A 120,272-nucleotide genomic window follows, 5' to 3' on the forward strand; every position below is an offset into this window, starting at 1 on the left:
AAAAGTTTTTCAAAAGTAAGTCAAACTCCAAGGTGAAGAGGTAAAAAATTTGGGTACTCGCAAGTGAAATATGAAAGCCCTAGCACCATCCATTCAAAAGTCACCCGCGTGGCGCAGTGAAAAGGGCGTTTGCTCTAGAGTCGCGATGTAAGGAGTTGACCCTTACGTCGCGGGTTCGAATCCCACTGCGGGACAGGAGACCGTATAAACCGAGGTCCCGTGGCGTAGTAAGTGCTGGCACCAAAAAGACCCCTCACTGCTCAATGGCCCTAAGTGCCGAGTATAGGTTTAAATTTGCAGCTCTCTACCAGCAAATGGTGACATCTCCATATGAGTGAAAAATTCTCGAGAGGGGCGTTAAACAACAAACAAACAGTAAACAAACATTCGAAAGTTTTGCAGATAAACAGACAGGCAGACGGACGGACAAATGAATGCCCCTGAATTTTTGATTACAGGGACATCGAGAAAAAAAAAACAATCGAAAAAAAAAAATGATGAAAACTAAGAAGTTTCTAATGTGTTGGATTGAAATCTTGATAGCGTTAATATATCAATTATCATGCGACACTACCTGTTTACTCTTCATGTTTTTTTTCTCGTAAAAATAAGTACCTTTTTTAAATAAACTATAATGTGTGTAAACATAAAAGTGTGGTACAGAAAAACGTGATTCATTATTACAATACCAGGTATTTAATGCAATCGGGAAAATTAGAAAATGTTCGCAGGGATGTAAATTCAAGGGTAAATGTGATCAACAAAATCCACAGACATTTGTCACCAAAGAACAAAGATGATTCCCCAGTAATTGATGGGTCGCCGATTTTTTGCTGTCTGACTTACCTTGTCTATGTAAGGCTATGATTATTTGAGAAATATTCCTATTTTTGATGTTGTAAAGAAAATACATCAGTGAAAATGTTATCGTTTAAAATGTAGTTTTTAAAGAGAGGTTAATTAAGAATTTTGACTATATGTAGTTAAGTATACTTTGTAATAAAATAAACAAAATAACTATTTTGAGGCAGTTGCAGCTCAATTTTTCAACGACAAATGTAAAATTAAACAATGTACATGTATTTTACAAATAAAACATTAATAAATATTTAAACCTGGCAGGAATTCTTTGAACGCTTTAAAATATGTATGCATTTTAATCCTGAAATTAAATTTTAATAAGCATCAAATATTGTAATACATGTACCTTCAAGATGCACAGAAGTTTACGTTGCTCTATCCATTAAGCAGGTCAAATCCAGCAGAGTAACCATTAATGTGCCACAAATCATATGACTCATATAGAAAGAATATTACATTAACCGGTTGCGCGGGAAAATTCTAAGACAGTTCCTCTTAAAAGTAGTTCCTACACAAATCTTTGTATAGTTCATTCTTAAGAATGATGATCAACACTGTAGGAAATTTAACTTACCTTTTAATCGCCAAACATTTTACTTCCCTTTCTCCGGTGATTTCATACGAATCATCATACTACATTATATAATAACATATAATGTGATTTTTATTTAAGATTCCTTTGACAGAATTTTTAAGTTCACAGAGTCATGAAATACAGCCAATGAGAAGTATTAATTCACATAGACGGCACTACTTTCAGTTGAAAAGAGGAAGAAAACCCGACCCTTTTTTGATCTTTGTGTGTTTGAATGAAATAAATGATTAGTTTAAAAGTTTTTTTTAGATTATCTAAGACATTTTGGTGACCTAGGGTCGTCCGTTAACATTTGAACGTGTTCAGCTTCTTCTCTGGAACCGCTGAACCAGTTTTCGCATATTGCTTCTAAGGATAAAATGAAACAAAAAATGTGAATTTTATGGTCCCTGCCTCCTTTGCGCCTGAGGGGGGGGGGGGAGAGCTAAAACCATCAAAATAAGTATAATCTTAAAAAAAAATCTTATCATTTAAGAATCATTTAAGGAATCACTCTCTACTTTGTTGGGTATGCCAGGGCATCCACGATAGTTGGAAAGGTGGGATAATGCATAAATTGTCCTCTATTTCCAACTATCGTTGATATCCCTGGCATACCCAACGAACTAGACAGTGATTCCTTATATTTACATTTTTTGTTAAATAAAATCGTATTTATTTCCCTATGTTATTTACTTATGATAGTTAATCACTGTAAATGATCTAATTGATAGGTAAGTCGAATGAAAGAATTATAAAACTAAGTTTTTAATGTACAAAACAAGATGTGTTTGTGAAACACTATCCCCCCGATGGTAACACAATTCTGGAGTGGGGCGTAGACTACAGTGCAATAGTTATGGCCAATGTTAAAATATTTCAAATGTAGGTCAAAGGTCACAGTTGAGGTCACATGATCACAAATTTCTGTACCAATGGAAAGGTCTTGTCGTAATGAACACTCTGGTCAAATATTAAAGCCTTGCCCTTGACAGCGCAAAAGTTATGGGCTAGGTTAAAATTGACAACAGACAGACAGGACAAAAAACAGTATACCCCCGGGATCTTTCGATCAAGGGGCATAAAAAGTACTCTGATGTTTTAAAGCCAGGTAGACTTTTGAACAATAAATAGTTGAATAAAAATGCGACAAAAATACCTTACATATGTATGTTAACTATTATTCAAGGACAAAGAGAGGCCAATGACCTCCGTGTATTAAAGCAGTATGTCTTGTCATATATATAGTGATAATGAGAAGTATAGAAAGCACTGGCATACATCGGCAAGTTTCTGAGTTGTTACTTATTACCAGAAAACTATTGATTCCTGATCACCCATTTCTCTTGTTTTTGTTTGTTTGTTTTGTTTGTAGGTTTTTTTTTTTTTTAATTTATTTTCAGATTATTTTGTTTTATTATTATATAAATATTTACCATTCCATGGATTTTTCACATGGTTGTATTATACTCAGGTGACCGTGAAGGCCCTAGGGTTTTCAAAGTCTCCAAGGAAATGATCTTGTACTTTTCACCCGGGCATATTTTTCACAAAGAAATAACACACTTCATAAAATATGCCAGGTTGAAATGTAACAAGTCTTACCGTGAAAAACTTTCAAAAGTGAAATAAATAATTAGAATTTTAAATGATTTAATAACTTTTTTTATAAATCAGTCCGGTTTTTGAGTGAAGCTTGGAGATTGGTTACACACTTTTCAGTGGTATGTTTAATGTGTAGCGAGACCCCTAAAGTCCAAATTCACCGCTTTTAAAAATAAAATCACACATTTTTTGACCTGCTTAGATAATGTAAAAGCCAGTAGGATCTGTTGCGCTAATGACAAACGTAATATCAAAGCCAGTCAAAGTAAATTATTGCTAGTATGTACACACACCAGCATGAACAAATACACGCTAAATACATTTAATTCAAACATTTCGACACGAGGAATAACGACGCTGATATATTTTTTTTTAATTTTTTTTTTTAAATTTTCTTTCTGTATTTTACATTGTATCTGTAAAATTCTGCTCAAAGCTAAATTAGAATTTTTTTTACAATGTTACATGAATGCATTTAAAAGAAGTGAAATTGTTCAATCTAAATCCAAATCAAGATGCCCGCTGGCCTTGACGGTCACCTTAGTGGAATGAGTTTCTCAGGCTATGCACCCAGAACTGGAACATGGACCCATTTAACTTTTTCGTCTAAGACTCTATAATCACTTTTGATATTTATGCATTTTGTCTCTTAGAAGTTCAAATGAAAGAACGATAAGGAACAAGTAGGTTTACATTTCAATAAAGACTAAATCTTCGCCCGATCCTTGTGCCTGGTCCTGTAAGACATGAATTTTACAATTTTTGGTAAAGGGCTTAATGTAAATCATAATCTTGCAAAGTTTGTCAGTGACGATATTCAAAGACGTAATGCTTTTTTAGGTCACCTGAGTCACTCAGGTGACCTATCACCTGAGTCACTCAGGTGATCTATTGCAATCTGTTTTCGTCCGTCGTAGTCCGTTAACATTCGAACATTTTCAGCTTCTTCTCTGAAATCGCTGAACCAATTCCAACCAATTTTGGCATACAACATATATGAGTGAGGGGGAACAAAATTTTTGAATTTTATGGTCCCTATCCCTCTAAGGCCTGAGGGGTGGGGCTATAACCATAAAAAAGTGCTACCTCTAAAACTCTTCCTCTTTACTGCTGGACATCAATCAGTTGAACTATTGTCACGACTGTAATAAAAATTGAGCCTTCGACAAAAATTGTGAAATTCACGACCCCATGGTAAGGGGTTCTGGAGTTAGGGTGGGGTTCTTAGACCATATATTGAAAATACATAAAATTCTTTAAAAATCTTCTCTCCCCATGTATATTCAGCAGATAAACTACATGCGAAGTTATGATGAGCAAGGATGTTTCCTCCAAAATTGTGGTCCCAGGGTCATTGGTTCTGGTGGTGGGGGAGGGGCTGTATTGGATTACACAGTGAAAATGCATCAGTTCTTTGAAAATCTCCTCCTCTGCTTCTGGGTATTTAGGAAACAAATGCAGTGCATAGTTATGATTAGCAAGAGTGCCTCCCCCGAATTTGTGAATTTCATGGCTCCTAAGTTGTATAACGTCCCTTTCGAGAATTTTTCACTCATATGGAGACGCTACCACTTACCGGTGAAGGGCTGCATTTATACCTTTACTCGTCACTCAGGGCCATTGAGCAGTGAAGGATCTTTTTTTCATGCCAACGCCTAGTGCGACTCAGAACCTCGGTTTATACGGTCTCATCGGAAGGACTGGTCTCCACGTCGCACAGTGGATTCGAACCCGCGACGTAAGGATCGACTCTTTACTTTACGACTCTCGAGGAGACGCTTTCACCACTGCGCCACGCGGGTGACCGGGGCTCTATTGATTATAAAGTGAAACTGCATAAATTCTTTTAAAAATCTTCTCCTCTTCCTCTGTATATTTAGCAGACAAACTACAGCTTAGTGTGAATTTCATAACCCCTGGGCCAGGGGTTAGGATGAGTCTCTATTGATAATATAGTGGAAATGCTTTAATTTAATTCTTTGAAACTTTTCTACTCTGTTTCTGGGTATTAAACAGAAAAACTAAGTGCACAGTATGATGAGCAAGGGTTCATCTTCCAAAATTTTGAAATTTGTGGCCTTAGGGTCAGGGGTTAACTAAGAGCTCTAATTTTTCATTTGTATACTACTGAGAGAGGTTATTCTCCTTTGCTTTTCACCTATGATAATTAATCTCTATGAAAAATGTAATTGAAAGGCCAATTTTATAAGAGATTTATATAAGAATTTTTTTTAATGAATTATTGTGAAAATGCATTAATTGTTTGAAAACCTTCCTCTCTGCTCCTGGGTATTATTTAAACAAACAAATTGCATGGTCATGATAAGCAAGGATGCTTTTTCCCAAAATTGTGAAATTCATGGCCCCATGGTGAAAGAGGGGATCTTTTGAGTATATAGTGAAAAATCATATCTTTGAAAATATCTTTTCTGCTCCAGGTTATAAAGTTATCCAAAAAAAAAAAAACTTTTCTGCTCCAAGTTATAAATTAAAGAAACTAAGTGTACGGTTATGATGAGCAAGAGTGCTTCTTCCAGAATTGGTTATTTTCATGGCTCCTGGGTCAGATGGTCTGGTGTAAGGGTGGGGCTCTATTGATAATATAATGAAAATGCATTAATTCTATTAAATAATCCTATCTGCTCCTTAGTGTTGAGCAGATATTCAAAGTGCATAGTCATGATGAACAAGGGTGATTCTTACAACATTTTTATAACTTGTGGTCCCAGGGGCAGGGGTTCTGGTGTTTTTCGGAAAGTGGTTTTTATTGATAATAGTGAAAATGTGTTTATTGTTTGAAAATCTACAACTTAGTGCATAGTTATGATCATGAAAGTATCTCTTCCAAATTGTGAATTTCATGACCCCGAATAATGGGTACTGGTGTTACGGTAGAATGCGTTGAATCTGTATTGAAAATGCATTATTTCTATGAAAATCTTCTCTACTCCTGGACATATCGGAGGCAAACAGAGTAACAGTTATAAAAAGGAAGGGTTTTTTTTAACCAGATTTTTTAACATCTGGACCATTTAGTCAAACGCTGTGGTCATGGCCAGGGCTCTTTTAAAAGGTTAAGGGAATAAGAAAATTATGCAAGGATTTTTATTGTATAATCTAAAAAATACTTTCATAGTTCTTATTGGTTAGGTAGACTTATTAATAGTATATTAATAAGTGAGACAAGTAAACCTTATATTTGTACATTAAATGTTTTTGATAGAGCAAGAGAGGCCAGTGTGAGAGGGAATGAGATGGCTTTACCAAAAGTGCTCAAGTACTATTGTTTTGTTCACAAGATAATAGTTACAAATCGAGGCAAGTAAATAGATCTAGTTTAGGATTTATTAAGTACTAGACTTATTTTGCTGATCCCTAATCATTATATTTCTCTTAATAGCTTGATTTTCGGGCAAAATAGATGATCTTTCAGTTTGTTTTATTTTATACTTCCATAGATCCATTACAGTGTTGTATTTATACTCAGGTGACCCTTAAGGGCCTTGGGCCTCTTGTTTTAATTTGATTAGGTAAGACCCACCTCAGGACATAAATTTTATATGTTTCAGTAAAGGTGAAGTACTCAGTGTCGTCTATAACTAGCTTACCAACTAGTTGTTCCTTTGAAAATAATATAAAAGAATATTTTATGACCCTTAAATGTAAATACATAACCATCCTGGGACCTGACACACATGCCTGAGAATCATAATTTTACACCTAAAGAAGATTCATGCAAAGATTCATGCAAAGAGTTTGCCTGCTAGATGTTATTGAGTAGAGAAGATTTTATATTTTCACTATATGACATTTTGAAATTTTTGTCCACTCCATAATTCAAGCAAAGCAGTAAGATTTCAAGACCTCTTAATTGCAGAAATGTGCTTCACAGATAAGGTTATTCCAAACTTAACCCCCCATAGGATGCAGTTTCAATCTGTTAATAAAACACAGTAAAACAGCTCTGGCTGCAATGATAAGGGTCGTCAGGGAGGGAATACAGGAGGTGGGAAATGCCAAAATTCCGTCCTTTTAAAGGCCTGTAGACCTTAACCCATTCACAACTGCCATCAAAGAGCTGCATGTTATTGCCATTTTTCTCACCAGTTTTAGCCAGGAGTCTCCATGAAAAAAATAAGGCAGTTGACTGAGTGGCGTAGCGTCCATTAAGGCAATTACTTATAGATTATTGTGGGGAAAATTGGCGTTATATTTTATCTATACATAAAAACTTCACAATTAAGCTTTAAAATTTCCAGTATATGTAGCTTTAAAACATATCCAAACTTCAATAACAATATAATACATGTAGTATGTACACCGAGTTGACGTATATCTTGAAGTAAAATTGTAAAAACTATAAAAGGAAGTTTATAGCAAACTAACAACTAAATTTTATGATAAACATCATGATTTCAACTTTTCTCGACTCCCCTTATTTATGCAGCAATATATCATTAACAGCTGCATATCGAATTCAGGTCTTCCAGTTGATTCGATACGCTAGCACATGTCCTACGTACGATCAATTTCTAAAACGAGAGAGGCTACTGACAAATAAGTTGATGATAGAAATAAATCATTTCGCAAATTCAATGGTCAAAGACCATACAAGTATTTGCAAAAACAGTCTATCGTAAATTCAAATTTTGACTGGCGTCTTTCATACGAATCGTTAGGCCATTATTATCTCACTGAATTCTCTATGGATTCTCTTTGGAACATAAAGAGCTCACGACGGGTTTGACCGGTCGACAGGAATACTCAAACTACTGTTTAACTCCTCAACACTTCCACAGTGGAGTGGAGAGGTCAGGCCTCCGCATTACTATATAGATGTAATTGTTAATAATATTTGTATATTTATTATTTACCCCCCCCCCCCCAAATAAGAAAGTGCTACCAAGACAAGAACACTGCAGTTATATTTTTTGTGGTCGATCATACCACAAAAGTACATTGTCAACTCATATGAAAATTATAATTAAAAAAACTTATATAACTTAATAACTAAGCTTATTATAAAGTCTTATAATTAATATCTTGCAAATAAAGGTAATAATCATGACCATATCTATGACGCTTAATCGAAATGTATAAAGTGTTTGATTTTTGATACACACAGGCAAAACATTAGGCTCAAATGTCGAAGGTGAAGTCAAGGTCGGAAAGAGCGGTCACGGAAAAGTGGTCTTCCAGGCCTTGTCAAGGTCGGAAAGAGCACTCACGGAAAAGTGGTCTTCCAGCCCTTGAGCAAGGAAATCTCGGACCACAGATCGTACTTGTATAGTTCACAAAACTCAGAAAGTCAAGCAACAACCATCCCCTGTTGACTGGTCACATCCTCCAGGAGTTCTATGACATCCAAACAGCCCCATCCCTTACGGTCTGCAGGGATGACGTCCCAGGAAAGGAAAAGAACCATTGGGCCAGAAGAGTTGAAACTAAGCTAGGGTGGGGCCACAATGGGCAACCAAAGTTTTAGATAGAAATATATATTAACCCCGTGGTTAAATCATAAATCATACTAAGAGTTTCTCTGCCAGATGTTCATGAGTAAATAGATTTTCAAATTTCAATAGATGATCAACATAGACCCATTCTGAACCAAGGACCTAGGTGGCAATAATTTCACAATTTTATTAAAACATTGATTTCTTACTATAAACTTGCCATCAGTTTGACTTCTAGATGTCGAATGAAGATTGATTGATTTTATGTTGTTTAGCATTGATTGTATGTTGTTTTACGTTCCGTTCGGGAATTTACATATATATATATATAGAGAGAGAGAGAGAGAGGTCAATATATACCGGTGAAAGGCTTCAAATTTAAACCTTTACTCGGCACTCAGGGCCATTGAGCAGTGAGGGATCTTTATCCTACCGTGACACGGCCTCGGTTTTTAAGGTCTCATTCGAAGGAACCGCAACTTTCACTTCAAAGTGCCGAGAGCTTGGTGAAGGAACAGTTGCTACCTATTTTTTTTATCGACTTAGGTCATTCGCGGCCCAGGACCTTCCAAGACATAATGGATTTTCAACATATTTCAATATGAGTCCAATCCTGGGGCCCTGAATTTCATAATTTTGGCCTAGTGTTCATTGCTTATTAAATGATGTCAACATTTTGACTGCTTGATGTACAAAGAAGACATTTTGAAGATGGCATGTATTTATATCGTTTTCCTGTAGTGACCATACCCCTCAGGCTCCGGGCAAGAGTGGGAGAAACAATGAATTTCAAGACTTATGTTCCCCTTTACTCATAAATTCTATATACGAAAATATGTTGAAATTGGTTGAGAGGTTCCAGGGAAGGGAAAACAAATAGCAATAGGTAAACCGAGTGTTTCAGGTCACCTAAAAATGTAAAGGTCATGTAAGATCTTTGGGTTTTAAGCATAATGAAGGCTATACAATACATGGTCATGATCATTATATTATACATAGTCATAATCAATACATAGTCATGATCATTATACATAGTCATGATCATGATATTGGTATTTAGACTCGAAGCAAATCAAGATCACCGCGAGGTGAACCCTTAATTCTCGGCTTTATGGACAATTATGTTCAACATAGGATTCAACTTTTTTAGACCGAATTATAGAGATATTAAATAAATCTTATTAAACAATCTGGTGGAATACCCATTGGTACCAATTGCGCCCAGTTGTTAGCAGACCTATTTTTGTATTCATATGAAGCAAAATTTATTCAAAATCTTACACATGAGAAAAAGAAATCTCTTACTGTGGCCTTCAACTCGACATTTAGATATATATCGACGACGTATTATCAAATATCAATAGTTATTTGATTCGATACGCAAGAGTATGCTCTACGTAAGAACAATTTCTAAATTGAGGCAAGTTATTGACAAACTAATTGATGAGACAAGAATATCAACAGTCTCGTTTAAAGTCAGCATTTCCTAAGTTCTATGGTCGATACAATGACCTTGTCAGCAAAAACAATCTATCATATCGAAGTTATATGCTGACTGACGTTCTTCATACCAATTGTTAGGCCATTATTTACACAATGAACTGTCGAAGGATTTTTCCATTATTTACCGATCATGACAAGGAGCACACAGCGGGTGTGATCGGTCTGCAGGGGATGCTCACTCCTCCATGGCACCTGAGCCCACCTCTAAATTCTGAGGTCCGTGGTTGTTCTGTACCCGATTTGTATTGTTTTAATGGACTTTGAGCTTGAATACTGTTCGTTATCTCCATATTTCAGAAAGAAGAATAAGGGCAACAACAGAAAAAATTTTGACAGGAAGAAATAAGCACAATGATAGGACACATCGATATTTTGAAACCTTATGTGAGATCATTGTTACGCAGAAAGAGACTTGTAAAAAGAGAGCCGAGTGATTCTGGTGAGATAAAAATAATATTTATCAATAGAGTAGAGAAAATTAAAGGGAAAATTATTCAATCCCCGATCAAATGATCTTCAATTGTGTTTACTTACATAATTTGACACCCTTTATTCACCCTGGTTGATATATTCAGGCTGTTTCTACATGCCTTCAGAACCTCAAAATGAAGAACAGAAATTCATTAAAATACACTGACAAAGTCATCGTTCCTGGTATAAAATGAAATTAGAGAAAAGCCACATCTGGACTGCACTTGTCAGAAAAGTGATTGCAATTTTCAAGGTCATTGCTGTACTTGGAACTCTCTTTTTAGACAATTTGAAGGACAAAATATTCAGCCAGTAGTATACGTACCGACTACTTGTACCGACAATCTACAGACGCTGGATGTTGCTATTATTATATATAAGTGTATGCTGCACAGGTTTTCAAATGCTTAGATCCATAATGACCACTACAAATCTATCTGCAATCTTCAACTCTAAAAGCAATCTACACTTTATTGACACTTTCAGAAAAATGAGGTTAATTTTTTGATACTTGAATCTACACCATGTAATGTTGAACATGTATATGTGCACATATTTGATACTGGGTCAGCTGACAGGAGTGGTATTAAATATCCAATTTCTCACAAACCTTTGGATTGCTTAGTATCATGGGCATATCAAAATAACCTGCTTAGTTTGTAGATTCTACACACACCAAAATTATATTCATGTAATGCTGAAAACAAGAAATGTACCATTTGTTTTGTTAAAAATGCATTGCTTTTTTCGTGTTTAAATGTTACATTCTAATGGCTGTTAGATTGCACTACTGCATTTCATGTTATTATTAGATTAAGTACAGATTTTTTTTCTGATTAGGATAGAAAATGATATAGATTTACACTCTGAGCGGTGTTTTTTTAAAAGAATTATTCAAATACGCAGTTAAACGAAAATAAAATGAACCAAGCGTTCATAACTTTCAGTGTCCACACTGAACGCAATAAAAAAAGAGCTGTTAAAAAACATTAAATGCGTTTGAATGCACATTTAATAGAAAATAAATCAGTTTGATCCGTATTTTAAAGAAAAACAAATTGTCATTGCAATAAATGCGATGTGTAGTATTTAAAAGTGAAATTAGTCATAGCCTCTAAGTTGCGTGTCCACTTGTTATGAACGCTATACATGTAGCTGGAGAAGGAATGCCTTACGTACACGATCAAAAAATATGCCCTAGGTTGAACACATGTGTACACAAAGGCCGGTGACGTAGATCGCATATATGTAAACACAACCATGTGCTCAATGACGTGCGCTAAATAACAGTGTCCAAAGCCATCAAAGCCTGTGATGAACGGAAGCCAAGGTAAGAATTTTCTTTTTATGGGTTTAATGGGCATTTATTGTTTGAAATCAGTGGAAATAGCATAATCTTATCGTATTATGAACATTTATTCATCGATACAAGCAAGCGACAAGGATGTTTTAGAGAATTAAAGCCAGAAACGCTCTTGAAACGAAACAACACACACTATGCAGTATGTGTCCTTTTTATGAACAACAGTGCAATTTTAACTGTACGGAACATAATAACAGTTTCAGCATGCACAGGCTAAAAAATAAACGAAAGTTGTATTTGACACATGATCAAATGCTGATCTTAGTGCAAGTCAGAATACAAAAATTGGTTTAGGATTTTTAACATTGTTCATAACAGAGACAACTCGAACATGTTTTGGACATGTATCTAACGTTATGCACGAATAAGAAAGACCAAGTTTTCTGCTTAAATATTTGACCAGTGTAACACTCAGAAAATAAAACTAATTAAAATCTTTGAGACAACCAATATGAGTGAATTTTAATTTATTTAAGAATCCCAAGGTGTGGAAATTTTGAAAAGGTATTGTTCATAACAAGACCATGTAATGGATGCAGTTTCCAGAGTCCAAATTATGAACAAAAAAACTCTTGAATAGTTTGAGTCAGAATTATAATTCTTTAAATTTGCAATTTTATTTAGAAAAAAGATTAATATTATTAATAATAAAATGTTTATGAGCAGTAACAAACATGAAATAAAATGATTCAACAAAACCTGCATTTGTTCATCATATGGACACAAGTTGTATAAATTCTTTTGTAGTCTGTTGTTATGAACATCTAAATAAGTCTTTCAGAAGATAGATTTTAAAGATCTATTAAAAATATCGGAAGAATTTTACCTGACTGGAAGGTTTATGTTAAATAGAGGTTTTAATAATTTTAGAGCAGCATGTAGTGAAAAGTATATCAAGAACTAGGTTTGTTCATAACATGGACACTTTAAAATGAACAGTTGTTATGAACAATAATACTTGTAGAATAATTCATTTGAAGTTGTAAGTAATCCACTGTTTTTTAAACATTTAATTTTTTGAAAAGCTTTTAAAAATTAAGGGTACCAAAGTAAGTATAATTCATTTGAAATATAGAGAGTAAAATGCTGCTAACTGTTCATAACATTGACACTACAGGAAATAAATTTTATGCTCCATTATCACAAGGCTAAATTACATCTTTGTCTTACTATGTCATGCGTTATTTTTTAGATGATGGACTCTGTAGGAAAAAGGATGTGTCAGAGTCAGAAAATGACGGTAAAGTTTGTGGAGAAATCATCTGAAATGAAAAAAGCAAAGGATTATTCAAGGGAATACAGAGAAAGGCTTAAGTCCAATCCTGAACTCTACAAATTACACAGAGCAGCAGAAACATTACGAATTAAATTATACAGAGAAAAACATCAAAGTGAAGAAGCAAAACAAAGAAATAAAGAGCTTCAAAGGATCCGCCAGAAGAGGTACAGAGAAAGACTGAAGTTGCAGGGAAAAGCAGATAACCAAGAACCCGTAAAACTTGTGAAGAACAGCGCAAAAAGTGGAGGGAACAAAAAAGAATACAAAGAGCGCACATGAGCCGTCAAAAGAAAACAGCCATAAATGCTAAACGAAGAAAAGCTTATAAAGAACAGAAGTGTGGGACATCATCAGTATCCCCTACATCAGTGTCAGCAATGGAGTCTGAGATACAGTCAGGAGAAAAATCCAGCACATTTAGGGTGGCCAAATCTAGGCAGAAACAGAAGATTACATCATGCCTTAGTTCAATGCCGGACAATCCAATGCTAAAAGCAGCAGTTATAGAAGCAGCAATCAATCAGCAATCTCCACGAACAAAAACTTCAATAAACCAAAGACTTGGTGTGGCCAGCCCAAACTCAAAGGTCAAAAGAAAACTTGCGATGGAGGTTTCAGATTCATTTAGAGAAGCACTAAGTAGGTTGAAAAGTAAAAGAAAGAAGAGAGATATAAGAGAAAAACGTCTAATCGCCATGGCTTTAAAAACTAAAGGAAAGGCTATTCTGACATCACTTGGGATATCGAAAAAAACTCCAGAAGCGAGTAAATGAAGAGAGTGGAAAGGAGGGTTGGGAAGATGCAAGAAAGAAAAGGAAAGACATTTTGTCACATGAAGAAAAAAATAAAATTTTGAATGTCTATGACAATGCAAGCCGGGACATCCCAGATACAAGAGGAGCTGTCAAAGTGAATGGACATGTGCAGGGGTGCAAAATAATGGAAAATTCTTTGCGCGCAAGTTATGATAAGTATGCAAAAGAAGTAGACCATCCAGTGAGCTATGGAACCTTTGTGCGTCAAAAGCCCAAGAATGTGCTTCCTTTTACAAATCACAGGTTTAGAGAATGCTTGTGTGAATACTGTCTCAATATAGACTTGATATTGAAGTCAATCAACTCACTGTGTGCATCTGTTGGTAAAGATTGCCAAATAGCAGATAAATATGCTGCTTCCCAGTTAACACTCTGTCCAAAGGCAGATGGAGAGTACAAAAAGGCATGTCTGGATCGTTATTATGAAACTTGCGGGATACAGAGAGTTTCTGAACATCTTCAACCCATTCTTACAGCTCCTCACATATACTCTTCCGTGAAGTGGTGGCAGTGGGAGAAAGGGGAAAATCGTAAACTTACAAAAGTGAAGAAGGAAGGTCTTGTTGAGGACTTGGTTGAAATATTCAAAGTTAAGATAGAAACATTTTCAAAGCACCTCTTTAATGCCAGGTGGCAATATCATCAGTACAAAGTAGTATCAGGAAATCCTCCTCCTGGCACTGCTGTTTTCTGCATGGATTATGCAGAAAATTTCACCTGCAGAGCACAAGATGCACCTCAAGGGTTTCACTGGAACAATACACAGGTTACAATCCACTCTATTGTGGCATCATACAAATGCCGTAAGTGTACCGAGAACCCCAAGACTGTGACAGACTCAATGGTATTTATTAGTGATGACCTCACACATGACCACCATGGTGTGCAGCATTTTGTCAAAATTGGAATAAAAAAGCTACTGGAGGAAAGTGAGGGTAATATAACGCATGTTTTTCAGTTTTCTGATGGAGCCCCAACCCAATACAAGAACAAAATAAATTTTGCTAACTGTTCCTTTTCAGAAGAGGACTTTGGTGTGAAGATAGAAAAACATTTTTTCGGCAGTAGGCATGGGAAGGGACCATGTGACCGTGAAATTGGTGTACTGAAGAAGTGTGCGAAAAATGCAGTTGCTGCAGGATGTCAGGATATACTTGAACCCATGCAATTCTTTCAATACTGTACAGAAAATTTGAGTCTGCCAAAAGGGGGAGTTGACGAAGACCATACACATACAAAAAGACAGTTTTTCTATGTGAAAAAGACTGATGTTAATAGAAACTTGCCAGAAAGAACAAATGTGAAACAACTGAAGGACACTAGAAATTACCACTGTATCAGATCAGTACAGCCATTTGTTATCTCAGTGAGGGAGAGGAGTTGTTTCTGTGGGGGTTGCTTAGGTGAGGGCCCTTGTTTAAATGAAGACATCACTGGTCCATGGACTGTTGTAAATCTAAAAAAAAAAGGGAATCGACAGCACCATGAAGGTATACACGAAGAGGGTAGACGTGGTAGAGGTCGTGGAGTTGGACAGGGTGAGGGGAGACGTGGTCGAGGTTGTGGAGTTCAATAGGGTGAGGGTAGATGTGGTCGAGGTCGTGGAGTTCAACAGGGTGAGGGTAGACGTGGTCGAGGTCGTGGAGTTCAACAGGGTGAGGGTAGACGTGGTCAAGACCGTAGAGTTCAACAGGGTGAGGGGAGACGTGGTAGAGGTCGTGCAGTTCAACAGGGTGAGGGGAGACGTGGTCGAGGTCGTGGCAGAAACAGGCATAGCTCTTCAAGTAAACAGGCTTTATAAAAATTATGTATTTTCTTGGTTGACAAATGTGAACAAATTATTATTTAAGAAAAATCATTTAGTATTTAACACTGTTTTTCTTTGACAAACAGGCTCTTCCTCTATGGAGTCCTATGTAACAAGTGATGATGATGATAATGATGATGATGATAATGATGAAGGAGGTGATTTTGATGATCCTAATGGTTCCAAATCAGATGATGAGACCTCTCTACCTACTGGTGCTGTTGCAGGAAATGAAATTCATGTGCACGAGTAAGTAATTATCATACAGATGAAATTTATCACAATTTCAGATGACAGTAAAATCCAAAGATAAATTTTGAAATTGTGCCTTTGTGTTTTAAGCTTAAAGGATGAGGGTAGAAATATGCAATTGTTTATCAATATTTTTTTCATCAGTGACTGTGTAGAAGACAGTGAAGATGATACTTTGAAAGATATATCAGGCCTGACCACAATTATTGCAGAATTAGAAACAGTAAGTTGGCACATTGTTTTACCAAAGAAATTTCTCAAAATTACTGATACTTTAAAAATGATTTTACAATAATTCTCTTTGTTACCAAATTAAAAACCGGTGTAAGTATCAGATATTTATGATAGTGTAAATAAATCATCCTTATCATTTGTTTTAGGATGAGGCAGACAGATTATCACCTGTTTATTCAATGGAGTATTTAGCCATTCTAGAACAAACTGAGGAACTAGAAGTTGCAGTTAGTCAGGAGCTGCAGGTTATACAAGACCTAACCATTTTAGAGCAGTCTCAGGAAGCACTAGTCACTGAGAGTGAAGAGATCCAGACCATAGAGGGCCCAGCCATTATAAGTCAACCTGAGGAACCACAAGTTGCACTGAGTGAAAAGCCCCAGTCCATAGAGGGCCCAGCCATTATAGAGCAATCTATGGAACTGCAAGTGGCAATGAGTGAAGAGCCCCAGGTAGTAGTGGGTCCTGCCATTGTAGAGCAACCAGAGGATCCACAGTTCACAGTGAGTGAAGAAACACCTGTTATAGAGGGGCCAGCCATTGAGGAACCAGAGGATCCACAGGTTGCTGTGAGTCAGGAACCTCAGTTCTTTGAAGGCCCACAATCAGAGGAACTGCAAGCCATGCAGGAGCTTACAACCCAAGTCACTGAGGGTCAAGAAAGGTAATATGATACGATAATTTAATCAAACATAAAATTTCTTAAAACATGTAGATAATTTATTAGGCATAATGGTGGAATGATATCTATAATATCCTGGTTATTTAAGGTACAATGCTGGGCAATATGTACTTGTTGCCCATGGTCAATGTTCTTTGCCTGCTGTGGTGAGTAAAGAAGTGTTTCTGTTACATTTGTTGTTGATGAAATTTGTTTAGTTTATTGTTTCCTATTAATCTGGATTTAGACGTACATTTTAAAATTTATTTTTTTATAATATAGTTCACAATAATTTGTTGTAAATAGATAAGCTGAATAGTACAGGAAAGCTAAAAGTAAATTTCAACAGCTTAGCATTATGTTTTTTTTTCTTCAATATAGATCTTCCAAGATTTTTCACAGCAACAAATTACATGAATGTCTTTTGAAACTGCTTGATTCTGGATACTGTTTAGGTTTCTTCACATTTCAATTGCAACTTTGTACATTTTAGGTTCAAGAATGGCCCTTTGTTCAATTTTATTATCCTGCTAAAAATGGGTTGTGGACAGAAGGAGAAATCAGCCACACAGTTTTGTTTGAAGACATTAAAAAGACCCTTCTTCCCCCAGATCTTAGATTGCATGGTTCAAGGATCTATTTCTTGTTTCATGGTGAGCTTGAAAATACACTTTGAGACCAACAAATGTCAATTTGTTTGATCAAAACAGTGCATATAGTTATTTTTTTCTTTCTTTTCAGATTTGTAATTTGGATGAAGAATATCTTTTGAAATGTAATAAATTTATATAATTAAAATGATTTGTCTAGTGTTTTTGTGTCATTGACATACCAGGATTACTTTAAAGTCATTCATACATTGTTGTTGGTCACAAGCATGTTACTGCTCTAGAATTTCAATAAATCTCCTCTGCAGGCATGGTGATACAATTTCCAGTTAGTTGCTAATATGCATTTTAAAATACATTACCAGAATTACTGTGGAATATGTTATTACACAAGTAACATGCAACAGAAGGTGGTTGACAGTTTAAATGTGCATAAAGGAAACATCACTACCACTCCGACCTTTAAGTGTGTCTTAGTTATGAACAATGAAATGAACAATTTTTTTGCGATAAAATTGTCATTGACCAGTGAAAAGCTTAAAACTTTACATTAGAATATGTGGATGACAACACAGTATGTAATGATGTGCATGTTCAGCAGGAAACTTTAAGGAAATTTATTCAATGTAAACTTCTTAAACCGATAATGTTGTTCATAACAGTGTCTAAATTAAATCATTTCAGAATTGAATAGGGAGTTGAAATATGAAGAATTAGTTTGTGAACTGTTACCTATTACATAAAGAAGAAGAAAATGAAACTTTAACATTAAATCACAATTTTGTTTGCAATTTATCACAAACTGAAAGACACTTGTTATGAACAATTGAAAACTGCAAGTTGCATTTTCAACTCTTTGTCAAATGAAAACTATGAATACTCTAGGTCTGATTTTTCTGATTAAAAAGGTTGGATATCAGAACACCATAAATATACCCCAAAATTTCTGATTTAACAACTTTTATTTCTGAACATATTTGTAACATTCATGGGACCAGTATCAGATATGTGCACATATCATTTATCAGACAAGACTGCCCGTTCACTCTTCACAGGCAGGGTATTCACTCTACTTCAATATCGGGAGTATACATTTCAGTAATGGAGTGGTACAGAAATAACGAAATAACGCAATTTTAATTCTAATGCCGAATTCACCAGATTCTGATGCCGAATTCACCAAGTGCCGAATTCACTTTTTCTTTAGGTGCCGAATTTACCAGGTGCCGAAATCACTTGTACCCATTTTAATTATATCAGATATCAAAAGATGAAGAAAATTAGAAATGTTCGTGGGGATGTAAATTCAAGGGTAAAGTTGATCAACGAAAACCGCAAATATTTGTCACCAAAGAATAAAGATGATTTCACAGTAAAATGCGTTTGTTCCCTAACTTACCTTTTCTTAGTATATATAGATAAAAAGGATAAGATTAATTTAAAAAATAATTCCAACGCCTAATGTTTAACATGTACTCAAACATCTCAGGGAGAATGTTATCATTTAGAAACGTAGTTTTTAATGAGTAAGTTAAGAATTTTGACCAATATACTTTGGTATGTAAAATAATTTTTTTTCACAGAAAATATTGTTCATGGTGAGATTTAAAAATAATTTTGTAAAATTAAACAATATACAATGTAAATGTATTTTTTAGGGGGGGGGGGGGGGAATTATAAATCTTGAAACTGGTAAAGAATTTTTTTGAATACAATTACTTTCAGATATAGATGCTTTTTTTAACGTCAGATATTGTAATACATGTACCTTCAATATGCTCATACATGTAAGCTGTATGATGATCCATTGAGAAGGTCAAATAAAGTTGTGTAACGAATCAGATGATTCGTTAAACCGGTTGCGCGGCAAAGCTCCTAGATAGTTCCTCTCAAAAGTATTTGACTTCATACACAAATCTCTAACTTGTGAATACTTTCTTGAGAATATATGATCAACACTAGGAAATTTAAATGAAAATTTAATCGCCAAACATTTTTATTACTTCCTTTTTCCCCGATGTTATCATACGCATCATCATACTATATTTACATATGGTGTGATCTTTCTTCAAAATTCCTTTCACATAAATTTTAAATAAATATACATGAACTACATTGTACGAATGAGGAGTAATAATGCACACCGACAGCACACTACTATCAGCTAAATTGAGGAAGTTTGTCAATTTGTGTGTGTCTGAATGAAATAAATGATTAGTTGGAAAATAAATATAAGTAACGTACTTTAAGTTAAAGGTTTTGAGAAAATGGTATTTTTCACCGAGATATATTTTTCAATATTTACATTTCCAATGTCTTTGTCCGAGATAAAATTACAAATTTTAAAAATACTTTATTTCTACATAAATCTACTGGTTCATCGATAGGCGCGGTTAAAAAAAAAATCACGTGCGGGGCGGGACAAATAGAGACAGAAGCGGGGCTATTAGCACGGGAATTGCAGAATCAGGAGCACGTAAATATAAGGAATAACAGTCGGATTTTTTGGATTCATGACGATGATCAATCGATTGGCTTACGTGATAATTTTATGCATAAACGCCTTCGGCGTTTATGCAAATTATCACGCAAGCCACTCGATTGATCACATCATGAATCCAAAAAATTAGACAGTTATTCCTTAATAAAACGCTAATAAAATATATATGGGTGAAAAGTATGTGGTCACATCTTCAAGAACTTAAACATGTCTTAATTTTTTTTCTGCATAGAATTTTTAATGTTTAACGTTTACATTTATGGAGGATTTTTTTTTTTCAAAATCAATCTATGGTTGTTGTGTGGAGCTTTAAGATTGGTTACAGACTTTTCTATGACGGATTGCAACACGTGGGTGTTTAAGGGTGCAGCGTGACACCTCAAGTCCAGATCCGGTCCATTTTTTTTAATGAAAGGCACATATTTTTTACCTCCCGATGTAATGTAAAAGCCTGTATGATTCATTATGCTCATAGCTAAATCAGTAATTGTAACAAAATGTTTTAATTTAAAAGAAGTGAAATTGATTAACTTTAATCCAGATTAAGAGGTCCATTGGCCTTGACGGTCACCTGAGTATCATGAGTGCTGAGCATTTCTGGTTATGATTACTTTGGTCCCACTCAAAAAAGACATCCAAAATTCTTGACAAGAGAAAAAAGTACTGTACTTACTCCAGTTAAAATTACTGAAATTAGCAAAGAGAAAATGATTAATATCCACTCCAAAATTCCAGCAGAGCAGCGGGAGTTCAAGATCCTCATATTTGCAGAAATCTTCGAAGATAAAGTTATTCCAAGCTTACAAATTTTCCGATATGATGTTATTTTAACTCTTAGTAAAACACAGTAAAACAGCTCGGGTTGCACTGGAAAGAGTCATCAAGAAGGCAATAAATTAAGGTGCGAGAAATCATGATGTCAAAATTCCATCCTTTAAAGGCCTGTAGACCTTAACTCATTCAACATCTTTACTTGAAGAGCTGCATGTTGGATGGTCTGCCTTTTCTCACCAGTTTTATCCTGCAATCTTAAGAAAAATGAAAAAGCAGCTGCGTAAGTTGTTGAAATCTGTCATGTTTCCTTTAAAACATAACAGCTACTACACAAATTAAGAATGAATTTATTAAACATGAGGGTGTGATCAATGGGAAACTTGAACATAAAACAATCGGAGAACTATTTGAGTGGTACAAGGAGTATTGCATTTTGGAGCCAGTAATTATAAATGGTTTATATACCATAGATAGATACCATGTTAATCATTAGTCCTTGCCTCTTTATTTAAATTTTCATTGTATAGAATTAATTCGCATATCAATCGGTGGAGAGAGACTTATATAGGCAATGTCTGCTGCCCAATCCCTTTACGTTTCACTACTTAATAAATTAAAAAAAAAAATCGGTTTGAAATGACTACCATAACTTGACTGAAATGAGACATCCAATTGCTTAAAATCTGATCCTGAAGCAAACTGGACAATTAATAGATGAAGCTAGGTTTTAATAAAGGTAATGAACATTTTCAAAATCAATTACATTATTCATATTTTTTTTTAAATTACCTGCACTAAGTTGTTGCATCTGTTTAAATATGATTATCTAGGGATGATCAGGGTAAAGTTGATCCTTCAGTAATTAATTCTGGGAACTATTCTATATATTCAAAAACCACTGAAGCACAATTTTACCTGCCGGACTCTTGCTTCTGTTTTAGTGAAGTCTGGATGTAATCAGTGATCATTGTTTACAGTTAATAATTATCGTAGGTTATAATAAGCAAAGGGGAACAACTTCTCTCCAAGTAGAGTGAAAATTACCTATATTTTCATTATATGTTCTATACAAATCAACCCTAACACGAGAACCCCTAACCCAGAGGCCATGAATTTCAAAATTTTGGAAGAAGCACTCTAGCTTATAACCATGCACTAACCTTGTCTGCTAAACACACAGAAACAGAAAGGAAAAAATCGAAGAATTGATGCATTTTTCACTATACGATCAGTAAAGCCCCATCCTCACCAGGACCCCCGACCCAGGGGATATGAATTTCAATCTGGAAATAGCACTCTTGTCGCCAAACAAAAAAAAAAAAAAAAAAAACTAGTAGACATTTGTATGCACTTACCTTGTCTGCAAAATAGCTATGAGCAGGGGAAGATTTTCAAAGAATAAATAAATGTTCACTGTATGACCCATTCAACCCCTATTTAACACCAGAACCACTGACCTAGGTGCCATAAATTTCACAATTTTTGAAGCAGCACCATTGCTCATCATAACCATGCATTAACTTTATCTATTGAATATACAGAGGAGAGACAGGGTATTACGGGAAATATTCATATGAATATCTCATACCGTCCTGGGACGGTGGGAAATACTGGTTATTCCTGGGAAATACTGGTAGTTCCTAGAAAATAAAGTACAGCTTCTTGCTTCATAATTTTAATCATTTGTTGGGATGTAGACAGAAGTACACCTTGATAGCTATAATATCAAATCGGTCTTTGATTTTAAAAATGTTTTGGCTACCCAGTTATGCCTTAGGCATGTCCTTACAAAAAATCAGATCAAAGGTCATTCAAACTGCCAAAAGCTCTTCAAGATGAGAAAGCACTGACCAGTTTTAAACCAGGGGGATTGTGGATTTGTGCTGAGAGGTCAAATTATTTCAAGAAAGTTTGTGTCAATATGCTCAGAAACTGTTGCAAATGCCAGCTAGCCCTGCATCTATAGAGAGAACTTTCTCCAATTTTGGCTTAAGTCAGACTAAACTAAGAAAAAACTTGGTTGAAAAAGCTGGAAAACTTGTATTTTGCTTTAGGATGCTAAGGGGAAAAGAGGACCTGGAGTAGTGAATTTGAGATGTATTAGACTGACAATGAAGTAACTAAATATGCTGAATTGTGTTTTTTATGCTATCTATCTATATTTTATTTCCTAAAGACATGTTTTACATTAAACAGAGATTTTAAATTTGTATTTCCAAGTATTTCCCAATTGAGAGAAAAATACCGGTATTTACCACTGGTAATTCCCACCACCGGTATTTCCCCGGCCAACCCTGGGGAGAAGAGTCTTTCAAAGAATTGATAAATTTTCATGGTAAGGTTAATAGAGCCCCGCCCTTGCACCAGAACCCCTGGGTCCACGAATTTCACAATTTTGATAAAGGCAATCTTGTTTATCACATCTATACAATTAGTTTGTCTGCTAAATATACAGTGGGAGGAAAGAAGATTTTTGAAGATATATGTATTTTCACTATATGATCTACAAAGTCCCCGCCTTAACATCACAACCTTGAAGCCATGAATTTCAAAAAACTCGTAGAGGGCTCAGTGCTAATTATAATAAAGCTAATAGTTTGACAGCTTGATGTCTAGGAGTAAAGGAGATTTTTGAAGATTGCTTTATTTGAGGGTTTCGGCAAAACCCCTCAGGCCTCAAGGAGGGGGAAGGGTTGGGTTGCAAAGACCTTGAAATTCACAATTTTTCTGTCTATAGATGCTTTATGCCAAAATTGGTTGAAATAGGTTCGAAGTTGAACACATTTAAATGTTATCGAACGTCGGACGTAGACAACGAAATCCGATAGCAACAGGTGACCTGAGTGACTCAGGTGACGTGAATAATTATATATATATATATATATATATATATATATATATATATATATATAATAAAAAACTTTCAAACATTTATATAAGTATGAAAGTTAGCTTATATACACTATTACTATAAATATGGTTGTGGTTGCGTATTAAGATAACAATTATGCCCGACTATATATGTTACTCATATATTAGAAATTCAAGCGACATCATCCATACATCCTTGTCCCTTAGAGACTACAGAGATTGAGTCCCAGGAAATGAAAAGGACAGTAGTACCTACTCACTTTCTCATAACACTAAAACAACAATCAATCATTCATTATACAGATAATTAATAGCTCACCCTAAACAAAAGTAACAAAACTTTATAACTTTATCATTCTTAGAATGGCTGGTTAGAAAACAGTTGGGATTGGTTACGATACATCATTGTTTGATTTTCATGGACATTATATAACTCTTCAAAAGGCAAATCGCCAACATACATGTATTTGTAAGACTCCAAAGTCCGATGGTGACGCCAAAGTCCAATGGTCTCGCCGAACCCTATGGTCTGCTCCAAACCCTGATGGTATATTGTCGGTACGGACGCCAAAGTCCGATGGCTCGTTTCCTATGAGACGCGCTGCGTTAAGGTGCGATGGTCTGACACGCCAAAGTCCGATGGTGCGGAGAAACAATCAACGTTTATGACGTCACAATATTCCGACAATCCTTGACGCCGTTGTCCTGCATTCAAAAGCCCATCGATTCATTATTCGTCCTTGCATACAATTTTACTAATTTTGTTTATTGCTTGCACGCACCAGAGATATTAGGGTTAGTCCTCGCACACCACTCGTCTGATCAGGGTTAGTCTTGCACACTATAGGACCGATAATGGGATAGCTTTGCACCAACCCGAGAGACTTAGGGTTGGTCCTCGCACACTATTCGACTGATTAGGGTTAGTCTCGCACCCACCTAAGATATAGATCTAGGTTAAAGTTCTTACACACTTTTTGACCGATTAGGGTTAGTCTCGCACCTCTCCGAGAGATTAGGGTTAGTCCTCGCATGTAATATTTATTTGTATTTATTTAAGATCTTGGCATGGCGCGGCATCGCAATATGTAGTACTATGACGCCATAAACGTTAATTGTTTTCGGCACCATCGGACTTTGGCGTGTCAGACCATCGGGGTTTGGCGCAGACCATCGGACTTTGGCGTGACCACCGGACTTTGGAGTCCCATCGCACTTTGTAGTCCTACATATTAAATTGATTTTTTAACGAAATAGTTTTCAATTATCAAAGATGTGCTCTGCTCGAAATTCTGAAAGCTGTTATGCACTTCCATTTAAGAGAAAGACTACCAGTAGAGCATTTGTTTGTTAAGCGTCCCTTTGAGAATTTTTCACTCATATTGAGACGCAACCACTTGCCGTGGAGGGCTGCTGAAATTTAGACCTGTACTCGGCACTTGCGGCCTTTGAGCAGTCAGGGATCTTTTTCGTGCCACCACCTACTGCGACACGGGACCTCGATTATCCGGTCTTATTCAACGTCCCGCAGTGGGATTCGAACCCGCGACGTTAAGATCATATCTTTACTCTGTGACTCATGAGCAAACGCTCTAAGCACTGCGCCATGCGGGCGACCAGTGAAAGTGTCTCGGTACCAGTGGTCCAATGAAGAACGAATTACATCTGTATATACAAGATTCAATATTTCAAGATATTTTCAAAAGCAGTTTTTAAAAAGTACTACTTTTTAATGGACTGTGATGGGTTCTTGACTAATTCCATCTTGTAAACCATATTTCACGTGTAATAATATAATTATGAACGTAACGAACAGAACAAAACCGACCTTTAATTAGAGGATAAAAGCATTAGATGTGGGATCAGATGCCATGGAGAAGTAAGCATCAAAATGCACAACAATTGTGTAATGCCATTGAATACACGTATGTAAAAATAGTTGTTTAATCAAATAAACCTGTTTCCGTATTTGGCCAACTTAACTTGCGGGGTAGACACAAATCATCCCAAATCTTCATCAACACATTCCAAAGTATGTGTTGAAAAAGGCCTTCCCTGAATTCCGACAAACACAGGGACCAACATCATCTATAATGAGTCATAGAAATTCTGGAGCAGTAAAAGACCTTATTCAAACAAAGTTCGTTTGATAAACACAAATGCCCCGAGCGTGGCCATTTCTAATGATAAACAGTCAGAAGGACAATGATTAAAAGAAAGTTAAAAACAGCTTTCTGTGAGTACTGCAAAAGCTATACTGTCTCTTACCGAAATGTGCAGACTGTTTCCTACTAAAAATCAAAGGGGCTTAAATTAAAGTACATACAAACAAGGTATATAGACTCGCATATCAAAATTCAGTTCAGATCTGCAGGCATGTGTTTAAAAAGTCTGGAAAACCAGGTGAGACATACAGCCAAACGAATTCATAGTTACCTCTGATTTCACCCACTCAGAATAACTGTCAAAGAGGATATTTCTTCTTTCGCCATGCGCCGGCACTAGAAGTGATAGTCACGGGTCTTTCCGATGAGACCTTCAAAAACCGAAGTCCCGTGTCACGGTAGGCGTTCGCACGATAAAGAACCCTCACTGCTTAATGGCCCTAAGTGCCGAGTATGGGTCTAAAATTGAAGCCCTTCACCGGTATACGGTAACGTCTCTATATGAGTGAAAAATTCTTGAATGGGACGTTAAACAACTTACAATCAATCAATCTATTATATATGACATCCTTCCTTTTATACCTTGCAGAAACATGCCACACATGCCGTATATAAAATAAATTGTACCTACCCTGACAAAAATATTGCTCCCCAATCTTCCACCTTGTGGCATAAAAAGAATTATTAACATCTCTTCTGAGTATAGAAGGCAAACTAAACTTCTTTGTCAATGTCAATTCGGGCAACCGAGCATTTATAATGCTTTGATTGGGAACCACTTACTTCATCATCTGGTCGCCCGCGTGGCGCAGTGGTTAAAAGCGTCTGCTCTAGAGTCGCGAAGTAAGGAGTTCATCCTTACGTCACGGGTTCGAGTCCCACTGTAGGACGTGGAGACCGGCCCTTCGGGTGAGACCGTATAAACCGAGGTCCCGTGTCGCAGTACGTGTTGGCACGAAAAAGAACCCTCACTGCTCAATGGCCCTAAGTGCCGAGTACAGGCAGGCGTAAATTTGCAGCCCTTCACCGGCAAGTGGTGGCGTCTCCATATGGGCGTCTCCAAATGGTTGAAAAATTCTCGAAAGGGATGTTAAACAATAAACAAAAGTGTTTGCTTTATCTTTCGTATATGATCGACCTGTCAATTATTCACAGACGATTTACTCAATGATTTGAAGTTTCACACAATATGTGTATTTTTTAATCATGTCACATCTCTGAAAATTATACGACATTGTTAAATTCAATCATTAGATATACTGGATTAAGATTTTTGGGGTGCTTTTCTTGACCAAGTGGATGTTCTATGTGTCCTCTTTGTTTTTAAATACAGGAAACTGATGTCAATGTGGTGCATTCGGTAGAGCTCTCGCTCCTTGATCGAAAGGACGTAGGTCCAAGCCTCAGCCGCGTCACACTACCATACTGCTTGCCTCGTTATAGAAATTATTCCTGCACAAAACTCCGTGATCGGGAGGTCATAAGTTCGAATCTCGGCCGCGACTGACCTAAGTCGATAAAAAATGGGTAGCAAGTGTTCCTTCGCCATGCGCTCTGCACTTTGAAGTGAAAGTTGTGGGTCCTTCGGATGAGACCTTAAAAACCGAGGCCCCGTGTCACGGCAGGCGTTAGCACGATAAAGATCCCTCATTGCTCAATGGCCCTGAGTGCCGAGTAAAGGTCCAGATTTGAAGCCCTTCACCGGTATATGGTGACGTCTCTATATATGAGTGAAAAATTCTCGAATGGGACGTAAAACAACATACAATCAATCAATCAATCCTACACAAAACATGCTCTTGCATATCAAGTCAATATACATCCTAGAGAAGGTAGGATCCTCAAATACATGTACCATTGTTGTATTGAGTGGAATCCAACGGGAGTGGCGTTTAAATCCATAATCTATCTGAATATTAATATGTATAAACATGTACTCCCCTGCGTGCTTTAAAATATAGGTGTTCAGACTAGTGAACTTTCGGACTAATGACTTTCTGTGGAATTAAGCTAGGACCATCTGACTTGTGGACCTTCGAACTAGTGAACCTTCGGACTATAGTTCTTGACCCTAAGTAGGTTCCATTCACTCCTAGTATGGAGAAAAACGCCACCTTCAGACCCATTAAAAATGTATTGCAGAAGCAAACGAGAAAAAAAAATGCTAAAGTGTGTTGGTGCCAGTACGTGGTACACAAGAGTGGTACACAAAAGTTACTAAAAATAGAAAATTCTTTAAAACTGATTCAAAATGCTACTCTTACAGTTTTGGCCCAATTTCAATTAAGACTTGGTACACAAGAAGACTATATCAGGATACAGAATTCTGTTTATTGGTTTTTGGTTTCAACAGACGGTGTTGCTAGGGTTACTAAAAATAGAAATTTCTTTTTAAATCCTACTTTTCATTCAGTTTTGGTCCAATTTCATGAAGACTTGATACACATGTAGGCTATACTTAGATACTTAATCCTGTTCATCAGTTTTTGATTCGACAAACGTCGTTGACATGGTTACATGTACTAAAAATAGAAATTTCTTTCAAAACACCTACAGTTTCGGTCAAATTTCAATAAGACTTGGTACACAAGTAGACTATACCCTATACCAAGATACAGAATATACAATCATAGATCCAAAATTACTGAGTTATTGTCCACTATTGAGTCCAAACTAAAACATTGTGCAACTGGTATTGACGCCCTACAGATCAAAGCTAACATAGCTGACACTCTCCTGAAAGAGTTGAAGATGAAGCAAATAGAACACGATAATACTGTTACAAAAATGTCGTTACTTATAAACAAGCTAACCGAACGGGTTGAATCCCTTGAAAATGGTATCTCGCATAATTCGGTGCATCAGACAGCTGATAAGGAAGTAGATGTCAAAAATGTATGTAGTCAAACAGAATTCACCTCTGGAACATGTGAAATGTCTGAAAATGAACAAGAATCTGGAAAAGATCCACAATGGACAGAAGTTAAGGGCAAGAAAAATCATACCATCTTGCATGAGACTGCAGGTTACACGGATAAGAATCCGTCAACAAGAAAGCCATCAGTTTGTCAAACTCTTAATTTGTGTGACTCCGTTATCCGTAGAATTCAGCCCCAGCGATTTACACCAAGGGCTACATGCATTAAACGTTTCATAAGAGGAGGGGCTGTTACATGTGCAAACTTTATTGAAAAGTTTGGCCCCGATTTCAACGCTCAATCAGTTCTTTTGCATATTGGCACTCGAGACTTGCAAAAAGATGGAGTGAAAGAAAACGAGTTTATCAGGCTTCTTGACATGTGTGCCAATGTTTGGGAAAACACAAAAATATTTGTGTCACTCATTACTAGCAGGAGGGATATACCTGAAGATACAGTAAAAGATGCAAATCGTATTATTCGATCTGTCTGCATGAATTATCCAAATGTGACAGCTATTGAGCAATTCAGACCGTCAGAAAACATGTTTCATGACCATGTACATCTAAACAACCTTGGTCTCATAACAATGATCAAACACCTGAAAACTGCCATGAACCTGTATCCGCAGATATCAAACAGTCAAAATTACAGTCGACGTGGACATGACAATGACCCTTACAACCGTCCTTCATCTGCACCACCCCATGAAAATGTTAAACATGAAATGAGCAACATCGACATGTCAAGGCCATCATCCAACCCAAACATGTGCGATAACTTTCAACTAAACAGTCCTGTTCAGCGTTTCAATATGATGCCGCCAAGTCCCGTAAGTTTTCCGTACAATTTCCAATGGTGTCCACCTCAAAACCAACCAACTATGTATCCGCCGTGGCATCATCACCCAAACTTTCCGCCTGTTACTCCATGGATGCAGAATAACACCCGAACCGTATAAGCAGGAATCATTTGACTTGTACTTTTGATTATTGCACATGAATCTAGTCTATTTGATCACTTTATTATAAGCAATTTCACTTCAAGTTAAATTAAGAAATCATTTTTCATTTGTATGGTTATTGTCAATTTACCACATAGACTATAATATGTATGTACATATACACATTTGCCTTTGGTCTACATATATATTCAAACAGTTCTGGGGAAAAAGTCATTTTTCCGTTATTTTACTTTTTATTATTATTATGTTTACAATACTTCTAATCTGAAATGTCATTTGTATGTATACCTACATGATACTTGTATATGCAATTATACTGCTCAATTTGAAATGTCATGATATTGTATCTATATGATACTTGTGTAGACAAAATTTATGTCACCTTTCTTTTCATGTCAATTAGTCATATATTCCCAACATTCAAAACAACCAATTTCTATTTTTCTGAAGTTATGTCCCCTTCCAAAATATCAAAAAAAATTTGACAAATCATCACTCCTCCAGTTAGCAATGTGGAATATTGAAGGATTTTCTAATTGCAAACAAAAAAATAGTATTTTTTTGCAAATAATTTCAAACTTTCATATCCTTGGTTTAGTTGAAACCTGGTTAGAAAATGATGATAAGTGCAATGACCTGCCAGGATTTGACTTAATTGTTGCTAAAACAAGAAAAACAAAAACAAAAAAGCCTGGAGAAATTCTGGTGGGGTAAGCATTTATGCCAAAAGCTCCATTTCCAAAGGTATTACAAATGTAAAATCAAATAATCCAGATATGTGTTGGATAAAGCTTGAGCAACAGTTTTTTGGTCTGCCAAGGGATATTTATGTAGCTATTATTTACCTATCCCCTGAAAGTACATCTTGTACTGTAGATAATATTGAAACATTTTATTCAGTCCTGCTAGAGGACATAGTTAAATTTAGCAAAGTTGGGGATATAATAATTCAAGGTGATTTTAATGCATACACCAATACTATGCCTGATTTTGTTTTACATGATGAATTTAATCATTCAAATAATGATGATGTTTTTTATAAACATGATATAAATTTGCCTAGAAATAATCTAGATAGCAAAAGAATAAATAATAGTGGTAAACATCTTTTAAATGTTTGTAAAGAAGCAGGTCTAAGAATCCTGAATGGTCGAACTACATGTGATTTATTTGGTAGACCAACATGTTTTACTTATAATGGGTGTAGCCTTGTAGATTATACCATTGTATCAAATGAACTTTTACAATGTATAGGATTTTTTCAAGTAGAGGATTTTACTGCTTTGTCAAATCATTGTCCTATTGTATGTGGTTTAATTTCTAAGTGTAACACAGAGTGTACCACTCCTTCATCAAAACTTGCTCGTTTACCAGGCAAATTCATTTGGACTGATCAAGCCATTAAGTTGTTCAAGTCTAACATTCAAAGTGAAACTATAAAAAGTAAAATTACCAATTTCATGAAGAAAGATTTTAATAATGTTAATAATATGGTTGATGAAATTAACTCAATTTTAATTGAAACAGCCCACATGTCAGCCAAATTTGTCAAAAGGAGTAATAAACAAATACATTGTAGAAAATTTAAAAAGAAACATAACAAAAAACCATGGTTTTCAGACTCATGTGAAGAACTAAGAACTTCAGTTAAAAACTATGAAAAATTAGTTAACAAATTCCCTTTTAATGCTGAATACAGAAAAGCATTTTATTCATTTCGTTCTCGTTTCAGACGTCGATGTAAATACGAGCAGAAACAATGCAAAAAAAAAGATTTGTAATGAACTAGAAAACTCTATTGATTCCAATCCTAAATCATTTTGGAAATTAATTAACAAACTTGATTGTTCATCAAAGTGCCCAATTGATGATGTATTACCCCATGATGATGTATTACCCCATGATAAGTTTAAGGATCATTTTAAAAAATTATCTTTAGATAATTCAAATTTTAATTCATTTCAAAGGGAAATTATTGACAAATTTGAAGAGCTAAAGAAAAAACAAGAGTCATTTTTTGACACAAATGTACTGAATAGTGCAATCACATCTAGCGAAATACAAAAAGCCATTAAATCCCTGAAGAATGGTAAATCCCCAGCTATTGATTTAATTTCAAATGAAATGATAAAAAATAGTACACATACTTTGCTCGAGTCACTTACTAAACTTTTTAACTTTGTATTTGAAAAGGGGGAGTTTCCTAAAATATGGAATGAAACATTTATCGTCCCACTGCATAAGACAGGTAGTAAATCTGATCCAAACAACTATAGAGGATTATCAATAAGCTCAAACTTAAAAGGAAAGTATTCAATAAGATCATACATTTGAGATTAACCAAATTTACTCTAGATAATAATCAGATCAGCAAAAATCAAATTGGCTTTATGGAACACAGCAGAACAGCTGACCATATATTTTCTATAAAATCAATAATTGACCACTACAAACTCAAAAAGAAAAAAGTTTATGCAGCATTCATTGATCTGAAAAAAGCATTTGATACGATTTGGAGAATAGGATTATTTTACATACTTCTAACAAATGGTGTTCCAAAGAAAATTTTCAATGTGATCTATTCTATGTATGCGAACACCATGAACAAAATAAAGTTTAATGAGGGGTTAAGTGAACTATTTATATCTGAAAGAGGTGTCAAACAAGGTGATGTACTAAGTCCCTTGCTTTTTAACATTTTCATAAACAAAATTGTTGATGAATTGAACAGTATTAACTCTGATCCAATATTAGTAAAAGATACAAAAATACACTGCTTATTATATGCAGATGACTTAGTTTTGTTGTCAAGTAGTGCTGATGGTCTACAATGTAGCCTGAATATTCTTGAAAATTATTGTGTTAATTGGAAGCTACAGATTAACACGTCCAAATCAAAAATTATAGTATTTAATTCTAATGGTAAAACTTTTTTAAACCATTTTACTATAAATGGTATCTGTATTGAAACTGTTGACAAATATTGCTATCTTGGTATAAATCTTAAATGTAATGGCAAATTTAACCTTGCTGCAGCTCAGTTGGTAGATAAAGCCAGAAAAGCTTTATTCAAGATAAAGAAAACCCTTGGAATACATAATTCCTGTCGATTACTTGAAAAATTGTTTGATACCATGGTAATTCCCATTTTGCTATACGGAAGCGAAGTTTGGGGTATTGAGTCGGTCATAAAAAATTCAGGCTCGGCATCTTATGAAAAGTTTCATATTAAATTTTTGAAAGAAATTTTAGGAGTTCATTGCAAAACTTCAAATAATGTTTGCTATTCTGAACTCGGAAGACTCCCAGTCAGATCAAAAATTATTATGTTTGCTATCAAATACCTTGATCATTTAATTTCATTTGAACGTACATTGGCACATGATATTTTTATCAAAACTAAAGAAAATAACACATGGTCTATGTATTTAAGGACTTGTCTTAATTACTTAGGGTTTTCTTATTTAACAAATTTTAATATGTCATTGAAACCAGTGCTTAGCATTGTTAAGCAACGTATTCATGATCAAATATTACAAGAACAAAATGCAAGTATTATGAACTCCTCAAAACTATCATAACTTCTGTTTTAATAATAAACGTGCACATTATGTTGATAAACTAGAGTCACTGCATGATAGATCATTTTTAGCAAAAATTAGGTTAAGTGCACATAATTTAGAAATTGAAAAAGGAAGATATGTTGAAATTAATAAAAATGATAGGTTTTGTAAAGTTTGTCAAAACCTTGATATTGAGGATGAAAAACATTTCATTTTGCTCTGTCCGAAATATGAAGCACAGAGAAAAATATTCAAAACAAAATTATCTACTTTCCCTAATTTCAACCAAACAATCCATAATAATGACAATTTGTTAAAATCATTGATGAAAACCAGGTGTAAAAGGGTTCTTAAAATATTATCTTTATTTTTATGTCAAATATCTGATATTAGAAAAAATATTCTAGCTATAAATGAGTAACTACATTGTTATGAATCACCTAGTATCTGATGAGTACACTACATTACTGTAATCATTCAGTACTGTAATTGTGTTTGTGCCAATAAAATATTTGTATTTGTATTTATTTGTATAATTTTTAGTTTCTTCCATATAACCTTGAGCATTAAGTATCCTGCTATTGGGTCTGTATGTAGGCCTAATTTACCTTTGTCTGAGCTGTGACAATAAAGAACAAACATGATTTTCATCGTAAGCATTTATTATATTGGTTTTTTATTATATTGGTTTTTGATTTCAACAAATGTGTTGCCAGTTACTAAAAATAGAAATTTCGTAGACATTCTTTCAAAATGCTCTTCTACGTTTTGGTCTAATTTCAATAAGACTTGGTACACAAGAAGACTATACAAAGGTACATAATTTTGTTGATTCGGTTTAACGTGTGACCACGGATTCTAAAAATAGAAATTTCTTTCAAATTCTTTCGAAATGCTAATATTCCTACAGTCTTTTGGTCCAGTTTCAATAAGACTTGGTACACAAGTAGACTTTACCAAGATTCATAATTCCATATATCTGATTTTGACTAATGGTGTTGCCATGGTAACTAAAAAAAGAATTTTTGTTTGTTTGTTTGCTATTTAATGTCCCCTCGTAAATTTTTCACTAAAACGGAGACGCCACCACTTGCCGGTGGAGTGCTGCAAAATACCTGTACTCGACACTCAGGGCCATAGAGCAATGAGGAATCTTTTTCTTGCCAACACCTACTGCGATACGGGACCTCGGTTTATACGGTCTCATCCGAAGGACCGGTCTCCACATCCCGCACGAACCCACGTGGAACCCACGACGTGAGGATCAGCTCCTTACTCCGCAATTCTAGAGCAGACGCGCTAACCACTGCGCCACGCGGGCGACGAAATTTTTTAAAATTCTTTCAACACGTTACTCCGTGATTGGAAGGTCGGGTGTTCGAATCACGGCAACGACTGACATAAATCGATAGAAAATAGGTAGCAACTGTTCCTTCGCCAGGCGTCCTTCGGATGAGACCTTAACAACTGAGACCCCGTGTAACGGTAGGCGTTCGCACGATAAAAAACCCTCACTGATAAATGACCCTGAGTGTTGTGTAAAGGTCTAAATTTAAAGCCCTTCACCGGTATATGTTGACGTCTCTATATGTCAATGAAAAATTCTCGAACGGGACGTAAAACAGCATACAACCAATCAAAGCGTTACTTCTCCTTTTGGTCAAGACTTGTTGCAGAAGTAGACTTTACCAAGATACAGAATTCTGTGTATCAGTTTGTGAATTTAACGAAGTTGCCATGGTTACTATGAAAAGAAATGTCTCTAAAATTCGTTCAAAACACTACTTCTTCTACAGTTTTGGTTTGATTAGACGTTAACACATGTAGACTATGCTAAGATACACCCTTCTTTTTGTATAAGCACACCAGTAGAGCTACAGTCTCGTCAGAGACATCTGGTTGAATAAATTCTGCTTCATAGTAATATAAAAACAGGTCGGCGAATAAAGAGCACAATAAGTGCACTTCGGAATTCCAACGACTTGGTCTCCGAAGACTACATAAATGTTGTTAATGAAAAACTCGAGCATCCTTATATTATCAACTTCAGAGTACTTGTGTGTAGAATCAGTGATTTTAACAAAGTAATTTTGATGATGACCAATCACAAGATGAGAAAATTTCCGCTTCTATTTTTATTAAAGAAAAAGTTATCTTTGATATCAAAAAGCCTAGTTTTTAATTTATCGTGAGGAATGGTTGTGTAAAGTGTAGAAAAGTCTTACGTTTTGATGTTACTGACTTTTGAAAAATTTGGCAATTTTAAATGTTCTAGAGTTCTTTTTTGACAATATGAGTGAAAAATTTTCGAAGGGATGCTTAACTAGCGAACAAACAAACAATTTTGAATTGATATAGGTGGTCACTGGAACTTTGTTTACAATGTTCACATTACTAATATTATTTCACAAAATGACATACAGTGTACTTTTGCACTTTCAACTTATATGACTTTGAAAATATTTTAAATATTTTTAAAAATTACTAGTAAGATTTTTTAAAACAATTATCCAGGTGGTGTTGTGAATTTATCACAATTTTAACACTAGTTACATGCTGAAGGCTTGAATGAAAACTACTCACTAGTGCTCTTTGTGTTGGGAATCAGCTACTTTGTAGTAGATGGTGGGAGTGATAAAATATTCCTGACGCAAAGCAAATATAGGTCTGAAAGCAATGGATGATTGCATCAGATTACCATATCGACAATCTCGTAAATGATATACTAGGAATGGAGAAGGAGAATGTTGTTGTGAACTTTAATTTAAACTTTGTAAACACAAATAAAAAAAATGTCGATGATGCAAGAATAATGGACAATTCACAATTTGCGGGACCCCTGTCAGAGACTGATATGAATAATTTTATCAGAAGTGCCTTTCCTCAGAACAGAGAGAAGAAACCAAGATGAGCCGCAAGTATATTTACAGAATGGACTAATACAAAAAACATTAGACAAACTATTTTGATATGGACAATGCGATCTGAAATCAATGCCTTTGCAGTTTCATCACTGAAGTAAGGAACAACGCTTGGAATCATTACCGCCCAAACACCCTATGAGATCATTATTATATCAATTCGGCACCTTCTACGTAACAAATTGCAAATTTGTAATCTTAATTTCTTGATGACGAGCTTAATTTCTTGATGACAACGAATTCCTTCAAATGAGGCAAGTACAGGATTAGGAAGTTCCTGTAGGAAAGCAGAGTTCATAAGTGTGGAACAATAGAACATGTGGGAGAAGGGCTTGTTAGACTCCGATAAACCGGCCAAATTGATGGGTACCTTAGTCTTTTCTTTCGGATTAAAACATGATTGTGACGTAAACCTTTTGTTTGTGTTGTCCATTCTATAGCTTAATGTTGAGCTAATGCCTCAAACAATCCATTAAGTTACCTGTAAGTGTCCATTCTTTTTGGAAAACTGTCCATTCTTTTTAAGAATGGACAGTTTTTTCAAAAAGAATGGACAGTTAAAACAAACAGAATGGAGAGTTACAGGTAAACTTTGGAATGTGTTCAAGAGGGAAACAAAACAAATACATTAAATACTCTTTAATTTACATGTAAACAACAGAAAGAACACGGAGATCTAAGCTAATCCAGAACACAATGTCTGCACAGGATCCACTTGATTTCATGAATAATGTACATTATTTCAATACTCAAAACTCAATTTTCACAGAACTTGATTTCAAATGACACAATTTCACATTTGACTTTCCGGAAAAATTATTCCCTCGAGGAGAATTCATTTTAAGATAGAAGTACGTCTAATATTAAATCCTCCACCCAGAAAACAGTTTGCTCCATGAACACTTCACTGCTGCAGTTAATATTTCCGTAGAATATAATTAAAAATGAAACATCTCCAGATTTGATTTGTAAAACATTTCGAAGATTGGCTCATGGCTAACCCAACATTCAAAACACAATATGCATTTCACCAGTACACTGCTGCAGTTAATATATCCTCAAAAATAGAATTCAAATTAAACATTTCCAGGTTTGATTCAAATTTGATTATCTGTATCTGTTGGAGAAGTTCACTTTTGGGTCAAAGTTTGGCTAATATTTCTTTTACTTTTACTCTTCTGCATGTTTCCAGATCCAAATATCACCATTTTTATGCATATTTTGGTTTATTAGATTTTGATTCTGTCATATACTCTCTCCATCAGAGGAAGACATGTATGCCTTTACAACGCAAACTATAAACTGATTTTGAAGCATGGCATACTTGTATAAATACTAGTATCCCCAAAAATCCACCTGTATCTGTCCATTCTTAAGACAAAGACCTTTTGTTATTTGCATCTGCCCGAAACACAATGGTTATTCAACAAACTGCTCTGCATCCCTAGCTTACCTATGACTGTCCATTCTGTAAACAATGAATTTGTCATTGTATGTGTGCTACCTGTCATATCTGCAACCAGTTTTGTAATTTTTTTTATTTCATTTTCAGAACAAAGGAAATCATGTTTTAAGTAGGAGAAAGGCCTCAAACTGTCCATTCTGTGAGAGAAAGAACTAATCTCGGGCCTACGGCCCTCGATTAGTTCTTTCTCTCACAGAACAGTTTTCAGCCTTTCTCCTTTACTTAAATTTCGCTTTACGAGCGGGCCAAGAACACCGAAACTTGCGTAGAGGGACACAGTCACAGCTTCAAGTTCACAAGTTCAAGTAAAGGAAGACAGCGATGGCACACGTTATTTACTGTACACAGAGGATGTGTCCAAAACCAATTCCGGGTTTGTGTTGTGAATTTGTACAAAAAATAAGTGTAATTGTGTAAAGAAAGTGGGAATACGGATCATGCCTTTTATTAAAGGCCTTAAAAATATCCGACTGCCTCATTATGGTTTGAAGATGTTGCCATTGGTATTCACCCTCTTCAAAGTACTGTTGTGCGTCTATGCAAATCTGCAGGTATTTACTGGTTATTTTACCAGCCATTTTCTCCGTGCCACGGCTGTAACAGGTCTGTACTTAGCAGGAATTGATGAACAGCTGATCTCCGAAAAAAAACTTATCATTGATTACTCGGTGATTACTCGGTATAAAAGAACATCAAATGATCAACTTAAGGCTGTTGACAGTATTCTAAAGTCAAAGAAAATAAAGCCTTAATCTTTTGCATCTATATTTCCTTCACCACCTGACGTTACTTATTTTTCTTTTAATAAAGAAAACGTCCGCCCCCAACCCCACCCCTTTGGTAATTTCTCGGATTGTTGAAGCAGTAGATTTAGTTTGACGAGAGATTTTTAATATTTGCAAGTGTGATGCGCCCTTCTGGTTGCACTGTCCGTAAGTTGAGACCTCGAAAGACTGACCACTGAAAGAATACGGTTGCAGGAAATTTATTTCACGGAGTTTCAGACGAAAATACAAGTTGATGTGACCGATTTAGAAAAATTTAAGATGTACACCATGTGAATTATTAGGTGGGGACATATTTTTTTATTAAAAGAAAAACAAGTAACGTCAGATGCCTGTGATTTCCTTGTGATGCTGTTTCTACTTCTTCGTATGATTCTGTTGCAACTTCCATAGGAAACTCTACTGGGTGATTTGAAGGCTCCAGATCTAGAAAAATTTGTTACCATTGACATTCATTTTTAATAACAGTCATAACTGTAATTCTGATTAATTGGGAAAGTTTTCATTATCTCTTAATCATGCATAATAATCTGTTTCAAAATATGCATTGTGTACTTTAAGATTGCGGATTGTTATGAATTATCATACTTATACTGGATTGCTAAACTACATAATATCCTTACACACAAAATATAAATAGCGGGTTCCAGTAAATGTTCTACCTAGCTTCTTTCTTTACTCCTACCTAGAATATTAACAGCAGTGAAGGAGAAACTTTAGGAGTACTGTACAATATATTCCATAGGCTGTGTAAATCAGATGTGGATACTTAAAAACTCCAAGAAACTTATTAAAAATTTAAAATCACAAAATTTTACCAAAATCAATAACATCTAAACATACGACTTTTCATCACTTTTATAAATTAATCATTCCCCATGATAAATTTAAGTCCAGGCTTTTTTACATCACAGACAGCCACTTTTTCAATATAAATGGAAATCGTAAATATACTTACCTTGTCATTGGTCATTTGCAAAATTGTTTTGTTAAAAAACATTCTGCTTGTACAATGTACATACAAGTACTCCGAAGCTGATATTAAGAAGATGCTTGGGTTTCTGATTGACAACATCTATGTAGTTTTGGGAGATCAAGATTTCCAACAATCGGAATTCCCAGGGTTTCAATTGTGCTCCTTGTTGGCAGACCTGTTTTTATATCCATAAGAAGTAGAGTTGGTTCGGGGACTTCTACATGAGGAGGAGGACACTTGCTGTGGCTTTTGGCTCGCATTTAGATGTGTCGACGACGTATTATCAATTAGCAATAGTTGCTTCTGTTCGTACAGTATATCGACTCGGTGTGTCCCGGTGGGCTTGAGATGGAGCATACCGAAGGGTCTGATACTTCTGCTTTGTATTTGGGTGTTTACTGGAAAAGGACTTGAATGGTAACATAACAAAACTTGTGATAATCGTGATGATTTCAACTTTTCTATCGTTAACTTCTACAAAATTATTATTAATAATATGTAGCAATATACCCTTATCACCTGCATATGAAGTTTATGTCTCCCAGTTGAATCGATACGCAAGAGCATGCTCTACATACAAACAATTTCTAAAACGAGGCAAACAAATTGACGAAACAAGGATATCAACAGTCTCGTTTGAAGTCAACATTTCGCAAGTTCTATGGTCGATACGATGACCTTGTCAGTATCATATCAATAATTAAGTTGGATGCTGACTGCCTTTTTCATGCTAATCGTTAGGCCATTATTTACATTCTGAATTGCCTACAGATTTTTCCGTTTGCCCAACCATGAAAAGGAGCACACGGCGGGTGTGACCGGTCGACAGAGAATGCTTACTCCTCCATAGCACCTGATCCCACCTCTGATGTTTTAGAGGTCCGTGTTTGCTCTGCTCCCGATCTGTATTGTTTCAATGGACTTTTAAGCTTGATTACTGTTCGTTATCTCCATACTTCATTCTCTTAATCAATTAATTCAAATATTAAATCCCAATTGCAAACGCTTACTAATTTCAAAAAACAAATCAAAACCCTGATATTGTGCATATCTTTATTCATCACAGTAAAACCGCACATTTTAATTTTTCATCTAGAATTTATACATTTATAATGTTTTAATATTCCCCGGGTTTTATTTTAGGATTTTAGCTCTGGAATTGATGAATAATTGTAAATTGATTGATGAATGTAGAAATTCTTTTATGTATTTTGCTCAAGAAAAAGAAAATCAAACCATATCACCATGCACTAAATGATACGTACCTGAAAAGGTTATAAAATAGCTTTGATTTACATTTTTAACACTCAACTGTCAAGCTAGACAATTGAAAATACACTGAGGTTAAAGATGTGCAAGAATTAAAACGTTGAATCTTGTCTGTAAAATGGAGTGGTGTAGGAATCGTTCTTCTATGTATAATTTCACCATGATTTTCCCTTAAGATGAAATTTTTTGTTACTTAACCAGTTTTATTAATTCTCTCTTACATTTTTGTACTAGAAAGTCGCCACATACTAAAATAGACAGTGCTGTGACAAACCGCTGTCAAAAGTGTCACCTACTTATCATAATGTCTAATTTGGGCTCATTTTGATTTTTTTTCAAAAATAGAATTATAGTCCAAATATTTCAACAAATATCCACACACTATTTCCAAGGACACTCAAGAGAAAATGTTGATTCCTCTGATTTCAGCCATGGAATATAAAATTTAAAGTTGCAAAGGCATTGAACATTTATTTAATTTTAAAGTTTTATCATGTTTATTTAAAGCATAACTCAATGAAGAAAAATAAATTGATAATGTTCTTCTTTTGACATTTATTTTAAATTACTTTGACGTCACATTTTTGGATACTATATTTATATAACGAGGTATTAGCTTAAATATGTGTTTGACCAGTTCTTGTCAAATGCTATAATATAATGTATCATATTGTACATTATGTATTGTATGTTTAAAATTTCACTTGTATTCAATAACCAAATTCATTTGCATTCTATAAATGCAATGCCGAATAAAAATGTACATAACGAAATATAGAACACATATAGAATTTACATACAATTTTAGATTAAAATTTTAAAAAATTATACAATACAAATAGAAAATATACAATACAAATGGGTAATTGTAGACTACGAATGGGGAAAACAGAATATTATAAATTATAATAATTATAAACAGAAAAGAAAACTAGGAAATTATAGTCTGCAAAATGTTTTGGAAGGGTGTTCTAGATTGTATAGATTTCTTTTTAAAAGCACATGGATGTTAAGTGGTTGTGTTCTCTTAAAAGCTAAAAGACCTCTTGAAATTTTTGAATAATTTTTCAGAGAATTGCCTCGATATGCTAAAACATAATATACATAAATTAAACCCTGCACTTCAGAACTTGTCAACATTGCAGTTTTATATAAATGAAAACCAAAAGACCTCGTCTAGAGTAGTAATAATTCAATTTTACTCACTGTAACCAAGCTTCTTTGTAGCCGTATTTAATCTTTTTACCTGTAATTGTTGTGTCTATGAGACAATGTTATCAGTAACCTGCAAGAAATTCGCTTATATAATTGTAGTTCATTGATGCTGTTTGTACTGACCATAATTTTCTTGAATGGTTACAAAACATTGTTCTTTTAATTCAGAACGTATATTTTTTGTCATTTAGGTGGAAAGTCTATGTTTAATGAAATAACAATGTCTTGTTTATAATCTGTCCCAGGTTTAGTACAGATTTGAAGAATTCTACCCTTTGTAGCTTGTAAACTTGTATAGAGTTTAGGTAAGAGTAAAAATCATTAAGAATCCTGCAATGATTACCTAAGATTTATGTTCCTTAAGGTAGTCCGATCCTCAGCAGGGGTTGAGTGATTGAAAATGCTCATAAAAATGTCTCTGAATTCTGAAAGTAATACGTATTTACACATGGTGTTTCTTCAACGTTCAGAGTTAATCATATCACAGAGAGAAAATTATCAAATCTCAAATATTTTTTTCAGGAAATATGAATAAAAACACCCGCTATGCGGGTTTGATCAACAAACATAAATTATTTAGGATTGTAAGATTAGGTTATCTAAGCATTTTTGAGAAAATTGCATAGTTTTTTTATTATATACTTCTACGGTACTTTAGTCCTATTTCAATTTTGATATAATACAAAGTGTAAAAAAAAAAAGTACTACCATTGCAAGGCATCACAGATCGCTTCTAATTTCATATGATGCTAGCAAACATTGGAATCTAATGCTAAATTAAAGGAAATTCGATTTCTCTATAAATGTTTTCATTATTTTAACTTTCATGGGATACAAATGACACCTTTTCACAAGACCGTTTTTAAAGATTCAAAGAACCTTGAATCATTTTGAGATGCATGAAATAAAAATTGTTAAACGAAAAGACTTCAATTTCAAGCTTCATTTTAAAATATTTTAAATTAAATAATAATGTTAAGAGTTATCCGCTCCTGACTGAGGAGCGGATATCCCTAAGGAACATTTTTTAGCGAAATCTCTTTTTAAGCGAAATGAATAAGTTAATTGAAAGCTTTTACTCAGACTACAATCCAACTTAATCCAACTTTGCCATTGTTCCTTTATTTACAATTTATAGGACATCTAAATTACGATGATAAGTATATAGCCGGACGGTATGTGCACTTGTAGGGGTGATAAAGTGAACAGGTTCATTTTAGTATGCTCGTAATAAACCAAGCAAGGAACGTCTAATAAATTAAACCAACTGACAAATCATATTCACTGACAACATACTACTTGCCACAATATGCAAATCAGTGTACAGACAATGACATATTAGAACCTTACAGGCCTGTGGAATCAAAGTGCATTAACCTAACTATATTCTAAAATCTTTTCTTCGCTTAGAGGGAATCTTTTCCAGCTTGCTGGTAATATTACCTAAAAAGAAATCAAATAAATTTACTATGAACTAAACAAATTTGATGCAATACTAGTCTTGTATTAATCTATCTCATTACGATCGACTCATGGATATTAAAAATAAATCTGGCAGTAGACTTTGCAGCTCACAACCTTAATCTAAGGAAGATTGTGCAGGTCGAATGCAATGGAATGGATTGTATGTTGTTTTTACGTCCCGTTTGAGAATTTTTCACTCATAGAGAGACGTCACGATATACAGGTGAAGGGCTTCAAATTTAGACCTTTACTTGGCACTTAGGGCCTTTAAGCAGTGAGGGTTCTTTATCGCGCCAACACCTACATGTACCTTGATACGGGGCCTCGGTTTTTAAGGTCTTATTCGAAGGACCCGCAACTTTCACTTCAAAGTGCCGAGCGCTTGGCGAAGATTAATGTTATCGTTTCGTTATGTTCCTATTGTATGAAGGTCTAAAGTTTTGAAGAATAAAATATATACATGCATTACGTTTATTATTTTATCATTCTTATTTCGAGTAAAAGAATTAGAGTTAATTTCTAATGCAAATGTCTTTCCTTTGACAATTCCCCTGTAACACACGTGGATACACCCCCACTCGTTCTGGTTTTATACAGTCTAAGGCGCTCGTTGTCGACTAATGTCTTCCTAGTGTTCATATTTCCCTCATTCCTTTCTGGCGAATTTTATTTTGTCGAATAAAATTCTGCAAAAGATTTGCTTAAGAAATATCAAAATTCAAAAAATCTATTTCATTACTGTTAGACTTTGATTATTGAAAACTTATTCACTTTGTATATTCAGTGTGGCATATAAGATTAATTTCAGATACAGTCTTATTACTATGAAATAACATTTTTTCCTCAAATAAAAGGTTTGATGGTTTACACTTACTTGACCTTTCTCACAAATGTCATTAAGATTGGGGCATACCTGTGAATTTATAACATTTCGCTAATTTACGCTGCCTTTTTTCGATTGACATAACTCACAGTAAACATCTATTCTTATTTGGGTGTACCTAGAATTTCAAACTGCTCAATAGTGAGAAACTTTTTTAATGAAATGTTCTCTGACCTCATTCTCTGTTAAAGGTGTTGAAGAAGAAACATTACAATGAAAGTCTTTGTATTATGACAAATTATGCTACAAATAAGTTTGATTTTCATTAATACCAAATTGTAATAGCTATAAAAGCATCCTACTTTGCTTTCAACAACAAATCGTATAATTCATTTTCGACAACTACAAGTATTTTTAAATGCTAATCTTAAAAAAAAGCATTTGTTCATACATGTATATATTCTCACCTTTTTACAGTTACATTCAAACTGTGCTTCTTCGCTCCGTAAATGCACTCAATTTCCCATAAAAAATTTTCACGAAAACAATTCTTACTTATTGTCCGAAGAATGTAAATAAGACGTATGATTTATGTCCAAAACTTCATTTAAGAGAATAAAGCTCTTAAATTCGAATAGTACATGTAAAATTAGTTTTGTGTAAAATTTAGTTTCCAGTATACTGAGCAATGTCATGTTACTAGCTTTAAGGTTTAATTCCCTATATCAGTCTATTTAAACGGTCTGGTTTCTTTTTGTAGTCATCTAGAAACATAAGCTTGACACTGAAATAAATTTTCATGTCTGTTTGGCTTTTTACACATTTTTATCTTTGCAGGGCGTTAATTTATTACCATAAATATCTGTGGTTTTAAACATTAGTTTGATAATACTTAGAGATATTCAGTACCCACCTCTTATAAAATTAGAATGATATTTTTAGATTTCATTATAATCGGAAAGCAAATAAAAAAAATAATGTTGTTTGTCATTATTTGACGTCTTTTTCAACCAAATATGTATATATCCTATTCGTTATTATATTACTTTTCCGGTTGTAGTTTTCAAATGAGATGAATCTAGGTCAATTAAGTGCAAAAACTATTCACGTGCAACTCCCGTGCCTAATTGAACTTCATTTTTTGTCATTTCTGTGTTAAAAAAATATTTCGCTACACTGCAACTTTAATGTATAGTAGACAGGTACCAGTATTTCAAACTCTGAGTCTGGTTTATCATATACTGGACAAAATAAGTAAGGAAACAATGGATTGAAACTAAACCTTTGTACGTACATGAAAGAATATATGAAACACAAACGGTGACATCTTTTTCAATATTTAATCAGTAATCTCCATTTCATTTATTGATTTTTTGGGGGGTTCATTGTGCTTAGAACATGTCACTGAATGACTTGAAGAACTCCATGAAAGACAACTTGAACTTTACAGAACATGTCCAAAATTTACTCAGATCATTACTACTCGGTAGGTGTGACTTCCGTTTGCTCTCAGAACAGCCTGGCATCGACGTTGCACACTCATTATGAGATTCACAATGTTCTGTTATGGGAGATTGTTCAATTCCTCTCAGCGCTATATCAAGGTCATCCAAAGTCTGTGGTTGGTTTGTTGATGCTGAAGTTGATACCACACATGCTCGATGGGATTCAGGTCCGGTGAGACAGCAGGCCACTTCATACGCTCAATAGATTCCCTCTGCAGATACTCCTGAACCACATCAGCACGATGATGATGGTCGTTATCGTTCATAAGAATGAAATTTGGCCCGATTGCTCCTACAAACAACCTGACGACAGGGTAAAGAATTTCATTCCTGTATCGGAGAGAAGTCAGTGCACCGTTCCTGATGGCTACCATGTCTGTGCGACCCACCAGAAAGATCCCACCTTAAATCATCACAGAGCCATCCCCAAAGATTGTGTGCAGCCACCAATGCCTGGCTGTATCTCTGTCTGACCTCTCTCTTCACATGTCTTCGATCATCGTGAAAGTCCAGACAGAAGCGGGACTCATCTGTGAACAGCACCGGCTCCTACCCTCGTCTATCCCATTTAACATGTTGATGCTCGAATTCTATGCGTGCTTAATTCTCAATGACGTGAGAGAAGTCTGGGAAGCATTAATGGCCTGTAAGCCCTGAGATTATTTGCATGAATTCTGTTTCTCAAAGTCTGGGGTGTAATTTGCAGGCCTGTGGCAACATTAAACTTACGAGCCAGTCTTGGAGCAGGTTGAAAACGTTGTCTCCGGGCCAACGTTACGATATCCCGGTCTTGGTATTGCGTTGTGGCACGAGGTCTTCAACTCTTAGGCCTCTCGTTGACTGTGCCAGTCCCCTGAAATCGTGTCCAAAGTCTAGAGATGAACTCTGGGACACAACAAACCGGATAATAACATCTCGCTGGGTTTTTCCAGCCTCAAGCATGAAGTCGCGTTCATTCGTAGTTCATTTTATCAATCGAATGTCTGCTTTACACAACTAACCAGTGTGTACCACATTTTTATCGTGCGGCTCATGGACACGTGGAAATTGTGAAGAAGCAAACAGTGAACAGGATTCAAGTCACAAAATGTTTTCTCAATCCATGTATATGTGGTATTTCACTAATTATTTCTCCCAGAACTTTATGAAACTAAATGCCCACTATCTCTATTTTTTTGTCCAGTATAAATCTCAGAGTAAATTGCACTGCGTATGTGTCACTGTCCTTATTTTTCAAAGTTTTGTAGGTCATTTTATTTTTGGGGTTCTACGTATAAGTAATAGACAGCAAAGTCATTATAAAGTGAATGAGTACTTTTCTTGTCTCTATGTAATCAGCCATGCAAGGAAATTCTTCATGAATTATTATAAATGACAACTTTCACCCCTGGATTCAATATGACTTGCAACTATGCAAATCTTTTCTATTTTTACTTTAATTTGGGAAATAGTTAACCTTTCCAGTTTATATTCTGTAGGGGACATTGAAACACTTTATCCTCGGGTGGAACTCTTTTAGATGCAAGAATTTTTGATGATATACTCAAGTAAGTACAATTGTTGGTTAATTGTAAAAATACATTGTCAATTTGCAATTTCGAATTGAAAGGTAATTTTTTTGCATAGCGATAAAAGAAACTCACAAAATATATATTTAAACAAATAATGCAGGAATTTAAATGATATTCACCTCCTTTCCCCAAAGAAACAAGATTACGTTTAACATGTATCTGAAAGAAAAAAAAATGACGGAAATATACTTCAGTGCATTTTGGCTGTATTAACAATGTAACCTTTTTGACCAGTAAAAACTTCAATTTGTAAGTGATTTGTTAAAAAAAATGCAATTCATTTTCCCATTTTGAATGGAAAATCTGGAGAGAGAGAAAAAAAAACTGTCACCATGATTGCAAATTCATTGCAAGAAATCAATTAACATACATGTTTGATATTAAAATATCAAATGTATTTATAATAATTTATCATAATTTTTAAGAAACTCGAGATTAAATAGAATAAATAAACAAAACATCAACAAATGAGTTCATTTTGGAAATATAGATTTGAGATGAGGGATTGTTAACTTTTCTGTCAACGTTCATCGAGAGGCATTAGGTTTAGAATTTTTTTTTAAAAAGTCGAATTCTTAAAAAAAAAGTCAAATTCGAACCAACATTTTTTTTTATTCTTTATTGTTCATCCATCTGATTGTTTGCATATTGCGAGCAACTTAGATGTCTGAGATCATGGGAATAAAATTTTCATGAACATTTCAATACCAAATAAATATTTACCATTTTGCCTATTGACTTGGAGTGTATATCCTTGTGCTTCATTCAAAATATAAAATACAATTAATATAAGTCTCGAAATTCCAGTGGAATGCCCGGGTGGGGAGTGGGGGTGGGGGCTGAATTCTAACATTCACTTCTAATAACTGCATTATCGACCAAAATGCATACAAACATTGATAATCAGTTAATGTTCATACATGTATCTTCAATCCATCGCAATAAATCACTTATGTATATAAAAAGATACACAAGCACGGGTCCTCGTAGATAAATAACTATTAAGTATATCATCTGCAGTCATATCAAGGAAGACTCTCTGCTCGAACATGTTTCATTTGTACATTCGTTGACATCGTTTAATAATCGCTTAGGATGACAAATTGACCTCGCCTCGACAAAATGGCCATAATAAGTGCTAATGTGACATTTGCCATGCTTGATTTTCCTCTGATGATGTACATTATTGTAAACCAACCCACTAAAATCAAACGTACATCGTGTCCGCACACATGTACCAGAACATACCAACAGTTGGCCGTCCTTACCTTTTTCATTTCTTTAAAATGAAGTTAATTTGGTTTGACAGAAAACAATGCATTTGAAGACCTGATTCCGTTATTAAAGTATTACAGTTTATTACATTAACTCATTTTCTGTAGAACTCTTAAACTGAAAGCTTAAGAAAAAAATACTCTTCATTGATCGCAAATATAGTTTAAAGGCCAAGGTACAAATATATTTATGTATTTTGTGATATGATACAAAAAGAGTGACATTGGTACTGTGGTACTGACTATAACACTTGTGTATACGTATCTGGAAAAAGTATGACGTGTTTTGGCAAAGTCATATTCTCTTCAACTAGTTGTGAGAAAACTTTTTCTGCATTATTTTCGCATAAAAGTATTGCATGCAGTTAAATATTTGCGCTAAAATTTTCAATGTGATAGATTGGTTGGCAGATTTTTGATTTATTCTTATGTATATATACTAAATGCATTCTTCTCTCAATTTTTTTATCCATTAAAAGAAGTTGAATCCCTAGGCGTCTTTTGAAGTTTTTGTGTTAACCTCTGAGATTCAAATTTTTTATCTGCCTCGTTTCCAGTTATCTGAGCCTGTTTTGTAAAGGGATCGACTATAGTACATGTGAAATAAAACTGCTGGTATAGTAAGATGTTCAAAGAATGATTCAATAAATAGGATTGAAACAAGAAGGTCTTTCGAAGATTAGTCTTACATGTATTCTGCTTCAAATTAAGCAAATGCAAGCAGTGTGTTGTATAATAGTTCTATATAGACTTCGTTTGTATAAGAACAACATTATATTTTCCAGAATGAATCAGTGCATATATATATATATATATATATATATATATATATATATATATATATATATATATATTTTTTGCTCCAAAAACACCTTGGCATAAGATCCACTAGAATCCGAGTTGTGCAGAGAAATAAATTCGCCCTCCAGGTAAAACAGCAATTGTGTAGATTTAATGAACTGTCTTTTGCTTTTTTTTTCTTTTCCCATTTCTATTTACACACAAGAATATCATTTTATAAGTAAACAAATTATAAAGTGCATTTATAAATATTGGGTCTACAACCCACTTATACATTTTTATTTATTTAATATTATCATGCAGCTTAACATAGTTTGCATTAAATACGTAGGCCAAACAGTAAATTAAACTGCCATGCACTGTTTCCATTCAAAAGTCACAGGTACATGTATCTTAGAGAAATGTGTTAGACCTTTGGGTTCATAAAATGTATATTAGCCTTTCAAATGAATCAAATGCTATTTGAGTGAAGGTAACGGAACAACATATGGCAATGCTTTCCAAACACTCTTAACGTGTTAGAATTACAGCCATTTTCCACACAACAGTTGCAATTTGTGTTCATACAACATTTCATTTGACTAAATTACGCATTCGTATTTACTCTCTGGAATAAAGCATTCAAAAGTAAAAACTGAGTATTCAACGTGGCTGAAAAAGTCTTCGACAAAGAGTCAAGATATCGGAGTAATTTGGATTGAGGCATATGGACCACTTTCAGTATTGTGAATGAACTTGAAGACTCAACACAAAAAGAAAAAAAGACCTTTCAGATTATGGCCATGTGTAATCTATTATGTACTCCAAAAAATCACTTGCCAATTCATTAATAATATTTATTTATACGTATCTGTTCATTGTGATGTATTAGTCCTCGGTCCTCAAAGAAAAGGAGGTTTTTCCCTTTAGATACTTGATTCACTTCGTTATTTCTTATTGTGGAATACGCTATATTTATTCGGTTGTCTCGTCATTTTTGGTTAATTTCGATGTTTATTCTTTGAGCTCGTGGTAAATAATTATATGTACATCCTTCACATGAGAAGTTATATTTCTATCAGATCATTAGGTTTTTTCCTTCAATTCATAATTTATATCCCAGCTTATGAGTTAGGTGGGTTAGAATAAATAAGAATAAGAGAATTTTAAAGATAATTTACAGCCTGTTATCAATGCTGTCAATTGTTTGAAAACCAACGCCAAGCGTCGTCTTGACGGATGAAAAAAATTAAACTCATTTAGCACAGAACAATTGTAATTCAATGTCATTTTTCTTGCACTGATTACACTGTAAATTAAATGTTCTCTCCAAAAAACCACTATCAGGAATTATCATAAATGCTAATGATGCGACTTGTGTAAGTATATTACCTTCTCTACTTTTTCCTTATTTTCTGAGCTGTTCATAAAATATGATAGACTATTTATACCGTGACAAGGGCCCACGTCACTAAAGACGAGAGGCAATATTTCCTTTATAACACATTAGTTCTTGCGACGTAGGTCCTTTCCGATTCTACCTGTCGACTGTACAGGGTCGGGCTCGGGAAACGCAAAGGGTTTCCCCATTTTTTGCCTGCTAACCACGGGTAAGTGATCTATTTTTTCCTCATTGGGTTCGAATGTTTCAGCTACGATGCTCACTATAAACATTTTTGCTGATTTCTCCATCATTAATTCTCTTTAAAATAATAAAGAAGTTTTCACCTTGAAAAGTGAACTTCAATGATATATGCATATTTCTTTTTAAAAATATTAAATAAAATTAATATATTGAAATATATTAGTGAAAATAAAAACAATATAAATGATTTTTTATATTTTAATAAAAGAACAAAGAATTTTCATCTTGGTATTAGAATAATACTCTAAGTTTTATTTAAGATAGAGTGCTATTGCTTTAATTCATTTAGACTTTTCCGCAGAACAATAAATTTATCATTATCTCTCGCTAACACAGACATTAAACAGTTAAAGACCGGTATAAATTACGGATGTGAATTGTACTTAACTTAGATGAAAGGCCTCTCTCGTGGTGACAGGGGGTTCTATCCCTCCTTATGCTGTACTTGTCACATTGTGGTCAACTACCTTTTACATTTCCGTTCACCTGTACAGTGAGATTGAATCAACAAAATAATCAAATATTTCGTTTTTGATTTTTTTTGCATTACAAAAATTAATAGTGTCATATTACGTTTTAGAATCAAGTTGTTAGAATTACTATTATTAGTAACCACGTGATCAAAAGTCGTATTCAGGTAATTGATTACGTAATAGCTTAACTTTGAGTTGGTTGTCGTAAATAGTGTCTACTAGTATCTTCTCTACAATTGACCTTCATTTTTTGACGGAAGTTAACGGCAATGACCTTGCGCTATCCAATAATAAAAAAAATATATTTATGATTTTTTTTTAGATGTTTAGATTCCTTATTTATTTGAAAGAAAATGATCCATGGTTTATATTCATCATATTTTGATAAGAACTTACCATTAGAAATATACACGTTACAAATGTCGATGACCTTTAGTGCACTCAAGTAATTTGATTTGTTCCACTGGTGTCTCTAGGAAATAAACAAACCTCACCGACTATCCGAATTACAAGGGCTATGTGACATGTTTATAAATCCCCTGATTTATATTAATATCTTGGACATACCTTAGAGATGACCAGCAAATAGAATATTAATGAAATTGCTCTCGACCTAATGTAGCAGTAGTAGATAAGTACCATATTATCTCTGCAAAAACAGTCTTTGAGCTATAGAATATAATTAACTGCTATAGCAACGTCCTTGACCGTCATTGAAGCAACATTTACAGACGAAATTATGTAATGACAACTTACACCAAATGTCTTTGGCTTTCAAGGAAATGTCTCCGTAAGAAAATCAAATGCAACTTACATCAAACGTCACTGACAGAAAAGGAAAAGATAAATGTATATACAACTTATAACAAAAGACCTTGATTTTCGTATTGTTTGATGACTGGTAGTCGATGTCATTGGTCTGCATCCTCTGTCAAGAAATTCACAATCGTTTCGTTTTCTTAAATCAAGTTCATGGACTTGAGGCTTACAATAACCACAAACTATTCTTAATATGCCGAGTGATCATTTGGTGGCCTAGCAAAACCGTAGATGTTAAATGGAATGATCAATACTTCTTTCCAAAAAAATATATTTGTTAAGATCACTTAATCGTGACAGGGACATGTAAACCATGCAATATGTCAAGACTTTTTAATGCACTTTATTCAACTCTTCTTCCGGGGCACTTGACAGGGTTCAGTGGCGCTATTAAACAAATCTAAAGATAGTATCAGGCATGGGATTTAGTAATGAATGTAATGCCTGATAGGGAGCCCCTTCAAACTACAAAATCACACATGCATGCCTTGTGTAGCAGGACCACCAACCAAAGGGAAATTTTCGTTTTGTAAAAAAAAAAAAATTAAATGCGTCTTTCCTGCGGCGTGGTTGTTAATTCTAATCATTGGCTTTTTGCCTGTTTCTTGTCATTGCTCATCAAAAGTTGTCGTCAAAATGACTGAACTGTAAAAAGAACAATTATAAATGCAAGGTTTCTTGTAGAAGGTTTGCATAAATTAATTTCTATATGTTTTCTGACAGTGATGATCACTATGGCTTGGTCTTACAATACAAATCATTTATTTTCCTACTTGTTGACTTATTGTGTAATAATTGCATTTAGGCGTAAATGAATCGGTTTTACTTATCTGACATCAGGGCAAACATTTATATTTATTCTGTGCTTGACATCTGCGGCATATATTAAAATTTTATAACAATAATGCCCCACCTTATTGAATTAATGCGAATTTTATGTTTTTCATTGTCTGTTCTCTTTTCCATTGCATAAATGATTTGGTAAAGTATGGGGGATTTATTAGAATACACTATGTTTAAAATTCAAGGAAATAAAGGTACCGAAAGCTTATTATAACGTTTCTTGAATAAAAAATTATGTACATAAATGTCTGATGATGTAATTTTACTCAACAATGTTAATAAAAAAAAAATAAAATTAATAGCAAAACTGAAAAACTAAAAAAAGCCCAAGTCGTCCCAAATTTCTTTAAAGCAAATCATTTCCTTTAATTAATGACTGCAAAAAGAATTGTACAAAACACAAACGAAATCCGTTTACAAGTTATATATGGGACGTGTGTCTCGTCCTTAACTGTCACTTTGCCGAGGGAACAAAGTCATCCGGTTGTCGTAAATTTGACGACACTTCTAGAAATGTATGCAAGCTTAATTTCTGCGGTATATTTAGCAGGAACAAAACATTTTAAAACCCCCAAATTGCATAAATTACACTAAATATCATTTATACTGATTGTTGCTGTAAAGGGGTCTGCAATCAGGCGTATTAAAGTATTGTTTCCTAAGTATTGTTAAATGTCTGCTAGATTTGAAATTCTGATTTTAACGTAAGCAACGTGATAAAGGTTAAAGGTTAAGACCTTTAGAGAAATCAATGAGAAGAAGGTCTGATATGTTTACGCTTAAGTTATAAAACTAGTAGAAGTGCATATTAACCTTGAGTGACCGACATAAGGACAATTTCGATGTTCGTTCCGTTGACATTTACTATGGAAAATAAATTCTAAAGTTTGGATGGTTAATTACAATATTTTAGACAGTTTTGCTTGATGAATGTATGAACATGAAATAAAATGGCTTATCGTTCTTGATAAGAATATGTATCTGCGATGGCTGGCCAAAAAAATGTCTTTGTTTTGTTGGTTGTTTAACGTCCGTCATTGAGAATTTTTCACTCATACTGAGCCGCCACCACTTGCCGGTGGAGAGCTGCAAATTTAGAACTGTACTCGGCACTTACGGCCTTTGAGCAGCGAGGGATCTTTTTGTTTGTGCCAGCACCTAAAACTACTACGACACACGACCTCGGTTTACACAGTCTCATATGAAAGACCGGTCTCCGGTCTCCACGTCGCACAGTGGATTCGAACCCGCGCGACGTAAGAATCAACTCCTTACGCCGCGACTCTAGAGCAAACGCTCTAACCACTGCGTCACGCGGGCGATTCAAAAATTTCGTTGACACACATGCTATAATATTCTTTATAATGACTACACTGCCAAATGTGTACGATATTATTTTAATATAGACGTTGATTGAATAAATTCATAAAAATTATAACACAATACAATATTATGCTACCGTTATCGTTGTCAATACTTTTTGAATACGGTCCAGTCTGACGTGAAGCAAGTTTCATGATAACGTCATGAATAGGGATTTCATTTTTTTTTCCTTTTTGATTAAATTATGTATTTACTTTTCATCTGTTCCCTTTTGTTTTTTCCTATCTCGACACGAAGAAATTATATATTCATGTATAGAATATATATATTCTATCCCGATAAGAATAATCTATTATATTCAGTGATTGAATATGATTTTTACCCACGTGGATGTGTACCTTCATCCCTTTCCCACACGCTTGGCGATACAAAAGACGCAACTCAAAGTGCAAAAATCATACCCAGTCACGAATCTTCAATGATTATATTGTATGTATGTCAGGGTTAGGTTTTCTTGTTAGTGTACCAAAATATACCCAGTTGTCGTAGAGAGTCTATATACTTTTATTTGGTCTACTTTGGGCTTCTAAATTGATTTTATTTTGATGCATAGGTCTTAGTGTGACGGAATTATTGTCACAATAAAAGTGTCACTAGAAAAGATAGAGAGCAAGTGAAGTCAATGAATAAACTTGGGGGTCTCCATTTTAGGATAAGCAGACACACATGCAATTTACTATAATAATATACCAAGCTTATAAAAAGCAATCCAACAAATAGGTGGTTTTTAAAGATTCTTCAAAAATTATCCGGACGACCACCTCTATGATTTAACCCCAGGGGGCCAAAAGGTGAAAACCAATACGCTACAAAAATAATATACACTACAACATTTAAAACTAACTTGGAGCAAATGGAAAGGACACTAAATTTGATTAACCTGACCGAGCGACACTTAGCTGATGTTAAATACACACAACTGTCAAAAATGGTGACCGAGAGCTCTTTGAACGACTGGTGGATACCAGCAAACTGTCATGGCCAGTGTTTGGACAATCCTTAATTGCCTGTCCATGACATGTCTTCGTCATTCTGGTGATGAGGACGCGATAAATGATAATGGGGCCTTCAGATATACATCATTTGTCAAAGGAAAGATTTATGAATGGAGGGAAATTATTTTCTGGTTGTGGTCATTCATATTTCTTCCTTGTGTACAATTCATCAAGACTATTGGTTAGATTATTTATTACGTAAATACTATGTGCTTGCGTAGTTAATTCAGGGGGTTGTATTCGTACTTGTGATCATTCAGTGTTTTGATAATTTAGACCATTGGCCCGGAAAGCAGCGTTTTTCCAAGTGAGAGTGTTATCAAAAAGTGGAAAGGGGGGGACATATCCTTGCTAAATTTGAATGTGAATTTTAAAATGTCCTTGATGGAAAATTTCAATGCTTAAGCTAGCTAAAATCATCATTTATTGAGTTTGTGGGCATTTCCCCCTCCTTGAAACAGAGCAGTCGTTTAGTACTTAAAATTCTCAATATATCCGTAACTTCTTGAATGCCGTGTCCACGTATTTTAATTTTGTTTTTCAAATATACAATACATACATGTACATCTACGTGTAAGAAATAAAACGAAGAAAGATAAATTTGGAGAATTTATTAAACATGACATGCTACAGATAGATATAAAAACACTATTGCATATTAATCTTCGGCCCAGCATCTTAAAAACGAGGAAAGTTCATAGCTGTCTCTTCTTCCTGCACCCATAAATGTACGTATTTGGAACCCGTTTTATTGGTAAGTTAGCGGGGAAAAGATGAATAAAAATAAATTAATTAATGGTGTTGTCCTTACTTTCTTAATGAAAAATGCAATACCCTGGAGCGCTGGCTTCTGAAAAAAATGCATTGGGGTCATGTTCAAAGGTGTGAACAATTTTTCTTCTTGATATTCGGAACTCGTAACATGTTGTCCTGGTGTGTGACCGGCCTACATGTGTCTATTGCCTGTCAACTTCTTATAGAGATTTAATGAGGCTAGACCTTTCGTCCTACTAATCTACATCACATTCAAAGTCAACTTTTTCTAACGTATCAATAAATTAATTTATAACTTTCATTAATTTTTTTTTTAAATCATATCTATCTCCACGGGTTTTTCTTTCAGATCTGCTATTGATGCCGTAGCAAACCTACATTGTACTACATAGATTTGATGATAAAACATATGACGAAGAACCCCGTCTGTCTAAATATCATTCTTTTGGCATGAATTTATTGTCAGACGTTGGTATAAATAAATACATATAACAGCTTGGTTGAAGTATTTGCATTTATTATCAGACAGGAGCATCTTTTTTAAGGGGAAAGGGGGGGGGGGGGCAGTCAGAAAATAATTGATAACTTACCCGAAAATTTCTTGGTAGCAGAAAAAAAGGGAAAATCATCCAAACTCGAAAATGCTATATTCTATTTCGCGCGAGATTGGGAAGGGTGGGGTGGGGTGTAAGGTTCCAACTATTATTTATTTCATGTACGTTAACAACGGAGGTTTTGACTGTATTGCAATAAGAAGTGCAGGGGTTCCGCCTTTCAATACACATTTTAATACTTTATTATCAGTAAAATATTATTTTTGGGAAAATGGGCATGTTCCCTTCCAACCCCGATACGACTTGCCTGTTATGTGGTTGAAAGCCGTTTCACCTTTCTAAAGCAATGAGATTTGTTCCCCTTCGATCTAACGTTTTACTTAGTAGGCATTTTTTAAAATTTTCTTTAAAAACAAGATATTCCTTACATTTAATGTTTGCTGTGAATCAGTTTAGTTTTAATTTCCATGTCGGAAAAATCAATAAATATACAGCGTTTACATAACACGACTAGATTTTTACAAAATCAGAAGATATTGCAAATAAGAAAAAAAAAATAATTAAAACAAATGTAAATATATAGCCGTGTTTTTTTCAAAGGTGCATATATACGACTCAGCAATAAGTGTTAAAGGTTCCATTACGTACGATGACATGTGTAAATATGATTTCGATATAAACTGCAGATTTATTAAATACTTTGAAAATTACAATTTATGTAAATAGAGCGACATACAAAAAACAGTCTCTAAGTCTAAGGTATTCTTTTATGATTGGTAGACCAAAGAATTTTACAAGAAATCAGAAAAAAATCTCATGATGGCATTTATTTACATATTGTAAATTTCCATCGTATATATATTTCTCTAGCATTGCTATTTTCCAGTCACAATTAACGCAATAAATTACTCGACGGCACTAACCATAAAACAGAAATATGTGTTCTTGTGCAGATCCTGTTCGTTTTTAGGTGGACTACTGCCCAGATTGTAAGAAATGGCTCTTTAGTTACATCTTACCCATATTGCGTATTTAAAAACAAAACCAAACCAAATCACGATGCTTTGTTATGTTTCGAATGACCATTTTTTAGAAAGTGAAAAAGGATATGAACATGGAATTAAATTAGACGTAAAATACATCTTTGTTGGCCTCTCTGAAGTTCATTGACAGTTATGCTTCAGTAGATCTCACACTGTCGAAGTTAAAAATTACAAATGTGTTTTATGTAAGGGGGTTTGGCTGATACCCTCCAATAATCAACGAAAAGTATTTACATTTTTTAACCTTCTATAAATGTTATCGCTTGCCGTTTTGTACTCTGAGAGCTTACACACAAAATTCAATGAGATATCGATGGCGGTATGGATTTTAATTCGTCTGGATTATGTCTAAACTCATGCTGTTTTAACGTTAATTGCAGAAAAGCTGAATCTGAAGCTGACGGAAATTTAAGAGCTTGTATTGGTCAATTCTGTTGACGTCATCATGACGGATCCCAACACGGAGGAGACGGTTAGGGATTATGGTCTGAGTCGGAACTTCAGCAGCGACAACTTCAATGCCGAAGGTAAACATCGTAATTTGACTTCTTTGCTAGCCCATCTGGATGCTAACCTATACAGAATTAGGGGTCCACTGTGTCAAGACACTATGCGTCCGTGTTAGACTCTGGAAGCAATATTAAATAGTTGTAACAGATAAATGCAACAACTAGTAGCAATTCTTTCAGGTTTATAGTTTAAGGATTGATTCCTTAGATATTGTTTTCAATAATATATTGTATTTTTAAAACTTTTAATAATAGCACAATTTGTAAAAATAATTTTCTCGCTCGGACATTGAATAGAATGCATTAAATGCTCAAAAATTAAACCCAACTGACTCTGGAAAGAAAAGTTGTATTGTTAATAATATAACTAACTAACTAACCAACTAACAAAATAAATAGATAAATTAATTAAATAAATAAATAAATAAATACCTGAATTAATGATTAGTTTTTTTTCTTACAGCCAGTGACGCTCATCGTCAGATGATTGGAGTCCGGTTACCAAGGAGACAGCAGCGTCCTGGACGTTCTCACTCCAGTTCCAGACGACACAGGGATCAAAATGGCTACCCTAAGAACTCCGATACTTCCAGTCCAAGTAAGTAAAAGAATATACATAATTAAATTTGTCACATTTATATTAATACATGCTACCTTATTTTACGACTTTCATGGTGCGGTTTTTAATAAAAGAAGAACCTTGACTGAAATTGTAGTAAATTCATAAAATGAAATTTGTATACACTTAGTCATATTGTATGACACTGCAATTTTTCCAAAGACTAAAAGATATCCGAATTAGGGAAATAATGAAAATGAAAATTCTACAACTGACCGATCTATGAAAATATTCATGATAAAATATTATCTGTATGTTAATTATGTGTATCTCCTGAAACAGATCCTCCTGAGATAACAACTGGCCTCCCCGGTAAGAGAACTGATGTAGTGTGGGGTTAGGGGACGATATGTTATAAATGACACTTCCTAACATAGAGTACATTTAACAATACTTTATATTTTATTATTGTTCATGAAGTATTGGTGAAGGTTTCAAGCATTTTCCTTTTTTGTAAGAATATGAATGACAAGTAAAGGGTAAGGGGTCAACTCTTTGAGCTTTACTGCGTTTTTTGTTTGTTTTTCAAAATACATGTACTTTTATTCGATGTATGTAAATATATTATTTCATTTAAATTTGGTGTTTTAGGGCTCATTAATGAAGTTGTTTTATTTTCTTAAGAACTAATACGAATGACAAGTATAGCAGAAATACATCAGAGGAAATTCAGAAAGCTCATTTATTATTAAACATTGGTATAATTTTGTTTTCTTTGTGTAGCATCTCTATCGCCAAGTGAACACATTCAGCAAATTCTCGGCGAGAATGAGGAGACCCACGCCGTGTTCTGTCAGATGGACACCCTTTACACCGCCCTTAACGAGTACCAATGGAGGGAAACAGCCAGGTAAGAAGTGCAAAATAGGTGCAAATTATAAAATATTAGAGCAATGCGTAGTCTGTAATTTCCAAGCATTTCAGATCGACTGATCTGGGCTTGTAAAAGTATTACAGCTGAAAATTTCAAAAACAGGATAAATCTTTGAACATTTAATCCTCCAAGGAAAATTTTAAATTCCGAGTTTTAAACATTCCAGTTATAAGTATTAGCCGTAATAGTAATTGTTACATTATGCAGGATTGTTGATAACTTGACTATTATAGTATATATAATAGATGGTTACTCTTTCTTCAGGTGGGTGAAATACGAGGAGGATGTAGAAGATGGAGGAGAGCGCTGGTCTAAACCCCACGTTGCCTCGCTTTCGCTACACTCCCTGTTCGAGCTTCGATCCTCCCTATTAATGGGAGCAGTGATGCTGGACATGGATGCCTACCACATCACCCAGGTTGCTGGTAAGTCTGATTCCCAATTTGGTTTGACTCTTTAAAGTTTTTTTTTCTTTTTCGAGTGAGATGATTAATTATGGTGGTTTATATGAGCATTTATCTTAAAATAAATTGTTTATTTAGACCTCATCATAGATCAGCTCATCAATGCCAAACTTCTCGAAAGCAACCTCCGTAACAACGTTAGAGCAGCAATAATCGCAAACCACGCCCATCAACATCAAAAGCGCAGGCGTAGTATGATGCCATCCGAACACGAATCAATGGCGGACTTCCGAAAGCGTTCAATGAAGAGGAACTTTTCTAGCCAAATGTCTTTCAGATCTCGCGGTTCGTTACTTGACTTACGTATTTTAACTTTATAAGAAAATAATTCAGAACATGTGCAACAAAGACTTGAAATTCAATAAATGTATTTATATACCTTTTTAACAGACAGCGCAGCGAAGTTAAACAGAAATCCAAATAGCGTTCCTGAAAACATCGGCGACATTTTAGCAGAATCTGCGTCATCTGCAAAGGTAACCACCAACACACATGTTTAAGTCCATAAAGTGAATGTTAGATTAAATGTTAGATCATATGATACAGAAAATCGATAAAACATAAACATAGAGATAATTCTATTAGCTTTTTTTCAGTTGAATCAACAGTTTATGAAAAAGATTCCCGAAGGCTCAGAAGCAGCCAATATTCTAGTCGGAGAGTTGGATTGTCTGAAGTACCAGATCACGGCGTTTGTTAGACTGACCGAAGCAAGATCTATTGGAGACTTGACCGAGGTCCCAATTCCAACGAGATTTGTTTTTGTCCTCTTAGGACCTCCCGGAAGTCAAAACAAGAATGTGGAGATGGGGAGATCCATGTCCACCCTTATGGTTGATGAGGTACCTCATCTTTATTTTCCTCCTAAGTTAATAACTATTCAAATTTAAAATCAGTGTACAATGTGATGCATAAGTCATTGGTAGTGCCAGATCTATTTCTGTGATCAATCGCAAATTGATCGTGACATAAACATTCAATTTTACCCATATTCGAAAAATACACATTGCTTTACCAGGTGTTTAGGGAAGTAGCATACCGAGGCAAGAATAGACAGGATCTACTATCAGGAATTGACGAGTTTCTTGACCAGGTCACTGTATTACCACCAGGAGAATGGGACCCAAAAATTAGAATAGAACCGCCAGAAAAAGTGCCATCTCAGGTAAGAAATAGCTATCTTTATGTTGTTTAGATTTTTTTGTTGTTGTAGAAATGGCTATGTAGTTGAAAAAATTCATGAAATCTTTACAGGATCCACGAAAACAACAAAATGCCAAGGTACCAGAGGGTCCTAAAGTAGCAGCAGAAATGATTGAAGAGGAAGAAAGTCATATGGACCCAACCTTAGTTAGAACTGGAAGGTAAGCGAGAGCATTTTATTAAAATTATTCTTTACACGTGTTGATCTATCCTTCTCAACTAGAAAGGCGTTCAGTGGATGAAAGTAAAAGAAACTTTAGTTTGCAAGTTAAATTTGTACGATTATAGAAATACACATACAGAACCTTATGCAAGACTAAAACACGACACTCAACAAAGTTCTTAATGAATCTGTATTTTCCAGTCTTAGTAATTTTTAATAACATCAAGAATTACCAATTGAAATGTTTCTACTGTAAGCCATTATTATGTCTACCTTATATTCATTTTAACCCACCTTTCCCGACGAGATTTAGTTACTAGTATTTAAGTTTCAATCTCTTCAAAGGAATTTAATTAATATACTAACTTTCTCTCAAGACTCTTCGGAGGATTAATAGCAGACATCAAACGTAAGATTCCGTGGTATGCCAGCGACTTTAAGGATTGTCTGCACATCCAGTGTGTTGCTTCAACTCTGTATCTCTACCTGGCTACACTAACACCAAATGTCACATTTGGAGGTCTTCTTGGATTGGCGACAAATCAATATATGGTATACTCAAAATAAGTTTTACTACCTTATTTAACATGTATTAGGTAGCTATGAGTATTCCAAACACAATTTCTTTTCCATATTTAAGCTGATTGGAGTTTGCAACAATATAGTTGTATTCACTCATTATGTAGGTACTAAACTGAAGAAATTATCATTTGTTTTTTCTCAGGGTACCATGGAATGTATCTTGACAGCCGCTATCGTTGGTATTCTTTTTGCCCTCTTTGCCGGTCAACCCCTGAACATTCTTGGTAGTACTGGACCTATGTTGGTTTTGGAAATGATTGTCTACAACTTCTGCATGTACGTATTTCAATAAACCAACTGAAAAAAAAAAATATTCCGAGTACATAATGTAGTAAAGGCCGCACACAAATTCCAATCGGGCAAAGACAAATTAGTGCACTTGTCAAGTTTTTTTTTTATGAGAAATAATTTATTTGGCAGGGATCAAGGATGGGATTATTTACCTTTCCGAGCGTGGACGGGAATATGGACAACGGTTATCATTATGATTGTTGTGGCCTTTGACCTTAGCGCTCTTGTACGGTACATCACAAGATTTACGGAGGAGAGTTTCGCGTGCTTGATTGCCATCATCTTCATTTACGAAGCTATTAAAAAAGTCATCGGAATCACGAAGAAATACCCTGTAGATCTTCATCCAGAGGTGGAACACTTTTACAACTGCTCATGCATGCCGACTATGGATAACTCCACATACTTCAACACCACAAATCTCGCAATGGGAGCTGGTCCAGCATACGCTGTTGAAACCACAACTATGGGCTTCATGAACTCAACAACCATAGACTACTCCTCTCTGTCCGAAGAAATGTGCAAAATGTACAACGGAACTATGGTTGGACCAGACTGCAGCACTCATCCTTACGTAGCCGATGTCTTTTTCCTGTCACTCATTTTGTTCGCCGGCACCTATACCATTGCAACCTCTCTGAAAGACTTCAAGACAAGTGAATACTTCCCAACCTTTGTAAGCCCTTATACTTTCTATAGTGCGATTGCTTTTTGATGTAAACAAATATGTGCTATTGAAAATTTAAGAAATTGAAAGGTTGTTTTCAAAATCAGATTTTTTGAATTTCTAAGTCAAATCGATATCCGTCGGATTTTAACTTCCCAGAAAGAAGTCTGTTTTTAGAGCTTCTTTCATTGCTAGATTCGTCAAATCGTCAGTGACTTCGCAGTGTTGATTGCCATCATCCTCATGGTTGGTCTTGACATGGCAATTGGAATTGGCACTCCCAAACTTGAAGTACCGGAAAAGTTCTCTGTAAGTTAACTACGATGTGTTGTCATCTCTTTATTATCATATAAGTTTCAAACAGAAAACCATGTAAAGTATAATTCCTCATTTTGACAATAATTTGGCGACGTTAAGTTTTGGAACGAAAGTTTAGAATATTTCCCTTACAGCCAACCAAACCAGGCCGTCCATGGTTCATCAACCCCATCAGCGACAAGAACCCTTGGTGGATCATCTTGGTCACCATTATTCCTGCTGCATTGTCCACCATTTTGATTTTCCTTGATCAACAAATCACAGCTGTTATCGTGAACAGGAAAGAGAACAAGCTTCAGGTATAATGTTGAATCATTCTTAATAAAAAAAAAAAACTACTTAATTGTTTTAAACTTGACTAAATTCAAAATTACACATTTACATTTTTTGAAATCATCAATTATCTTTAATAATTGAAAAGTACATAAACAAAGCTTCATACGCACGGCTTATGACTACTTTTCACTTGAGCCACCTGTGTAACTAGTGAAGGAATCAGTTTGAATTTTATACCTGTTTTGATTATCAACAGAAAGGGAATGGATACCATTTGGATTTGTTTGTGGTGGGAATATGTGTGTTGATCTGTTCCTTGTTGGGGTTGCCCTGGTATGTTGCAGCCACTGTGTCTGCTCTTGCCCACATCATGAGTTTGAAGAAGGAGTCAGAATGTTCAGCCCCTGGAGAGAAACCTGTTTTCTTGGGATGCCGGTAATGATTTGATCTGAGGAAACTTTTACTTTCATCAATGTTACTACAAGATCCATAAATAAAGGGGGGAAAATCTTCTTTTTTTTTCAGAGAACAGCGTGTGACAGCTTTGGTTGTGGGAATTCTTAGCGGATTGTCTGTCTTCATGACAAAAATATTGAAGGTGAGGCCCTCAATAAAAGTTATCTTTGATTGATAGGACAATACTTTTATGAGGTAAATCATGTTAACCTTGATCTTTAAACAGGTCATTCCTATGCCCGTACTGTACGGAGTATTCTTATACATGGGTGTTGCTGCTCTCAAAGGAATGCAGGTAGAGTATTCTTTTATATGTTTTAATAGTTAAACGCATTATAATTTAACTACATCTATTGCGTTGAAAAATTTTAATCATTGGGAAAAGCTTATTCTTATACCAATACAATATTAAAACTGATGGTGTTTCATTTACAGTTCATTGACCGAATTGCGCTCATCTTTATGCCAAAGAAGTACCAACCAGACCACATGTACCTTCGTCACGTTCCAATCAAGCGTGTCCACCTCTTCACCTTTTTACAGATCGTCTGTCTTGGTGTTCTGTGGGTTGTGAAAATGGTCAAATCCATCTCCATTTTATTCCCTGTTATGGTACGTGAAGTGTATAAAGAGAGATCTCCATTACAAAAATTAATGCTGTCATCTGTACCAGCTTCTCATTAAGATTTTCCAAATCTTTTAGTATGGAGAATACAAAAAATATGAAATGAAATCCAATCATTTTATATTGAAACAATGCGTGAATACCATGATCTATAAACACTTTATTTTCTTTGGTAGGTCTTGGGTACTTGCATTGTGAGAAAGCTGTTCGACTATGTATTTTCGCAAAGAGAATTGAAATGGTTAGACGACTTAATGCCCGAGGACAAGAAAATGGCCAAGGAGGACTTGTTAAAGGCGGCGGAAGAAGAGGTTCGTAAATGTGATTGAAATATAACGAAAAATAATGTATATACCTGTAGCAAATAAACACGTAGTCTGGATAATTACTCTAAAACAATTGTAGCATTGTGGTATTTCCGAATATTAAAGACTATCAATCATTTTCTGCAGCGCAGTTTTAGAGTGAATCTGAATAGCGTTTGTTAGGGGTTATTTTTTAACAATATGTGGCGTTAACAAATTGGTTTTAATTCATGAACGCCCATGTTTATTTCACCAGCAAGAAAAGCTATTAGAAGAAGAGAAAAAATTTGATTATAACGACAGAGTGAATATTTCTGAGGAAGTCAACAAGACTGGCATGTGGCTTCAAGTGCGTCGTAGTTCTACCAGGGACGATCACCAGTAAGCATCACGTGACCTAGCTATTAAACCAACGTGACCCAATTATAATACATAAATAATAGTTAAAGGAGTATTACTCTAAACTCTAATTACTCGAAACTCTTACTCTATGCCTATAGTTTTAAATTGCAATGGTTAATATGTTTATAATGACAGAAGTAAATGTAATATCGTAAAACTAATTTTTAAAAAGGAAATTTTGATTTTTGATGATATATATTTTTATAATAAATGTAATTTAGTATTATCTGAGTCAGACTGATCATTTTGTTTGTTTGTTTTTTTTTCAGCCACAAAAATGACAGAAATAAGAATATGAAGAATGAGGAAAACACAGAGAAGAAAGGACAAAAAGCAGCATTTTATTTTGGAGAGAATGCTTAATAAACACCGGTTACATAGGATTTACATATTAAAAAAAATTCTCTCTTACGTCCTGTAAAGCACGTTTTCCAGACAAGACACTGAGAAGTTTGTGCGTGTCAATATAGTTCTTTGTGTTGTTTGTGTTCGCCACCGACATCAATACTCGTATAGTATTAAAAAAACAACCATTATACTTTGTGTACAGATGATTAATGGTAAAAAGATTTAGTTAAACAGAAAAAGTCTACTCCAACTGTATTTTTTTAGAATTGACAATACAATTATTTCACATGTGTATTTTTCAGGTTATGAATTCTAATGATTTTGATGGTGCTTTCAACTTAAAAACATGCATTTTAGATGAAAAAAAAAAAGTTGCTTATTGTATCAAGACTGAAGTTTTTTTGCACCTGATAATTTCGACCGCAATATGTTTCACTGGTCACTAAGTGCATAATGAGATCGACAAAGCATTTATTAAAGATTTGTAATTTAATTTATATACGGAATAAAAGACTCAAAATCTGACGATTTCCGTGTTTTAACTGACCTGGAAGAATTCGTTTTTCCAATAATCCTCTTTGAGAGTAATCGCACTAGACCATTTCCCGGGTGAAATTTGTGCAGGTTAAAAACTGCATGTTTAAAATGGCTAGATGTGCTATCATCTGGATTCTGCAGGTAAGGACCTACATGTGCTGCTCATATCCGGGAAAGTACTGTCCACTGCTCCTGTGGCAAGTTGCTCCATACCTGGGAAATATCCTATGCTCCTACTGCAAGTTTCTCCACATTCTGATACCATCAGGGAAGAACTGTCTGTAGATTTTGGTACTGGTAGTCTTTTCATATTTCCTTCATTCCTGGTGTGTGAAAATATGATGGTACGATTTCTCCCATGATTTTAAGTGACTTTGTCTTAAAGTTCCGTATTTCATGGATGAAGCTTTGAAGTGAATTTTAAGGCAGAAGCTCCTGGTCATCTCTTCCAGTTCGTAAGGTGCCTTCGTCCAAATGTGTTATTTACACTGTTTCGGTGTATTGAATTTTTGGATGATGTCTTAATTAATATAGACTATATTGTTGTCACTGATTCACATCTTTTTTCAAGTCGGTTTGTCAAAAAAAAAGAAAAAAAAAAGATCCAACCCATGAAATTTTGCAAATGGAAATGTTATGATTTGCTGCAAATTTTTATCACGGACTTTGCATTCACTGATGCTGGGCTGTGGTAGTAATTTATCTTCTGTGTGGTCCAAAAGATTCCTGGTAGGTTGATATCTCAACTATCCAAAAGGATCACTGTTTTATATTCGTTTTTCATCTTGTCAGCTTGCTGCTTTAGGTTCTCCATAGACACTTAGTCACTAGTAGGTTGCCGATGGTTACAATGAGTGATTCATATTTTCTGAAGTAAAATTTGCTATCTAAATTAACTTTTTAGCTAATGTTCTCTGATCTAACAACCAACCAACTCTCCTCCATAACCCTCACTCCCGTCTTATCTGTAAACGTTAAAGCCATCTCGGAAAGTTTCAGAGCTACATACAAGTATACTACTGCGTAACCATGTATCTGTATCGATTATAGAATTTGGTTTTTAGGAATAAATGACTATCGCGAATTCCAAATTTTTTGTTGTTGTTAGCATTCTGAGGGTAGAATATAATCTTTTTTTCCTTGGCTTATTCTTTTTCTTCATAATATCAATATCGCTTGACTTTAATGGTGAAGAAGTAGAAGCCGAAATTTTTGGTCGAAAAAGAGCTGTTCTAGTCTGATAGAGGTTCAAAATTATTTGATGAAGAATTTAGAAGAAACGAGTCAAAATGATGTAGAGAAATTATAGATTTCATGTGTTATGCAGTGCCCTGTTATGTTGGATGATGATAATATTCCATTGTTCTAGAGCCGGGGTCGGTTTCAACATCTGAAGAGTTTGTCAATATCAACAGGACTACGTATAGTGTGTTGGATACGATGCTTGATGAATTAGATACACTGCAAGTTACTATGTCTTATCATATTTACATTAAGAGAATTAAGTGCTTTAACTTTTTCTAATCTTGCACTAAGTTTAATTGGAATCAAACTAAACTATGAGAGTATCAATCTTTATTTTAAATTTCGTATTTTTATTTTAAACCATGCCCAAATAGTTAAAGGAGTATTATTAGTCCCTTGCCGGTGAAACCGATGGAAACAATATGTTTCATCCCCGATCGTCTATCTGTCTGTCCCTCCGTCTGTCAGTCTCTCCCACTTGGTTTTCCGCACTATTTTCTAAACGCTTGCAGATATTGAGCAGCTTTTTGGTGCGTGAGTGTATCTTGATAAGTTACAGACCAAGTTTACATTTCTTTCCACTTCAATGATTTTTGACGGAATTAGGGCATTTTTAATTTTTAAGGGTTTTCCGCGTTTTTTTTTTTCTAAATGCTTGCAGATATTAAGCTGGTGTTTGGTATGCGAGTTTACCTTGATGAGTTATAGATTAGTTTCGTTTCAATGAATTACGGCATTTTTAATTGGAACCAGATTACATTTGCCTGCAGGGGATTAGTATTGATAAATACTCTCAGAATACTTGTTTTGAAAGACTTTTTCACGTTATTCCAGCAATGGCAACATAATGTACTAAAATCAACAAATGATACACAAAATTGTGAAAACTTGCATCAGTATACTTGTGTTTTAAGTTTTGTACAAATCAGAACATCTCAACAAAAGCCTTCGAACAGAATTTTAAGTAACCATGACAACACTTTTCAAAAAATCCATAAATAGAAATATATATATCGAGATATAGTCTCTCTGCGTACCAAGATTTGTTGAATGAAAAAGATGAAGATAAAAATCGACATATTGCATTGTTGGATCTTGATGTAGTACAACTGTGTACCAAGTTTTACTGAAATGGGACCGCGTTACCAAACACTGTAGCAATTACAATTCCGTCATTGCATACATTGACAAGACAGCATTTTCCTGATTCATATCCTTTCAATGCTAGAAGATTGTTTAAAATTAGCTCTGATACTCCAACTTACAGGCGATCTGTCCCTGACGAGTCTTACAATAATATAGCAATGTAAGGGAGACATGATCTGTTCGAACAACAAACTTTACCTCGCCTATGTCTAAGCTTCCGGGTGAAGGTAAAATGGCAAGAAGTTCCTTTCTTGTCGCTCGATACTTGTTTTGAAAAGGTCAAACAGGTTTACCTGAATAGCTAATCACATCTCTACCCAGAATAAAGATTCCATTACTCATTGAGTAAGCCAGTTTAGGTGGTGATAGCAGCTTTGCTTTCAGTGAGGTAAATGCTTACTGCTGATGACATCCCCATTCAAAATACATTTCTTAGTGATCTGGGAGATTAGGTCTGCAATCGCTGTATGTTTATCAACAAACCAGTAGTAGGTTGTATGATCAAAAAAAGACCGTGTCTTTAACAGTTTCAGTTTTTTTAGTTGCTTGTTTTTGTGCTTACCTCCCTTCGATAATTTTTTGCTCATATTGCGACACCACCATTTGCCGCAAAGTTGACCTGTATATTCACTGAGCAGTGAAGGAGCTTTTTTGTGTGACAGCGGCTACTGCGACATGGGATCTCATTTTATACGGAGGACTGGTCCACTTCCCGCAGTAGGATTCTAGCCTGCAACTTAAGGATTAATTCTTAAGGCTTACACAGCAAATCTAGAGCGAATCACTCTAAACACTGCACCACTCGGGCGACTTAACAGTTTCAGGTACCGATCTATAGTTGAGGAAATGGTTACTCTTGTCACGTCATTCTTCAGTGTTTGATAAGGGTTAAGAGTCCTTTTTGCGTGAAGATATATTTAACTTTCCAAAGTCAACACACCATCTGAGGCCACCATTTGTTTTCCTTACCAATACCTCAGAAGATGCCGAGTCAAATTTGGAAGGGACCATTATATCACTGTAAAGAAAAATTTGTAGATCTTGCTTTTCTTAACCTCGGAATATTAACTATGTGCGCCGAACAGGTTGATTAACAGGCAAGTAATAATGTAATAGAATATTGAAAAGGGACATCCAACTTCATGGGCATTCTTTGGAAAACATCTTGATACTAGCATTCTACAAGTACAAGTATTGTTTTTTTTTCAAAAGCTTGCCGTCTTTAACAACAATCTTAAACAGTAAACTGGCATTCATCTATCAGGCCGTATTATTTTTTAGTTGTTCTTGGCTTTGTATTTCGTCAACAGTTTTGTTACAGACAAACCTTTTTTCATTGAAAAAGAAAAAAAAAAGTAATCTGTCCTTGATCATCTTGAAAATAAATAATCTCTCCTTGATTGGCATAAAAATAAATGATGGGACTCGAAAAATTTTGCCACCCCCCCCCCCTTTTCAGAATCAAATGGTCGTCGCCCTACCGTAGAAAAGAAAGCAAAAACAAAGCAAGAAAAAAGGATTAATACAAATTTTAATGTTTACACTCAATTTCTGTTAACCATTAAAATTCAAGAAAAACATTTTTTAATATTTGCTATAAAAATTTGAATTATTGGTTTTTTTGGTTCGTTTTGTCGATTTTTTTTAAGACTGAAAATCTAGAAAAATTGTTAAGTCGTACGAAAATTAGATCACCAGAAAATTATCTCCCTTGTCGTGAACAGCAATAATTTACTACCAATCATAAAATAGAGGAAGTGCAAAGTCCGAAGACTTCAGGTAACAAGTAAACCTGTTTTTTTCTGTAGACTAGGGATCTGTGCAGTTCGACTACCACTGCTAGATGATCTGGAACTTAAAGCTGAACACGATTCGTAAAAGAAATTTGTCCGCCATATTTGATTGGACTTTCCCTATATCTGAGGGCCCCTATATATAGAGCCGCTCACTTAGTTACTGGTCTGTGAAATCAATCGTCACCGGTGTAGAAGGATGTATGCTATATAGCACTCGGCAGCGACAAAAATAACTGTTTACTTCTAATGCAGGATAGTAAGATGCCAAAGGGACTTACAACAGTTGCACAGTATACAAACAAACACAAATACACGTAACTGCAATAAAATGTAAACAAAGGTAATGGAAGATAACCAGCACGAACACGGGGCGCCATTCCACGCCGATACCCGTGACAATATCTTAAGTGAGATCTCGCGAGAAGTGACGAGATTAGTAGAACTTGTCACATTCGTGGTTTGGCTGCCGTAGAGAGCGGTCGGTACCGCGAACTTTCTATTTGCTTCGACGTTTCCACGCCCCTGCTGTAGGTGAGTTTTTAAAATTTATTTTATGTGGCAATGGAATAGGTTTAGCCTATAGGATTGCACATTTTATGCTAGTTGTTCGGCAGTGGCCGTGTACATGTAATATTGTGTAATTTTGTGGCAATGGAATAGATTCGGTCTATAGGATTGCACGCTTTTCTGAAGTTTTTTAACGGCAGTGGCCATGTGATTTTATGTATGGAGATTGTGGCAATGGAATAGGTTTAGCCTATAGGATTGCGCAATGTTGTTTTTATTGAACGAGAGATTGAGAGAAAAAAAAAATAAGAAGAAATGCGATATTTAATTGTAAGGGTAACGCTATTAATATTGTTGATAGTGGACACTGGTCAAGTGTTGGGGAGTATTTTGGAATTCTTGTAGAATTTTATGATATTTACAAGTATTTATTTGCTGGATATATGGAGTGCTTTGTCTGTAAAATTTGTAATTTTCTGAAGACTTGAGCTTGAGCTTTCGGTGCGGATTGCACGTGCTATGCCAGAGTTCGGTTCATTGTATAAGGGTGACCCAGTCTTAAGCAGTTATTATAGGAAGGGCTACACATTGGGTACACAAAATATGTTTTTGTGTTAGATTGCTATTAGTAGTATGTTTTGTTAGTTAGCATTTTATATCAATCTATATCCTTAAATTTTATAGGATGAGTGTACTTAAACCAAAACATTCCCTAGTTGGGAAATCATTGGTACCAGTGATATTGAAATTCAAAGCACAAGAAGATAGAATTGAGGAGTGTGACCTGAACAGATTGAAAAAAGGGCATTCTTTAACCAGGTATTGGTATAGTAAATAATTGGTTTTAATTATGCATATTGAATTTTGTATTCAGTTGCTTGTAAGGTTATGGTTTATATTTATGTAGATATAATCAGGATGAGTTGAGATCTGAGTTTGAAGGACTTACAGGAGAGAACCCAAGAGACATTTTGCTCCTGGCAGGGAGGGAAGAGGATTTTGATAGTCTGGTTATCTTGATGCATTTTGCTATTGCACATGCGAATCTGGCGGGGGCACCAAAAGGTCAAAGTCTAGTGCAAACTTCCACTTCTGAAGCTTATCAAACGGTGGCTCCTGTTAATATTAGTGGAGCTGTGGCCCCATCTAGCTCAGCTGCTACTGCTTCTACTAGCTCATCTGTGGCCGCAACATCTAGTGTTTCTCGGGCATCAGGTAATATTTTAATACCTTACTTTGTAAGACTTTATGGAATATGGGAGGTGTATATATTTTGCATATGAGGTATATTGAGAAAACTTAGAATTATATTTTTGTATATCTTTAGGTGACAAGAATATGGAAACCAGATTGAGGGATATAGAGAAGAAGATGGAATCCATAAAAGAGAAATCAGGGGAGGATCAGGTAGAGGAGTGTTTAAGACAAGTTCGGATTTTGGCTGGTCGTCCTAATCTTACGCAGGCGCATGTCCTCTTGGCTGCTTTGGAAACACTTGTTGATGTGGCATTTAGAAACTCTCATAAAGATGCTGATTTTTATTCAAAAGCATTTACACATTGTAAAAAGTATGAAAATTCTAAAGATTTATGTGGGCTTACTATGAAGTTATTTGGTTCAGCTGAGGATAAGAAAATTGCTAATGTTGTAGCTGATTGGCTTAAGGGGAAGAAGTATGAAGGGTCCGGGGTAGCTGAGGAAAAAGAGAATGTTGGGCAAAATAATTACAAAAATTTGGGAGATTTGTCAGGAATGCAGGCTAATCCTTATCCTTATGTACCATTGATGGGACAGCCACAGTTCCCCTTTTCACCTTATCCCATGCCATATTCTGGGTACCCTGCCCAGGGTTTTGGGTTCCCTCGTCCTTCAGGTAGAGGTATGGGTGTGCGCCCTCGCAGGGGAAGATGTTTGTTTTGTAAAGACTTGGGACATTTTATAGCTGATTGTCCAAAAATGAAAAATAAAATAATTGTTTTGGATACAAAGCCTTCAACTCGGGGGTTTCTAATGCCCTTTGTGATTATTCACATGAGTTGAGGGTTGAGTATCCTCTGTAATTAACTTATTAGCATCCTTCTTTTATTCATTTTGATTTCAGAATGAAGTGTTTGTTAAGAAGCCAAAATTTTGTCCTGTTATACCAGATTGGGAATTGAACTCCGGTTTTGATCCAGAATGTATTGTTCAAAGAGAAAAGGATGAAAAATGGGTTAATTACAGGGGTGAGAATGCTCAACCCTCAATTTGTGTGACTGCTGAAGACGTTGCTAAGAAAAATGTAGAATTTAATTTTGAAAATTTAAGATTTCGAGATCCTAATTATTTTTTACCGGGAAATTTGCATTCATATTTGCATGAGTGGGAAAATATAGATGCCCCAGATAATGTTCTTGAATGGTTAAAGGAAGAGATTGATGTAAAAAAGTTTTTAAAACCTTTTAATGGAAATTTTAAGGGCAAGAGTTACAGTTCAAAGGTTCCACCCTCAGTTTATTTTCCAAATTCTAACTTGTGTGAACAATTCAAAGATTTTATTGTAAAAACATTGTATGAAAGGTTAGAAAATGGATCCGTTACACTGGTTGGGAAGGTTGGTTTTTGTGAGCCACCTCATTTGGTTTTGCCTCTTACAGTGGAACCTACAAAACCACGTTTGTGCCATGATGAAAGATTTTTGAATCTCTGGGTGAAGGATTGTCCTTTCTCTTTAGATACTTTGAAAGATGTTCCACGCTTAGTTCAGAGAGGTATGTTTATGTCTAGTATTGATGACAAGTCGGGATATGATCATATTTGTTTGAGTGAGAAATCTAGAACATATTTTGGATTGCAGTTTGGAGGTTGGTTTATGGTATTTAATACTCTACCATTTGGTTTCAAAGCAAGTGCTTTTATTTATCAAAGTACAGGCATGGTAGCTACGAGTTGGTGTAGGTCTTTAGGTGTACCATGTTTGCAATATATTGATGATAAGTGGATTGGGGGATTTTTGCAGTCTCTTTTTCATGGCCCCAAAGTTCCTCCAGATGACTGTCAGGTGGCAGATAAGGCATTATACATTGTATGTCAAGTTATGATAAGATTAGGATATTTTCTCAATATTACAAAGTCAGTCTTGGCTCCAGTGAAATGTTTAAAATTTTTAGGGATGTTGGTAGACTCTGAGAGATTGGCATTTATAATTCCGGATGAGAAAAAAGGGAAGTTTATTAAGTTGAGAGAGAGTATCTTAGATTGTGATAAGATGAGTATTCTTACTTTGCAAAAGTTTGCTGGCAAATGTGTATCTTTTATGTTAGCATTTCCAGGGGCTAAGTTGTATACAAAGGAAGTAAACAGAGCAATAGGTTTAGCAGCGAAGAGAAGTGGATTCGTGCATATGACGAATGAGTTAAGACAGGAAATTTTGTATTGGAGATTTATAGATAATTGGAATGGTTGTTTTTCTTGGAGGACTGAGAAGCATTTACAAATCACATTGGCTTCAGATGCATCTAAGTTTAAATGGGGGGCCTTGGTAGATGTTGAGGGTCGACAGTTAGTATGCTCAGATTACTGGAGTAATGAGGATGATAGGCCCATTCATATAAAAGAGGCTCAGGCCTTGTTCAATGCTCTATGTTCAGTAAAGGAGGTGGTTAAAAATCATAGGGTAGATGCATATGTAGATAATTTAGCTTGTGTGTATGGTTGGGAAAGTATGAGTGGGAAAGATCCTGTTTTAAACAGAATCATGAAAGGTTTGTGGAATTTCAGTGTGGATAATAATATTGATTTACACTTGTTGTATGTGAGATCCGAAGAAAACCCAGCAGATTGTCATTCTAGAAAGTTGTCAGCATTGGATTGTATGTTAACTGGTAAAAAATTTCAGATCATTGAAAAAAGATTTGGTCCGCATTCAGTTGATCTAATGTCCCTTGATTCTAACTGCATGGTAAGCATAGTAAATGGGAATCCTTTAAGGCATTTCACACCGTACCCCACACCATTGTCTGCTGGTGTAAATGTATTTTCTCAGGATATAGCATTAGAGAAAAATCCATATGTATTTCCGCCATTTAGGCTTATTCTCCCTCTAATTGTATATCTAAAAAATCAGGGTGTTGAAGCTTGTACAATGGTTGTTCCTGGGTTATCGCCAATCCCAGTTTGGTGGCCTTTGGTCAGTCAGTATGCAATGGATAGGTTTGTACTCGGTAGAAAAGGGGAAAAGGGTGTGCTTTTATTCCCTTCAAAATCTGGGTTTTCTGAAGCAAAGCATGGATTATTGTATGATTTAATTGTGGTCAGGCTAGTTTTTCATAAGTAAATTAAGTTTCGTTGTATTTTCAGGAAGTTCTGGTCAGTGAAGTGGATACTCAGTATTGTGGTGTTGCGCAGAAGAACTGTTTGATGCAATATTCTGTAGAAAGGCGCATTGCTTATCTGAACAATTTACTAGATTCTAAGGCATACTGTAAAAAAAAGTTAGCTCTAAAGGTTGATTTTGAAACGGTAATTGGGAAAAAAATTTTCGAAGCAACTCCAGAAGATTTAAGATTATTTCTTATTAGAAAAGACAAAGTGGGTAGGACTCGAGTTCATGATTTAACTTGTCCGTTTCTTGGTATTGCAAGTGCAAATTCATGTTTTTGTCCAGTGCGTTTGGCAGCAGGGACAGTCTCTTCTTTCATCGCACAATTTAAGGCAATGTTTAATGAGATAGGTAGGGTTGAACCTTGGGATAGTACAAGACATTTGGAAAGGTGTAATCCAGCAGATAGTGTTCTCTTAAGGAGGTATGTGGATGCAGTAAAATTAGAACAAGCAATGTCTCATGTGTCTTCAAAACAGGCCAAACCTATATTTCTTAATAAGCTGGAGAAATTGAGTTTGTATTTAAATAATCAGTTGTTAAGAACAGATCTTAGTGTGGGAAATAGATATGTTTGTTTGCGAGATCAAGCCTTCTTTAAGGTTTTGTTCTATTCTGGTGATCGTGCTAATGATTTGGCATTGTGTTTATCTCAGGAGGTAAAGAAGCTTTCAGATGAGAAGGGTTATTTGTTAAGCCATACTATTGGGAAAACCCTAGGTAATGGTCATGTAAATGAATTTGTGCTACCTAAGGTTCAAAATCAGGTCATTTGTCCTGTGGAAGGTTTGAGGAAATATATAGAAGGATCAAGGGAGATGGGTGTTGATTTGAGGACAGGCTACTTGTTTCGGTCATTGGATTCATCAAGGACTTTAGCTCTAGACAATCGTGTAACGACTTCAGCAATGTCTGATAGATTGAAAAAATATCTTATTTCTTTGGATATTTACGAAGGGGAAACGACACATAGTTTTAGGGCAGGTTGTGGTATTACCCTGATGACAAATAACACAACCTCTTCAGAAGAAATTATGGAACATGTTGGTTGGCGAAGTCGACAATCATTTAACAGATATTCTAGGATCAATAGGATAGTGGGGACAACTGGGGTGGCTGACATGTTAGCAAAGGTATCAGTTCTGAAAGATGGGGACGTTAATGTTATTTATGACAAATTTGGGGACTATTCTAGACTTCCACAAGCTTTCCAGTTTGATTAGAGGGTTGGGAGGAAAGTCATTTATATTGAAAATAATGATTATTGGGATCCCAGTGTATTACTGTGGTGTACTTTGCATTGTATGTACTGATTAATGCTTGTTAATTTCAATAAAGGATTTGTTAAAATGTTATTTATTATTTATTTAGTAGTGGGTTAAGTATTGGGAGAGACTTAGTTGGTTTATAATATTGTACATGTGAAGTGTATTGAGTTATATGAAAGGTTGGGTATTTGAAGTAAGAGTTTTCCTATTTTACCCAATACTTACTACCCGAGTCACTTTGAGAGTGTCATGCTTAAGATACACTAGTATCTTAAGTGAGATCTCGCGAGAAGTGACGAGATTAGTAGATCTTGTCACATTCGTGGTTTGGCTGGTAAAGGGAATAGAAGTGTACTGCGGAATGCACATAGTTTGCAGATATAAGGCATTTGAGTAATGTGGGTCACAGAAAAAAAAAATTATATATATATAATGATAGGTGATGCTCTTGAAGTGCTCGAGTTTTCCTATTTTACCCAATACTTACTACCCGAGTCACGTTGAGAGTGTCATGCTTAAGATACACTAGTAAAGCAGTCAGATGTAACAAATGCGAAGAGTATACCCCGGTGCTGATATCGTCGATAGTAATATCGAAAATGGCGTATGCCTATTTACGAGTCGTGTTCAGCTTTAAACTATATACATGTATTGTTGGTCTGATGTCTCTTTCACAATGAGATTTTGAGTTCTCAAGTTCTGTCTCAGCTTCTACATACTTTTCCAAGTGTGTAACAGCAGGTAATCACACCTTGATCAAAAGCTGATGGATTGATAATGCGTACATGTGTGTTTCATTCACATTCACAAGCAAATATCCTGTGTGAGCTTCATTCACCGTGTATAACCCCACATATGGGGGCGCGGATTTTGAAGCGGAATTTGCGAGGTAAGTTGACCTGATTAGCTTTCCTACAGTGATTGAGATGAAAGTACTCCTATATTAACTTACGGCGGAACACAGTGATATCCCAGCTTACTGTTACTCGTTTCCTAGCTCGGGATTCGTCTTAGAAATACGTGAACACTTCTGCAATATCTGGTAAGAGCATGCGGGAATGCAGATTTGACCGTTTCTTGGTGAAAATTTGTGCCTAATATATCATTCAACTTCATTTGACTTATGTGAGGGACTTCTAGATATAATTTTGCTCCAGACACTCTATAATGTTTCCGAGAATTCCACCTTAAATAAAGGGGACAGACTTCAATTTCAGTGTGTTGCACTCGGGGGTACAAGTTTAGTGGAGGCCGGGGAAAGGAATAAAACTCCAACTAATAGAAATGAATTGTTTCTACAAAAATTATATTGATTATACAAGTAATGAATTGCTACAATCAATTTATTAACGCTCTCATTAACCTTCTTCCCTGAATAAGTGCACAGATCAAATGCACTTAAGGAAAAGATCAATGAATTTGTTAAAACAAATACAATTTTTCTTGGGGAGTTTGCTTCTGTGAAAATGGTAAACTCAGACTGTGGGCAGATATACGAGAAAATGCCTCTGTTGTACGCCTGGCCAAGAGAGAAACCCACAAATGTTGTTACTGTAGATGATTTAATAGTGCAATTAGAATCAGCAAAAACACTTCTTGAGAATGGTTATCAACTGCAAAGATCCTCTGAACGCCTTTTTTCGCCCATCTCCTTTCAATAGTCAACATACATGTGTTTAACTTCACTGAACACACGTATTTAAAATTCTTAATCAGTTCTATATGTACTCTAAACTACTGCTCAAGTGTCTATTTACTGTAAATGAAAGATATGCATATCTTTAGTATATATCGAAATGTACAAATAGATGTCTAGTAAACAGTGTAAATATGCGTTAAAGCACACTAATTCAGGGAATGAGGGTTAATGAGAGCGTTAATAAATTGATTGTAGCAATTCATTACTTGTATAATCAATATAATTTTTGTAGAAACAATTCTTTTCTATTAGTTGGAGATTTATTCCTTCCCCCGGCCTCCACTAAAATTTGTACCCCCGAGTGCCACACACTGAAATTGAAGTCTGCCCCCTTTATTTGAGGTGGAATTCTCGGAAACATTAGAGGGTCTGGAGCAAAATTATATCTAGAAGTCCCTCACACAAGTCAGATGAAGTTGAATGATATATTAGGCACAAATTTTCACCAAGAAACGGTCAAATCTGCATTCCCGCATGCTCTTACCAGATATTGCAGAAGTGTTCACGTATTTCTAAGACGAATCCCGAGCTGGGAAACGAGTAACAGTAAGCTGGGATATCACTGTGTTCCTCCGTAAGTTATTATAGGAGTACTTTCATCTCAATCACTGTAGGAAAGCTAATCAGGTCAACTTACCTCGCAAATTCCTCTTCAAAATCCGCGCCCCCGAATGTCACCATTCCGCGCCCCCTTATGTGGGGTTATACACGGTGTTCATTCCTATGGATACAGTATCCAGCACACCAACTTACCTGTCTGGTCTGTCCACACAAACTGTGTCTATTGTTTTACTCATTGGAAAAGATGGTCTTGAGTTAAACTGACTCTTGCTATTCGGATGGGACTAAATGGTGCCCCGTTTCAAGGATAACAACCCCCTTGCAAGCAAAAGATCGCATTTGGTTTTTGAACAAAACAAAATAGGCTCATGGGGTAGGGGGCAAAGAAAATGAGGAATCCACACACAAAAAGCAAATATCTTAATACATGTATATCAAAATAAATCTTAATATGATATTTATTTTTTAGATTTGATTAATTTTACTTGTGTTTATTTTCAAGATATCACCCTTTGTTTCTTAACGAGAATTTCACGTGGGTTACTTAATCCACGATGATAGAGTTGCTGCGTAGTTAGTATTTCACGTGTTGATAGTATCAATCACTTCCTGACTCTTTTATTTGTAAATTGAATCTACTGTTGACAAGAGCCTTTATTTTATCTTAGCAATTGACATTTTGCCTCGACTAGAATTAAAATTAGCAAGGATTGAATTTTGAATATCGCAAAGAGCCATTATTTGGACATTGATTTGATGTGATAATAGTTAACAAAAATCGAAAACGTGAAATATATTTTATTTTAATGCCTCAACATAATAGTCATTAAAGTATTAAATCCTTTTGCATAGAGCAGTAATCTAATGTATCTTAGACTTCAGATTTGATATGGGAAATCTATGAAATCCGTATCTGACACAAGAAAAATTTCTGACGGTCACATTTAGAAGGCTTCCATTCGCCACTATTAATCTTTAGTAGAATACAATCCTCATTATTCTTTCTTGTTTTTTCCCAGTTTGTATATGATAATACACCCATTGAGGATGTCCACTGTGAATTCTGGTATGTACCATCTATCCACAATTCATTCTCCGTTAAACCTGCAATAAAAAGGAGTTGGATGACTTTTAAATCATTTAAAACAATTCTTATTTCACACACATCAATCTTTTAGTAAAGAAAATAATTTTAATTCGGAGAAATGTACAGAGGGGAGGTAATTGCTTAAAATAACTGAAATCACTAATTTTCGTGGGGCTTTAATTTTCGATGTTTTCGAGGTATTAAAAGACCCACGAATTCAGGACCACCACGATATGTATATGTCATACACATAACTACTCAACAATTTATCATTCACGAAATTAAATCCCCCTAAACCCATATTTTTTCCTCAAATCACGAAAATTTGACCCCAAGAAAATATGTGATTTTACAGTATGTTCGAGGGAAGGAGGGTAACAAGCATTTAGGTTTAAGTTTGAACAAGGTCACCTCAAAGTAAAATATTCTTCGCTAACGCCCTACTTGAAATATGCTTGTGTGATATTTAAGTTCATATCATTAACTGTTCGAAAATGAATTTAAGACATTTCTTAAATGAGGACCAGTCAGTTTTTAACTGGATTCCTGGAATCAAAGGGCTTCTTGCCAAGCACACCATACATCTATGTAGCAAAAGTCGAATATCATCTTTAACTTATGTCACAAATTTAGTTTACATCTATTACAGTTTTTTTAAATTGAGGTTTGACATTCAAATATAAAGACTTTTTTTTTTTGCTTGTCACCTGCTACCTCCTCGGCAAGACAGAAAGCATACCCTGATCAGCTAGAAAACAATTACAAGGCACAATAATCTTTGAGTTTGGACTTTCTGATTCTCAAATGATTAGACTTGTTTGAAACTGAAAATCAAATCACACCCTACAATACAGTTAAGACAAATAATTTGACCATGACCTTCAAAATATTACCTTGGCAAGTTTGGTACTAAATGGGCAAATGGAACTCTGTATACTATCCACACATTGGTAGTAATATACTCTGGACCTTGACCTATGACCTAAACCTTTTGAATCTCAGATTAAAAGACATGTCCCCGTAATAGTAACACCTCTGTGACAAGTTTGTGACCGAAATATACATGTAATGACATTCAACACTCCGTTTCCGCGGCATTGTTAGGGTAAGCCGCCCTCAAGAACGCACACTTTATTTACTGCGATGAGAAAAATAAGAAACTTTCTTTACTTTAATTTGACCGTTCTAGAATTCAATGGTCAGAGATATCCTTTCAATAACAGTAGGAACTAACCAGAGCCAAAATGTTGCGCCAGGAAAGTTGAAACAGTGCTTTGTGTTTCAGCTGAATCAATCAACAGTAATGAGCTGTCAGTCGTTGTTCGGCACTCAGTTTTGGCATTGTCACGTGACATTTTGGTCTGAACAAGAGAAATACAAAACTTCTTATCCTCGCTCTCTGTATACAGAGAAGGGCATGCAGGTAATGTAGGTGTTGTTAAAACAACTGAAGTTGTCAAGCTCATTGTGGTCGATGCTGTCGATTCTAAAGGAAGTGCAACCGACGTCGATATTGACAGTTGTGTAGACACAGGCGTAGGAACAGTAGATTGTTCTAAAGTCGAAACTGGAAAAGTGAATTGTTTTCTGTGTTTACCACTAACAGAACTACACTGCAGGTTAATTTGACAGAGACATTTAAATGAACACTTCAAAAGTTTTGTAATGCATCATGCAACGATCTTTAATAGATTAATAATTAATATGGTTATGACAAGTTCAGACACTAAAAGAGACATTGTCAGTAAAGGGTAACAAATATAGTTTTCTACTAGCGTTACATATCTAAAATCAATGTCTCTGCATTAAGTAAACGTGAAGCATGGTTATAATATTTTATTGAATTTGTTACACTAGAACTTAATTATTTCTGTAACGGCAGCGAAAGTGTTTTAGTGTCTGCTGTAATTTAAGAGAGAAATCTTTTAGATGCTAGCTAGTAAACGAACTATACAATTTACCAAAACAACTACTAGAAAGGGGTAAATGACCGGTATTTAAAGCTATAACATCGAATACTTCTATTTTACTTTTGAAAATTATCGATGCCAAGTTTCCTGTACATAGAGGCTAACTTGATTTCTAACTTAATTAGAACCTGGTTATTGTGTTTCCTGTCTATTCGATATGAAAAGGGGCTTTATTACTACTAATCCTTCTCCTTCGTTATCAAGCTGTTTTCCTATATTTTCCCGAGCAACTGAAAGTGTATCAAACCCGTCAATTTTCTTTAAAAATCTACTCGCAAATTTTATCTTTTTGTCGACGATATTTTAGCAATTAACTTTTTAAGTCCTTCGATGAAGATATGATTTACGTGGAATTTAAAAAGTTACCTGGGTTAACACATACTGTCTTTTTACTGCTCAACTGAACACATTTTGTGTTCGTGGAACCTTGATTTATCTGCGTTGTATAAGAAGGTACCATGCTCTGGAAATAAAGTTAAAAAGTTATGAACGGTTTCTTGACAATTCTTGTGCAATCTTAGAATAAAATGATCACCTGTATGAGCTACTCCCAATGCTAAATCTATTCCACATCTAAAAATAAAAAAAATAAGCAAGAAAACATGTCATGATTGGTTATACATTTCCCAGTTGTAGGCTGGCTTGATATGTTTCATCTACTATAGGTCCTTTTCACCTCAACCCAATAATTTCCAAACATTCCTGCTTAATGTTGCGTGTACCTGATTTTGATTCCTGCTCTCGTTTGATGAGTATAAACGTATCCATTATGGTCAGATTCCTGAAATATCATTTTTTTAAAACCTATTTTATTAATACTCCTTTTTGCTTGATTTTCATGATTTTTTTTCATTTTGATTTCTATATGTTTATTCTGCATGTACGATATCTTTTAAAGTTTTACGAGACCATAACGATGAAAATGTTTGCAAATATTAACTACTACTTGAATATCACTACTAAGTATTAGTAAGTGATTGTAGAATGGATCACAAATTATATGCAAACATTCACTAGGAAAGTTCTAGTACCCTTCTTTTTAGTTCCCATCTAATTAAAAAGTATGAATTTGAACAATGGATTCATGAAGAGGCTTTCATTGTGTTGATATTTGAAGTGGAGTGTTATAAGGAGAAATTAAGAACAAAACAAACACAAGTATTGTTATGTCGGCATTAATATATTTGCCATACTTGAAATCAGAGAATGTGTACATTATTGATTATCTTATTAGTAAATTAGTTTGTGTTTATATTTATTATATCTTTTTATGGTCCATTTATTGCAACATTATTAAGAAATATGAGCTGCAATTTGGTGTCCAAAGATTTTGTAATAAATTTGTATTTTACTATTTCGATGACAGAAGTTTATTAACTTCTATTTTTCATATTTACATTGGAAAAGGTAATAAGAATCTCCTATTAATGCAAAATGAGCCCAAAATGAACAAATCTGACGGATGCCTTGAATGAAATCAAATGCGACTGACCACAGAAGTTCACAAAAATGTTTTCGGACTCATCGTAATAGCCATCTTTATAGGCATTGGCTTAAAGCAGCCTTTTTCCCCTTTAGTCTTTCCTCATTCTTTCATCCATGCATCCCCTTTTTGTGCCACCTTCAGAGCAGAGCAAAACTCTGGGGATCAGCCCGGCGTCTGTATATCTGTCTGTCAAAGTCTAAATCATTTAAACCCTGAGAGATAGGTTCACAAAGTATTACAACTGAAAAATCCTAAATATAACCTAAAACTAGCCTTTTCTAAAAATTCACACTCTCTGATACTAAAAGAGAACTTTTAGTATCAGAGAGTGTGAATTTTTATAAAAGGCTAGTTTTCCATGTAGGTTATATTTTGGTTTTTCAGTTGTAATACTTTGTGAATATGTCATAGAAAAATGGGGTACGAAACACAGGGGGATGGGGGGGGGGGGTCCCGTCCCGAAGCACCTGTGACCATGAAGGGTTTATCTGTGATATTCAGATATTGAGCATGTGTAATGCTTTTTACAATACATTTTTATCAGGGGTATTGATCTAGCAAACCTTTGACTTGACCTTTAACTTTCTTACAAAACATAAAATGTTCCATATCTTCTTTCAATGACACAAGATTGAGATTTGCTATTCTAGAATTTGTATGGTTTTAAAATAATTTTTTTCTTAGTGTTCTATGCTTGCAGACTTTGTAACCTTGAACACCCCCCCCCCCCCAACAAAAGAAGGAAGGAAAAAACCAAACTTCGTCATTTAATTTTGAATTGTATTAACATATCAGATTCTGATACATCTATCTTTGTCACGTTAATAAACATGTGTTTACATTTAAAGTTAAACATAAAGATGTTATATTTGTGTATTTCTGAGTATTCATTATAAATGTAAGTTATGAAAATTATATGATATTTAAAAAAAATAATTAGAGATCGACTGTTTTGAGGTTATGGTTATGATTTTTCCCAGGTTAATGGCATTCTTTGTAATTCTTCTTCTGCATACAGAAATTTGACCGAAATACGACGATGCAAGTTATGTGAATTTAATTACGTCTAAGAATTTAAATGGTTTTTTCTTCGAAAACGTTCGGAAAATTTCTTAAAGTAATAGGGTTTCACCGGTAACCTTTAATAATACCATCCACGGAATAAGAAAAAAAAAAATACGACCCAATTTATCACGGTCCAGCTGGACAAGGACGCTACATGTACATGTAAATTTTTAGACTCCGAGAAATTGACATTTTAGTAAGTAGTTCTTACAAACAAATGAATGGCTATTGATTGTCATGTTTAAAAGTCATTCTTGCTAACTTTGTCCGATTGGTTTATGTAATATTTAGAGACAATGAAATATTCACATATATTACCAGAAGCATGGTAAAAAATATATAAATATTGATTTTCAAAGTCAATACCATAACAAATTAGTTAATGGGCAAGATTTTCATGGGAATAATTTTCATAATTGTCATAGTAGTTCTAAAACGCGCCTTCTTTCAGCCCTTAAGGACTCTCTAAACAGTGCACACTGAAGACTTCTGATTTCATTGTACTTGAAAGCAGAAAGAATTATCTGCTCTTTAATTCTCAAAACTGAATTAACTGAAATTTAGTGTAATAAAAAGTTTGTAATCAATTCAAGTATTATGTCATTATAAGTAAGCAACAGTGATTTCTCTTCATCAATACTTTATTGTTTTTGAACATTTTTCTGGGTCAGAATGGCAGGTATTCAATGTTGAAAATGATACCGATAAACTCTGTATTTGTTTTTGGCGCCTTTATACGCGTACGATATGATTTTCTCAAATAAATAAAAACAAAACAAAATAAAAACAAAAATTCATTAGAGTGTAAAGGGTCTTTATTGTTATTCGGACTTATTCCCCTAAAGGATTTTTTTTACCTTTTCATATTTAGTAGAACAAACCCTTATCTCATATGAATAAGTGAAAAGTAGAGTACAGAAATTATAAAACAGATAAAATAACGAATTAGAAGAAAGATGACTAACGTATTTGAAAAAAAATCAAACCTTGTCGACTTAATGTACGTTTTTCACAATAAAGGTATATTTTTAACTTCAAAGATTGCAGTGAACTCAGCTGTTTACCCTTACTGTAATTTTTTTCTGATAAGAGGTCGTTATTATAATTTAAAGCTTGCAACAGCGCCCAACGTCGTTAGTAAATAACTAAATTTGAAAAGCATTTATAAACCTTTTCTGTTATGAATCAGTGAAAAGTGGGTAAGTTTTGAATAATTTAAGTTACTATTCGCCTTCTACTCACATTAATCACCTGAATGATGAGAGAGAGACAATGCCATTCCATATCTCGGTCACAGGGTGTAATAGTCTGCTTACAATACATGTATGTGATATTGTTAGCCATAGTCAGAGTTACCAAAAAAAAAAAAGAGCAAAACAAAACAAAAACAAAACAAAACAAAAAAAAAACTGGTCCTGATTACTCTTCTCTCCTAAACTGGCAGATGTTATATTTCGCTATTTCTAAGGTTCTTGGCCACTTCATCAAACAAATCGAGCTTAGAATTATTTGAATTGTTCGAAACGTGTTCTTGAGGAGAACATTTCAACAAAGAATGCGCATGTCTTGTAATATGGGACATTTTTTACTCTGCTTTCTTAATAAACTCTTTCACGTGACTACTAATGTCTGAATTTCTATAAAAGATCAGAAATATTTTAGCTATACTCTTCCTTTTTATCATTTTTTCTTCAGAAAATCTTCAAATATATTTCTTCATGATAGAATGTTTAGCTATACCTAGTAGAGTTAGACGACTAAAGGACTATGCTTTTTCGAAAGGGCCAACCTAATTTCATCTGTGATTAATCGAAAACTTCAAAGACCACCAAATTATATTAATTTGTTTCTTGTTTTGGTACATGTTGATGTACATGCACCAGTATTTTCCTACATATAATTTTGGAAAATGAGCTAAATGTCTAAGAAATTGTAAAAAAAAAAAAAAAAAAAAAAAAAAAAAAAAAAAAAAAAAAAAAAAAAACGGATTTTGAAGTTCGAGTATCATTTGGGAAAGAGCATCTTATGAAAAATATACATTGTAATCAAGATTACAATCAAAATTCAAATAATGTTGAAAATTGTAAAGAAATGAATACACTATAAAAGATGAATGTTAAGAATAGTAAACACAATTTGCTAGATTTTGAGCCACGGAAACGATTTCGGATTCGAAAACATTTTTGTATACAGTTTGTCATTTACTTTTGTCAAGACATTGTAATGATAAACCTTATGGGCTTCTGCTTACATGTATATGAGCTCGTGTACGCCATGTAACGCGAGAACACGGATATTTGAGTTTTTAATGTTTATAAATGTTTATAATTTCGTTGTCCATAAGTGAATATTAAGTGCAATGTTGCATGAAAAATTAAATTAACAATGAAATATACCTGTTGATGCGAATTACTGTGTACTCCAATATTATATCCTTAAAAATCTCAAAAAACCACGATAGTTATTTCTTAAATAAAGCATTCTATTCACAGTTATTAATGCATACATGTAATCTTATGGATTAATATTATCTCGGTGAACTTTTGGGGGTCTAGGAAGACTTTTACAATATTAAAATACAAAATTAAAAAGTGGTTAAATTACTTGACTTAAAAAGGGTATGACTGATGAATTCAATATTAGAAAGTGTTTTTTTTTCCGAAAAAAAAATATAATGATAATTTTTGAAAATTCTCACAGGTGGAACGTCAGCCATATCCACATATGTAAAGAACGGGTCTGTTATAATTTGTGACTGATCACTCTCCGTTTCAATGCTACTCCAATATAAATCACAGATTAGATATCGTCTGTTGTAGCTCACAGATACGCAGTTTCTGTGGGATTTGCATTCTTTAATACACATAATATATCCATAACCATTCACAGAATCTAACAAGCGGTCCTTCATTCGAACACCCTCTCGCTTTTTTAATCCCGTGGAGCAAACTTTCGAAGCTACAAAATCCCTCAGTAATGTGTAGAACAGAAATACAGTTAGCAAATTTTCAACAAATCTTGAAAATTTTCTCATGATTATTAAATATGATTTCTTAAGAATTATAAAAGTTAATTTAGACATTCATTGGGTCGTCTTCCTCAATCCACGACTTGCCAACTCTGATAAGATTTTTAGTTGATGTCTGAGCCGAGTCAGCTATCGATTATTGAAAGAACATAAAATTATTTCAGATAGAACTCTGGCACTAAAAGTAGCAACATCAAAATGCCGAGATATTCTACAGATAATATTCTAATTATTCCTGTATACCACATGTAAAAGATCAATTACTGTTTAATGCAATTAAATTCCAACGTTCAAACAACAGGGCCATGGACCATAATTCTCCTCCGAATTCATTTGTTCCTACAGAAAATTAAAAGAATTGTCATAAATATTTATCATTTTGGTTTCACAGATGATACAAGTAAATGGAGAAAGCAAGATGATACATTGTGATTTTTTTGTTTATAAAAACGAATTTACCCGCTTTCTATATGGGCTGCCTAATTTGAGATTGACTCCCTTCCACCCTCTTGCTGGGTTCATAGAATGAACAAATTGGATACACTCTTTATGAGGAATCTTGGATTGCAATTTATCAAAATGTGTTGCACCATCCCCATTTTCTCTTCTTTACATCGATGTAGATGGGAGTTTGGCTGGTTCTCTCCCGTAGGCTGCTGTTTGATATGGTGTCGGGCCATCTGATGTTAAGGATATGACAGAGACATTTATTGATGAAAGACTGTAGTTTGTTATTTATGGGGCCATGTTTTGAACAAAATTGAATCTTCACTACCTGAAGATTCTTCCAAAGTAACATAGCTAATCATGGCCTTGCTGTTCTCGAGAAGAATTTTTCCCAATATCTTCCTATTTAAACTTTGATTGCCCATTGTGGTCCAACCCTATTCCCAGGGATCATGATTTGAACAAACTTAAATCTGCACTCTCTGAGGATGCTTCCATAGAAGTTGACTATCAGGACTTTGTAGTTCTTGAGAAAAAATTTAGATTGTATACTTAAGTACTACGTATTCCTATGTAAAATTTTGATCGCCTATTGTGGCGGCACCCTACCCCTGGGCGTCATTATTTGAAAACAAGAGGCCCAAGGGCCTTAACGGTCACCTGAGTACAATACAACAATTTAGAGGATCCATAAACTGATAAATGAAGCTTTGTTGCTCAAAAGCAAAAAAAAGTATGATTAGCATCAACAAAATAATTGGTCTAGTATCTATCTGCCCCCCCCCCCCCCATTTATCACTTTTCCCATGCAGACTATTAACAAAATGTCTATTATTTAACCCCATATTATTCCTTCTCACAATGGCCTCTCTTGGTCGTTGAAGAACATTTAAAAAGATTAAGTTATTTTTGTCTCATTTTTATACATCTATTATTTCCAAGTCATTAAAACTATGAATTTCAAAGTACTTTTTTTATTATACAATAAATTTTCTTGCATAATTCTCTTATTCTATTAAGCTTTCAAATACATTATGTACATTGATTAATTATCAAAGGTGAATGGCAAAGGGGAATAACTTTGCTCAGTAGCATGCAAGTTAATAGAGCCCTGGCCAGGACCAGAAAACTTGACTAAATGGTCCAGGTGTTCAAAATTCTGGTAAAAATACCCTTGCATATTAAAACTTTTACTCTGTTTGCCTTGAACATCCAGAGAAGCATAGAAGATTTTCAAAGAAATGCATTTTCACCATATTATTAAATAAACAAAGCCCCATCCTTACCAGAACATCTGACCAATTGGCCACGAACTCACAATTCTGGAAGAAGCACCCTTTCTCATCATAACTTGTTTCTTTAGTTTATAACCAGTAGTAGATAAAAAATTTTGAAAGAAATTATGCATTTTCACTATATCCATGTAATCAATAGAGCTCTCCCCCCCTCCCCCCAACTAAAACCCCTGACCCAGGGGCCATGAATTTCACAATTTTGGAAGAGGCATTCTTCCTTATCATAACCATGCACTTCCTTTGTTTGAAAAATACCCAGGAGCAGAGAAGAAGATTTTGAAAGAATTCAGGCCTTTCCCCTATATAATCAATAAAGCCCCCCCCCCAACACCAGAACCCCTGACCCGGGGGCCATGAAATTCACAATTTTGGAAGAGGCATTCTTGCTCATCATAACTGAGTAACTTTATTTAATACCCAGGAGAGAGAAGATTTTCAAAGAATTAATGCATCTTCACTATAAAATCAATAGAGCCCCGCCCTACCACCAGAACCCCGACCCAGGGGCCATGAAATTCACAATTTTGGAAGAGGCATTCTTGCTCATCATAACTATGTACTAAGTTACTTTATTTAATACCCAGGAGCAGAGAAGAAGATTTTCAAAGAATTAATGCCTTTTCCCTATATAATCAATAGAGCCCCACCCTAACACCAGAACCCCTGACCCTGGGGACATGAAATTCACAATTTTGGAAGAGGCATTCTTGCTCATCATAACTATGTACTTAGTTACTTAATTTAATACCGAGGAGCAGAGAAGATTTTCAAAGAATCCATGCATTTTCTCTATATAATCAATAGAGCCCCACCCTAAAACCAGAACCCCTCACCCTGGGGCCATGAAATTCACAATTTTGGAAGAGGCATTCTTGCTCATCATGACTTTGTACTTAGTTAGTTTATTTAATACCCAGGAGCAGAGAAGAAGATCTTCAAAGAAATAATGCACTTTCACTATATGATCTATATAGCCCCACCCTAGCACCAGAACCCCTGACCCTGGGGCCATGAATTTCACAATTTTGGTAGAGGGCTCAATGCTTATTACTATGATGCCAACAGTTTGACTGCTTGATGTCCAGGAGTAAAGAAGAAGATTTTTAAAGATTGCATTATTTTCAGTGGTTTTATCCCCACCCCTCAGGCCCCAGGGGGGCAGGGACCATGAAATTCATAATTTTTGTTCCCCTTTACCCATAGATGCTATATGCCAAATTTGGTTGAAGTTGGTTAAGCGGTTTCAGAGAAGAAGCTAAAAATGTTCAAATGTTAACACACGACGCACACCGCACGACGCACGCCGACGGACGAGAACAGATAGCAATAGGTCACCTGAGTGACTCAGGTGACCTAAAAATGAATCTATACTATCTGAGGATGCCTCCATATTATTATGACTTACCAAGTCTTTGGTGCTCTGGAGAAGAATATTTTTAAAGATTGTTTCCTATATATCCCTATGTAAAACTCTGATACATGTAACTTATTGTGGCCCCAACCTTCACCCAGGGGTCATGATTTGAACAAACTTGAATTTACTCTATGTAATGAAGTTTTCACATAAATTTATTCTTTTTCGGCCCAGTGGTTCTTGAATAAAAGCTTTTTGAAAGATGCAATTAAATTTTCACTACTAGTAATTTTTAATTATATCCCCTCGAAAGAGGTTATGATCCTTTATTTAAAAAAAACAACAAAAAAAAAAAAACAAAAAAAAAAACAACCCAAAAAAAATAACCGAATTCCCTTTAAGGATGCTTTGTGGTAAGTTTGGTTAAAATTGTCCCAGTGTTTCTTTAGGAAAAGTCGAAAATGTGAAATCTTTACTCATGACACACGACAGACAGACAGACGGACGCATTTTAATGGTTGTACCAAATCTTAACTTCATGCACAATCTTTGAGTCAAATCTGTCTATAGTTTTCTTTTTTTATTTTCAATAATTGCTTGGACAATGATCTGGACAACTGATTGGCGTTATTTTTATATCCTCCAATGAGGGATTCCGTAAACATAGAGCAGAAAAGATCCACGTCTGTTTCTGTTCTTTGATCACTCCTTTGTCAATTTAAGGTCATTTAATTATTTGAGTCCTATTTTGTCAAAGTCATTCACCCCCACGTGATGTACAAATGCAGAAACGAAAAAGAATCATCATTTCTAGACTACGAACTGTATTAACAATCAATGAAGAATTTATACGAACTGAAGATCAAGTGCATTAATTTAATATCCAAGGATTTAGGACCAGAAAATTCAGCTTTCATTGTATAAAAGACATCAGTAATATATGTTTAACAGGAAGAAATCTGTTCTCCGATTTTGCTTCCGGTTTCATATTGATATTTTTATAACCTTTAAATAAAAAATATGACCAACAAAGACATGTTTCAAGGCAATGTCCATTTATCAAATTAATGTGTATTGGCATTTTATGAGGATCTAATTTTCTAAATAAAGAAAAAGAAATTGTCGTACTAAGTCAACTCTCTCGGATAGGTCAATATTCCATCGTTACCGTAGTTTGATTAATTAGCTGATATTTGATTCATGAAATTTTTGGATGAATGGAAAAGAATGATCAATGTAAGTGGGAATTAATCTACTAAAACTTGCTTTCTGCATAGTGTGGAAGAAAATATTAGTATTATAGTAGTGTAACGAATTCTGAATATTGGAGCGCCACTTTGTCACACATTGCATGATGATGCACATCTTTGTTGCATTTACAACTGACAAACTTTCGTAATGTATTGTATCGACCTTTCTGCTAGGCCGATAAAAATCACTTCCATGCACGCTCGTGAACAGACTCGTGATGTCTCGGCATTCCTCTCAATAAAATAATGAATACACTAAAAGGAATTATTTATTCGATCACTTTTAGTGAGTTTTTTTAATGATATACACAATTAAATAATGTAAAACTAATTTTCTTAATGTAAATATATACAAAAAATGACCGTGAAGATAGATTTACATGTACCAAGATGAAATGAACTCACAAAAATTTCAAAAAAATTAAAAGACAAGCAAACATGAATTATCAAAACATTATCTGAGCAAGTGTGAAATGCTTCAATTAAAGACATGTTTTCATTAAACCCTACATGTACCATGCCAACTCACTTTTAGTTATGACAGAAGTATAAATAGAATAACTCTACAACTAATAAAGTCGTGGTCATCATTATTTCTTAAATTAAAGCATGAAAAGGATTGGAATGATTTCATAGTCACACAGTATAAAACACTGCGCCATGGAAATGAAATTTACACTTCACTGAAACCAAACACATTTTTCCTGTTATTGTTCTCATTTTTCGCCGACTCGCACCTTAGAGACAGATTTACAGGAAGTGACGAACTCGATATTTTTCGCTTCGTAGAGAAGTTTTGAATGTCCTCATAACAGGATCGTCTGCGTAGAGATTCACTAGAGATTGACAGTCCTTGCTTCAAATCAGTAGGTTGTAGCTGTAGAGCGTAATTATAGGCTGGGACTGACAACGATCGTATTATAGTCTTTGGCTTCTTTTCACCTTGAATGGACAATTTCGGCTTCTGTCAAAACAATGTATAATTTTAGTTAACAATAAAAATCTATCTTATGGCACGTGATCGATCAGTCACGTTTTCTTTTCTTTCAAAGTTGCGTTTTTTTATTTACCCATATTTTAACCAAATACATAAAAGACGGAAAAAAACAAAGTGACTCCGCAATTCTCAAACTGATATTATGTTAAATCATTTTCAGAGTAAATAATCTTATTATCTGTATACAATAAATAAGCAAAATGAAAACTTCAGCTCTCCTGTAAAATGCAAGAATGAATTAAAAAAAAAAATCCTATGTATGCCTTAGTCATGTATAAATTAACACTTTTCCCTCATGGGTTTGACATACAGACCGTTCCAATCATAAAATTGATACACAGAACCTTAAATATGAAAGTGCTATTTACTTTGATGCATATGTAATGCACAAAAGTAAAAATCAAATAAATAATCCATACTTTGTGTGTACATTAATTTGTGCTTGGGTCTCGAAATTAAAAGATAAAAATGTATAGCTTTTTCCCCTCGAATTGCAATAGGTTTTTTTTTTGTTTTTTTTTTAATACAAAAAAACATTAAAGTTTCAAGCTTCTCGAACATTTTCAGTTATGTACATAAGAAATCATTGTGATGAATGCGACAAAAACAAAAATACATACCTTTTCTTTTTTAATGTTGGAGCCTGGCAGAAGTTCATCTAACCACTTTAATTCATGCTGCGTAAAGATGAAGTCAAGTGCCTTTCTTTGAAAACATATGCCCAGGACCTAATATGATAAATACTATATTAACATGACTCAATACTATTTACTTTTCAATTTTATAAAACGTGCCTCTTACCCAGCTTTCTCTAAATGGAACTACATTGTACCTTAAGTCTCAAAGTAAAGAATCGTGTATATTCTACTCAGACAGCAACAAGTGAACAAATATGTCATGATGTAAATTTTGAATTTACTGCCAGGTGGCAGTAAATAAAAAATTTACATCATGACAAGTTTTCATGTTGTAAATTTTGTATTTACTGCCACCCGGTAAATCCAAAATTTACAACATGACAAATACATGATAAAATCTGATATATGAATCTACCATGATGGGGAACACGATGCTGATGGACTTGATGCTCTTCACTGCCCACAGCGCGGCCAAACAGATGACCTGAATCCCCGTGTACAGATGGACTTTGGTCAAGGGGACATGGCGGAGAAACTTGTAGTCAGGCTGGTATTTCTGTGGCATAAATATAATTAAAATTCGCTGGACCATCTGTAAATAAAATAAATTAATATGTTTACAAAAATTCAGTTATAATTTCATGAAAATCAAATTGGTTTACTTTCCTTAGTTCTAGTCTTAAATCAAAGACGTGTAAATATTATGTACCTGCATTCCGCTCAGAGCCGATGCGCCCATGTAAAAGAATACGCCATACAAAACAGGCATTGGAATGTGCTGCAAAAAATTAATTATGATTAAAGGAATCCCTATTTTACATTATGTGGACTGCTTTATTATTCATATAAGCATGTATTGTAAGTAGTTGACATATGTAAGAAAAAATGCTATATACCAAATTCTGTATTTTCTTCTATTTGTGAGTACAAAATTACAATGTCTATCCTTTTTGTAAATGATATTTAAATTCGATTTCTAAATGAGTCAAAGTATACAATTTCAATTATATTTGAGATAAGCTCTTAAGATAATTATGCTTGACATTTTTATCTTAATTACAAGAATCGCTCCATTAAGAACCGAGAAAGTACGTGTACCATTGAAAGTATTAATTGTTCTAAAAACCTACTTTACAAATACCTTAATGTGATGAACGATGTATAATCTTTGTATGTTTAGCACTGTCTAAATCGACACAGTTTTAGGACGCATCTCAAGAGAATTTAGTTGCATTAACCGTATGAGAATAAAAATTTTAAATGCACAACAATACTATTTGTTTTCCACTTTAATTACCGGTTCATCAATTCATTTATTTTTACGACTAGTTTCAAATAAATTTTAGATTGTCTGTGAAAATTGGATATTAATGAAAAGAAAAGGAAAATTCAAAAAACAAACAAAATAATGAAATGGCCTGTGAATAACAAAAAACAAAGCGTACCTTTAATACTGATGTTATGAGAACGGCCAAACCGCTGAATAAACCCACGAGAAGGGCAGTAACTCGTTGTTCCCTGTACCAAAAAAAAAAATAAAGACCTATCAACCCATAAAAGAAAAAGAGACAGTGAGTCCTCAATTCTTTATATCTTTTTCCAATTAATCAAAATACCCCTACCCATGTGTAGTGTTCGACTCAACTTTCATTAAAAGAATTCGACAAGATACATGTACAGTGTACCTGTATATAATTCGGCTTTCGCAATTGAAATATGTCAAAAAAATAATGTATAAAAATATGTTGAATAACTGTGCCTATGCGCTTGAGTAGGAAGGGGGGGGGGGTATCCCTGGGGTGATACGAACCTGACTCCAAGGAAAGTCGGTTTTTCGCCCGGGGCGGTACACTCGGATTCCTTTCGTAAACTCATCACATGAGCAATGGCGGTAACTGTTGCGGCTACAAACCATGGCAACCCCAAGAAGGATAGCAGCATAATCAGAATAGCTACAACCAGTAGATCTAAGTGATAACCTCCACCTTTCTAAAAAAAAAAAAAAAGAATTATTCATTATATTTAGAAAGGACTTGGTTAACTTTCTGTAATGCAGAAGTTCTCGAAAATCTAGGCTTGAAATAATCCTATAACTCGACGTAAGTATAATTCAACCATCTCTAACAGTAGGCAGTCATAATTCAAACTCACTTTCAGGCATCAGCATAACATTAATTGATTGATTGTTGTTTTACGTCTCTTGCAAGAAGTTTTCACTCCAAATATCGGTGAAGGGCCTCAAATTTAGACCTATACTCGGCACTCAAGACCATTGAGCAGCGAGAGTTCTTTATCGTGCCAACGCCTACCGTGACACGATACCTTCGTTTTTATGGACATAGTCAAAAGACCCATGACTTTCGCTTCTTATACCACATACCAGGCGCTTTGCATAGGAACAGTCACTACATGTACCTATCTTATACGTTTTCTGATGCGGCACCGGAACGAGAATAGAACCCGATCTCCCGATCACGAAGCGAACGCCATACTACCACTAGTGGGATACCGCTACCGGTATATCAATATACAAAGTCTATTAATTACACTTTACGAGTTGTAATGTTCTAGAAGTGCTATTTCCTGATGATTTTAATTTTACCTTTAGCTTGTTTTCTTTTCTGTTCACAATAACTGATGTGATCTGCTGATCCAAGAAAATCAGAATAGTCGCGAGAGCTGCTGGTATGGCCGACGCCAGGATAAGCCACCATGGATTCTTGTCACTAATTGGGTTGATGATCCAGCCTCGGTCAGGTCTGGTTGGCTAGGGAGAAAAAAATAAGACGATAAAATTCCTAATACAGTTGTTCAAAGTTGCGAAGTTGAATTTGAATGCCTGTAAACAACTAACCCCTTTTAAAAAAATAATTACTAACCTTGAACTCTGATGGCACGGTAAGTTTTGGAGTTGGGATCCCAAGCAAGATGTCTACTAGAACCATGACTATGATGGCAATAAGTACACCAAAATCTCCAACGGTATTTCTGACCTAAAAGAAAAAAATCATGAAATCTAATATTGTTCGTTGAAACCAAAAAGGTGATGCTTTCCTATTTTTTTTAAAAAGGAAATTTACTCACAAAATTAGGAAAAAATCCGGAGTTTCGGAATATCTTCACACCATAAGCAATTGTGAAGGTTCCAAGAAAAAGAAGGACACTAAAAAAGAAGACATCAGGTACGAAATCTCCTGGATGACAGTCTTTCCCTCCAAGAAAACCTCCATTCTCCGTGCAATTGTTCAGCGGCCATGACGTAATGACTGCACCAGAGGCAGTTGTGGTTTCACTGCTTGGTGTTGTTTGTACCGACCTCACATGGCGCGAAGCAACATGACCATTTTCAAATTGCGTATTATTCAGGAAAATGCAAAAACAGTCTTGCAGTTGTTTGCTTTCTGCATGTAATTCAACTGGAGCTAAATGCTCTATTTCGATTAGTTTCTTGAATGCTTCATAGATGAAAATGAGAGCAATCAAGCAGGCAAAAGACTCTTCTGTAAATCTCGTAATGTATCGTACGAGTGAGCTTAGGTCAAAGGCCACGATAACGACAAGCAACAATGCTGTCCAAAGTCCGACCCAAATGCGCAGCGATAAGAAATCCCAATTTTGTTCTCTGTAAATAAATTATTATAGTTTAATAAATCAGGAAAATATAAAGGTTTTGCCGGAAGTGGTCATGCTTTCAAGCATGCAAACAAGATTTACTAGTATATTTCCTCCCCCCACCCCTCTTTCGAAATTCCTCAAAACATAAAAATGGTCACATTAGTGACATACTTGCAAAAATTAAATAAAATTGATTCTAAGACGAGCATTGGTCCAGTACTGCCGAGGATGTTCATTGGTTGACCGGAGAATAAAGCGAAGATGATCCCCGTCACTGCTGCCGCCAATATACATTCCATCGTGCCCTGAAATATAAGTTGTCTCTCTCGTATTGTGTTTTTTTTTCTAGATTTCTTTGCAAGAAATTCTATAAAGTTCGCCCCCCCCCCCCCCGGATAACAAGTCACATGGCGGTACTTTAAGCTACATTGAAGAAATAAACTGTCATGTTGTTGTAAATTTTGAATTTACCGAGTGGCAGTAAATACAAAATTTACAACATGACAAAACCCTAATCAGTTTGTCAATTTTTGTTGTATTTTTTGAATGACGTAGGTGAAATATTGGAATGCAACTATAAGAAAAGTATTTCAGTTCATACATTGTATGACCAAATATTTACTTTTTATTCAATATTTTTCATCAAGAGCTAACGCGCTTCATACAAATTATACCTGGGTAAAAAGTATCAGGTCATGCCTTTATGAACTTTGAATTCTGGAATTAATGATTTAAGATAAATTGGATTTCTTAAGTGTACATCTGCAAAGTTCATTATTTAAAGTGTTTTATGGGTCTATAATCAAAACTGTAGTCGGCTATTTGTCATATCACTAGACTGAGACTACCACAACCAAGGAAGGCAGCAGGCGCGCAAATTACCCACTCCTGGCACGGGGAGGACTTTTTAATATTTTGTTTAAAAGTTACAATAAAATTTACTTCGGTGTGAATCAAGGCATATTAGTGTGCTGAGGTGTAAGTTACTGTTTTCAATGGATTACTGTTATCGATGTTCATACGAGATTTAAAGCTCTGACATTTTACTTTGTAGTTGTTGCATAAAGTAAGAACGCTGTTACATTTGGTCATTTTCGTACACTAACCATATGCTGCTCTGTTGCTACTCCAAGAAGACCTCCAAATGTCACATTAGGTGTTAATGTCGCTAAAAACAGGTACACGAATGATGCAAAACACTGTACGTGGATTGCGTCGGTGAAGTCGCTTCTGTACCATTTCCATTTCCGTTTTACATCTTGTATCAACCCTCCGAACAATCTACAACGACATCAATATTTGTATATTTCTGGTGGAGATTACTTAACAGAGGCCCGCCATCGCGTGCACGATCAGGCCATAAAATTACAACGGACATCGGTGATGTTTGTTTAACACCTTAAAAGCATGTTGTAAGATCGTGCTCTTTTTTGTAATTCAAACAAGGAAAGGTACATCAGGAACGGAATAATTTACACGATTTTCTAGTTTAACCTTGCTTTCATTTTCTTTTGATGTTTTATCATAAATTCATGATGGCATGTCTTTTTTCATGTTGATTTTTTTCATTTCTTGAACATTATTGATTTCCATTTATAGACATAAAAATCGATAATGGATGAGAAACACAATTTTATGACGTCTTTGTCCATTTTTACCAATTCGATGAAATTTTAAAATTTCTTATACATATTCTCAGAAAGTTGGAAAAAAAACATACAATTCTATTTACAATGATCCAAACCAGATCCAAACCAGTTTATTGCTTTTCACAGAAACATTAATTTTTTCCCTATATAAATAGATGTTCACAGTTTCAGTCTTTTTTCGTTGATTAGAATGATAGGAGGTCAAACAAACTGCACACTAAGAATTGTTTCTGCGAATGGAAAACTGTTTCGGTTAATAGACATTGTTAGAATGGTAAATAGCATACGGCTTTGTCAGTTAAAGAGTACATTAATCGTCATTCTACTACGATTATTGCCGAGATCAAAGAAATGCCGCGGACATTATTCTCCAATAAATCACGAACGTCATCAAAAAATTATCAGATCTGAAACACATGTCAAATCTGTACAGTTGAAATAAATATTTCACTGTATAATCTAATACTTATTTAGACCATATCGATGTGTCGTCTTCCGCAGTCTAAACGTGTGTATTGCCTGAAACAGCTGATAAATATCGTTTTTATAGCCAAGTGGGGCTGTTCTACGGACCTCCCCATAACATTTACACTCCCGTGATTTTACTGATAAATCAATGAAATAGACAACTGGTTTTGTTATTTTTCATTCATAAAAATTAATCAATATATGTTACAAGCAAATTTATAAATAATTAAAGGATATTTTTAATCCAGCAAAAGCTGAAATCGTCTGCATTTTATGCAATCGATTGACCCTCTGGTGTTAAATGGAACAGCGAAATTGCGACATGGTGACCTAATTCGTTTCCCTATAGAGAAAACGATCAACTGTATTTTAGAGTCGTTAGTAGAATAGAAATAAAGTCCTTGTTGTCGTGAATGATGCAGGATAACCTCCTCGGTCTCGAAATGTTGTCTGAAATATAAAAGCCTCGGCTAACGCCTCGGCTTTTATATTTCAGACAACATTTCTCGACCTCGGAGGTTATCCTGCAACATTCTCGATAACGCGGACTTTATTTCTTAAACAACATATTAGGTCGATGATGATGAATGTTAGTTTTTTGTAGGTTTGATGATAAACTCCTTTTTCTGGTCCTCTTCTAATATTTTTATGTTTTTATCATTTCATTTTTTTTTTATATTAAACAGTGTTTTGATACGGATAAATAACATAACAAACAGAAGAAAGCATGAACCCCGTCCAAAGCTTTATGACATTCGCCTACATATGGAGATGTCCTTGAGCTCTAGTTTTAGTACGAGTAATTTAATGATTGAGTTACTAACCTTCCTGTCCGTTCCAGGCTGGGGTCGTGGTGTGGGTCATCATCATCATCTTCCTCCGTGGTTTTGTTCACCTTCTCCGCAACCTTTGCATTTGCCCGAGAGTCCTATTAAAAAACATTTTTTTTCCTCCAAATTGCAACACTTTTCTTAAAGATTTATATGATTTTCATAACCGACATTTGAATTTTTTGAATAATCATAGAATTTTTAACAATAATAAAGACAAGAGAAAAATATTACGAACTTTTGGAGGCAATACTTTCGGTGGTTCGATTCTATTATTTTTGTCCCAGCATCCTGGGGGTAGTACAGTCACATGACTAGTAAAGTCCAAAACGGCTGACAAAATTTCCACCTTATTCGTTGATCTGTAGGCTGCTTCTCGGAAAATCTAGGAGAAAAATCAGATAAATATAAAATTAAGTGAGTTCAAAATTTATTTAACAATGTTGGTCATTGAATATCAATACCAATTGTATTCAGTATTAAATAATTCAGCGCGCATGCTATCTGAAATTTTTTTTACCTCATCTGTCATAAGAGTTCCAATACATCGCCCTATTTCTACTCCTACTTCAATATCATCTAGGGGCACTAAGAGGATGAACAAGAAACGGGTGGGCAAAGAAACCTCTGTTATTTTGCCGACATCTTTTGCTTCACTCAGCCTGACGAATGCACACAGTCTTCTGTTTTTGAGTTCCTCTACTTCTCCAACCATTATATTGAGAACCTCCGCACCCTCGGGGATCTTTCGTTTGAATTTGTCATTGAGCTGAAGAAAACGTAGAGGTTAGTAACTTTAGACAAGTTTTTTTTTAAATTGATATTTTCAAAATAAAGAAACAAACAACTATACTACTAATGAATCTTGAGAATTACCTCAAAACCAAAAGAAAGAAGCTCACTGGATGCATCTTCATTTGAATGGGACGATTCATAGCCTTCTACAATATGTAAACATAGACGATTTATCATTTGGGTAGGTCATGGAACAAGATTTAAAATAAAGTAGATTTGGAATAGCTTAGATACAAAAATTAAAACGCATATTTAAACAAATAATTTTCAGGATTTTTTTTTTTTTAGAATTTAGAAAAGTGGAGATGATACCATTGTGATAAGCGTGTAGGTTTGGCGCAGATACACTTTCAGAAATTTCTTTTACGGGGCTCAGTTTTGGTTTGGATTCGTTCAGCTTCGCTTTGCTCGTATGTCGCTTTATGTATTTGCCCCTGACGTGTTGATGTTTATGTTTCTTTAATAAGAGCGCCCTTAAATGGTTCCACAGCAGGTTACTGACAGATCCCTCGTTCTTCCACTCTTCTAAGACTTTATCTGCAAACAGTAAGTAAGTATATATAAATAATAAAAAGAACAGTTGATAAGAAAGCTTATAGGCACAATACCAGAAAACTGCCTTCATGGAATATAGAGTTACGTGAGGCGCCTTTACACTCAAGGAGATTTGAGGTGCCTTTTGGGCAACCAATAGCTCAGCGATTTCCAAAAGCCTCGAATAGTCTGTCTCTGTATGAATCTTTTAGGAAGATCAAAAAGCGCTTGTTGTGTGATGAAAACTTGAGAATAATGCCATATTTCATGGTGATCTGTCTAGATTTCTTAGCTATCTCGCTCTTAAAGAGCGCACACTGAAAGATCCTTTGGAAATGATTTTACATTGCTTTCTGTAGTGACCTCTGAGATTTTGCCAAGCAATTGTTTTTTGACCCATCGAGATCATTGAAAGATGTACGGAAATTGTTGAGAGATATGGTGTGACCAAGAGAGATCACCCTAAGACCGAAAAAAGACCACTGAGAACTCCTTAGTCGTAAAAAAAATGTGTTCTTGAAAGACCTCTAAGAGAGCACTGGAAGATCACTGGAAGATCGGTAATCTTTCTGTGCTCTTGGGCGTTCTTTGAAAAATTAGTTTCCTTTGCGATCGTTGAGAGAATGTTTTGGATAGAACACAAACTTTGAAGAGACCTTAGCGGTCATTGAGAGATCTGGCCAATTTTCCGAAGGTCAGCTATATATCCCAATGGTCGAAAAGCGTGAAAAGGGTTTAAGTTAATAAAGAAAGGGGCATCTTTTGCGCATTATGGAAATACTACATCACTGGAAAAGCTTTAAATTACACACTTCAAATTAATAAGCATACATATAGCACTGCTGGATCGAATCCTTACCCACGATGTCGTACATAGACAGGGCCTCCATGTCCAGGATGCATGTGTTAGAGGCAAGCAGTGTGTGCAGCTCCGTCAGGGATTGCATGTACATGGAGGAAACGTGGGGCTTGGACCATCGCTTGCCCTTTTCTTCCAGTACCTCTTCAAACTTGACCCATCTGCAAAGGTTAACATTTGTTCAATCATTTAAACAAATATTCAAGGGGGGATGTGTGTGGGTATATGCTTCTCTTATCCGAAAATATTTCATTAATTCCTTTGCAAATACGGGGATACTGTTTGATAGCACGAATATACTTTGGGTTGATTTTTTTTCACACGTCATTACTTAATTGGGAATGATACAGTATTATACATGTGTATCTTGTAAAGAAATCTGTTTTGCAAAATGAGGACTGAGAAGAAATACTAATTACATGTTACATTTCAAATAGTTTGAAATGATATACATGTTTATTGTTGAAAATAAAATTTTATATGAATATATTAAATATATATCTAAATACTTTATTTTAATACTTTATGTCGCACATTCTTTAAATGTATGTTTTAAAGAAATCAAGATGAAAACTTGTATTTGCGAGGATGCATGACTGAAAATATGCGTACCAAAAAAATATCAGTCGATAAAATGATAGCATTCTGACTTCATGTTTCCTTTCGTGCTTTAGTTCTTAATTTTTGAAATTGTTTTCTAAAAAAAAAAGTAATGAAAAATGTTGACTGATTATATGTTGTAATTTGGGTAAAAAAAGTGAAAATAGTTGAGATTTGTCAAGAAAATGAATTGCTTCAAGGTTTAGGTGAATGAGTGATAGCATTCTGTTATTCATGTTTGATGAGCTTGAGGGACCTTGACCAGTGATACGGCCACTGGTATTTAACACCAGAGGTGGGAACTTGATCTTCTGAAGCAAAAGGGGAAAACCTAAAAATCTTTGAATTTGTTTAGACCGTGTTTAGTAAACTTTTTCGACAGCATCTGCATTTCGGTATTGATGCGTGTATTTTGTATTGAATCTCTTGAAATAATAAAAAAAAATCTTGACAAATAATAGGGCAAACTTCAGGGGTCTATTTGTTTCGATGTCCACACCTCTGATGTCCGGGTCAGTTGGTATTTGTTCTGTCATTGCACGTAATTCATCGTAATATTTTTTATAGAGCAAACTGTCTCATGAAATAGATGGGTGACATTTTGGCTACACATTACTTTCCTTTTAGTTATATGCGAGTATCCTGCTTTTCTTTTTACATCAGAAAATTTGATGAAGTTCTAAAATATCAAACAAAAAAAGCCTGCAAAAAAAAATTTCATTTCGAGCATTGGTGATCGTTTATATATATATAGCGTTCAAAACGAGTAATTTTCAATTCTGCGAAACTGTGTCCTTAAAAAAACTTAAACCCTTAACATATACGCTTGTAAATGTAAAGGGTGATTATTCTTTAAAGAAAATAAGCGTTTGGTTTGATGCCATACAGGCTAACATATATAATAATTTTGGAAATACTGTATTGTATCGTAATGCATTCAATCCAAATTTTGTAAAGAAAAGGAACTTTCAATTTCTTCAATATGATTATAGAAAGATGAAACCATTTATATAATTATATCAAGTAATATTTTACATGTAAAGTGTAAATGAGTGAGTTACGCACTATGCAATGACTAATATTTGTACATATGTACTCATGGCCACAAAAATACTCATGACCACGTGAATACAGGAGCCACAACTGATGATGAATATAAGCTAATTATTGTCGTTTGGGTCAAGTAAGGTCGTCGGATATGACTAACAACAAGAAACGAGCATTTAATAAAAGGATCATTGCACACCTTGATGTGCAATTAGGAATAATGACGCATATGATAATTAAGATTCATTTAAATGTGTGAAAGTTTAAAGTTTTATGCAATGTTAAGCTTAAAAGGGCAGGGAAATTTAAATATTCAATCTACAATGTGCTCATTATTTGGACATTCACAGCAGAAGATGAAAGGAGGGACGCACCCAGCGCCCGATCCTCCAAAAATTTGCAAAAAGTTTTAGTTTCAATTGAGCATTCAATACATTAAGACTTAATTATATAAAATAATAACAAAATATTTTTTTTTAAATGTCAACGATAACATTGTGCTACGTGCACAGTTTTGAGTGATTATTTTGATGCAGCAAATGTAATTTTGTGATTGAAGACAGATCTTTAGAACTGTGTAACGAAGCGGAACGACAATCAGTTGCTGACAATTAATCAACAAATTGCAGGCATGTCTGCAATGAATTTCGAAGCCAGCGACCTGCCATTGACTGGTAATCAATTAACAGGGTCTGTAAAATCAAGATAAAAAAAAAATTGTACGTATAGAAAACTTTCAGAGATAGACAAAGTAATGCTGAAAGTGAAAAATAAAAATAAATAGAACATGTCAAAATTCTTCCCATGATATATTTAAGGAAAATATCCGAATGTACAGTTCTAGAAATGAAGCATGAAATTTAAATATATGATAAACAAATTGCAAAAGTAGGAAACAGGGACATCAGAAAAGGTATTAATATTTATTGATATTTTTAGAAATGTTTTCCCTACCGATGAAGTTCTTTCCACACGTAATCATCGTTGTACTGCCGTAGTATATCCATCTGACAGAATATGTCCCTCGGTTCGTGACTATCCATAACAATAACTTCATATCCACCCGGCGAAGAATTATCACTGCAAGAGTTCGAGTCGCTTTCTTGTTGTTCCTCCATTTTGTTTGCTTGCCTTTATTTCTACAGACAAATGTAAAACTGTTTCCTATATGAATTGTTTTGATTTATCAGTTTTTAAACAAACACATATCGTTGGAAAATGTCTAAACATAAATGACCACATAATCAAAAAGGAATGTTTGAGAATTAATTGCTGTTAAACAAAAAATACAAAAAAGTGGTGAAGACATTATAGGTTATATTTTAATTAATTAATATAACGCTGTTGAAGGAAATTTAACACCCCCCAAAAAATTACCTCTATAAAGTTTAAGCTGTATCTAATAGATAAAAATGCAACAATGTGTGGTTAATTTCAAAGTTCCGATGTAAGCACTTTCTAAAGGAAAAGAACATCCATTTGTTAATGTAGAAATGTGAAATACAAGTCCACTTTGTGACGCGATGTTAGGTAAATGATCAACTCAGGTGTTTCATTTTGTTTATATACCTGGTTAGAGAAAGAAAAAGGTCCACACAAACTTCAAAATTAAGGATCTTTGAACATATTTGTAAAACCATCAATCACTGTTCAGCCAATTGTTGACGATCTCAAAAAGACTTAGAAATGTCGCTATAAGACGTTCTATAGACACGTGTGTTTTTGTTGTGTTTTTCTGTTTTCCGTATTGACACCTATCGTCATGGTTTTTTTCCTTCTTTCTCTAAACATGTAAATCATCATGATGTTGTGTCAGAAATGGTCACTTAATGAGATAACAACAAGTAATCAAGGGTGAGGACAACTCTAGTTTTATATTGCTTTATTATCATTATTTTTATTTAGTTCTTATTATTTTCCCCCACAAGAATCCAGATTTATCGATACATCAATCTTCGTGGAAAAACTTTACAAATTTCGCCCAAAACTTTCCAAAGTTGCACATGAATATTGAGTTATTTCACAATAAAATGATGAATTATCAATTAATTTATGACTTCTTTTTTTCATTTCATGTAAACTTTTGTGGAAAAAACTTTCAAATGTTGATTTCTGATTAGTTTTTAAAATTTAATAAGAATCTCCAGGTATTTACTAAAAGACAGCAAAGTATTTTTCAAATGGTTTATTACAAGCTGAGTGCTACATAGTAATTTTACACTTTTCTTGGAAGATAATCTTGTGGAGACGGCACTCTGTGATGAACAAAAAAAAATTGAAATAAAAAAAAAATAACCTTTCCCAGTTCAAAATAAAGTTGATGAACGTGCTTTTCATTTCCTTTGCAATTGTAATCTCTGAATTGTTGAAATGTCAGCATGAAGGAATTTTTATCCCCTCACCTGCTGAATTATTATTAATTAATTAAAAGACATGCTTCACGGCCAGTGATAATCGTGTAACAAATGTGTTTTGTAATATCTGTGACGAAGACATGGTTTCATGAAGTAGAACATGATGTATATTCCCACCCTACCTAACCTTGTAACCTAGCCTTAGAGTTATTCATTCACTAATACATGTACATGTATTATTAAGAGGGTTTTGTGACGTCATTACATTGTCCAGATTGATGAGTGACACAGTTAACGAAGAATTTGCAGGATCGTCTTCCCATCCCCACCCCCTATCTCTCTCTCTCTCTCACTCATATATTATTGCAGCTTATAAAGCATGCATGTAAAAAAAATTTCAGGTAATTCCTTTTCCTTTGAGGCAAAAATATTCCAGACTGCCGCCCTTTTAGACGGAAGAACGCAGAAAATCTTTATGTGGTGATAGCAGTGATTAACACCATTGTCATTATTTGAAGTTAATTTCCAATTCACACAGGAACCAATGTTATTGCACTTTCTTCGTTGTAAAAGTCTCTCAGACATTGAGGGAATGATAGAAAAAAAAAACGCTCTCATTTTTACAGCCTAGTGATGTGTTCTTATTGGAAGTTTGAATTATTAAAGGCGCGCAATATAAGAGGAAAAATTACATGACAAAATACTACGAAGACCTCACACTTAGAATTTGACTATTTGAGATTAAATAAAGAGGGATATCTACCCACTACCTGGTCACTGCCATGTTTTGATTTTGTTATTATATTTTTTAAATTTACTTTTCAAGTTTTGTATCTACTAGTACATTTAGCCAGTTAAAACCTAATGACATTATATAATTTATAAAATTTATACTAAATTAATATTTTAATATTTACAATTTTCTTTTCAACAGATTACCGTGACAGTATAATATAATTTTGCAAATTACCAATGATAAGGTAAATAAATTTACGAGTTTCATTTTCATTGAAAAAGCAGCTGTTTATGATGTTAAAAAGCCTGGACTTTAATTTACCTTCGGGAATGATTGTAATAAGTGTTGAAAAGTCTTTACGTTTTGATGTATTGATTTTGGTAACATTTTATGATTTCAGATTTTCTAAAGTTGCTTGGAGTTTTAAAGTGTTCACATCTGATTAAAGCCCAGTTTACACGCTCTGCTTTTGCAGCTGCTTTGAAGCAGAGCTGCAAAAGAAGAGCGTGTAAACAAGGGTTTAATTGCACTGCATGCCTGCAAGCAGACAAAGAACAAGTTCTATTTTAGTCTGCAAAGCAGATATGAAATTATATGGTTAAAAAGTGAGAGCAGGCATGGTTAGCAGATGGTAGGAACTCTCTGTCTGCTTTGCAGAGTAAAGTGAAAAGCAAAAAGCAGAGCGTGAAAACCGGGCTTAACACCACTTATCGAATATATTGTTGTACAGTACTCCTGTTGTACAGTTTTTCCTTCACTGCTGTATATATTTTAGTGTGAAGTAAATAAAGACTTGGTAAAACATTAACTGGAACCAGCTATGTAACTTTGTCTGTAAAGAGTTTTATGTAGCTTAGGAATTCAGTATAAGTATGGTGATTCAAATTCAGTTCGATTGCTGAGAATATTACATATATTGTAAACTGACTTATGATTTTAAAGAATTTCTTCCTAAGAAAAGGAGCTATGGGTATAAGTTGGATTATCATTGGTTATTCCAATGTTAAAGTAGTCTTTTCTAACTTTTAAGTTGGTTCCTAGTTTAATGTTGGCTTTTCCAACCATAATCTTTAAGGTAACTTTAAAGTTGGTGATTGTGTTACGGTTTTAGAATTCAGAAAATTTTAAGCTAACTATAACAATCTAACAGGGGCCCTTTCACAAACGAACTTAGACTAAGACCAAAATTTAATTCTGCATATAACTTTCTAATTAAAATTATATTGAAAATGGTTTTAATCTTTATAAAAGGAATGTAGTACTTTAAAGATATTTTTACACTAGCAATTTTAAACAGAATCGATAATTTTGCAAAATCTAGATTGTTATAGTTAGATTTAAATTCTCTGAATTCTAAAACTTTAACGTAACAATTGTACCTTTAAAATTGGTTAAACCAACCATAAGTTCGCTTTTCTAACTCTAATATTAGCTTTTAAAACTTTATTTTTGGAAAAGCTAACTCTCTGAAGCTGAAATTACCAACTTTGAAATTGGTATAACCAACATTAAATAGGAAATTACCAACTTTAAAGTATCAACTCTCAAGAAAGAAAAGTCAATTCTAAAGTTGGATTAACCAACTTTTAAAGTTGCAAAAGCCAAGACTAATGTTGATATAGCCAATTTAATGTTAGAATTACAAAGAGAGAAAAAAATATTACGTGGCACTAATGCGCCTCTTTACTGCTTAGTTTAAATACTCAGCATTAATTAAGAGGTGGTATAAAGGCAGTCTAAAAAGAATAAACATAGGAGTCACTTTCCCTATATACATGTAGGTAATATGATGTATATGAGGTAATAAAGTACATAGACTTTGTTTTGGGAAGGTAATAGATAATTTCACTTATCATAACAAGCTAACTCTCTGTATGTTAGTGTCTCCCTGTAAAGAAATATATATATCTTTTTGTTGCAGGCTCGTAGAAAGCAATTTCAGTTCGGGGGGGGGGGGGCACAGCCATAAGTTTTCAGTAAGGGGGGGGGGTGCACTATCAACTACCAAAATTCCTTGACAAGCCAAAAAAAAGGTCGTCAGACGTTTTTATTGAGGGGGCACAAGCATATAGTAGCTATGTTTTCTATAGTAATATATATATTAGTGTAATATTAGTATTATATATATATATATATATATATATATATATATATATATATATATATATATATATATCTGCATGCCCCCCCCCCCAATAATTTTGCCGATATATCCCCCCCCCCTCCTACGGCCATGCGTTGGTATAACATTATGTCGATCTTTTTATAACGATCTATTTTTTTTCTCTCAAATAACGAGTAAGTTTTGTCATGATAACAATTTCATATCTTATAACAGTGAGTTAAGATATCTCGTTAACGAATAATGTTCTGATATGGAATTGTTTTCTTAGAACAAGTTATTTATCTTATTAACGAGGAAACTTGAATGTTTTAACAGGGCAACTACTTTGACGTCACTGATTTTTGTGGGAGTTTAATTTTCGTTGTTTTCATGGTATGGAGAGACCCAAAAATCAAACGAAATGTAAAAATTCAAATATATAACAACTCAGAGCATTTCTTTAACTTTGAAATAAAATCCCCACGAACATTTTTTTTTCTCAAACCACAAAACTTTGACTCCATGAAAACCTATTTTACAGTAACTCGTTATTACAAATTTGAAGGTGATTACATTCAGATGCAATTAAAAACCTACGTTCGGGCATTACTGTATTAATTATGACAACATCTAGTTTAAAAAGTTATAACGAGTTACTTTTTATAACAAAATAGCTAAAATTAATTACAATCAGATAGTTGTCTCGTTTTAATGACTTAAAATATTTTTAATCGCGAAATATGAGTCAATCGAGCTTTTTTTATAAACAGAGTTCGAGGTAAAATATTACAGACAGACCCTCTCCCTTAAAAAAAATTGAAATCAGTATATGCCGAAATTGTATATAAACTGTAAGTTACGGCAGCAGCATTCCCAATGATAAGGAAAAAAATACGAAAATATAGTTCTTGATCAGTCCTCTATAGCTAAACTGGATTTTCTGGCGGAAAACCTAGCATAAAGTGTTTAAAGAGCATTACTATTAAAGATTTTCATCATCAAAAAAGTAAATTAAGTGTACTGTGATGCATAAATTATTCATAATTTCTCAATATATTGACTAAGTCAGGGTTTCTTTGTAGATGTTGTAGAGTTCAAGATTGGAATTATTAAAAAAGTACTTCTTAATCAATTTATTAGAATGCTCTAAATAGTGTTGTATTTGGAGTTACACAATTTTTATTCACCTAAATTTTCCCGATCTTTACAACAGCAGACGAAGACAGATAGCGATAATAAAACATTATGCACCTTGACAATACGGAACTGATTTTGGGAGAAGAATTAATTAAGCTAATATCATCCATCTTGATGTTTACTGATAGTGTACCGCCATTAAAGGTCAAACACAGGTCATTCTACTTTATGCTTCTTGTAATTCAACCAAGTAAAATAAAACATTAAAGAATTTGAACACAATTCAAAATATTTCAAATCTTGTTTTAATTTTATGTTGACTAAATTCGGTTGTGTTATTATCAAAAGAATATTTTTTTTATTTTTTAAGATTTTATTTTTATGTGCAGTTAGAGTTACCATAGAAACAAGGTCATTTTAAACCCATCTTCAAGAAGTATTAATTATAGAATTTTTAAATCCAATTTTGAGTGACATGACAAATATTTAACAATGTATTCTTTCTCTAGCTTGATTTTTTCCCACAAGGCCATTCCAATTTTTTTCTCTGTTTAGCTTCCACCCATCTTTCAAAAACCTAACTACCTATTCGCAAAAAAACACACAAGCCCAAAAATAAAACAGAGACTTAAAAGTCATAAAAATGACGTCATTCAAACGGTTTGATTTCATTAATCTATTTTTCTAGAACAAAGATCTATTCTTTAGCAAAATCGAGGTATTAAATGCTTAAAATACACCTAAAATGACATATTATACACAAATATTTAGAGAGTTTGTCAGAATTCAAAGATTTCGACCAAAATGTTCAATTTCAGGACTCCTGATTTTGTTTTTTTGTTGTTTTTTTTTCTGTTATGGGGTTTCTAAAAACAAGGCGCAACGCGGACGCTAAACATAGAAAAAACTTGGACTGGCCCAACTTTGCAAAAGAGTTTTTAGATACACAATATTCAATTTGTATTGTTTAAATGATATTGTTGACGTTGTGATTGTAGGGAGATAGATAAAATACTGACCTAATACACCCTTTTGGATGCACATTATGTTAAATTCTGCTCTAAAACATTGATACTTGAAGTTTTCTAAGTTGTCGTAAATAAATATCATTTTTAAAAGTTGTGCCAGAAGTAGATTCTACAACGTCAACAAAGAACATATTTTTGTATAGCCAAATCCCAGCGTAAGAGAAAAAAAATGTTGAGTACCACCTAAGTCACTTGGCAGCTACATGTCATTGTGTATGTTGCAGTCAAAGCATTTTGACCCAAAGTGTTCATGTTAAACACAAGGTAGTTGCTTTGCTTGGTTTGTTACACGTAAACAATTAACAGTTCTCCTTTAACCTCATAGACACGAGACGAAACGCTAATAGAAATGATCTAGGTAATAGGCGACATTCTATTCATACAATATATTTTTCTATGGGCCCTAATTCTTGGATTTGATTTGACGAATTTAATCTGTAATAACAAATTTTAAAAATTTTTTTAAACGAATTTAATTTGCTATTATAACAAGTTCTAGAATTTGTTTAAACAAATTTAGTCTGTTAAAACAAATTTTTGAATTCGTTATATCGAATTCAAAAATTGTTATAACGAATTAAATTCGTTATAACGAATTCGACTATTCGTTACATCGAATTCAAAAATATTTTTGATAGGCTTCCTTAAGAATTCAATCAAACGCATTTAATTAGTTATAACATGTTTAAAAATTCGTTTATACGTATTCAATTTGTGAAAACAAATGTTGGAAATCATTTAAATGAATTTAATCTGCCTTTAAAGATTTCAAATTCGTAATAACGAATTTAACAAATCTGTAATAACAAATTTAATTCGATATACCGAATTCAAATAATTGTTACATGTAAATTCTGTAGGAGGAGTTATCAGGACAAATTGGCAGCCGCCTGTCCGCCATTTTCATCATTTCAATAACCGGATTTTTTCTACAGAAAACGGTTAAAAATGAATTATAACCTAATATTTCAATCTATTTTTGAGAATTGTAAGAATTTTTCGCCATGTTAACAATTACAAGTATCTAAAGAGTTTCAATCTAAATGTGTGCAAATACATGTATAAATTTACAATTAAAAACCCTCTCTACACTGTACATTAAAGAGTTCTGATTCTATGGTATTTTTCTGCAGTTAAAGTGATCTGCCCTTAGATCTAAATTCTAAAAAATAGAAATTTACAGTAAATTACTCAATTTGTAATCAATTTAGGTATTCTTAACATTTTAAAAGGCCAAGATAAATTAACTGAACATGTTATTTACATGTATTTTCTCTATGGAAGTAAACGAAAGTGATTTCTATTCACTGATACTGTGTTGTGTTTAAACATTTTTCCTGGGGGTAAATGCCAGGTACCATATAGTGAAAATTAAATAGATAAGCTCAATATTAACACCTTTATACAATATATTTTTCTCAATGTCCAAAAAACATTTTGCACTGGTGTAGAGAGGGTCCTTCACCTACCACATCCTGTGATTTAAGAATACACTCTCCAGCCTGTCAATATTTTGGGCTTGAAATGTTTTCATTAAAGAGGGACATATGACACTCTTAACCATTTATCACCATCTTAAGAGGCCAGTGACTGCTCCTAATAAGTTTTATTGAACTAATTAAAATTCCAAGACACCGATGTCAGTTGCACTCCAAAACAATGTTTTTATATTAATTCTTGTACTTTTGGACATTTCAATTTGTGTCAACTTGTTTTTCGTGATCAATTTTACTTGCGTATAGCCGACTCCCACCAAGATAAGTTCAATGTGCCAGAAATTCAATGGTTCTAGAATTCCTAAGGTTGTCAAACGTAGAATATTTGCGTCTTCAAAAAATTAAATATAATTTTCTGGTACTGTTGATTTCCAAGGAGAGAAAAAAATAAGACGCAAAAGGTATGAATATTCACATTAAGGAAACTATCAGCAGAAAAATTCGAACCGCAATATTTAATGTGTTCTGTAGATTAAAATCATCTCGTTATGAATTAAAAAAAAAGAAAAAGGATGAAAGGCATTTTTTTCTTCAAATAATTACTTTGCAAGCGAGAAAAACTGATGACTTTGGTTTTTATGACTTGAATACTTTCAACCCTTTAAGAATAATTTCAAAAGTAAATCCCGTGCATAAATATACAGATTTTCCGGTATTTCTGGTACAGGTACACGCAAAACAAACCAAAAACAACTGTATAGATGACGTACATTTTATTAGATTTACAAATAAACAACTGCTGAATGGAACATACCTACACGAAATATAACAGTTATTGTTAAACATTAGTTATACTTGGTCATAAACTTGATAAGAAGTGTTTTGTTAGAAATTCAATTCTTTTTTATGGCGTCAAGAATTCCAACTTTATTAAGTGTTTTTCCTTCGTTATACACAAAATGTCGTGTTTCCTGGTAGTAAGCTAGATAGGATATTCACTAAATCAATCATACTTTCTGGACCATTCAAAATCTTCAATAATTTTTCATTAAGGAAATCTTAACATTAACACTTTTTTTCACATAATTAGTGGCATTCCTGGCGTCATGATATTATTATGGGCCACAATTCTTTCAATACGTCAAAATAAAAAAGATGAAACGAAAACACATTTTCAAATCAATTATCGTTATAACTTGTGTGTTATCAGGAAATACCAAGAAATCGTCTGATTTTCTAATAACCTATTTATTCTGGTCAAAAGGTTTGCAAATTAATAATTAGTACAGCATAGGGAAAATTTAACATAATGAGAACATCGGGCTATTTTGCACATCATATTCAAATTTTAGAGCAATATTTTTTACCAGTATTGGATTTAAACCAACTTCAATAGATATCAATATGTCAGATTTAGACAAAACCATATTTCTTTCAGTAAATTTCCCAAGACAAACCGGAAAATTCATATACTCAGCATATACTTACAGTCTATTATATATAATAAACGCAATATCACTGTATTCTTATTAAATGTTATATTGTTAAAAGTGACTTATAGGCCCGATGGGCCGGGTGTTTAAATTCATCTTATTTGTATTTTTGCTGTTGTACATGTAATTGTACGTAACACATGTCACTATAATAAACCATTTACTTACTTACTCATGAACTTATTTCAAAGTAATTTTGGGAATAATGAAGAGCACAAAAAATCATTAAAAAAATATGTCATGTCATTTATAACCAGGAATTCTCAGACATGACCATACTTCACATGGCCGTAAAATCGGGGGGGGGGGGGGGCGCCCCCCCCCCCTAATTTTGCCGATATATAGACTACTATAGTAAACATAGATACTATATGCTTGTGCCCCTCAATTAAAACGCCTGATGACCTTTTTTTTTTTTGCTTGTCGGGAAAGAAGTAGGTTCACTTTATGCATAAAATGGCCCTGTGGATATACCAATTTATTGACTAATACCTTATGTTCCATTTTAAACATCAAGATAAAGTAGAGACTTAGTGCTTTCATTTCCTATTAAATTTTTTTCTCCTTAAAGTGAAGGTCTTGGAAAACAAGCTTTATGGAATTGCAATCTTCTTGAATTTTAAGGAAGACAGGTATATTTAAATACTTTCAGAGAAGAAAAATTCTTGAATTTTAAGGAAGACAGGTATATTTAAATACTTTCAGAGAAGAAAAATAATATGAGCGCACCTCTGATCTAAAAAATAAGACATGTTTTGCAATTCTCAGAAACGGTTCTATCAGTAAATAATTGCATATTTTAGATCAGAGATTGCGCTCTATATTAAATATCGAAAAATATCTTTAAAAATTGGCTGTTTTTGTGGAATTGTTCAGGATATGAGGAAAATGACGCATTTCATGACGTCATAATGCATTGACTAGCCAGAAAATTACGTCATTTTTGGTAGATTTGCAATCACCAAATGTCTAAATGAAATTTAATGCATTGTCAACTAAAACTAAGCAGTTTCAGTTTTTCAGAAATTCACAGGGCCAAAAAAGGCCCTAAGTGAACCTTGTTCTTTCTGGTAGTGTCCCTCAACTGTCAACTGAAAATGCATGGCTGTACCCCCCCCCCCCCCCCCCCCCCCCGAAAAAAAAAACTGGATCTGCTTCCTACGGGCCTGCTTCAGAACGTACCCAGTTACATCAGAACTAAGTGAAAATTTACTCTTCATTTGTAATTGCAGAAACTGCATTCTTATTAAGAAAAAAAATGAACTTGAAATATACATCACGAACAAATTTAAAAGACCCAGATGACATGAAAAAAAAAAAAAGATGACATGAAAAAAAAAAAAACATTCAAGATTTTATGTTTTATTTTTAGCAGACAAATCACTTTTGTTGTCCATTTCAATTTCCAGAGATCCATCTTCCAAATATCTTTTAACCTCTTCTCCTTTTTCTGCCAAGATTTCCTCTATATTTCTGAAAGTAAATCAAAGGCGGTACATGTAAGACTAAAAATATATTTTAAGTACAGAAATTGTTTTGGATTGGCATTCTTACTCTTAGTGAAACTAGCTAAAATGTAAAAGGTGCAGTTAACAAAAAGTTATCAATTTCATAAGCACAAATTTTCAAAAAATAAACAATTTATAAATAGGATGCTTAAAGTGTACCTGTAAGGCTTAAAATTTGTTTATATTATGTAAATTTTAAAATTCTCTTATGTTCTCATCCCAGCTGAATATGAGTTGCTTCCAGTAGTGAAAATTTCAGACAGTGGAAAATTTCTACAGGATGTGATGGGAAAAACTGGCAGAGGGGAAAAAGTTTTAGATATACATGTATATTAAAAAAGCAAAGCATAAGAAAATTAAATTATAAAATTAGAACTATATATCTTTCCGTTTTCAGTTGACCAAAAGTGATAAAAGAATTAGAAAGACTACATGAAAAATTTGTTTTGATAGGGCTCATCATGCATCATGTTTTATATTATATTTGCATGATTTTAATTCTACAACTGTTAATTCAACTTATACTCAAAGTTCCCTTTCAAAGGATGAAATACTTCAAAATCAAGAGTTATCTACTACCAAAATTAAACTGCCATATTGGTAGAGGAAAGTGTCCTGTTCTAAAAAGCTTAATAAAAGTTTCCTTGCGTACAGTTCACAAGTATTTTTAAAAACTACGATCTTTCCCTGATCGATTGATTATCTTAGAGTGTTAACTGTTACACTCAAGAAAAATTAAAACGAAACAAAAGAAAATGTGAGGTAGCAAAAATTCTCTGTTTTGATTCTTCCCTTGTGGATTTTATAGTATAGGAGTGATCAAATTAAAAGAACACAAATAAGTCGTGACGATCCCCTGTGGTATATGGGTGGCATTCTACATGTGTAACTGTGACGAGGGCCTGTCACCAGGCACAGTTACATTATTCTAAACAGGGACCTATATACTTGTCTAGTATATAGGTCCCTAATCTAAACAGGATTAAGTGAGTTAAATATGTTTCAAGAAAGATTATTCTTTTTGCCAAAATCCTGAATTTTACCTTCCTTTGACATGCTTGAACCAGCCAATATTGTCAGCAATGAGGTGATTGTTCTGACATCCCTCACACTTAATGATAACAACACCTTTAGTGTATGCAGTCCTAGAAAATGTTTTAGAAGTCCTTCTATCACACACTTTACAAGTAAATTGTATTGCCATTAACTGTTTTAATTGTCCTAAGGGTGTGTTTGAGTCTGTGCTGTCTGACGACATCCATCTTGCGAAGAAATTTCGTGAACATTCAATTGAAGGAACAGGTCTGAGACGATTGATACAAGTACGTTGTATGGTCGACACATTTGTATAATTGGTAATAGGAGAAAACTGGCGATAAAAGTTTTTCCTTGGAAGAAATGTTCTTGACGCAATTAAAAGAAGATTCCTATTCATTTCATCAACTCGACAACTCAACTGTACAACACCGTCATGAATACGCAAAATTTAAGCTACTTTCACTTTTCAATTATTTGAATGTCGATCCCGATCACACAAACAGAGCAATTTGAGAAGGAAATATTTCCATCAGAATAATATCATAAAAAAATTGTCTAAAAAGTTAAGTTTAAGCTAGTAAAGAGATCTTTTGGGGGAAAGTAAAGAAAAATATCCGTGAGGAATTTTTTGTAAATGTTAATTTTTGAAAATAAATAGTCCATCTAAATAATGTAGTCTTTTCCGAAAATTCTTATTTTACAGGTGGATGTAGATAAACACAAGTCAAATTCTACTGAGAGTTTCTAAATAGTGCAATTTTGCTCATGTAAAAATGAAAAGATATTCAAATTAATAAAATTAATCAATTATAACTTGAGGACACAGAAATCAAATAAGACAATGTATTATTTTGTAGAAAATAATGTTGCCAGCATACTCACACGTGCAAAGTTTTGTAACTTAATCATTGAATGAAGTAAGTATAACCAAAATTAAGTCATTGATGTCATATGTTCATAGTTGATTATGCTGCACATTTTTAAGTCCTCCGTCAAAAAGTCATCTTAGAGTCAGAAGTTCATTTTTTTTTTCTCTCTGTAAAGAAGAAAACATTGGAACAAGTACATGTATGTGTATTAGGAAAGCAGATTAAAGTAAAAATTTTGACTTAAAATTCTTTACACAAATTACATAAGGCATTGCACTGGTATCATGGAGTACATTAAATATGGCCCTCCTGCTTTTCATCGGGAGATGAATGATGGATTGTTGTTCTAAATTGTAAAACTTTTTTGTCCAAAATATACCTGATACGCGAAACATTGGCATACATATTTCAACCTCAAAGTTGGTTTTAAAAACTCTGTAACAATTTTTCTCTTGAAGATGATGAAGATCACCATCCCACATAAATCTTCTGAATGTTTGACGTTGCAATAATCCAATTTACATTAAACAAGTTTGATACCATAATGGCATTATATTACAAATGCCAGAACTGTTTAAAACTAAAGTGTTCCATGCAAGGCATGTGTCGCCTGGTATAATATCATTAAAGACATAAATAAAACTAAGTTGTGTTTGTCTTTAGTTATTTTTTTTAAAAAATATTATGATAGCATTATTATAGTTAAAGGAAAGAAAAAAAATCCACGGATAGTAAGACAACCATGAATATTGTAATACCTTTAAAAACCACTTCCTTTATAAATCTAAACCTAAAAAGTCTAACATTTCAAAAGTGTTACTGAGCGGTCCATTGTTGTCCAATATGTTGGTCGTTAGACCGCTGAGTGAGATATTGGACCTGTCGATGAGATGCTGGACCGCTGTGACATTTTTGTTATGGAAGGAATCAGTTAGATCTTATTAATTATTGCAAACAGGAAAACCAGCACAAAAATAATAAAAAAGTAAAACGTAAAAAAATACATTCATTTTCTGAGTTCTCGGGCAAAATGCATTTTGTCGACCCCTCGAACCAAACCGTTTGCCTTTAGCCTAGCGGCTTCAGGCAAACAGTTTGGTTCTTGGGTCAGACTTGACGCATATTGTCCTCGAACCCAGTCTTAATGTATAATATTTATCGTAAAAGTTACAGTCAATATAAATCTAAGTCAAAATGACTATTAATAAAAATAAAAACCACAACTACTATTTTTGTTTCTTTTTCCTCAAGTGGGAGTCGTGGTACAAGCCACTGTATCGTGTTTTTTTGAAATGCTAATGGTACATGTACTTAGGCTAGCTAACTATTTTTTATAATCCATATAGTTGAAATAAAAATTCTTGAGATTATACGGATATAGATTTAAGGAAGGATACAGGTACAAGCATGATTTATTTCTGCGAGTTATACAGCCATACTGATTTCTGATTTTTTTTTTCTCAAGAAAACCTCCATCCCATTACCAGTTTTTTTCTTTGTCTGTGAAAGGAAAAGGTATAATGTATAGAATGTATTTCAAGTTTCACTGAGCTATTCAATTAACATGGGAGGTGGGCATCAGATTTGATAATTTATTCTGTGTTTCAAACATGTTTTCTCTTAAACTAAACGAAATTCAATATACATGTAGTCTACATAGGTCATTGTCATTAAACTATCAAAATTTTCATAGTAAATCAAAATATTGAACACTTTTGTAGTATACTTTCTGAAGGATTACAATTATCTATCAACAATATTTATATGGATGGCACGTATTTTCAAGAAATATTTTTGAAATTTTAAGGTGAATATTTAAGAAGACTTCTCTGAAGTCTGGTGAATTTTAAATTCCCAAGGGAGAAGGGGGGTATATTTTGACATATCAGATTAAATGAAAATATCATTATTAACATATATCTATAGTTCATAAAATAAACTGAAGAGATTACAAATATATGTTAAAAGGAAGGATAAAAAAGATAGTTCTCTCGATATAAAAATTTTATTGAAATTCAACTTTTAAACTTATCAATAGAAATCAATCATTGTTAATGTTTTTCCATTCTTTTATTATCGGCCGCAGCAGCGGCCCATCTATTTGTGGTTGTGTTAGGAAGTGCAGATGGGGAAATGAGATGTAATATTTTTATTGTCTCGATCGAATAACTTTTTATTGATAGCATGCATAAAACTTATGGATAAAAAAAATTAGAAAAATGTTTTACATTATGCATTCAATTTTTTGGTCATTTTTAACAAGCTATATTTATACATGAATTTATAAAAAAAAAGTTTATACAATAAGTGCACCCTAAAGTAGGAGTGTAATGTTTAAAGTAACTCGATACAAGTTTCCGGATTATTAAAAAAGAGAAAAATTGGCATTAAATTTCGTTTTGAGGCAACTTATTTTCTCGACATTTCACGTTTTGTGATGCTCGTCATCTGTGAATCTATGTCATGATGAGGCCGACAATAGATCCAGGGTATCATCATCATGATCAACACGTGAA

General features: G+C 34.3%; 8 protein-coding genes across 8 annotated transcripts; 5 read left to right on the top strand and 3 right to left on the bottom strand.

Moving 5' to 3' along the window:
* The first annotated feature begins 13,025 nt into the window (after window positions 1-13,025).
* On the top strand, window positions 13,026-15,500 carry LOC133192898 (uncharacterized). Its single transcript, XM_061328905.1, has 3 exons — window positions 13,026-13,273; window positions 13,315-13,874; window positions 13,999-15,500. Exons 1-3 carry the CDS (start codon window positions 13,026-13,028, stop codon window positions 15,498-15,500), a joined length of 2,310 nt encoding a protein of 769 aa, XP_061184889.1.
* A 127-nt stretch (window positions 15,501-15,627) lies between these two features.
* Window positions 15,628-17,579, top strand: LOC133192900 (uncharacterized). Its single transcript, XM_061328906.1, has 5 exons — window positions 15,628-15,708; window positions 15,818-15,980; window positions 16,128-16,206; window positions 16,364-16,881; window positions 17,372-17,579. Exons 2-5 carry the CDS (start codon window positions 15,829-15,831, stop codon window positions 17,577-17,579), a joined length of 957 nt encoding a protein of 318 aa, XP_061184890.1. The 5' UTR covers window positions 15,628-15,708; window positions 15,818-15,828.
* A 33,219-nt stretch (window positions 17,580-50,798) lies between these two features.
* Window positions 50,799-66,445, top strand: LOC133192020 (electrogenic sodium bicarbonate cotransporter 1-like). Its single transcript, XM_061327852.1, has 23 exons — window positions 50,799-50,899; window positions 58,199-58,345; window positions 58,791-58,925; window positions 59,229-59,258; window positions 59,670-59,796; window positions 60,085-60,245; window positions 60,363-60,569; window positions 60,675-60,760; window positions 60,881-61,126; window positions 61,303-61,449; window positions 61,539-61,648; window positions 62,028-62,202; window positions 62,375-62,508; window positions 62,653-63,199; window positions 63,386-63,499; window positions 63,643-63,807; window positions 64,041-64,219; window positions 64,310-64,382; window positions 64,467-64,535; window positions 64,676-64,852; window positions 65,042-65,176; window positions 65,427-65,551; window positions 65,842-66,445. The coding sequence occupies exons 2-23, from the start codon at window positions 58,264-58,266 to the stop codon at window positions 65,933-65,935; spliced, it is 3,318 nt and encodes a 1,105-aa protein (XP_061183836.1). The 5' UTR covers window positions 50,799-50,899; window positions 58,199-58,263; the 3' UTR covers window positions 65,936-66,445.
* A 5,391-nt stretch (window positions 66,446-71,836) lies between these two features.
* Window positions 71,837-73,191, top strand: LOC133192023 (uncharacterized). Its single transcript, XM_061327854.1, has 3 exons — window positions 71,837-71,970; window positions 72,059-72,366; window positions 72,479-73,191. The coding sequence occupies exons 1-3, from the start codon at window positions 71,837-71,839 to the stop codon at window positions 73,189-73,191; spliced, it is 1,155 nt and encodes a 384-aa protein (XP_061183838.1).
* Window positions 73,192-75,543: 2,352 nt separating this feature from the next.
* Window positions 75,544-76,825, top strand: LOC133192022 (uncharacterized). The gene has a single exon (XM_061327853.1). The coding sequence runs from the start codon at window positions 75,550-75,552 to the stop codon at window positions 76,732-76,734; it is 1,185 nt and encodes a 394-aa protein (XP_061183837.1). The 5' UTR covers window positions 75,544-75,549; the 3' UTR covers window positions 76,735-76,825.
* Window positions 76,826-79,822: 2,997 nt separating this feature from the next.
* Window positions 79,823-87,681, bottom strand: LOC133192901 (uncharacterized). Its single transcript, XM_061328907.1, has 4 exons — window positions 87,346-87,681; window positions 82,463-82,559; window positions 81,361-81,693; window positions 79,823-80,143 (listed from the first exon to the last, which is right to left on the bottom strand). Exons 1-4 carry the CDS (start codon window positions 87,679-87,681, stop codon window positions 79,938-79,940), a joined length of 972 nt encoding a protein of 323 aa, XP_061184891.1. The 3' UTR covers window positions 79,823-79,937.
* A 4,705-nt stretch (window positions 87,682-92,386) lies between these two features.
* On the bottom strand, window positions 92,387-105,564 carry LOC133192024 (electroneutral sodium bicarbonate exchanger 1-like). Its single transcript, XM_061327855.1, has 19 exons — window positions 105,431-105,564; window positions 105,008-105,192; window positions 102,407-102,567; window positions 101,326-101,550; window positions 101,095-101,159; window positions 100,739-100,987; window positions 100,457-100,603; window positions 100,213-100,316; window positions 98,378-98,552; window positions 97,443-97,576; window positions 96,741-97,278; window positions 96,536-96,649; window positions 96,259-96,423; window positions 95,467-95,645; window positions 95,102-95,174; window positions 94,366-94,434; window positions 94,072-94,248; window positions 93,639-93,746; window positions 92,387-92,985 (listed from the first exon to the last, which is right to left on the bottom strand). The coding sequence occupies exons 2-19, from the start codon at window positions 105,169-105,171 to the stop codon at window positions 92,695-92,697; spliced, it is 3,138 nt and encodes a 1,045-aa protein (XP_061183839.1). The 5' UTR covers window positions 105,172-105,192; window positions 105,431-105,564; the 3' UTR covers window positions 92,387-92,694.
* A 10,123-nt stretch (window positions 105,565-115,687) lies between these two features.
* On the bottom strand, window positions 115,688-117,309 carry LOC133192632 (DNL-type zinc finger protein-like). Its single transcript, XM_061328629.1, has 2 exons — window positions 116,893-117,309; window positions 115,688-115,814 (listed from the first exon to the last, which is right to left on the bottom strand). The coding sequence occupies exons 1-2, from the start codon at window positions 117,282-117,284 to the stop codon at window positions 115,697-115,699; spliced, it is 510 nt and encodes a 169-aa protein (XP_061184613.1). The 5' UTR covers window positions 117,285-117,309; the 3' UTR covers window positions 115,688-115,696.
* Window positions 117,310-120,272: the final 2,963 nt, after the last annotated feature.

The sequence above is a fragment of the Saccostrea echinata genome, unplaced genomic scaffold, assembly GCF_033153115.1.
Source record: "Saccostrea echinata isolate AGI-Se365-2 ecotype Australia unplaced genomic scaffold, CSIRO_AGI_Sech_v1 ptg000025l, whole genome shotgun sequence".
In the NCBI taxonomy this organism is placed as follows: domain Eukaryota; kingdom Metazoa; phylum Mollusca; class Bivalvia; order Ostreida; family Ostreidae; genus Saccostrea; species Saccostrea echinata.

Bases quoted from the DNA above. Each gene is read 5' to 3' on its own strand.
- LOC133192023 (XM_061327854.1), top strand. From the start codon at position 71,837: ATGAGTGTACTTAAACCAAAACATTCCCTAGTTGGGAAATCATTGGTA. The intron at 71,971-72,058 runs GTATTGGTATAG...ATATTTATGTAG, and splicing joins AAAGGGCATTCTTTAACCAG to ATATAATCAGGATGAGTTGA. The intron at 72,367-72,478 runs GTAATATTTTAA...GTATATCTTTAG, and splicing joins TAGTGTTTCTCGGGCATCAG to GTGACAAGAATATGGAAACC.
- LOC133192022 (XM_061327853.1), top strand. From the start codon at position 75,550: ATGCAATATTCTGTAGAAAGGCGCATTGCTTATCTGAACAATTTACTA.
- LOC133192898 (XM_061328905.1), top strand. From the start codon at position 13,026: ATGGACTCTGTAGGAAAAAGGATGTGTCAGAGTCAGAAAATGACGGTA. The intron at 13,274-13,314 runs GTACAGAGAAAG...AAGCAGATAACC, and splicing joins CAAAGGATCCGCCAGAAGAG to AAGAACCCGTAAAACTTGTG. The intron at 13,875-13,998 runs GTAAATGAAGAG...GGGACATCCCAG, and splicing joins GAAAAAAACTCCAGAAGCGA to ATACAAGAGGAGCTGTCAAA.
- LOC133192024 (XM_061327855.1), bottom strand. From the start codon at position 105,171: ATGGAGGAACAACAAGAAAGCGACTCGAACTCTTGCAGTGATAATTCT. The intron at 98,553-100,212 runs GTTAGTAACTCA...ATGTCGTTGTAG, and splicing joins AGCCTGGAACGGACAGGAAG to ATTGTTCGGAGGGTTGATAC. The intron at 97,577-98,377 runs GTTAGTGTACGA...CTTATATTTCAG, and splicing joins TAGCAACAGAGCAGCATATG to GGCACGATGGAATGTATATT.
- LOC133192632 (XM_061328629.1), bottom strand. From the start codon at position 117,284: ATGAATAGGAATCTTCTTTTAATTGCGTCAAGAACATTTCTTCCAAGG. The intron at 115,815-116,892 runs GTAAAATTCAGG...ATTTACTTTCAG, and splicing joins TTCAAGCATGTCAAAGGAAG to AAATATAGAGGAAATCTTGG.
- LOC133192901 (XM_061328907.1), bottom strand. From the start codon at position 87,681: ATGAGAAAATTTTCAAGATTTGTTGAAAATTTGCTAACTGTATTTCTG. The intron at 82,560-87,345 runs GTGAGAATTTTC...CTTTATTTCCAG, and splicing joins ATATGGCTGACGTTCCACCT to AGCATGGTACCTTCTTATAC. The intron at 80,144-81,360 runs GTTAGTTCCTAC...TTTTTATTGCAG, and splicing joins GGCGCAACATTTTGGCTCTG to GTTTAACGGAGAATGAATTG.
- LOC133192020 (XM_061327852.1), top strand. From the start codon at position 58,264: ATGACGGATCCCAACACGGAGGAGACGGTTAGGGATTATGGTCTGAGT. The intron at 63,200-63,385 runs GTAAGCCCTTAT...TTTCATTGCTAG, and splicing joins GTGAATACTTCCCAACCTTT to ATTCGTCAAATCGTCAGTGA. The intron at 65,177-65,426 runs GTTCGTAAATGT...TTATTTCACCAG, and splicing joins TAAAGGCGGCGGAAGAAGAG to CAAGAAAAGCTATTAGAAGA.
- LOC133192900 (XM_061328906.1), top strand. From the start codon at position 15,829: ATGGAGTCCTATGTAACAAGTGATGATGATGATAATGATGATGATGAT. The intron at 16,207-16,363 runs GTAAGTTGGCAC...CATTTGTTTTAG, and splicing joins TTATTGCAGAATTAGAAACA to GATGAGGCAGACAGATTATC. The intron at 16,882-17,371 runs GTAATATGATAC...TGTACATTTTAG, and splicing joins GTCACTGAGGGTCAAGAAAG to GTTCAAGAATGGCCCTTTGT.